The 142300-nt window shown below is 41.0% G+C and overlaps 2 protein-coding genes across 8 annotated transcripts; both read left to right on the top strand.

Annotated features, from left to right (window-relative positions):
• The first annotated feature begins 30683 nt into the window (after positions 1-30683).
• On the top strand, positions 30684-127959 carry LOC122560280 (casein kinase II subunit alpha). 7 transcript variants are annotated; one of them, XM_043710823.2, is made up of 15 exons: positions 30684-30987; positions 52869-52976; positions 53098-53276; positions 57883-58109; positions 92654-92765; positions 94608-94709; positions 100430-100480; positions 104542-104601; positions 114224-114307; positions 116047-116157; positions 121561-121662; positions 123124-123224; positions 123303-123451; positions 123748-123837; positions 123983-127959. In XM_043710823.2, the coding sequence occupies exons 4-15, from the start codon at positions 58009-58011 to the stop codon at positions 124096-124098; spliced, it is 1179 nt and encodes a 392-aa protein (XP_043566758.1). In that variant the 5' UTR covers positions 30684-30987; positions 52869-52976; positions 53098-53276; positions 57883-58008; the 3' UTR covers positions 124099-127959. The 7 variants fall into 7 exon arrangements, with proteins under 7 accessions (XP_043566758.1, XP_043566759.1, XP_043566760.1 ...); XM_043710824.2 differs by having other exon boundaries at positions 53067-53276; XM_043710825.2 differs by lacking the exon at positions 52869-52976 and having other exon boundaries at positions 57887-58109.
• On the top strand, positions 65154-70657 carry LOC148147611 (uncharacterized). Its single transcript, XM_087994591.1, has 2 exons — positions 65154-67348; positions 67550-70657. The coding sequence occupies exons 1-2, from the start codon at positions 65201-65203 to the stop codon at positions 70289-70291; spliced, it is 4890 nt and encodes a 1629-aa protein (XP_087850717.1). The 5' UTR covers positions 65154-65200; the 3' UTR covers positions 70292-70657.
• Positions 127960-142300: the final 14341 nt, after the last annotated feature.

Raw genomic sequence — 142300 nt, 5'->3', positions numbered from 1 at the left:
AAGGAATTCAAGAGAATAGTGTCTAGTCAACTGTAAATAACATTCACTTCCAATTGTTTATATATGTGAATGATTTCAGCTGTTGTCCTATGATTTCTTTTAAAATCGGAATCTCCATTTTATCATCTGGCAGAGACTAATTGGGATATAAGACCAACCCCTTGGCAGATTGATGGATGTTCTGTAGTATAGTGGGTCAAGTTCCTGTTTCACAGCCAGAGGCTTGGGGTTCAGGATCCATTCCAGGACCTGATGGTCAAGGAAAGTGAGTTCATAATATGACAAAACTCTATCAAGCTGCAAATCCTCCAAAACCCAACTGGTGGTAAGAGCTCAGGAAGATTCTCTAAACCTCCTGATATCTATCATCCAATCAGCCAACATGAGTGAGTGAATGGGATGTCAGTGTTAAAAATGCAAGTCCCTTTAAGGGTCAGCCAGGACAGCTCTAGAGTTGACTGAGAGACGTTGATGCTCATTTGACTTTGTATTTCATGGCTTGATTTTTCATATCATGGGTGATTGAAAAAAATACATTCATTTGCGTGTAAGAGCACTTCTGGATATAAAGAGAAGAGCAAAACTCTTGGGCTGTTGTGGTACGAAGGCAGATCTAGACCAGGAGATCTGGGATCAAGTCCCAGCTGCTTTATCCTCAGCTGGTGTGTGTAATTACATCTCTAAACAAGTTGATCAAAAACAAAGCGAGCTAGATTCTTCCTGGGACTCTGATTTCCCTCACCAACTTCATTTTGATTGCCTCTCCTTTTTGTTTTTGTTATTGTTACACTGCCCCTAGTGGCCAGTGCTTCTTAATTGTTATTTGGCTCATTTCAAAACTTGATGGCAGATTTTCAAAATTTAATTTTTGTTTCTAAAACGCCAGATTCTTGGCAGAGGTTGCAATTTCATTAATTGGGTGAATGATTCAAAACCCTTGTCTATCTGAAAATCTTTTGCTGCCTAATTCAACATATGGGCATCCGTCTGGGAAACACAGGGGCAGGTCAGTTACTAAATGGGCTATGCTGTAACTTGTTTTGTCAGCCATTATTGTTGCTATCATTTTACATATTCATGTTTTTGGACAGAAGTAAGCAAAGTTAACATTGCCTACGTTTTGGAGGGTAGCAGGAAGTCTGCAGCCCCAGACTGGATAGATTGGTGAAGAGTTCTTTAAAATCAGTGAAATTTATCTGCAAGGGGGTGGATCTCCTCAGCCACTTTCAGTGCCTCCTGGGCCACTTGGAAATGTACCTTCTCAAATAAACTTACAACTGAGCCCGTCCCTATCCCCACTAACTGGTCTGATTCATGACAACCGCTAAAGACCAGCTGTCTCAATGAAACTTCTTTTAAAACCTATCTGGCACAGTCCTTTCATGAGCCCAAAGTGATGTTAAGTACCTCATTACTAGGACTGAAACCTGTTCTCCTCACCCTTAGGAAAATGGTGGAGGGCAGAAGCAGAGGTAAGAGATCCTTATGTGATTTTTCTCTAATGTCCCAGCTCAGTTCCCATTTCTTCAGGATTGGAAAACTATGACCTTAGTTGTAAGCGTAAAGTGAAAAGCCTGAACAATTTTACACCTTTCCCATAATTCTCACCATTGTCTGGAAACCTGCGATGCCCAGTTTGCAAGACAGTGATTGCGAATGGATGATCTGCATCACCTAATGATTAGGGGCCACAAAAATAAAGTAGCCATTGATAAATCCAACAAGGGCGACAAGAGAAATGTTATAACACAGGAACTAGTAGGAATGAGGAACTCACTACCACACAGAGTAGTTCTGATGAATGTATAGATGCATTTAAGAGGAAGCTAGATATATACAGGAAGGGAAAAGAAATAGAAGTACATCTTGAAAGTGCTCAATAAGAAGGAACCTCATGTGGTTCATAAATGGCAGCAAGAGCTAGATGGGTCAAATGGCCTGTTTCTGTACTGTAAACTCAGTTTAATTCGATGTAATAATAAATCAAGAGTCTGCTCAAATAATCTCTTGGGAAAGATGCTGGAGGATAATGGTTTATGTTGGAAGTCTGAAATCTCCAGCGTGAGGGGCAGGAAGGGAGACAATGAGGGGAAAGGATCCTAAATTTGAGCAAAGAGTGAAAGAAAAACAGGAGCATTTGTTCATAAGATAGATGCAAACTTTGTATTGCAGAGTGAACCATTCCAATACCACATGGCCATTGTAGCAGCTTTTGCAGTACAGAATGTTAGTTTGCCTATAAAACTCTAAAACAAGGAGACTTAGCCCACAGACACTCTCCCACCCCTCCCCACAGCCCCATCCCCACTTTTAGTTCATACAAAAACAGTGGTTTTAATAGTAGTTAAAGGGTGTCTTTGGACGGAACTGTCTGGATTTTTTTTCCAAACACATGTTAAACATTACGATTATAACTTATTATTATCAAAACATTTACTCAGAGAGGTTAAGGGATGGGGGGGCAGGTGGTTTCACATTGAAACGACTACCTTTCACCATTAGGGCATCGGCATTGAGTCCCTTCGGAGAACAAGCTGGGGGGAAATGAGTTGCTCATTTCCGAAGGGCTGCCCCGGAGCAGTCTCTAAGGAGCAGGCACCTGCATTACACTACCTTGGCTTCCTTCCAGTCCCTGATAGCACTTGTGGCCAGTGCCAGTTTACAGCACCACCATGTCTTGAGTGTAGGAAACTCTTAAAACAAATTAGCCAAAGTCTGCTGAACACATGTGGAAAAGAAAATACACACCAGAAAAAGATCCTTAAAGAAGCTATGTGGAGGTCAGGTCAAGGGATTCAACTGGCATGATTTAAATGTGAAGCTGACGTTTCTGCAGGAAAATGGGATATTTTTGTTGGAGCACACCATATAGATTCAGTTCTACCTTCCCCTATCCAACCTGCTTCCTGTTGGAGAGGCATTTTTCCAATACAGTTTAGAATCATAGGTATATCAAAGCTGGATTGGCCATTCAGCCCCTCTCTCCAGCCTGTTCCACAATTTATTAGACTATTGCTGATTTGTGTTTTCAGGTCAGCCCTGACTTGGTGGGCTGCATTGTCAATTTGGGATAGAAACCTGAGCACATCATCTAGGCTGACATAGTTAGTGTAGTACTGAGGGATTGCTAAACTACTGGAGCCTAGATTAGAGTGATGCTGGAAAAGCACTACAGGCCAGGCAGCATCCGAGGAGCAGGAAAATCGATGTTTCGGGCAAAAGCCCTTCATCAGGAATGGATGGACCTGTTCCTGCCAATATTGCTACTTTGGCCCAGTTAGAAAGACACTAACATCCACTATAAAGCTGGCAACATGTGCCATTCAGACTGGCAGTTGGCATGGTGAAGTTTAGGGGTTGAGGGGGGAGCTGTCTCCTTCATGGCCCTCTGGGCACAATGGATGTACTCCCCAACAATGCCCTCCACTCCCATGTTTACCTCTAACCCTTCATCTATTCACTCAGGCCCTCCCAACTCCTTTGCCTCCCCATCCCCCACCCCTACTTACCTTGGAGTCTGCCTCCAGCGATGCTCTACTTGAGGAATGGATACAGTCTCAGCAATGACCATCACTCCCAGTGACCAGAGACTTAAAATGGCCAATGAGAGACTACTTATGGATTGAGTCTGTAATTATTTCTCCTTCAGAAAGTAGACAATCCATTTTGGGCAAGAGAAGGGAGTCCCTCATGTTACACAAATTTGCGGAAGGCTGAGAGAAAAGATCCATTCAGAGCCAGCCCCACCACTCTCAATTCTGACCACTGTCTCTCTGGCTACCAGCCTCATAAACACCCCCCGAAAAAACCAGTCAGCATCTGATTCACCAGTAGCTCCCTGTGGGGGACACTTCCTGGTTTGCATCGGTCATTTTTGCAGAAGTGCCCACCGGCAGCCAATCAGTGCCTCATTGACATAAGATCCAGTGGGCTTTCTGACCCTGGTGAGCCTTGACTTTCTCTCCACAAAGCTTCTCTGTTCCACTTCCAAACTTTAGTTCAAAAATGGGAAAATACCTCCCAAAATCTTTCAGGTGTTCAGGTCTTTTCATAGTATGCACAAGTGTTGTAGTTGGCTTTTCAGCTGAGAAAAAGCTCAAGATGTCCGCTAGGTCTTTAGGTGATTTGGTTTCCCTGAATAAAGTAGCCATGACAAGTCTCGGTGCTGTGGTAATAGTTGCTGCTGATCCTAGGTTGGGTAATGGTTGGCCTCTGTCAGATGACCTATGGCTCTCGTCCTTTAAATCCACTGTGTACAATTGGTTAGATTCCCTACAGTGTAGAAACAGGCCCTTCGGCCCAACAAGTCCACACCGACCCTCCGAAGTGTAACCCACCCACTCCCATTTCCCCTCTGATTAATGCACCTAACACTAGGGGCAATTTAGCATGGCCAATTCACCTGGCCTGCACATCTTTGGACTGTGGGAGGAAACCGGAGCACCCGCAGAAAACCCACGCAGACTCGGGGAGAATGTGCAAACTCCACACAAACAGTCACCCAAGGCCAGAATCGAACCTCTGTGAGGCAGCAGTGCTAACCACTGTGCCACCATGCCACTCTAACCAAAAGATTGAGGTGACAACCTTTTTACACAAGATCTAAATTGGCTAACTTTTGTCAGATGCATTGAATCCTTGCACTCTGACCAGCTGGTCATCTCTCAGCTCTGACAGCATATTTAATTTCTTTTCTCTGTCACCCAAATTCCAGTCTTATCTGCAAGAGCACATCAATCGGCTTGCTTACCTTGCTTATGATGTGTAAATAACCCAAAATGTCAAGGAGCTAGCACAGATTAAAAAACTAGAAGTTTTTGAAATTGAGGTAGAAAAGAAAGTGAAATTTTCTTTCCATCAGTATGCACATAAAATATGTGCTTTGGCAGCTTTCACTTTCTGTAATTTCAGTTTTGAACTTGTCATTTACTACTTCTCATTTTAGTAGTTTTTGTTTCGTTAATTGAACAGTAAGCTGGCTGCAATGTGACATTATTCTCTGGACTGGATATTTTACCAAGCCTTCAGTAGACATGTTTCTCTGCTCTGCGTTTACCTTGTACACATCTGTGCTGGATCTAGTTGATTTGTGAATGATGAGGAAGTTTTATTTTGGCTTGCAGGTACAGAGTGATTAAGAAGGTGAATGGAATGTTTGCGTTTATTGCAAAGGGAATGGAATATAGGAATAGGGTAATTTTACTGCAGCTGTACAGGGTCTTGGTGAGAACACAGCTGGAGTACTGTGTAATTTTGGCCTCCTTATTTGAAAAAAAGGGGATAATTGCATCCAAAGCAGTTCAGAGAAGTTTTACTCAACTCACTGCTGGTATGAAAGATTATCTAATGAAGAATATTTGAACAGATTCTTCCTGCTGGAGTTTAGAAGAACGAATGAAGATGCTATTGAAACATGTCAGACTTTAACTGAATGGGTTTGGAGAGAATGTTGTTCCTTGTAGTAAAGACCAGAAATGGGGAACATTGCTGATGAATAAGATGCCTTAGTTTTAAGATGGGGATGAGGAGAAACAATGTTTGTCTGTGGAGTTCTCTTCCCCAGAAAACAGTGGAGGTTGGGACACAACTTATTCAAGGCTAATAGATAGATTTTTAATTGACAGAAGCATAGAGGACCATGGGAACAGACAGGAGAATGGAGTTGAGACCATGACCAGATCCGTCGTGACTTCATTAAGTGGTAAAACAGGTTTGAAGGGCTGAATGACCTACTCTTCTTTCTATGCTCCCTTTTAAAGTTTCCATTGCTGCTTTAGTCTGTCTATTTGTTGGGGGAGGGGAGGGGACGGGGTGTTAGTACGGAGTTGATGTGCAATGCTGAATTTCATTAATTCATAGTGTCTGGATTCTTCACTTGTGAATTGAAGACAACTGTTGGCTCATCACCATTTATGAAATACTTCCGTTATGACACAGAGATCGACAGCCAGATTAAATCTGCCTCCCTATCCCTGTATTCACCACACAGTAAAATCAAAACACTCAATGACCCTCAAAATAGACCCCAATAGTTCCTAACCAGATTTTTAAAATAACCAGTAGCAGACTTTGGGAATAACTGATAATATACACCAGGTTAATAGCTTAAACAAAATAATAGCAATTTATTCATAACACTGCACCTTTAGCAGAGCAAAGTTAAACAACAAGATAATCTAATTAATGTGACTAGGAGAAAGTGAGGACTGCAGATGCTGGAGATCAGAGTCGAAAAGTGTGGTGCTAGAAAAGCACAGAGGTCAGGCAGCATCCAAGGAGCAGGAGAGTTAACATTTCAGGCATAAGCCCTTCATCAGGAACATGGGAGGTGGGGGAAGGGAGATGGAAATAAATTGGAGGGTGGGGGTGGGGGTAGGGGGAAGGTAGCTGGGAAGGTGATAGGTGGATGTGGGTGGGGGGGTGATTGTGATAGGTCGGTGGAGCAGGTAGGTGAGAAGGAAGATGGACAGGTGGGACACTTCAAAAGGACAGCATCAAGTTGGAGGGTTGGATCTGGGATGAGGTGGGGGGAGGGAAGATTTGGAAACTGGTGATGTCGATGTTGATGCCGTGTGGTTGAAGGGTCCAAGGTGGAAGATGAGGCATTCTTCCTCCAGTTGGGTGCCTTGGATTTGGACGTGGAGGAAGCCCAGGACTTGCATGACCTTGGTGGAGTGGGAGAGGGAGTTGAAGTGGTCGGCCACAGGGCGGTGGGGTTGTTTGGTGTGTGTGTCCCAGGGATGTTCCCTGAAACATTCTGCAAGTTGGCATCCTGTCTCCTCGATGTAGAGGAGACTGCATCAAGAGCAAAAGGGCTTTTGCCCGAAACATTGATTTTCCTGCTCTTCGGATGTCGCCTGACCTGCTGTGCTTTTCCAGCACCACACTCTCAACTCTAGTCTCCAGCATCTGCAGTCCTCACTTTTGCACAGTAAATGAAGTGTTTGGATGTGCAGGAATCTCTGCTGATGTGAAAAGATCCTTTGGGTCCTTGGATGGAGGTGAGGGGGGAGGTGTGGGTGCAGGTTTTGCACTTTTTATGGTGGCAAGGGAAGGTGCTGGGAGTGGAGGGTGGGTTGGTGGGAACATGGACCTAATGGAGTCACAGAAGGAATGGTCTCTGTGGAACACAGATAGTGGTTGGGAGGGAAATATATCTCTGGTGGTGGGGTCTGATTTTAGTTGGCAGAAATGACGGTAGATAATACGCTGTGTCCGAAGGTTAGTGGGGTGGATGGTGAGGACCGGAGTGGGTGGGGGGAGGGTGTTCTATCCTTGTTGCAATTTCCAAATCATTAGTTTCCAAATCTCCCCATCTCCTACCTCATTCCAGATCCAACCCTCCAACTAGGCACCGCCCTCTTGACCTGTCCCACCTGTCCGTCTTCCTTCTCATCTATCTACTCCACCTTCTCTACCAACCTATCACAATTACCCCCCCCAACCTGCATCCACCTTCCCAGCTACTTTTCCCCCACCCTTCTATTTATCTCTTAGCCCCCTTCCCTCCCCAATATTCCTGATGAATGGCTTATGCCCAAAACTCTCCTGCTCCTTGGATGCTGCCTGACCTGCTGTGCTTTTACAGCACCCCACTTTTAAAATTTAATTAATGCCTATGATTAAACCCAATCTTCTTCAATTCTATCTTCTAATCACATGAAGAAAGACAGACAAACAGATGCAATTAAAAGATAAAAATAAGGGGATGTAATGGTCAATTCACTTAAGCATGTACCGTGGTTTTTAGCATCACAAGCATATGGAATTGTCTTGCTTGGTTTCTGATGCATACAAATAGCTACTAGGAGGCTCCTAGGTGCATTCACATTATACTTATACCTGAGATTCTATTCTCTGAACTTTTAATAAGTTGATAATGAGAAAGTAACCAGGCAGCTGTAACTTTCCTGTACCTGTGCTGTGGCTTTTGCAGGCACAATCCTTCTGACCTAAACACGGTTCAAAAGCCGGTTCAAACTTTGGTTTCTCTTTGTTAAACTGGTTGTCTCTTTATCAGGCTCCTGTAAACATTCAAACAGCTACCATCTGTCTGAGCATAATGCATCTCGAGAACCAAGACATCAAGAGTTCTTTGAACAAGAATCAACCTGCAATTAAGTTCCAGGCCTGGTATCATAAGGAAATATCAGTTTGATCATTTTCGTCTTTCAAAACATGCTGCTGCTCACAGCCCAAAGGTCACCTTCAGAACTCAGCTCACGGTTCATAGCTGCAAACTAAAAGTGATTTTAAAACTGAAAGTCTCAATGCCTTACTATATCATAACATAACTGTCTCATGTTTTCAGGCATTATATAATCTCATTAATAAATGTTGCATCATTGTTTAACTCCTACGATTCTGAACAGTCATCAACTGTGATGAGATACTCAAATCCAGTAAGAGTGGAAAGGTGTACTGTAGCTTTATCCGTGGTTTCTGGGATTCATGAGTCATGAGCTACTATTCATCTTATTTAGCTTGATGTTCTTCACAAGTACAGCATTGATATGGTGCTTAATATAATTGCTCTCGTTTGGCCAAAGAGTACTTCTCTTGTCGTCTTCTGACGAGGGGACTCGTTCTGAGGACCCCTTCGCCCACCTCCAACACACTCCATCCACCTGGAAACCCCGTGCTGGCTTATTACCCGCCCTCGACCTCTTCATTTCCAACTGCACCCGGGACATTAATCACCTCAACCTGTCTACCCCTCTCCCCCACTCCAACCTTTCACCCTCACAACGCGCAGCCCTCCAATCCCTCTGCTCCAATCCTGACCTCACCCTTAAGCCAGCAGATAAAGGGGGTGCAGTGGTAGTTTGGCACACTGACCTTTACACCGCTGAAGCCAGACACCAACTCGGGGACATCTCCTCCTACTGCCCCCTCGACCATGACCCTCATCACCAAACCATCATCTCCCATCCATACAGAACCTCATCACCTCAGGAGATCTCCCACCCACAGCTTCCAACCTCATAGTCCGGGAACCCCGCACTGCCTGGTTCTACCTCCTTCCCAAGATCCACAAGCCTGACCACCCTGGCTGACCCATTGTCTCAGCATGCTCCTGCCCCACTGAACTCATCTCTACCTACTTTGACACTGTCCTATCCCCTCTAGTCCACGAACTCCCCACATACGTTCGAGACACTACCCACGCCTTCCACCTCCTCCAAGACTTCCATTTCCTTGGCTCCCAACACCTCATCTTCACCATGGATATCCAATCCCTCTATACCTCCATCCGCCATGACCAGACCCTCCAAGCCTTCCATTTCTTCCTCTCCCGACGTCCCCAACAGTACCATTTCACTAACACTCTCATTCGTTTGGCCGAACTGGTCCTCACCCTTAACAATTTCTCCTTTGAATCTTCCCACTTCCTCCAGACCAAAGGGGTAGCCATGGGCACCCGTATGGGCCCCAGCTACGCCAGTCTCTTTGTTGGCTACGTAGAACAGTCCATCTTCCGTAGTTACACCTACACCACTCCCCACCTCTTCCTCTGCTACATTGACTGCATTGGCGCCACCTCGTGCTCCCACGAGGAGGTTGAGCAATTCATCAACTTCACCAACACATTCCACCCTGACCTTAAATTTACTTGGACCATCTCTGACACCTCCCTCTCCTTCCTGGACCTCTCCATCTCCATCAGTGACGACCGACTTGACACCGACATTTTTTACAAACTCACCGACTCCCACAGCTACCTGGATTACACCTCTTCCCACCCTACCTCCTGCAAAAATGCCATCCCGTATTCGGAATTCCTCTGCCTCTACCGTATCTGCTCCCAGGAGGACCAGTTCCACCACAGAACACACCAGATGGCCTCCTTCTTTAGAGACCGCAATTTCCCTTTCCACGTGGTTAAAGATGCCCTCCAATACATCTCGTCCAAATCCCGCACCTCCGTCCTCAGACCCCACCCCTCCAACCGTTACAAGGACAGAACCCCCCTGGTACTCACCTTCCACCCAACCAACCTTCACATAAACCAAATCATCTGACGACATTTCCGCCACCTCCAAATGGACCCCACCACCAGGGATATATTTCCCTCCCCACCCCTTTCCGCCTTCCGCAACGACTGTTCCCTCCATGACTACCTGGTCAGGTCCACGGACCCCCAACAATCCACCTTCCCGTCCTGGCACCTTCCCCTGTCACCGCAGGAATTGCAAAACCTGCGCCCACACCTCCTCCCTCCCCTCCATCCAAGGCCCCAGAGGAGCCTTCCACATCCATCAAAGTTTTACCTGTATATCCACCAATGTCATATATTGTATCCGTTCCTCCCAATGCGGACTCCTCTACATTGGGGAGACTGGACGCCTCATAGCAGAGCGCTTTAGGCAACATCTCTGGGACACCCGCACCAATCAACCACACCGCCCTGTGGCCCAACATTTCAACTCCCCCTCCCACTCAGCCGACGACATGGAGGTCCTGGGCCTCCTTCACCGCCGCTCCCTCACCACCCGACGCCTGGAGGAAGAACGCCTCATCTTCCGCCTCGGAACACTTCAATCCCAGGGCATCAATGTGGACTTCAACAGTTTCCTCATTTCCCCTTCCCCCACCTCACCCCAACTCCAAACTTCCAGCTCAGCACTGTCCCCATGACTTGTCCTTCCTGCCTATCTTCTTTTCCACCTATCCACTCCACCCTCACCCCTGACCTATCATCTTCATCCCCACCCCCACTCACCTATTGTACTCTATGCTACTTTCTCCCCACTCCCACCCTCCCCTCATTTATCTCTCCACCCTTCAGGCACTCTGCCTGTATTCCTGATTAAGGGCTTTTGCCCGAAACGTCGATTTTCCTGCTCCTTGGATGCTGCCTGAACTACTGTGTTTTTCCAGCACCACTCTAATCCAGAATCCCCTTCTTCTGACGAGATTAAATTCTTTAATGACCCATGGGGCTGTGTATCTGCATCTCTTTTCTCATCTCTTACGAATAACAACCTTTGTTCCTTTGCACAAGAGGTCACCTTGGACAATCACTTTGTCTCTGCATGCCAAATACTCTCTTGTGTAAAAGGTGTTTCCTTGATAGCTTCAGGCCATCTTTTCATTACAATCTCTTGCAACACGGGAAGGGCTGCATTGCATTTTGTAGTTTGTTCTGTTCAAGACATTTATCTGTCCGATTCAATGCCTCTGACTTCCAGAACATGTTGCTCTGCTGTTTATTGTTAGATCTGGATGATTTCACACGATATTCAAATCTCATCAACATCCATCAAATAAAGTACACCTCTCGACACCATATCATGATGTATAGCTGCTTCCCTTGCTTGTAATTTGCTTCCAACTGGGGTCTCAGCAAACAAACTAATGTCCTTTACAAATGCTTTGGGGCAGGTGGAAGCAAAGGTTGAGCAGGTAGTTTTGAAATGACAAGTGGTTGGACTGTACAATCATTTTGTCTCTCCTGAACAGGTTAAAATGCTCACAAGCAAAGACAATAGTGAGGTATTCTCATACAATCAGTGTGCAGCACCGCTCAGCATGTGTTAACACTCTTGATGTAAACGTAACTAGTTGACCGTGCTCTGAGAGTGTTACTCCAAGTTCAGTTTTGCTGGCATCATTCTGCAGGACGACTTCATCACTATCACTTTTATATCTCAGAACATTATCATCATCAGTTCTTTGATGTGACTGAATGCTGCTTTTCACTCTGTGCCCCAATCTCCCTGCACATTTCTGGAATGTGAGCTTTGGTAGAAGTTCACACTCTGAAGACAAGTTGGACATGAACTTTGGGAGGTAGTTCACAAACCCAACAAATCATTGGTTATTGCATTTTTGATATAGTTGTCACCTTATTGGTGTCAGGGTAAAATCCTTTACTTTTCTGTATATGACCTATCTATTTGACTTCAGTCACAGTTTTTATTGTTCAGCTTCATGTTTGCCTTTTCTCACTCTCTCACTCTCTTTCGATCATGGCCTGCAATGGTTTCTATCAATGTGGCTCAACATCCACAAGGCTACAACTTATTTGTGATCATTCCCACTCCTGGCACATCATTGACCATCTCACATGCTCTATGGGAAGCTAGAGAAATAATTGCTGGGCCTCGTGCTGAGATATTTGATAGTCACAGATGAGGTGCCGGAAGACTGGAGGTTGGCCAATGTGACGCACTATTTAAGAAAGGCAGTAAGAAAAAGCCAGGGAACTATAGACTGGTGAGCCTGACATCGGTGGTGGGCAAGTTGTTGAAGAAGTAATAAAGAGGATTGATGAGGACAGAATGGTAGACATGATCTATATGGACTCCAGTAAGGCGTTCGACAAGGTTCTCCATGGGAGACTGGTTAGCAAGGTTAGATCTCATGGAATGCAGGGAGAACTAGCCATTTGGATACAGAACTGGCTCAAAGGTAGAAGACAGAGGATGGTGGTGGAGGGTTGTTTTTCAGACTGGAGGCCTGTGACCAGTGGTGTGCCACAAGGATCGGTGCTGGATCCACCACTTTTTGTCATTTATATAACTGATTTGGATGTGAACATAGGAGATATAGTTACTAAGTTTGCAGATGGCACAAAAATTGGAGGTGTAGTGGACAGTGACAAAGGTTACCTCAGAGTACAATGGGATCTTGATCAGATGGGCCAATGGGCTGAGGAGTGGCAGATGGAGTTTAATTTTGATAAATGCGAGGTTCTGCGTTTTGGAAAAGCAAATCAGGGCAGGACTTTTACACTTAATGGTAAGGTCCTAGGGAGTGTTGTTGAACAAAGAGACCTTGGAGTGCAGGTTCATAGTTCCTTGAAAGTAGAGTCGCAGGTAGACAGGATGGTGAAGAAGGCGTTTGGTATGCTTTTCTTTATTGGTCAAAGTATTGAGTACAGGAGTTGGGAGGTCATGTTGCGACTGTACAGGATATTGGTTAGGCCATTTTTGGAATGTTGCATACGATTCTGGTGTCCTTTTTATTGGAAGTATGTTGTGAAACTTGAAAAGATTCAGAAAACATTTACAAGGATGTTGCCAGGTTTAGAGGATTTCAGCTATAGGGAGAGGCTGAATAGGCTGGTGCTGTTTTTCCTTGATCGTCGGAGGCTGAGGGGTGACCTTATAGATGTTTATAAAATTATGAGGGGCATGTATAGGGTAAATAGGTATGGTATTTTCCCTGGGGTGGGGGAGTCCAGAACTAGAGGGCATAGGCTTAGGGTAGTAGGGGAACGATATAAAAACTTGTCCATGCCGACCAGGGGCAACTTTTTCACCACAGAGGGTGGTACGTGTATGGAATGAGCTGCCAGAGGAAGTGGTGGAGGCTGGAATAATTGCAACATTCAAAGGGCATCTGGATGGCTATATGAATAGGACGGGTTTAGAGCGATATGGGCCAAGTGCTGGCAAATAGGACTAAATGAGGTTAGGCTATCTGGTTGGCATGGACGAGTTGGACCGAAGGGTCTGTTTCTGTCCTGTACATCTCTATGACTCTATAATTCTGTGGTGCTTTCCTAGAACAGTGGAAGTACCCAGATAACATGCACAACTATCTATCTCTCGAATGGCATTCATAATGTAGTCAAGGTTACCACACAATATAATCGAGAGTATTCTCAATGTGAAGATGGGACTTAATCTCCACAAGGATTTTCCACAGTGTTTGCTCTCATCAATACTGTCATGGTGACAGATTGGTGCGGATGAAGTGTATTAAATTTTTCTCTCTTGTTGGTTTGTTCACCATCTGCCACAGAACCAGTCTCGAAGCAACATCTTTAAGGACTGGACCAGTTTAGTCAGTCGTGGTGCTACTGAGCTACTCTGCAAGGACTAGGCTGTTGTCATTTCCAAAGCCTAGTTTGATGACAGTGGTCTTTCAGGTTTCAATTTTTTGTTTATACTTTGTAGCAGTTTGATGCAACTAAGTGTCTTTGCTGGCCAATCAAGAGAATAGTTAAAAATTAACTACATTACTATGAGTATGGAGTCACATGTAGGTCAGACCAGGTAAGAATGGTAGATTTCCTTCCCTGAAGAGCATTAGTAATTCAGATGCATTTCTATGATGATCAACAGGGGTTACATGGTTGCCATTAGGCTATTTTTTTAAAGTTCTTTTTCCACAATAACTTTTTTATTCATCCATCCTTAATTGCCCAGAGGGCAGTTGAGAGTCAACCACATTGCTATGGGACTGGAGTCACAGGTGACAATGGTAGTTTCCTTCCCTAAAGGAAATAACTATTAGCAATGGATATATGATCATCATTAGACACTTAATTCCAGATTTAAAAAAAAATTGAATTCAAGTTCCACTATCTGCCATGGTGGGATTCAAACCCAGGTCCCCAGAACATTACCTGGGGCTCTGGATTAACAATCCAGTGATAATACCACCAGACCATTGCCTACCCCTATGTGGTTTCAAGTATTGAAACCTTAAAGGATTGGAATGATTGACACTTATTTTGCACTGTAGTAGAAAAGATTGTGAAAAGTTGTGAATAGAATACTTTTTGTCTTTACATATCTAACTCACTATTGAGTGGAATAGGTGATGTGGGGGACGGGTGCGGATGAAAGACACAACTGATCAGAATTGATCAAGTCAAGGTTTGCATCCAAATTGGGATTTGATGGAGTCACTGGAGGATGGCTTATGCGTTAGAGTGATAGTGTCTCTAACTCTGAGCTTCCCATCTCAGAGAAAATACACATAGCATTAACACTATCTATACCCCTCATGATTTTATAGACTTCTTTAAGGTCACCTCTCCAACCTCCTGTGTTCCAATGAAAAAAGTTCACACTATCCAGTCTTTCTTTATAACTCAGACCTTCCAAACCCAGCAACATCTTGGTAAATCTCAACCAGTTAATTAGAAAACATTTAGAATCAGCCAAGGGAGAATCGTGGATGATTCACAAATTGTAAATGTTCGGAATTGGCATTTGACCATGTGCAGATTCCTGATGAAAGGCTTTTGCCCGAAACATCGATTTTCCCTGCTCCTTGGATGCTGTCTTGACCTGCTGTGCTTTTCCATCACCACTCTAAAGGAGCGTCACTCCGAAAGCTCGTGCGCTTCCAATTAAACCTGTTGGACTATAACCTGGTGTTGTGTGATTTTTAACTTTGTACACCCCAGTCCAACACCGGCATCTCCAAATCACTCTAACCTTGACTCTAATCTCCAGCATCTGCAGTACCCACTTCTGCCTATATGCAGTTCTGGTCAAGCTATTACAGGAAGGATATTATTAAACTGAAGAGGGTTCAGAAAGAATCTACAGGTTGTTGCCACAAATGGAGGGCTTGAGTTATAAAAAATAGACTGGAAAGGCTGAGACTTTTTTCACTGATTGAGGCACGACCTTATTAAAGTTTATAAAACCATGAGGGATATAGATAAGGTGAATTACAAGGGTCTTTTTCCTTGGTGGGGGAGTTCAAAACTAGGGGGCATAATTTTAAAGTGAGAGGAGAAAGATTTCAAACAGACAGGAGAGGCAACATTTTTACACAGAGTTTGGTGTGTGTGTGGAATGAACTGCTAGAGAAAATGGTGGATGTAAGTATAGTTGCAACATTCAAAAGACAATTGGGTAAGTTCGTGAATAGGTAAGGTTTGGAGGGAGTCAAGATTAGAGTGGTGCTGGAAAAGCACAGCAAGTCAGGCAGCATCCGAGGAGCAGGAAAATTGACGTTTCGTGCAAAAGCCCTTCATCAGGAATCAAGGGATATGGCCCAAATGCAGGTAGGTGGAACTAGGTGGCATGGACTGTTTGGACTGAAGAGTCTGTTTCCATGCTGCGTGACTCTATGACTCTATGACCAAGGAAGTCTTAAATCCTTGTTTCAACCTAGGAGCAAATTACTGCAGATGCTGGAATCTGTACTGAAAACAACAAATGCTGGAGGTCACAGCAGGTCAGCCAGCATCCATGCAGAGAAAGCAAGTTAACATTTCTAGTCCAGATGACTTTTCATCAGAGCTGCTGTGAAGAGGAGGGAGGTGGAGTGCTGGGGGAGAAAGGGTGTTGATAGAACAGATTAAGTGATTGGAATGTGGGAACAGCAGCACAATGGTGTATCTTACTGACAGACTGGAAAGAACAGACAGTCCCATTGAGGATGGGGGAGGGGAGAGAGGACATGGTGACAGAGAATCTAATAAATAAAGCTAAAAGAAAGGGAAGGAATGGGAATGGGTTCACAATCTGAAGATGTTCAACTCGATATTAAATCCAGAAGGTTGTAAAGTATCCAGTCTGAAGATCAGATGTTGTTCCTCCAGTTTGCACTGAGATTTACTGGATCACTGCACCATGCCAAGGACAGTCATATGGGCATGCGAGCAAAATGCTGTGTTAAAATGACCGACTACGGGAAGGGCAGGGTCATGTGGGTGCAACGACCAGAGGTATTCTGCAAAACAGTCACCCAGTCTGTGTTGGTTTTTCCAATGTAGCATAGGCCACATTGGGTGCAGCAAATACAATATGCAAGGTTGGAGGAGGTACAGATGAAATGCTGCTTCACCTGGAAAGACTCTTTAGGCCCTTGGATGGTGAGCAGGGAGGAGGTGAAGGGGCAGGTGTTGCACCTTCTGTGGTTACATGGAAGGTGTGGTGTTAGTGGTCAAGGAATGGACAAGGGTGTCCCGAAGGGCAGGGACCCTGTGGACTGCAGACGGGGAATGAGGGGAAGGAATGTTTGGTGGTGGCGTTCTGCTGAAGTTGTCTGAAATGGCGGAGAATGATCCTTTGAATGTGGAGGCTGGTAGGATGAAAAGTGAGGATAAGGGGACCCTGATCACACTGATATGAGCGATGGGAAGGGGCAAGGGCAGATACGTTGGATGTGGTTGAGAGCCCTATGTAGGAAAACACAGTTTGGAAAAATGAAGCCATGTCAGCAGAGCTTTTTGGAAGGTGACATCATGCGAACAGATATGACATAGGTGAAGGAAGTCCCAATCTGACACTGCATCCAATTTTACATCCCACTGAATGAAACCAATTTTAACAGGTGAGCACAGTGCAAGATAGAATTTTCTTGTAGACTCTCATCTCTTGCCAGAAGCGTTCAGGTGAAATCAGGCTTATCAGGGTTAGGAAACAGCAACCAAATTCACTAATCTATTGATGAAAGTGTTAAATATGGGAGCGATTCCCTGCCATTGTTAATGAAGTTAAAAATCACACAACACCAGGTTACAATCCAACAGGCTTAATTGGAAGCACTAGCTTTCGGAGCACTGCTCCTTCATCAGGTAGTTGTGGAATACACAATTGTAAGACACAGAATTTATAGCAAAAGTTTACAGTGTGATGTAAATTGCTATAAATTCTGTGTCTTACAATTGTATATTCCACAATCACCTGATGAAGGAGCAGTGCTCCGAAAGCTAATGCTTCCAAATAAACTATTGGACTATAACCTGGTGTTGTGTGATTTTTAACTTTGTCCACCCCAGTCCAACACCGGCATCTCCAAACAATTGTTCATGGAATTACTGGTGCACCATCTGGTGGTAGAATGTAGAATCCACACAAACTTACTTCACATTTTATTTCCCATGAAGCAGGTAGCCACATTTCCTGGGACAAAAGAAAGCAAACAGTTTTCCGCATCTCAACATGACCACCCACCGCTTAATTCCTATGACTGCCAACACTGGACAATTACCATGACGACAAGAAACTGAGAGCAGATCCTGGGAAATAGTCAAGAGACATGAGATATATGGCTTTGCAGAAATGCGCTGGCTTGGGAATTGTGAACAATCCCTGGTGCTCCATTGGCGAAATGCAAATGACTCAAAGCTTGGTGGTCCTGGCTGAGGGAGGAATTCAGTCCAATTCCTGCCAACCGTTTCTTTATTCAGATTTGAGTTGAGCCAAGGAGAGGTGCCAACAGCGATTATGTGGCGGTTGGGTGACCTCTTTATCTGCCCTTTCAAAACATATGTCTTAGACTATTGCAATGTATGGTGGGCTGGGAATGTCGCTGGTGCATGATGGGATATGTTCTGTTGATTCATGAGGAGCTGAACTTTACACATCTGCACATGAGCCAAAGAAGAATTGAATGCTTAGCCAAGTGTGAGTGAGTTGCTGGCGCTCATGAATCTGGGTCAGAGAGCTCTGAACCTCATGCCACACTGAGGAAGTGCTGCATTGTCAGAAGTGCCATCAATCGGACAAGTTGTCAAACAGAGGTCCTGTCTGCTTGTTCCGCTAATTCAAGTATGCATTAATGATCCTGTGATAATGTTTGAGGAAGGGCAGGAAATTCTTGCCATAATTTCTGTGAATGCTATAAACAGTACGACAATGATTATTTATTGCATTTCTGATGGTCATTGCTGATGCAGGTTGGCTCGAATAGGGGTGGGACAGGGAAATCATCTTAGCGATTCAATTAAAGATTTATTAATTAAGGATTTTGATTGTAAGTTTTGTTCAAATATTTATCATTGATTGGCAGGTCCACACAGTAACTTATAACACAAGGATACTAAATGATCCCATACTCAGGAAGAATGACATCTGACACTCAGAAATAAACCATGTAAACCTAGTACAAAATATTCAAATAATTGGAGGTAGAGCGAAAAGAAAAATAGTTTAGACTGACTCCGAGAAAGAGAACCTGCCATGACAGGAGAGGCAATGTCCAACACAGCTGGGAAAAAAAAAGCACAGGAAGGATGTTACTTCTACACTTGGGTCCACGACAGATTGTGTTGCAGCCGGGCTGTGCTCAGTCAGGCTCAACCCTTAAATTCTCATCTGGCTAACAAGATCAAAGCACATCAGATAACCTGCTGCACCACAAACCAAAGGGAGAAAGTCATTTATATACAGCACCTGTCAGTCACGGAGGACATCCCAAAGCACTCTGCAGCTGGTGAACTACAGTACTTTTGAAGTGCAGTTTATGTTGTAATGTAAGAAATGCAGCGGGCAGATTGCATTGATGTGTAATGAGGCCGACTTGATTAGGGAGCTGAAGGTGAAGGAACCCCTGGGGACACTAACCAAAACAGGATAGAATTCAGCCTGCAGTTTGAGAGGAAGAAGTTAGAATCAAATATAACGGTATTACAATTATGTAAAGGTAACTACAAAGAGTTACGGGAGGAGCTGGACAGAATTGACCAGAAAGGGAGCCCAGCAGGGAAGATGGTGAAGCAGCAATGGCAGAAGTTTCTAGAGGTAACTCAGGACGCACAGCAGAAATTTATCCCAAGGAAGAAGAACCATATTAAGGGGAGGGGAAGATAACCATGGCTGATTAGGGAAGTCAGGGACAGCATTAAAGCAAAAGAAAATGCACACAATGTGGTTAAGATTAGTGGGAAGCCAGTCGATTGGGAAGCTTTAAAAACCAGCAGGGAATAACTAAAAAAAAATAAGAGGGGGAGAAGATGAAATGTGAGAGTAAACAAGTTAGTAATAAAGAAGAAGATTACAAGCTTTATTTAGATATCCAAAAGGTTAAGAGAGCAGCAAGAGTTGGACATTGGACTGCAGGAAAATAAGGCTGGAGAAGTTGCAATGAGTAACCATGAAATGGCAGATGAACTGAATAGATACCTTGCATCAATCTTTATGGAGGAAGACACCAGCAGCGTACCAGAGCTTCAAGAGAGTCAAGCAGCAGAAGTGGGTATAGTGGCCATCACAAAGGAGAAGGCGATGGAGAAGCGGAATATTCTGAAGCTGAATAAGTCATCCAGACCAGGTGGACTACACGCCCAGAATTCTGAAGAAGAAATCTTCTTCTGAAGAAGAATTCTGAAGAAGAAAGCTGAGGAGATTGTAGAGGCATTGGTGTGATCTTTCAGGAATACCTAGAGTCAGGGAAAGTCCCAGAGGATTGGAAAATGGCTAATCTAACACCCCTGTTTAAGAAGGAAGGGAGGCAGAAGACAAGAAACTGTAAGCCAGTTAGTCTGACATTGGATGTTGGTAAGATTGTAGAGTCTATTATTAAGGATCAGATTGCAGAGTACTTGGAAGCACATGATAAAATAAGGCTGAGTCAGCATGGCTTCATTTAGCAGAGGTCATGCCTGACAAAACAGTTAGAATTCTTTGAGAAGCTAATGAGAAAGTTAGACAAAGGAGAGCCAGTGGACATGGTTGGTTTGGATTTCCAAAAGGCCTTTGACAAGGTACCACACAGGAAGCTGCTAAATAAAATAAAAGCCCATAGCGGTAGGAGCAATTACTGGTATGAGTAGAGGATTGGCTGACTGGCAGAGAGCAGAAAGTAGAGATAAAGTGATCTTTTTCAGGATGGCACCCAGTGACTGCTGGAGTCAGTGTTGGGACCACAATTATTCACAATATACATTAACGATGTGGATGAAGAATCTGAGGTCATTGTTGCGAAGTTTGCAGATGGCAGAGAGATAGGTGGAGAGACAGGTCGTGTTGAGGGAATGGGGAGGCTGCAGAAGGACTTGGACATGCTAGGTGAGTGGACAAAGAAGTCACAGATGGAACATAATGTGGGAAAGTGTGAGGTTATGCACTTTGGCAGGAAGAGTAGAGGAGTAGACAATTTTCTAAACAGGGAAAGGCTTTGAAAATCTGAAACACAAAGGGTCTTTGGAGTCCCAGTTCGGGATTCTGTTAAGGTTAACATGCAGGTTCTGTTGGCGGTTAGAAAGTAAAATGCTATATTAGCATTCATTTCAAGAGGGCTAGAATACAAGAGCAGAGGTGTACTTCTGAGACCATATAAAGTTCTGGTCTGACCACATTTGGAATATTTTCGAGCCCTATATCTAAGGCAGGATGTGCTGGCATTGGAAGTGTCCAGAGGACACACGGGAATGAAGAGCTTGTTATTTGAGGAGTGATTCATTAGATTCCCTACAGTGTGGAAACAGGCCCTTTGGCCCAACCAGTCCACACCGACCCTCTGAAGAGTAACCCACCCAGACCCATTTCCCTCTGACTAATGCACCCAGCACTATGGGCAATTTAGCATTGCCAATTCACCTGACCTGCACATCTTTGGACTGTGGGAAGAAACCAGAGCACCCAGAGGAAACACATGCAAACACGGGGAGAATGTGCAAACTCCACACAGACAGACGCCCAAGGCTGGAATTGAACCCAGGACCCTGTTGCTGTGAGGTAGCAGTGCTAACCACTGAGCCACCGTGCTGTCCCGTGATTGATGACTCTGGGTCTGTCCTCAATGGAGTTTAGAAGAATGGGGAAGTTCTGATTGAAACTTACAGAATAGTGAGAGGTCTGGATAAGATGGATGTGGAAAAGATGTTTTCACTAATAGGACTCAAGGACACAGCCTCACACAGAAGGGACAATCCTTTGGAACTGAGATGAGGAGGAATTTCTTCAATCAAGGATAGTTAATCTTTGGAATTCCTTGTTATGAAAGGCTATGGGGGCTAAGTCATTGTATTTAAGACAAAGATAGATAGGTTCTTGATTGGAGAGGGGATCATGGGTTAGAGGGAGAAGTCAGGAGGATGGGGCTGAGAAATTATCAGCCATGAGAGTTACGGTATTGTGAGCAATTTTGGTCCACATATCTCAGAAAAGATGTATTGGCCCTACAGTTGGTCCAGGGAGGTTCACGGGAATTATCCCAGGAATGAAATTTTTAACATATGAGGAATGTTTAACAACTCTGGGATTATACGCAAAGGAGTTGAGAAGGATGAGGGGGAAACTGATTGAAACTTTCAGAATACAAACTGCCTGGACATGGTGGATGTTGGGATGATGTTTCTATTGCCAGGGGAGATGAGAGCCTGAGAGCACTGCCTTAGAGTAAAGGGAAGACTTTTTAGAGCAGAGATAAGGAGAAACTACTTTATCCAGAGAGGGTGAATCTATGGAATTCATTGCCATAGAAGGATGTGGAGGCCAGGTCATTGAGTATATTTAAAACAGAGATAGATAAGTTCTTGATTGCCAAGGAGAGAAAGCGGAAAATGGGATTAAAAATTCTATCAGGCATAAATGAGGACTGTAGATGCTGGAAACCAGAGTTTAGATCAGAGTGGTGCTGGAAAAGCACAGCAGGTCAGGCAGCATCCGAGGAACAGGAAAATTGACGTTTTGGACAAAAGCCCTTCATCAGGCTTTGGCCCAACAAGTCCACACCTCCCCTCCGAAGAGAAACCCACCCAAGCCCATTCCCCTACTCTATATTTACCCCTGACTAATGCACCTAAAACTGTGGGCAATTTAGCATGGCCAATTTACCTGACCTGCACATCTTTGGATTGTGGGAGGAAACCCATGCAGACACAGGGAGAATGTGCAAACTCCACGCAGATAGGCGGGAATCGAACCCAGGACCCTGGTGCTAACCACTGAGCCTATGTGCTGCCCAATCATATTCCCAACTTCTTCCTAGCTGTGTGATGAACAACAGCAGGACAAGAATCCAGCTGGTTATCTTTGTTACCCTCTCCACAGGTGCTGCCTGACTGCTGAGGATTTCTGAGTATCTCACTTTTTCGCTGAGGTGGCTGTGTTAATGGGAGGCCCATGTCAGCTGATCACCAAGCAACTTGTCATGATGCCCTACAATTGAGTTTTGGACAAGTTGCTGGCTGGGGATTTCTTCTCTTTGTGTTCGCTCTCTGCCTATCATTGTTATCTACTTTCAAAGGGGGTCTCACTGTCCATGCATTATCTGATTCAATCTCATAAACACACCCTCGGCAAAGACAATTTCTGTAAAACAGATTGTCTCATATGCAATTCCAGTAGCAGGAAGAGAACCTCAGCTTTTAGATGTAACAGAGGAATAATAGCATCCACATCCAGCCTCAAAATCCCAGCAATGCTAAATTAAAACTAAAATCCTGGTTCTATAGGAATTTGACCTCACCCCTTCATGCTGCTTCTATTGTTTCAACTTTAAAAAACACCAAAGCTAGCTGGTCTCAGATCAGACTGTTTGCCTCCAAGTTTATAGCGTTTGCTTTCTAAAAAAAAATTACAGAACAAATCCTTCTCAAAGGCACATTTTGTAGCAATTATCTTTTAAAGATCTGCACTACTGACTGTGTCAAAGGCTTTATTTTGGCAAACCTGGTGAAGAGAACCATGTTCTGGTGTTAGCAATTCTCCTGGAGTCACTTCACTGCAAAATAATGTAGTGCCATAGGCAACATTCTTCAACTGCTTCATCAGTGATCTTCCCAGTATTGTAAGGTCAGAGGTGGTATATTCGCTGATATTTGGACAACGTTCAACACCATTCGCAACTCTCCAGATACTGAAGCAGTCCACATCCGAATGTAATAAGAGCTGGACAATATCCAGCGGCACAGTGGCTCAGTGGTTTGCACTGCTGCCTTGCAGTGCAGGGACCTGGGTTCGATTTCAGCCTCGGGTGACTGTCTGTGTGGAGTTTGCACATTCTCCCTGTGTTTGTGTGGATTTGCTCCAGTTTCCTCCCACAGTCCAAAGATGTGCGGGTCAGGTAATTGGCCATGTTAAATTGCCTGTAGTGATAGGTGCATTAGTAGTGACTAGGTGAATGGGTTCTGGGTGGGTTACTCTTCAGAGGGTCGGTGTGAACTTGTTGGAACGAAGGGCCTGTTTACACACTGTAGGGAATCTAATCTAATATCCAGACTTGCAGGTCACAAGTGAAAAATAATGTTCATGCTACACAGGTGTCAATCAATGGCCGACTCCAAGGAGGGAGGTCTGGTGATCCTCCCTCGAGGACCCGAAATGCTAACTGATTTCTTTTCACAGATGCTACCAGACCTCTGAGCTTTTCCAGCAACTGAGCTTTTCCACAATGCCATTAGGAAGTGAATTCCAGGATTTCGATTCAGTGATGGTGAAGGAACAGCGATATATTTCCAGGACAGGATGGTGTGTGGCTTGGAGGGGAACCTGCAGGTGGTGGTGTTCCCACGTATCTGCTGCCTTTGTCCTTCTAGATGGAAGTGGTCATAGGTTTGGAAAGTGTTGTCTAAGAATCTTCAGTGAATTTCTGCAGTGCATCTTATAGATTGTACACACTGCTGCAACTCAGACTTGGTGCTGGAGGGAGTGGATATTTGTGGATGTGGTGCCAAGCTTCATGAGTGTTGTTGAAGCTGCACTCATCCAGGTAAGTGGGGAGTATTCCAGCACATTTCTGACGTATGCCTTGTGGATCGTGGACAGGTTTTAGGGAATCAGGAGGTGAGTTTACTCACTGCAGTATTCCTAGCCTCTGACCTGCCTTGTAAACATTATGTGGTGAGTCCAGTTCAGTTTCTGGTCCATGGTAACCCCAGGATGTTGATGGTGGAGATTCAGTGAAGAAGAATGTTCCTGATGAAGAGCTTAGGCTCGAAAGGTCAACTCTCCTTCTCCTCGGATGCTGCGTGACCGGCTATGCTTTTCCAGCACCACACTTTTTGACTCTGATCTTCAGATTCTGCAGTCCTCACTCTCTATCCCCCAGGAATGCAGTCATGGCAACATCATTGAATGTCAAGGGGTAATGGTTAGATTGTCTCTTATCGGAAATGGTCATTGCCTGGCATTTGTGTGGCATTAATGTTACTTGCCACCTGTCAGCCCAAGATTGGATATTGTCCAGGTCTTGTTGCATTTGAACATGGATTGATTCAGTATCTGAAGAGTCATGAATGGTGCTGAACACTGTGCATTCATCAGCAAACATCCACAATTCTGACCTGATGATGGAGGGAAGATCATTGATGTAGCAGCTGAAGATGGTTGGCCCTAGGATACTACCCTGAGGAACTCCTGTGGAGATGTCTTGTATCTCCAACAACCACAACCATCTTCATATGTGTCAGATATGACTCCAACCAGCAGAGGTTTGCCCCCAGGTTCCTTTTAATTCCAGTTTTGATACAGCTCTTTGATGCCACACTTGGCATCTTTTCTCACCCCAGAGAAAATACCTTGTCTATTTACCCTATCTATCGTCCACATGATTTTATATACCTTTATAAAGTCACCCCTCAGCTTCCGACACTCTAGGGAAAATAGCCCCGACCTAATCAGCCTCTCCCCGTAGTTTAAACACTCTAACCCTGGCAACATCCTTGTAAATCTCTTCTGAACCCTTTCAAGTTTCACAACATCCTTTCTAAAGCAAGGAGACCAGAATTGCACGCAGTATTCCAAAAGTGGGCCAACCAATGTTCTGTACAGCTGCAACTCCTATAGGAGAAAGTGAGGTCTGCAGATGCTGGAGATCAGAGCTGAAAATGTGTTGCTGGAAAAGCGCAGCAGGTCAGGCAGCATCCAGGGAACAGGAGAATCGACGTTTCGGGCATAAGCCTGAAGAAGGGCTTATGCCCGAAACGTCGATTCTCCTGTTCCCTAGATGCTGCCTGACCTGCTGCGCTTTTCCAGCAACACATTTTCAGCTCCCAACTCCTATACTCAATGCACTGACCAATAAAGGAAAGCTTACCAAACGCTTACTTCACTATCATAGGGGTGAGTCAGACTAACTGAATACTATAGTGCTGGGGACCACTGGAGGAGTTGTGCAAAACCAGTTCTTGATAACTCAGAAAAGTTCTGCTCTCTGGTCTGGCAGCTGAGGCATTGTCTTTGAACATATGCGATTACTATGAGCCAAGGATGGATGGCAGCACTTTTACTTTCTTGTTTGAGAATGTTAAAAACCACATAACACCAAGTCATAGTCCAACAAGTCTCTTTGGAAGCACTAGCTTTTGGAGTGCTATTCTTTCATCAAGTGGTTATGGAGTATAAGATCATAGGACACAGAATCTATAGCAAAAGTTTACAGTGTGATGTAACTCAAATCCATGTATTGAAAAAGATCTGGATTTTTTGTTAAGTCTCTCATCTTTTAGAGTGGGCATGTTGGTTTCAGTTCTTTCATTTGTAAATTCCAGAACTTTCATAAAGTTACATTCTCAAGTAAACTTTACAATAGGTGCCATGTTGGCTTAGATAATGCATTGGAGGTGTGAGGTGCCCTGTGTGAGGCTGTCTGTGCCTCAATGTTCAGACTGATTCTAATCTAAAAAAGGGATTTGCAGAATCTTACATGGATTCATGCAGTTTTTGAGCAAATGTAATTCTGCAAGTACAAATTCACCCCACAAACGTATATGTGTGTATGTTTGTGTGTGTGTAGGGGGCTATGAGTGTCTGTGAGAGAGTGTGCGTACGTGTCTGAGTGTAAAGGGCTACACGTCTGTGAGAGGGTGCATGTGTGAGTGTGGGAGTGTATGTGTGAGCGTATGAGAGAGAGCTTGTGTATGAGAGAGGGTCTGTATGAGTGTATGGTCTGTAGGAGTGTGTATGTATGTGTCTGCATGAGTGTCTGTGTGTGTGTGTGTGTATAGTATAGTGGGGTCACCTGTAGTGTGACATGAACCCAAGGTCTCGGTTGAGGCTATTCCCATGGGTACAGAACTTGGCTATCAGCCTCTGCTCAGCCACTTTGTGTTGTTGTCTGTCCCAAAGTCCACCTTGGAGGATGGTCACCCAAAGGTCTGAAGTCAAATGTTGCGAACCGCTGAAGTGTTCTCTGACTGGGAGGGAACACTCCTGTTGTTGATTGTTATATGGTGGCCATTCATCTGTTGCCATAGCCTCTGCTCAGTCTCACCAATGTATCATGCCTCAGGGCATCCTTGCCTGCAGCGTATGAGATAGACAACATTGGTCGGGTCACATGAATACTTGTCATGTAAATGTTGGGAGGTGTCCCCACGTATAGTGGTGGTGTCTGTGTTGACACTTTGACACGTCTTGCAGCGTCAACCGTGACAAAGTTGTATGCTGTTATTCTGAAAGCCAGGCAGTTTGCTGCGAACAATGATCTGTTTGAGGTTTGGTGGTTGTTTAAAGGTGAGAAGTGGAGGTGTGGGGAAGATCTTGGTGAGTTGCTCATCCTCACTGATAATGTGTTGTAGCTGGCGTAGTTTTTAGGCTCCTGGGAAGTACTGGACAATGAAGGGTACCCTGTCGAGAGAATGTTTGAGAATGACATACAATCATGTTGATGCGATCCCTGCCAGCTGTGGCCTGTTGCTCAGGATGGTGAATTGGAACATGTTTGTCAACTTTTCTAAATCCTTCATCATTCTAAGAAGTTGAGCAGAGTGCTCATAAATAGAATAGATCAGTTGCTCAAAGAGATGCTGAGTTCACCTTCTTCCAGTCAACAATGACCCAGTAGCCTGAATCACCTGTGTGCAGATTTGTGGCTACAGCTCTCTGTGACTGCAATGCCATGTACCCATCACCACAAGACTTTGTGGCAGATTTAAGGATGGATGTCAGATGAATATTATTTGTGTGTTATAATGAGAGAGAGTCAACATTGCTCTCTCATAATGATCTATCTTTGTTCAGTGGCAATTGAGACAAAATGACTGGTGATGAATCTGGATGAAGTAGCTCAAGTTAAATTGAAATAATTGCTGATGAAAAGGTAATGTTAGGAAGAGTGACCAAAAACTTAGTGAGTATTGGAAATGCATGAAATCAGGAGAGAGTAATTGAGAATTATGGTGTACATATATTTAGGGGATGTTTGAGAGACCATTCTTACTATGTAAAGAGAAGCGTAATGATTTAATTTCAGAGGAGTTGACAATATCTGTCTTGCACAAGTGAAATGACATCAGGCAATGTGAAAAAGTATTTTTTTGTTATATAAAAAGAGTATTTTAACAACTTGTTATCTTGACAGTGTATTTTCTTGTCTGAAAATGAGCAGTTATAGCAATTTGAAGAGATTTGTAAGTGCATTGTTATTATGTAACATAATTGTTTTACAATTTGCAGGATATGAAAATGTCCTTTTATTTAATGAGAAGTGGTAAATTAATGTAATATTTTCAGATTTTTTTATTGTACAAATAGGGATGTTTAATAATATATTAATTTGCGAGTACACTTCATTGTAAGGAAGCAAATATTTAGTGTTTTATTGTAGAGAAAAGAGATTTTTTACTGATGTAAAATCATGTTTAATGGTGTAAGAAAACAGAGTTTTGATAACGTCCTAACTTGAAAATGAATTTTATTGCATGGGAAAAGAGAGTTTCTTACTTCCGTGAAAGTGCACTTTATGGTGTAGGAAAAGAGAGATTTGATAACTTCCGAACTTGAGAATGAATTTTATTGTGGGGATACAGAAACATTTTGTACTGATTGGCAAGTCCATTTTATGATGCAGTGAGAAAAGAGAGAATGAATTTTGTTGTGGGGAAAAGAGGATTCTTATTGGTTTAGAAGTGTGTTTAATTGTGCAAGAAAAGACACTTTGGTAACATCCTAATTTCAGAGGAATTTTACTGTAGGGAAAAGTGAGATTTCTTACTAATTTTAACATGTATTTAATTAAGTAGAAAATGATCGCTTTGATAATCTATTGATTTGAGAATGAATCTTATTGTGTGGGACATGTAAGAGAGATTACTGATTTGAAAGTGCACTTTATAGTGTAGAAAGGGGCGCCAGTGAGAATAAGAGTCGAAAGTGTGGAACAGGAGAATTGACGTTTCGGGCATAAGGCCTTTGAAGGGTTTATGCCCGAAATGTTGATCTCCTGCTCCTCGGATGCTGCCTGACCTGCTGTGCTTTTCCAGCACCACACTCTCGATTCTGATCTCCTGCATCTGCCAGGGAGAATAAGCCTAGCTTCTTCAATCCATCCATATTAACTCATTCCTGGAAGCATTCTTGTGCATAGTTTGTGAGAAGATTTGTAGTTCGGGTGCGCGTTGCTGTGGTTCTGTTCGCCGAGCTGGAAGTTTTTGTTCCCATTCCTAGACGTGAGGGTACAGAGAACACCAAACGGAGAATTCACCACTAAGGTACACAGGAAAGCCACACACACAGACCAAGTCCTGAACTATGAAAGCAACCACCCCAATACACACAAACGAAGTTGCATCAAGACACTATTCAAAAGGGCCACAACACACTGCAGCACACCAGAACTGCAAAAAGAGGAAGAGGAACACCTATACAAGGTATTCGCCAAAAACGGATATCCTCGCAATTTCATCAACAGATGCATAAGGGAAAGACAATGGAACGAGGACATGCCGCAACCCAAAGAACTAGCCACACTACCATACATCAAGAACATCTCTGAAATGACAGCCAGACTACTGCGACCACTAGGACTTATAACAGCACACAAACCAACAGCCACACTCAGACAACAACTCACCAGAACGAAGGACCCGATACCCAGCATGAGCAAAACTAATGTAGTGTACAAAATCCCATGCAAGGACTGCACAAAACACTATATAGGACAAATAGGAAGACAGCTAACGATCCGCATCCACGAACATCAACTAGCCACGAAACGACATGACCAGCTATCCCTAGTAGCCACACACGCAGACGACAAGCAACATGAATTTGACTGGGACAACACTACCATTATAGGGCAAGCCAAACAAAGAACAGCCAGGGAATTCCTAGAAGCATGGCACTCATCCACAAACTCCATCAACAAACACATCGACCCAATATACCGGCCACTACAGCGGACAGCTGAAACTGACAACCGGAAGCGGCAGGGACAGGCCACTATAAATGCCGGAGGAAACACCACAGAAGCGCTTCACAGGAAGCTCCCAAGCACTGAGGATGTCACCTAGACAGGGGACGAAACGTTTGCAACAAAAACTTCCAGCTCGGCGAACAGAACCACAGCATTCTTGTGGATCTTTTCTGTGCCCTCATTAATGCCTTCACATCCTTCCCAAAGTGCGGTGTCCAGAATTGGATGCTATATTCTAGTTGGAGGCAAACCAATGTTTTAGACATTCCTTTAGTTTTGTACTGTATGTCCATATTTATAATGTTCAGGATCCTGTATTCCTTATTAACTACTTTTTCAACTTGCCCTGTCACCTTCAACAGATTAGCATGGTGGATCAATGGTTAGCACTGCTGTCTCAGGGGACAGGGTCCTGGGTTCGATTCCACCCTTGGGTGACTGTCTGTTTGCACATTCTCCCCGTCTGCATGGGTTTCCATCAGGTGCTGCAGTTTCCTCCCACAGTCCAAAGATGTGGTAGTTGGGTGGATTGGACATGCTAAATTATCCAGTGTCTGGTAATGTGTAGGTTAGGTGTGTCAGCCTTGGGAATGCAGGGTTATTGGAATGGCTCTGGATTGGGTGCTCTTTGGAGGGTCAGTGTTGACTTTATGGGCAGAATGGTCTGATTCCACACTGTGGGGATTCAATGGAAGGGATTGCTTTGATAAACTACTAATGTGAGAATTAATTTTATTGTGTGGGCGGGGTTAAGAAAGGTTACAGATTTGAAAGTGTAGCTAATGGAGTAGAAATGGTTAGATTTGATAATCTACTAATTTTAGAATGCATTTAAAGTGTGTATGAGGTTTACTGGTTCGAAAGTGCATTTAATAGTGTAGAAAATGAGATTTGTTTGTTTGCCCATGTGAGGACGTGTTTTCAGTGACTGAAGAAGAGGTTTAATAGATTGGCTGGGGCCCAGATGTGGACAAGTGGCAGCAGGAGAGCTGGTGCAGCAGATGTAGGTTTCCCCCGGGCAGGCTCACTGAGGGTGTGTGTTTCGCCCGGACGGAATGAGGCAGTGCACCGGCCGGCGGGCAGGCGCAGCCTCGTTGTAGCGCGGGGCTGGCGGGGAGCGCGCCGCCGCCATATTGTGGGGAGTCGGAGGCTTTTCCAGCGGCGAGTCCGGCCGCTCCGACCTGAGGGGAGTTTGGCGGGTTCACGCATATACATACAGAAAACCAGGGGGGGGGGGAAAAAGCCCCACGAAACAAACAAAAAGAATAATCATAAATAGCCAGCGAGAGGGAAGTAAACTCAGAACAGTTTTAAAAAAATACAAAAAAAAATTGACACGCACCAACACATATATATATCCGAAAAGCCAACAATTCTGCCCACAGGAAGAGAGAAACAGCAAGTCCCCGCTCCCAGGACCAGGCTAAGGTAAGCGGGCGGTGTTCATGGCGATGCCACTGAGCTGGGGGTGGGGATTACTGGATTGGGTTGGGTGAAGAGGCGATGGATAGAATAGTTTTGTTCTTTTATTGGGGGGGGGGGGGGGGGGGGGGGGTAAATTGTGATAACCCCCTTGTACTAGGGAGGGGGTAATTGTAATTACCCACGTGTACTGGGGAGGGGGTTATTGTAATCACCCTGCATTGGGTATGGGAGATAATTGTAATTGCCCCTCCTGCAGTGGCCAGGGGGGGGTTTAATTGTAATTGCCCCTCCTGCAGTGGCCAGGGGGGGGTTTAATTGTAATTGCCCCTCCTGCAGTGGCCAGGGGGGTTTAATTGTAATTGCCCCTCCTGCAGTGGCCAGGGGGGTTTAATTGTAATTGCCCCTCCTGCAGTGGCCGGGGGGGGTTTAATTGTAATTGCCCCTCCTGCAGTGGCCGGGGGGGGTTTAATTTTAATTGCCCCTCCTGTAGTGGCCGGGGGGGGTTTAATTTTAATTGCCCCTCCTGTAGTGGCCGGGGGGGGGGTTAATTGTAATTGCCCCTCCTGCAGTGGCCAGGGGGGTTAATTGTAATTGCCCCTCCTGCACAGAAGAGGGTTTGATTGTTATCACCCATCCTTTAGAAGGGCATGGTCATGTAATTGTAATAAACCCTCCTATATTGGGGATGGTAGTTTTTTGTAATATACCCTCCTGTACTAGTGGATAGCATTATGTGTCATAAATCCTCCTCTATTGAGGAGGGGTCATTATAATCACAAGTCATGTACTGGAAGTAAGTATAGAGTAAGATTTCCTGTATTGGAGAGGTCTGCTGGTATTAAAGACTCCCATTTTGGTGGGGAAGTTATTGTATCTTTGTGTAAGGGTATACAGTAATTGTGTGAACTCATCATGTGCTGGGAATGGGATAATTGTAATTATTTCGCATGTACTGGTGGGGGAGTTGATTGTCATAAACTCTGCTGTACTAGTGGAAGCTGGTTGATTCTAATCAACCTCTCCTGTACTGGAGAGAGGGTATTTGTAGTAGTGTCTCATGCTGTGAAAGTAATGAATAGACCTGTCTGCTAGAAGTTGACTTGTGGTGTGCCCTCATGATCTGAGAAGGGTACAATTGTGAAAGCACATGGTGCTGCATGTGGGGTAATTATAGTAGTCCATCATATACTAGGAGGGTTTAACTGTACTCAGCAATTTGCCAGTTGTTGAGGAAAAATTGATTCTGGCACTCTTATGAGGTGCTGAAGTGGATTAGTTGCAGCAGTTACCCCATCTTGATGGTTAAGAAAAGTAATGTTCCTCCTTTTTTTCAATGTGAGGTAAGGTAAGGAAACTGCTTACTCTTCTGTTGGAGAATGCATTCTTCCCTTGGAAGCATAGTGACCAATGAAGGAACCTTGGTTGCTCAACCCTTGTTCAATTCTGATCCCAAATGTGCATTATTGCCTCCTGCTTCACCTGAGACTTAGGTGTTTGTCTCACTAAAGGCTCAAGATTTTTAAACATTCACTTAGGATGTGGGCATTGCTGACTTGGTTAATGTTTATTGCCTGCCCTCAGTTGTCCTGGACAAGGTTGTTGATGAGCTGCCTTCTTTAACCACTGCAATCCATGTACTATAGGTAGACCCACAATACAATTAGGGAGAGAATTCAAGGATTTTACACAGCAACACTGAAGGAAAAGCTTTCTATTTCCAAGTCAGGATGGTGAGTAGCTTGGAGGGAACTTGCAAGTGGCATTGTTCCCATGTATCTGCTCCTCATATCCTTCGAGGTGTGATCATGGTTTTGGAAGGTGTTGTCTTAGAAGCTTTGTTGAATTACTATTGTAATTCATTGAGATGGAAACTGAAGCCAAAGTCTTTTGTGTTAATACATAAGGAAGTTAACACAATAGAAGAGTTGGATGTGTTTTGTGATCTGAATTTGAGGTTTATGGAGTCTGCAATAATTGTCATAATGTTAAAAGTCATCATGCAATAATCTGGCTAAGATCTACATTTTCTGTAAATTTATAACCTAGACAATCGATGAGCTTCAACCTTTTCAGGGCCTTGGTGATTTTTTTGGAATAAACTGGCGTGGAACTATTGAAGCAGTTGGATAGACTGAATGGGTCTGGAGAGTATCCTGGTATTGGAAACCAGGTATTACAAATTGATTGAGTGTGGATTTGAGGAGGATGCAATGTTTTTGTCAGGGTCTGTTATGGTACTGTTATGGTAGAGACAAAAGACCAAATAATCGTGGGTGCTAGAATCTGAAACAAAAACAGAAACTGCTGGAAAATCTCAGCAGGTCTGGCAGCATCTGTGGAGAGAAAGCAGAGTTAATGTTTCGGATCCAGTGACCCTTCTTCAGAATGGTCCTTTCTGTTTCAGATGTGTCATGATACATCCGACCAGGTTGATTTAAGATAAAATTGTTTTATTTTGTCTCCAAAAATATCTTTATAATTTATAAAATAAAGTTAATTTTGGGTCTTCTTTGGCAAGCCCTGTTTTTGGCTTTGTGTTATCACATTGAAAAAGGGAGCGAAAAAGGTCACCATGTTATGACACATTTTCAGGACGTGTAGGACTTTGAACCCAGATCTCCTGGTTTACTACCACTGCGTAGCAAAACCCACTTTTGTCTTAAGGAATCTACTGAAGCAGAAATAGCTGCAGCTTTTTAAAATGTTTGGCCATGTTTTGAGACATCCCAGTGGCATTACATCCTGATTTGAATGTGGGTTTTCTGAAGGAATGTACCATTGTGCCACAAGACCCCAAATATCAGAGGACAATTGTTCTTTGTGTTTACTATTTCAAAGTTATGTAATTTACTTGAAAGAAATTTGTATTATTTTAGCTGCAAAGTCTTGACTTCAAATTAGCCCGCAACAGGTTATATTGTCTGTGGAAAGGAAGAGTTGGACTGCTGGTGTGAATGGCACGGGGAAGGGTTGTATTGGTTGTTCACTGTACATATCAAGACAAGATTTGTAAAATTGTTTCTTTTGAATATATTAGTTCTAAAGGCTAATTTGTTAAGTTACAAGGTGGAATATAAGCTTCCAGTGCAAAACAATGGTGATCCACTGAGTAAATACAAACATAAACATTGTAAATACAAAACAAAAAGACAATGCTGGGAAAATAGCAGGTCTGTCAGCAACCACAAATCCAAATATCTTGGCCCTAAGACATGAATCGCTTATTCGATTCTGACAGAATTTGTGTTTCTGATATTTTCTATTTGATCCCCTGATAAGCTTGAGGTCTGCTTTCCTGACCTGAATTCTAGACTAGTACTTTAATCCTCATTTTCTGGAGAAATTGGTCTTTTGAAGTAATGGGGAGGGTTAATGAGGGTGTATGTATTTATGAACACTCCAAAGGTGTTTGTTAAAGTATAAATGTGTCAGAAATTTGAAGCTCATGGAATTAGAGGTAGCAAAGGTATGAAATTGGGGCAAAAAGCAGCGATTGTTACAAATTTGTAGTTATGTAGTGCTGCTCAACCACTAGTATCCCAAAGTGCTTTAGAGTATGAAGTTTGTTTTATAGCATAGCCACTGTTGTTATTGGGTGGATGCAGCAGCCAGTTTGTGCATACCATGCTCCTACCAACAGCAATATGATAGTAACTAGATCATTTCTTGTGATGTCAGTTGAGAGGTAAATATTGACTAGGATGCCTGAATATTGCCGTAGGATCTTGTACATCCGTTTGGAGGGGTAGATGGGCCTTCAGTAACATCTCATCTTAGTGGCAGTGCATCTGACTATGCAGCACTACTACACTTGAGTGAAAGCCTTATTTTTTATGCTGGCTGTACTGTGACCTAAAGTCTTGTGATTTGGAAAAATTGCACTAGCTAAACTGCAGCTGACTTACTAGTAAAATGGATGGATGTCTCCAAATATTGGTGCCTTAATGAGCACTGGACATAATTTGTTTGCAGAAGACTTGAAACTCTGAAAGGTGGTATGTAGTAAATAAGGAAGCACATACTTGCATTGATATAATGTATGTTCGCTAGTTGGTTCCTTGGATAAGAGCTCTGTCTAATGATGAGATGTTGAGTAAATTAGGCTGTATTTTCTGAAGTTCAAAAGATTGCAATGTGAGTGCATTAAATTATACGAAATATTAAGGGATAGGCAGTGAAAGTTTGTTTCCCCTTCTGCGGAATATCAAATAGGAGGGCACATTTTTGAGATAAGGGGTCAATCATTTAGGACTGAGGTGAACAATAATTTCTTCCATCAAATGTTTGTGATTTCCCACCCTAAAAGGTTGTGGGTTCTCCATCATTTAACGAGTGTAAGACTGATTTACACAGATTTTTGGTGTGTCAGAATCAAGGGTTTGGCAATTGAGAAAGCAGAGCTGATGCACATGTTCAAATGTGATGGTATTGAATGGCAAAGCAGGTGCTACTCCTATTTCTTCTTTTCATAAGAAAGGAGAGATGTCAGCAAATAGAAAAATGGGCAAATATTTGGCAAAAGATATTTAGTGCAGGAAAGTGTGATATAATTCATTTGGTGGGGAAAGGGGGAAATGGTGACTGAATGACAGTCTGCTGTACTACATAACTATATACATTTTCTAACACCTTTTAAATGTTTTAAAACCAATTTCCAATTTTAAACTCTGGATAACTTGTAATCTCCTTGGAAGCTATTTCTAAGTCTGGGAAACCAAGTCTCAGCAATGAACTGCTTTCTGTGGATTTCCATTATGCTTGGTTTTTAAATCTGGGTTTAGTAGCAGTAGTTTTTCTGTCTACTACGTAGAAATATTTATTTGTTTTACTTTCAGTTGGTGGCTTTATGATAACCCCTTTTTCGAGCCACATCTCTTAAATTACATTTTCATTTTAAATGAATTTTTGTGCTGTAGTGATGAATACTTGTAAGTGAAATTTGAATATACCATTCGCAGTACGTCTCTGTATTTTAACAAGCTACAGAAGATGAATTTCCACAGATTGGTATACAAAATGGATAACATAAATCAGAATTGATTTGATTTATTGATAAGACTTACAGTATGGATGAGGAACAAGGGATAACATTTTATATGTTCATTTGGGTTGAGTAAAATTTTACCATGTTTTCTACAGTGAGACTTAAGGCTAGCTTTCGAATAAAATAGGATTTATTTTGGTGGGGAATACCACTAATTGAAAGTAAATATTATACAATTGAAAACATTAACGTTGGATTGATTTACTTCCATATTTGATAAATATTGAGAAAAATGCTATTATTTTGATTTAGAACAGCATTTGGACCTATCTTTGATTATGCTGTGGGGTATGCATGGATAACTAAGACTTAAAAGCTGTACTTTAAACATATGATTAATGATTAAGATTTATTGTGATTTATAAATTTTAGTATCGTGATATTTAGCAACATTTATTAATTGCAGTGGGAATTTGGGGTGACATAATCAAAATTGGCCAGGGCTGTGTAAACTTTGTGACTTTGAGAAGCGTAAAGGGAAAAAAAATTGTAATCTATGGGTTGGGTGATCTGCAAGTGAATTGAATCATTTGGTGCCCGGAACTATGGTAGATTACTACTTTAAATTCACTTATGAGTATCTTCTCTTCTGCATGTTAATTATTAGCCAGTAATCTTGCTTGATTAATAAGTGTTAATCATTCAATGTTAATGCCTTTGTGTATGATTCATGTTAGAAATTAGAAATTCTGCCAGCACAAGAAAATTGAAGATTTCTTATCACTATCTCCACAAACTCACCAAAGCAATACAGCAACCAACAAATATAATGTAATCTTCAATTTTATACTGGTTTGTGCACTGTATTATGTGTCATTTTGTTCCCAAACTAGCACTCTATTTAAAGTGGTTTCAGCATTTCAGGCTGGAGAATTTTAATTGCTGTAAGTCCTGTGTTCAATTAGACGCCATTATTTTTGGTAAAGGAAGCTTGCACATTACAGATGTTTTCAAATTTCCAGCTCCAGTCTGAAGAAACTATTATGAAATGGCTATTATATACCCATTCAATTGTTTTACGTGTTAAGAAAATTAATCTAATAACACAACATAATTTAGTCTGTAAGAGCCAAATAACCAGATAATTTGTTTTGCAGTTAACATTAAGAAAACACACTATACATTTCAGTACTCTGAAGCATGATTTCTGGAATATGACCATGCACAATAAATATAAGACTTCTTTCTCTGGTGGATGATGGAGCTCAATCACTACACTGTCTTGCTTCACAGCTGAAAACTAGTTGCAGTTAAGTGTCACACAAATACTGCTGTTTAGAACAAAATGTCTTGGTGTAATTTTTGAGAGCAGAGGAAAAGGTAATTTTTTTTTTATTTCCACAAGCTCAAGGACACTGCATCCTCTGGTCAAGAAAACCAGGGGAGCAGCCTTTTTTTTTTGTAAAACAGATGTCCTTGCTCCACTGCCATGCACCTGGGGAGCTCAAACTCCCTGAATTCAAGGCAAAATCTTTAGTGGATAGTTGCCGATGCAGTGAAACTGAAATCCATTCAGTTGCAAGTATGAATGGTGGTAGATAAAATCCATGTTCTTTCCTTTACGTACTGCAGATGACCTAGAGTGCTTTGCAGCAATTGATTACATTTAAAATATAGTTACCTGCTACATTAGTTTGGCACCTCATATTTATATTACTGCAGGGAACTGCTAGCTTGGTTGGTTGGAAGGCTGGTTTGTGATGCAGAATAATGCCAACAGCATGGGTTCACTTCCTTCACAGGCTGAGGTCCCATCTTCTCAACCTTGCGCCTTGCCTGAGGTTTGATGACCTTCAATTAAGTCAACTGTCTTACACAAAACAAACTCCACTGCAGGTGCTTGAGCACAGCACCCAGGCAGGCAAACCATTGCATTACTCAGAACATCCTATACTGTCAGAGATGTTACCATTCAAATGAGATGTTAAGTGGAAGTTATCTGCCCCCTAAGATTGATATAAAACCCATTTTGCACCATTGGAATTTGCCTGGTACTCTGGCTGATATTGATTTGCCCCTCACCGTCATCACTTAATATACACAATTGGTTATGGATATTCCTTTGCTGTTTGTAAAGTCTTTCAATATGCTGTTTGGCGGTTTTGTTTCCTTGCCTTACAACACTGACTATTTCACAATTACTTGATTGCCTGACTGTTAATACTTTGAGATGTTTTGAGGTTCTGAAAAATGCTATGGAAATAGAAGCCCAGGCTTTTAAGTTAATATTTAAAAATGTAATAAATGTGTCTATTGCTGTACTGCTGACCTTTAATATTTGCTGTAGTTTTGAAAAGGAAAACCAAGCTGTGCTAATGAAATCACATTGTCACTCAAGTTTTATAAAAATGGTCTTAATATGATGCGTTGGTTTTGCCCTGGTGCATGTTTATTTTGCAATTTTTGTCAGGACTTTGTTTATTGGGAGGTTGTTAAGCAGGGAGATGGATTTTTGAATGGTTAGTCCTTAAAGAGAGAAATTATTACAGCAACCAAGTTTGATGTTTCATTTTGTAAAGGTGGATTTGTGATGAGTTTTCTAGTTTTGACTTTCTCTTTCCCCTTCCCCCAAAAGTGAGGACATTCATGATCCTAAAAACCAGGTAGGTACACTGATTTGAATGGACTGAGGACTTGTGTAAACGCCGTTGCAAATTCTCCTGACTTTGTTGATATAAGGCCAGCTTACATGTTATCCCTGGGTACCATGGTCTCTCAACCTGCAGATTTGGAGTAGTGTGTCCTCCACCCTAATGTGAGATTTGAGTCTTGTTTTGTAACAAAGTGAAGTTTTTAAAAATGCTAGAATTCGACATTTTCTATCAACTATCTCTGAACTTCAAATTGAAATTCAACATTTTCCTCCTTGTCAGCATTCAGAAAAATTGGTGGTTGGGCAAACTGGAAAACCAGAATATAAAATGCAGGCATACACGAGCAAGGTGCAGAACTCAGTATTAGAACATAGAACATTACAACGCAGAGCAGGTCCTTCAGCCCTCGATGTTGCGCCGACCTGTGGAACCAGTCTGAAGCCCATCTAACCCACACTATTTCATTATCATCTATATGTTTATCCAAATGCCCTTAATGTTGATGAGTCTACTACTGTTGCATGCAAGGTGCCCTTAATACTCTGAGTAAAGAATCTACCTCTGACATCTGTCCTATATCTATCACCCCTCAATTTAAAGCTCTGTCCCCTTGTGCTAGTCATAACCATCTGAGGAAAAAGGCACTCTCTGTCCACCCTATCTAACCTGCTGATTATCTTATATGTCTCTCTTAACCTTCTCTGTAATGAAAACAGCCTCATGTCCCTCAACTTGTCCTCATATGACCTTCTCTCCATACCAGGCAACATCCTGGTAGATCTCCTCTGCACCCTTTCCAATGCTTCCACATCCTTCCTATAATGCGGCCACCAGAATTGTACGCACTACTTCAAATGCAGCCGCACAGTCTTTTGTATAGGATCCATGCACATGGACACAGACATCTCTCTGCTCATCTACACTGTCAAGAATCTTAGCATTATCCCAGTACTCTGCATTCTTGTTACTCCTTCCGAAGTGAATCACCTCTCACTTTTCCGCATTAAACTCCATTTGCCACCTCTCACCCCAGCTCTGCAGCTTATCTATGTCCTTCTGTAACCTGCAGCATCCTTCGTCACTATGCACAATTCTACTGACCTTAGTGCCATCCACATCCTTTTGCGCCCTCATCCAGGTCATTTATAAAAATGACAAATAGTAGTGGCCCCAAAACAGATCTTTTTGTTGAGATTTATCTCATCATATAGAGTCATACAGCATGGAAACAGGCCCTTTGGTCCAACCTGTCCGTGCCAACTTTAAGAAATTCATTGCAATTTTTATAATTGTCCTACTTGACCACATTATTATTTTGCTGATGTGTAATTCCATTTTAATGTCATTTTTGAGATTCCTTTAGCAACATGTTCCCCAAAGTAAAAGGTTGAAAATATCAGAATATATGATGTGCGTTAGATCTGGAAGAGACAGGTTAATTTTTTGAACAGTGGCTTTATTCAAAATTGGAACATTAAGCTATTGCATTTTTTCAGATGTTGATATCTTATGTTTTATAATTTATTGCATTTATTTAAAATGTCCATCATTTGAAGTATTTTATTGTGTTCTCCTTTAATTTGTGTTCTTCTCTTATTCTTGGCACTTGCATTTTTAGAGGCAGACATCTTAGAACTGCAGAATCACAATTTCAAGATGACTCCTTATAAATAAAGAGACAGTGTTAATATTAGATATTTTGTGATATCAAGATTAGGATGAAAAGGCCTGTGCTAAACTCATTCTTAAAAAAAAGGCTGCCAATTTCACATTTACAGTTGCTGGCCATTTTCTCAATCTGGTACTGTGCTGTGAAGGCAAGCAGCATTACTTAGGATTAGTTGTAGATTTTCATTTTATGACTTTTTTTTAGTTGATTTTGGAATTGTAACTCTAGGCCTTTATCTTTAAGGTATGAGACTTAAAAGAGCCATTGCCATAATATTTCTAGATAGGTTCTTCACTTCTTAAAGTTGTCTTTCTGTCCTAAACTTCATTTACAAAACACGATTGTTTTGTGTTTGAATGATGCATGATCTCGATTTTCATCTCACTTCAAGTAATCTGGCTTGAGTAGGGACTTGTGAATTCAAAGCAGGTTGGGAGATGAATAATTTTTGTTTTCAGACCAGTCAGTTACACCATAATGTAGCCAAATTTTAAAAATGTTTCAAACAGGTACTGCAAGCTGTATAGTTATATGAAACAACTGAGATCCTGTGTTATATTCTTTGACTATTCATCAGAAATACATGCAGAAAGCATGTCAGAGCATAGTACATGAAATGCAAACTGCTAGTAGAAAAGGGCAAACATGCTGGAATCCTGGCGTTGAATCTGCATGTTCAAAATACTCAGTATTTGTGAAGAGAAACAGTTAATGTCTTTGTTTACTTTTCATCAGAAGTAAAAAATGTAAAGTTTTAAACAAGTATGAAGACAGGACTGGGAGTGGGGAGAAACAAAAGGGAAGCCTGTGATAGGATGGAAGATTAAGTGATAAATGGGTTGACGGAAGGTAGAAGAAAATGGTGGAGCAAGTGAAGAAATTAAAGATGTCTAGAGGAAGTGTGAATGGTGATCATGAGCAGCTGCTACTGTCAGCAAACAAACCCAAAATGCAGAAGCAAAAATTTGAAAAAAGGCTGAAGTTTTAGATGAAGGTTATTGACCTTTGTGTTCAGTCCAGAAGGTGATAAAGTGCCAAGTTGAAAGGTGAGGTGCTGTTCCTCAAGTATATATTGAGCTTCAACAGTACATTGCAGGAGACTCCTGGATGCGAATGAAGTGGAGAATTTAGATAATTGGTAAGGTGTTCAAGGTTAAGCTTATGGACTGAGTGGTGTATGATGATAGGGGGCATTTGTGGATTTTGAGGTTGGTGGCGAGAGCAGAAATGCGTGAAATAGTATTGACTGGAAAGATTTCTCAAGAAGTAGCTATGCCTGTGGCACAATAAAATGACAAGATAATTGTTTCTTAACTTGTATTTCAATTGAATATTTGGTGTCTTGAGGGGTGGGGAAAGTAACACATTTCCAACCTTTGCCAAATTTGGACAACATGAGATTGTTATAGATGCTGTGACTTGTTGGATCAGGCATGATTTAGATAGTTGCAACTACAAATTTTCCAATGTAAAGAGGACAATGTGAAAAATGCCAGTGTGAAATGTTCTTCATGGAAGGAAATCTGCCTTCCTTACCTGGTCTGGCTTACGTGTGACTCCAGGAACACAGCCATCTGGTTGATTCTGAAATGGCCTAGCAAGCCTCTAACTTGTGTCAATTGCTATGAAGTCTGAAAGAAAACTTCTGGCTTTGACCTAGGAACCAGAAATGACAATGGCAAAAACAGCCCTGTTGACCCTGCACAGTCACCCTTCCTTAAGACTGGGGCCTAGAGCCAAACGTGGGAGAGCTGTGTCTCAAACTAGTCAAGTAATATAGTTGTGCTTATGAAATCCTATCATACAGATGATACTCCCAGACATGCTCATTGTCATCCCTGGATATGCCTTGGCCCACTGACAGTGGCAGCACAATTGAAAGTGTGGGGATTAAATGCCCTGGGATTCTGCAACATTAACTCTTGGTCCCATGAAGTTTCATGGTTTCGAGTTACACATTAACCTGGAAACCTGTTTACCCCGTATGGTCCTCCGTTGGCTGATGAATCAGTACTCCACCATGCTGAACAACACTTGAAGGAAGCACTGACATTGACAAGGGCACAAAGTGAATGCAGGGTAGGGTATTTCAATGTCCATTACCAAGAGTGGCTGAGTAGGAGCACTACTGATAGGCCGTAAAGGACGGTTACTATACTGGATCTGCAGCGGGTGGTGAGAGAAACAATAAGAGGGAAAAATTATACTTGATCTCATCCTGTAAGGCTCAGCGGTTAGCACTGTTGCCTCACAGCACCAGGACCCGGGTTCGATTCCTCCCTTGGGTGACTGTTTGGAGTTTGCACATTCTCCCTGTGTCTGCGTGGTTTTCCTCTGGGTGCTCCAGTTTCCTCCCACAATCCAAAGATGTGCAGGTCAGGTGAATTGGCCATCCTAAATTGCCTATCATGTTAGGTGCATTAGTCAGAGATAAATTTAGGGAATGGGTCTGGCAGGGTTGCTCTGTGGAGGGTCGGTGTGGACTTTTTGGCCCGAAGGGCCTGTTTCCATACTGTAGGGAATCAATTCTAAAAATCCTTAGCATCAGCTGACTGTAGTTGCATCTGTCCATTTACCACATTGGTAAGAGTGACCACTGCACAGTCTTTGTGGAGATGAAGTCCTGCCCTCACATTGAGGATACTCACTATCATGTGTGGCAGTATGACTGTGCTAAATGGGACAGACTTAAAACGGTTCTAGCAACTCAAGACTGGGCATCTGTGAGGCGCTGTGAGCCATCAACAGTAGCAGAAATGTACTCTCATCTCATCTTGCAACCTCATGGCCTGGCATATTCCCACTCTATCATTATCATCAAGCCAAAGAGTCAACCCTGGTTCAATGGAGAGTACAGGAGGGCATAACAGAAGCAGCACCAGGCTGAAAATGGGGTGTCAGCCGAGTGAAGTTACCAAACATGACTAATGTCAAACAGCATAAGCAGCAAGTGATAGACAGAGCTAAGTGATCCCACAACACAAAGATCTGATCTAAACCCTGCAGTCCTTCCACACCCAGTCGAGAATGGTAGTGTACAATTGAGCAATCCACTGGATGAGCGCCCAGAACATTAGTGCAAAACATAAGGCTGAAGTATTCACAATAATCATCCATCCTTCTCAGCCTTCTCCAGTGGTCCCCATCATCACGGATACCAGTCTTCAGCCATTTTGATTCACTTCATGTGATATTAAGAAACTATTGGAGGCACTACATATTGCAAAGGGCATGGGCCTTGACAGCATTCTGGAAATAGGACTGAAGCCATTGACCAGAAACTGAACTAGACTTGCCATATAAATGCAGTGGCTACAAGAGCAGGTCTGAAGCTGGAAATACTGTAGAAAGTAGCTCGCTTCCTAACTCCTCAAAGCCTGACCACTATCTACAAGGCACATGTCGTAAGTGTGATGAAATACTCCCCACATGCCTGGATGGTTGCAGCTTCAACAACTCTAAGAAGCTTAACACTGTCTGGGACAAAGCAGCCCACTTGATTGACACCACAACCACAAATGCTCACTACATCCACCATTGATGCTTTGTAACAATGGTATGTACCATTGACAAGATGTATCGCAATAATTCACCAAGGCTCCTTAAACAGCACCTTCCAAACCCACGACCACTTCTATCGAAGAGCAAAGGCAGAAGACTTGTGGAAGCTCCACTACCTGCAAGTTGCCCTCCAAGCCACTCACCATCCTGATTTGGAAATATATTGCTGTACCTTTATTGTTGCTGGCTCAAAATCCTGGAATTCCCTCCCTGAGGACATTGTGGGTCTACCAGCAGCACATAGACGGTAACTGTTCAAGAAGGCAGCTCAACACACCACCTCAAGGGCAACTAGGGACAGGCAATAAGTGCTAGCCAGGCAGCAAGTCCCATGTCCCACAAGTAATAAAGCATAATCATGCATTGCCATTCAAAGATGTAATTGTTTTTAATTACTTGTGATTTTTAAAAATACCAATAGATTACTGGTGGTTTAAACTACAAGGTACAACAGAATATGCATAATTCTAATTCACACTAATGTTCGGAGAGATTACATCTGAGCTATAATCTACCTGATCATGAATTGTCTCGCATTGACTGACTCCTACCTGTGTGTAATGGGAGGAATTAACTGTGGAGAGCGCACTGTGGGTAAGAAGCATGACTAAAGAGTCCTTGCTTGTACTGCTCATCTCAGTTCAGAGTATAGGGTGAGTGGTACCAAACCTGCCATGAATTTTAAGATGGATGTCCAAAATGTGATTTGGTTGGAATTAATTTTCATACCAGTATGAGGCTATGGTATCAGTAGGATTGATAATTTAGCCATTAGCACCCAAAATGCTATGACATGAACACCTAAGGTACTGACCATTGTGCTAGTGCAAATGTTATGTATTGAAAATGCCAGCAATGGACAGATGGTGCATTCAAAAGCAAATTTAAGTTGGGGTGCAGTTCCCATAGTGCAGTCAAATTTCTAGGAAAGTGGTCTAGATGCGAAGTGCTTACATCTATCAGCAGCAGACTTCCTTCACTGACTTCCAGGATCGACTAAGAGTAGCCACCTACCCAGGAAACTTAGGAGATGTGCTGGACTTGAGGTGAAACTGAAGCTTCGAGGTTTCAAGCCCCTACTCCCAGCATACTCCTGGAAAACATCCAAGCCATTGAGTACAAAGTGGATGAACTTTTAAAGCTAGACTGACCTTTCAAAGAGAATTGAGGTACTGCTGTCTACTCTGTTTTGGAGGAAAAAAAAGCTCACCCCTACTATACCTGAATTACCTTACAACCTGAAGGCTTCTCAATTCACTGAATGCACAACTCAATGTCCTTGGGTAAGGCAAGGGAAGGTGGGGTCAGCCTCAAATCAACGCCACCTGGTGCTGTGATGTGAACCTGGCGAGATAATGTGGCATTTTATAAATTCCTGCTTTGGAAATAAAACCAGTCTAACTCCAGGTTAAGACACTTGACCGACTTGAAACAAGGCCTCATGTCTAAAGTGCATTGGCTTATTGTTGTCCTGTTTTCCCCCCACCCTCACCCTCAGTTGAAGCAAAATGCTCAGACTGTATAGTTTTACCTCCTTCATCTTTATTCTGGGCCCTGGAGGGAGAGAGAATGCTCGCCCATGCTGACAGGGACATGGTTTCCCAGCCTTCTCTGGAACAGTAGTTTCTTAATGAACTGTATAGTCATTTTACAGGGAGGAATATCCAGCCAAGGCAACATACATATTAATTAGGTGACTATTACAAGCAACGAGTATCAATAGTAAAGATTAAGCCAGCTGCTGTTAAACAGTGTATAACTGGCTTCACACAATGAATACTTTTTCACCTTGCTAACTGACGTTACATAACTGAATGTTACCTCATCTTATTAAATGGCTCTACATAATGCATGTTTTTCCACCTTGTTAACCCATTACCATTGCCTCCAGCACCCCATTGTTAACTGTAAGTTCTTATCTGAACTGAGTCATGCTCAGCTGAACCTGTTTCACAAAGCTCAGAACTTAACTCTTTCTGTGTCTGCTTATATGCTATTATACACATTTTCATTCCCTCCTTTTATCATTTCATGATCACCACTGAGATGGCACTACCACCTTTCACAAGACTCTTACAGCCAATATTTAAGCAAGCTACTGACACACTGCATACAATGTTGATAACAAAATTACTAATCCATTACAGTAATTAGAGTGAAAAGAATCCTCCCATGTGGGGAAACAAAATCACCAGTAAAGTTCATAAATCCACTGTCCTTAGTGACCACTCCATCCCCTCCAAGTCGAGTGGAAATCAGCCAGTTCTCCAAAATCTCCTTTAGTAAAGTCCAACCTGAAAACAAAATTCAGTCTATTCTTGCATCATTTCTCGGAGAAATCTGATTCCTTGGATAAGGGCAGTTAAATGCTTCACAAAACTGGCAAGACATCCATCCTTGCAGAGATGCTTCAGATGGAGGATACCAGCACATCTGGGTCTGCAGTGCTGCAGCTGCAGGCTAGGTGAATGCAGCATTCTTTGCAGCTTCTGCTCCTGCTCTGCTGTTTAAATGTAACAAAGCCAACTGGCTGTAGTGATGTTAGCTTGATCAGTGAACCTTCATATCCCTTGAATGATTGAAAGACAAGGTAAAGCTCACGTAATTTAATGTCCGTCGGAAGGCCACTGACGAAAAGCGTACCGACCTCTTCACTGTTGTTAATTTCTTCATGTTCATGACTGGGGAGCTGATTGAATCGGTTGGATCAGGTTGTGGAGGGGTGGGCAGTGGTCCGAAGGCATGCTTTACTTGTGAATGGAGAAACTTGAGAGAAGATGTTAGCTGCTGAAAGTATCCTTGCATTTCTACACACTTTTTCCTTCCTTGCCAAGGTGGTTATAAGTATGAAGACCGTCACAGATTTTACTACACTAAATTGTGCCTGCCTATTTCACCATTCTTTGAATTCTTGAAGTCTGTTACTCTGTTCGCTATTTATGACATTGTCAAGTTTTATACTTCTAAATTGTACAGCATAAACAATTCGGTCAATTATAAACAACAATCAGTGGTCCTAAAATCAAACCCTCGGGGGACCCCATTCAAGTTATTCAAAAATTGCCTTCCTTTAACAAATTGATACTTGGCTAATGTGAAAGCTGTCAGGATAAGTATTTCAAAAAGTCTGGAACAGAAAGAAAACAATGCTTCCTGTGCTTTTGCAATTGAAGAGGCAGTTTCAGTTCAGATTTAAATCTCAAATATTGTGGGAAACAAATGCAGAATATTTTAAAATATTTTTCCAAATAAAGCAGTCGAAATTACTGTGGCAACTTTGGTAGAGATCAACATTCTTGAATTTGCAATATGAACCGGGCCAATGAAGTCTTAAAAATAATTAAAAGAATTTAAACAGCTCAGTCTCAAGTTCTAATATTCTCAAATCTTAAAGCATCAAAATTAAAACACTTCTTTTTATGAACATTCTGCATTAAAAACACAGCAGCAGAGATCTTATAATACAATTCTCTCATCTGGCTAAAGCATGACCACTGACCTAATTCTTTATTTTTAAACATGCATTGTAGAATTTCAGACAAATCAGGGGCTCATTTGTTTTAAGGTTACAAGTTTTTTTCATTTTAAAAGGACATAATCTGTACAATTTCAATGTAAAAACAAAATCTGTCTCATTACATAGCCCACAAAACACATTTTTAAACAAGGCAAAACAATTACTTAAAGGGATTTTTTGAGCCAGTATATTAACAAACCAAAAATTTTTAAACACCAAACACTCAGCATGGCACAATTTACATCAAAACTTTCCTTTTCAAACCAAGTATTAGTGCAACCTTAATTTCAGCATTTCTTGTTTTTGTTTTGCATCCTCACACAGAGCCCTTCCAGCGGACCACGTGGACCACAATCCAAGCCACACTCTTTCCCCCAGAACAAAGACTCGCAGAGCCTCAAATTTCATCACTAGGGGACCTTAATCCCTTTCTCACTTTATTCCTCACAGGGGCTCGAATCCCACTCAAAATCAGAGAGCCGAGATCACACCACAGCGCGGAGGACTCGAACCTCAACCCAAACCCACCCCAGGGGATTTTTAACTCAGTACCACAGAGAGGATTGTAACCTCAACCAAATATACCCCAGCAGACTTAAACCCCAGTATTGTGCAGAGGAGTCGAATCTCAATTAATACCCCGGCCCCAAAGGACACCAACCCCAGTACTGCATAGAGGGCTGTAACCTCTGCGTGCCTGCGAAACTGTGTCTCTTGACTGAACTAATTATGCTTGGAGGAATCCGTTAAATAGAGAGCTGTCGAGCAAAGGGACAGTCTCCGGTACACAGGAATATCAAGAGGGACCAAGGTTTAAAATCTTACCTTGTGGGCTTGTCTGTCTCGAGACATCGATGTACCAAGCAGGCGCCGACACCGTCCGATCGTAACTATTCAGTTGGATCCTGCTGACTATGCCAATATTGTCGACCTGTTTCCCTCCCTCATTCGAAGCAAAACGATCAGGCGCAGTGTAGTTTCACCTCCGTTATCTTTATCCTGGGCCCCAGAAGGAGAGAGAACAGTCGCCTCTGTGCGCAAGGACATGGGTTCCCAGTCTTCTCTGGAACAACAGCTTCTTAATGAACTATATACAGTGGAACCTCAATTATCCAAATACCAATTATCTGAAAATCGGATAATCCGAAGGAGATCTCTAGGTCCCGATAGAAACATTACATCAAAGACGTGTTTCCAACAGTGATTGGGTCTTTTGTTACAGTAATTAAACAGGCACCGTCTCCAAATGACTGACCCCGCTCTCTCCCGCGCTGTCCCGCTCTCTCTCTCTCTCTTTCCGCCCCCCCCCCCCCCCCCCCCCCCCCGCAACACTTTCCCTGGAGTTCTGTAGAGAGGTGTACCCTAACCCACTCCCTGCTTCCCAGGAATAATCTCTCCAACATTGTCCTGTACAGAGCAAACGTGGAACCTGTCAAAAATTTGCAGTAAAAAGTTGTGAGACTGTGGCTATTGCTCTGTGTGTGTGTGTCTGTGCACTATTTGGCGACTTACCCTACAAAGGCAGCTGCAGCAGTCTTGTTGGTGTGCAGTCCAGCTGCCCCAGAGAGGGGCCAGGGTTGGATGCGGGGGATGGGTTGGGGGCAGATTTGTACCGGATTGGGAGTGAGGGGGGGGGGGGGGGGGGGGAGGCAGCGTTGGACGGGGTTGTGGACAGTGTTTGGAGCAGGGGCTTGTGCGCTTTGTGTTGGGAGGCGGGGGCATTGCTGGACGTGGTGGGAGATGTTGGGGGGGCGTGGCCTCATGCTGTTTGCTGCTGCAGTCTCCTGAACGGAGAGCAGACTTTAAAACTTCAAGCCCCAGAGGAAAGTCATTTAATCGATTTTCCGAATAATTGAATATCCGAACAAAATAGTGCCCGTCTGCCTCGTTCAGGTAATCGAGTTTCCACTGTACTCATTTTACAGGGAGGACCATCCACATAAGGCAACATACATATTAATTGGGTGACTGTTACAAGCAGCGAGTGTCATTAGTAAAGATTAAGCCATCTGCTGTTTCACAATATATAACTGGCTTCACGTAATAAATATATTTTGCCTTGTTAATGGACGTTACATACTGAATGCTATCTCATCTTATTAAATGGCTCTACATAATGAATGCTTTTCCACCTTGTTTAACCCATTTGCCCTCGTCTCCAGAATCCCATTGTTAACTGTAAGTTCTTATCTGATCTGAGTCATGCTCAGCTGAAACTCTTGAATCACAAAACCCGACTGTTTCCCTGCCTGCTTATACCCTATGCATATTCTCAGGCTGACCCTTTTATACTGATAAAACTTTAAATTGTCTTAGGGCAGTGACTTAAAATAAATTCATATCAATCAATTGAAACCTGCATCTCCATTCTAACTGATTAAAAACTTAACAGCCATCTAGGTTTGTTCAATGCATTTGCATCAGTTGTAATTCAGTTTCAGAACAGTGCTGCTGCAAAGCAGGAAGTTTAAATTTAATGTGTTTTCCCTGCTGAATTTCACTGGATGTGAGTTTGTTTTTACTGAAATCCTTGGGCTAGGGAGAACGGAAAGGCGATCTTTGTATCTGTCTGCTGATTGCTATCCTCACGTCCCTTCAAAAGTACTCTTGTAAAGACCTCTGGGTTCTTTCCCTTAGGTGCTGTTAGGAGGTTATTGCAACTAGGTTAACTTGACAAACCACGTGCCAGGGGCAAGAAGTGGAGAAGCAAAAATAATGCCGTCTATGCTCCCTGAAGCAACCTCGTGTCTCTCATAGGACCTAGGTGAAAAAAGTTGTCTCTAGAGTTGTGAATCTTTAAAATTCTCTACTGCAAAGAACTGGAAATGTGCATGCTCGTGAAAGAGATTGATTTTTACGTATTAAGTGAATCAAGCTGTAAAGTGAGTGTCAGAGTGCGTTGCTGAGGTGTAAGATCAGCCGTGACCGAATTGGATGAAACAGACTGGGAGCGCTGAATGGCCTACTCCTACAATTTCTCATGTTAATTGTAAAATCACTCTGTCCAGGGCAGCTGTTTTATAGATCAATTCAAATAGTTCTCAACCCTAACTCTTCTCCCACATCCAATTCCATCTCCTTAAAGTAGTTATCAATTTCTTTTTCAAAGTAATACTTAAATCTTTGTCCACCAGCATACTTGGCAGTGTGTTCCCAATCCTACAGCTTGTTGCAGAAAATGTGTTTGGTAATCCATATGGTTTTGACTAATTTCTGTTCCTTTGACTCTAGATTGCTGCTAGTTAGCGACCTATTCTACGCCACTGTTAGGACTGGTCTATTCAGAATTATAGATTTTTTAAAAATTAACATATTCCAAGTTGTTGTTATACACCTCTAGTGCAGATGGGGTTGAGTTGTGGAATTCTGACAAAGCATTTGCATCTGCCTTCAAGAACCCTTCAAAACCTATTGGTTCGAAGGTTCCATGAGTTCCTGCGTAGGATTTGCATTTTATTCTCAAATTTCCTGATAGGCCAGCTGTAACATTTTTAATCTTCTGTCAGTCGTAAGGTCAGAGTGAGGACATTTACCATACCAATGTTCAGCACCATTTGCAACTCTTAAGATACTGAGGCAGTCAGCCCATGTGCGAATGCATCAAGATCTGTACAGTGTCAGGCTTGGGCTAACAAGTGGCAAGTAACATTCATGTCACACAAATGCAAGGCAATGACCATCTCCAATATGAGGCATTCTAACCACTGCCTCCCACCATTCAATGGTGTTACTACCATTAAATTCCCCACTGCCAAAATGCTTGGGGCTACCATTGCCTAGAAACTCGGATGGATTTGCCAAATAAATACAGTGGCAAATGCTAGGAATACTGCAGTGAATAACTCTCCTCCTGACTCCCTAAAGCCAGTTCATCATCTACAAGGCACAAATCAGGCCTGTGAAGGAATACTCCCCACTTACCTGGATGGTTGCAACTGCAACAGCATTCAAGAAGCTTGATACCATCCCGGACAAAGCAGGCTGCTTGATTGGCATTGCATCCAAAAACATCATCTCTTTCCACCTCCAATAGCATCGGAATCTACAAGATGCCTGCAGAAATTCACCAAAGGTCCATAGACAACACCTTCCAACTTATGACTACTTCCATCTCGAAAAACACGGGCAGCTGATAAATCAGAACAGACCACCTTGATGTTCCCCTCCAAGCTGCTCACCATCCTAATTTAGAAATATATTGCTGTTCCTTCACTGTCACTAGGTCAATATTCTGTAATTCCCTCCCTAATGGTATTGTGGGGAAACCCACAGCAGCGGTTCAAGAAGGCAGCTTCCCACCTTCACAGGAGCAACCAGGGACATGCAATAAATGCTTGCCAGTCACATCGCACAAAAATGAATGAACTAAAAAAAAAAGGATGTTTGAATGCCAATGATATTAAAATATAGTACAAAATATGTTCCATATGTAGATATGATGTAGTGTGTAATTTCCTCGATTGTTCTACATTGTTGTAATTTGCTACATAATTTTTCTTCAAGCCTGAAATTAATTTTAATTTACAAAGTTATCCTCTTTGGAGTCAAATACTAAATTATGCTTGCATGGTTCAATGACCAGCTCTCCATTTGCTGAGTCAGTTTCCCAGGTGCCAATAGGAGAATGGAAGCAATAGATCGAAACTGATGAATTAAAAGTTGAACCACAAATGTTGCCTGGCTCATGTGTATTTTGGAATCACGGTTCAAGTTTAGGTCATGAGGCAATTACATGCACTGATTAGAGCTGCTGTATAACAGCCACTGTAGAAGTAAGTTCCATTTTAATTGTTTCAGGATTGTTAAAAAATGTTTTGTAATTCTTGAATTCCTTCCATTTATAATTAGGGCTTTTAGTTTGTATCTATTAAACAAATCAAGTTTAATTTTCAACCAATGGGATTTCAGGATTTTGTTTTTAAAACCTTATGGGACTTTTGCATTTCCATCTTTTTTGCAAGAAAACAGCAAATGGTGGTTGTTTTCATGATCCAAATGCACTGATCTGGCTCAGCCTGTTTCGTTGGTTAACAGAGTTTGTAGTCTACAGACACTGTTGGAAGTGAGCAAATTTACATTTAACTGTGAGGCATGAGATTAAGGATTGACTGTAGTTGTGTTTCAGCGCATACGTTCTCTTTCCTCCACTAAATGTTATACTTTCGTTTTATTTCAGGATTATGTCGTAGAAGCCAATTCTAAAGTAACAGTAGAATTAAGTATCTTTGTTTTGAAGTTGGCCCAGATGGCTCAAATTAATAATATGCTGTTGCAGTGGTGACTGGTTTGTGACCAGTGTCACAACCACCTGATGAAGGAGCAGTGCTTCCAATTAAACCTTTGGACTATAACCTGGTGTTGTGATTTTTAACTTTGTACACCCCAGTCCAATACCGGCATCTCCAAATAGTGTCAAAGTAACCTGCCTTCATGAAAGTCATTGTGCGTGTCTGTGAAGATACACCTTTAGTAGATGCTTTGTTTCTATTTTGCTTTCAGGCTAGTGGCCTCTGTCAGCTATCGGCCTTTCAGCACTAAAGGATATTGTAGGATACAATTCTACAGACTGCCTTATTTCTGAGAATTTATTTTGAAAAGTATAGCCATGTGAGTAGATTCTCTGAACATTCAGAAGTTTAAATCACAATTTATCAGAAGTTGACTGGTATGGTGAGTGTTGTTTCTGCCATGTTTCAGGTTAGACATTGAAATGTGACTCATCATTCAGTTTCAGCTCCCAGCATCTCAGCCATCAGTGACCAGGCTTTGGGGCTTGATGAGAACATTTTTTCATTGGCTTTGGAAATGGAGCGAAGGTGGCAACTCTGATTTGAAAATCCAGCCACAACATAGTACTTTTTTTAAATGACTCGTGAGCGTGCTCTCTTTTTGGACAAATTCTTGAGGGTAAGCCCTTTTGTATGGCTTTATTTTGAAAGTATTTAATCTTGATATTTCATCTGTAAGTTTTGGATATCTGAGCAACTGGTGTCTTGGCGCTGCATCTCTGAACAACAAAGAGTCCACTGCAGTTATTTTCATAGTGAGAACAAATTGTATTTTATGGGCTAATACTGAGTGTTTTCGGTGCAATTATATTTTTAGATACCTTCAGTGAAAAGCTGAAATAACAGAAATTCATTTTCCTTGATTAGGTGATTAACTGGAGAGCTAAAAATATATTCCCAGCTGTCAAAGTATGCAAGATAAGATGAATAGATTACACATTCTAAATGCTGCAGAGATCTTCCAGTATGCAAAAGGTTAATTCAGCAAGATGTACCTTTCCAATGTATGCCAGCATTTCCATAGCAACGCTTCAGAGATGCCAGCATTTGGACACACAACTGTTATCTGCATAGAAATGTTGAGAACATATTTGTGCATGTTTCTGGCACCATAATCTATCTTCTTAGCTTGATTTTTAAACAGCAATAAAATGGCATGCAGATGTGAAAAGTCTCCATATGAGGAAGTACACAGGAACAAGGATCAAGATTTCTCCACTCAGCCCTTCAAGCTTGCTCTGCCATTCAATAAGATTGTGGATGATATGAATTTAATTTTAACTGTACATTGCTACAGATCCCTGAATCTTTCAACCCGTAGGGAATCAAAAATCTGTCCAACTCTGCCTTTTAAAAAATCTGTATAAATTCTGTACCCTCTGCCTTTTAAGGGAAGGAGTTTCAAACACACTGGATCTTCTGAATTTCTTTTCCTCATTTCTGTCTTAAATGGGCAGCCCTTATTTATAAACTTTGACCCCAACATCTGAAATCTCTTATAAGAGGAAACATCAAGGCCGTAATAAGCTAGTATACCTCGTGGTGCCTTGGAACACTGGATGCCTACATTTGAGCTTTGTTATAATTGATGTTTAGGGTTTGCAGGAACTTCAGCTATTGCACAATCCTGGTTAGTGAACTCACGAGTACAAAGAGTAAGTTTCGGGCGCCACATCTTAGGAAGCTTATATTTGCCTTGGGAGTTATGCAACATAAATTTATCATGGTATCCGTGTCCTAAGAGTTGAATAATGAAGTCAGATCACACAAACTAGGGTTGTGTTTTCAGTTTAGAAGTTGGAAAGATTAAGGAATATCAGTGATAAAAGTGTTATGAGAAACAAGATGGATAGTGAGAAATTATTTCTGTTGTTTGGTGAGTCTAGGATTAGGATGTGACGACAGACTCTCAGCAATATGTTTGTTTAATTGCCTATTTGGCAATTGGATGTGGATGATAAATTCTGGTCTAACCAGTGATGCCTACAGAATGTGAATTAATATATAAAAACGTTCTATCTATCTATGTTTGATAGAATTTTGTTAACCAAGTCTATGAAGATTTGGCACAAGTACTTATATTTACAGTCACTTTGCAAGTTAAACATGATCTCATTTGATCATACGGAACAAGTTCAAGGCTTGTTAAATGGCCTGCTTCTGTTCCCAGCAACAGAAAAATCTGGGGTTAAGATCTGCAAATCTTTGAAGCTGGCATTACAGGTTGATTTAAAAAAAAATGCACTGTGTACTGTTGTGAGCACCACATTGTAGGAAAGCTGTGAATGCATTGGAGAGAGTGCAGAAGTGATTTACAAGAATGATTCCAGGAATGAGCAGTGTCAGTTAGGAGGACAGATTGCCGAAGTTAGGACTGTTCTTCTTGTATGGAATGCGGGTGAGAGCAGATTTGATAGAGATTTTCAAAATCATGAGTGGGTTGGATACAGCAGATGAGGAACAGATGTTCCTGCTTATGAAAGGGACAAGTGCAAAAGGGCATAGACTTAGTGATGTGCAAATAAAGCAAAGGTGATGTGAGGAAAACTTTTTTCACGCAGCTTATAGTATGGGTATGGAATGCACTGCCTGGAAGTGTAGTGGAGGCAGTTTCAGTTGAGGCATTCAAGAGGGTAATGCGTAGTTATTTGGATATAAGTGACATGCAGGGCAATGAGAAAATGGCAGGAAATTGGCACTGGGTAATAGAACCAATGCAGGCACAATGGCTGAATGACTCCAGTCATCCTGTTACAGTTTGGTGATTCTGAAGTTCTTTTAGGATCTTTGGCTTTATGGAGACATGGAGCAGAACAGCCAGCAAATAATCTCAAACCTTTCTAAATCCTCATTGGCCTTTGCATAGAATATTACTTGGAATTATATCATCCAGAAAAATGTTCCCAATGACTGGGTAGTCCAAAACCAGAGATCACGGTCTTAAGAGGTAAAGCATTTAATACTGAGCTGAGGGGTGACCTGTGGAATAAGGTACCACAGAAAGCAATTGAAGCCAAAATGTTGTATGATTTCAGGAACGAGTTAGATATCAGACTTAGAGCTAAAGAGATCAAAGGATATGGGAGAAAAGCAGCGATAGGCAATTGAATTGGTTGGCCAGTGATGATCATAGTGACAGAGCAGGCTTGAAAGGCTATGTGGCCTACTCCTATTTTCTGTCTTTGTTTCTAGGTCAGTAATGATGTTAAGGCCTTGGAGAGAGTGCAGAGAGAATTTACCAGAATGATATTAGGGATGTGAAATGTTGATTAGAACAGAGGCTACGGAAATTGGGATTATTGTTGGACTGAAAAGTTGAGAAAAAATTTTGTAGTTTTTCAAAATTGAGGAATTTTGAAAGAATGAAGAGGAGCTGTTTCCCTGTTTGAAATAGTACATTATCCAAAAGACTCACATTTGAGATAATTAATAAAACAAGGGAGTTGACAATCTTTTTGATGTGAATTGTCATAATCTGAAATTCAGATACAGCATCACAATTCATGAAGGAATTAGACTTGAAAGGGCAGATCTGCAGTGTTATTGAGAGTGGAGAGTAAGAACTAATTGTATTGTTCTTTATTGCATATCCAGCAAAGACATAAGGACTGAAAGCCCTTCTATGCTGTGAATTCATGATTCCACTACCTTTTGTTTGTCTCTTCTACTCTTATCCTGTCCCCCTGTTTTTTTCATGATGTTTTAATAGTGTTGGGGGCAGTAATACATGAATTTTTTTTCATGTGTGAGTGCCTTGTTTGTTCTATTGAAATTTGGAAGTTTTAATTTACTGTTCAGTAATCAGTTATTCTGCATAGGATTTGGAAAGTCTGCCATCACTTCATTCATGTGTGACTCCATCCTGTGCAGATATGTTTTTTATCTTGCAGAACATGTTTTTCTGAAACCCAACTCATCTGATCTGAGATCTCTTAAATTCTGTTCTGCAAAGGAAAACCAAAATTCTGTTCCCATGCATGAAAATGGTGTCTTGCCTCTTGCTGTTTCTTGAAGTGAAATTGATGTAATGAAATTTTCAAGAGTAACTTCATTCACGATTTTATTCATGTAAATATGGAGTTGCTATTATAGTTAGGACTGATTTCCAATTTCTCAGACTAGCATAAAGCATTAATTTCCTGTGACTTGTGTTAAAACTAGCAGAGATAGCAAAACATTTGTAGTTACATTCATATTTTCATTATAGTCACCTCTTTTAAACAAACTTTTTGTGTTCTTCCACCAAAGACTGCACACAGTCAAACCTTATCACTCTGGAGAAAGCTACACAATATTGTCCCTGAGTAAAAACAGGCCTGAGTAAAAAATAAAGACAAATGTTGTCAAGTCTTGCCTTGTGCCTTATTTGTAGTCTTTGAATATGAAGGTCTGTCTGGGAACTGTTTCCTTCCAATTTGCAAAGGCAAGCTTCCATCTGATGGGCTCAGTGCTGTTTGATGACTAATGCACTCTGTTTCCTTGAAATCTACAGGTTATAATTTCCACATAATTCATCAAAGAAAACAGCCACCTAATTACCAATCTTGTTTTATTGTTCTCAAGTCTTGAGATCAAATCATCCAATCGTCAGTATTTTCAATTTATTACGTATACATTAAAATTTAGCATTACACAGTTTAGGATTTGCTTGTGGGCTGCTGTTGCAATCATTTTATATTGCCCTTGATTAGCCTAATGTAGTATGAGATTTCTTTTATAAGACCATGTCTTAAAGCTGTTACATCTTGTTTTCTCCTATAATTTAATTGGAATATGGGAAGCTAAATTGAGTCTAATACTGTCACCTCTGAGGAATTTGCACTTCTATGAAAAACCTAGTTGATGGTTTTGAGCACAACAAATATAGTTTTAAAACAGTCAAAGTTTTTATAATAATGTTTAGCTGCATTGAAAATCTGAATCATTATAAAGGTTCAGAAGATTAGGAATTTTTTCAGTGCAGAATTGCACAAGTGACTTCATAAAATGCAATTGTCTGTAAATCCAGTTTTGTGGGTCACTATAATAAATTATTCCTGTTGAATGATTTTATTTTTAACCTCTGTTACATTGATTTGAAACTTTAAATGCTTTAGCTCGTGGTTTTAGTGTCTTTTGGATTTGTATTAGGCATGCAGATAATAAGCATGGATCAGTTGACTTTTTTGGGGCAAACGTTTTGGTTTTGTCAAAATAGTTATCATGTTTGTGCTTTTTTTTAAAAGACAGAGTGAACCACAAGAGACCCTCCCCACTTTGCTGATTGTCAGAACTCAAGATATTTACCTGCCCCCTGGCTGCTGAACCACTCAACATCTGCTTCTGAGCTCGCCTCTGGCCTCACATTAGACATGGCAGGACCTGTGCCAAGCAGGGCCAGAGTTTACACTGATGTAAACACACACAAACCAAGAGAATACTGGGATTATGAATCTCATGTTGTGGAATGGGGGTAAGTTCATTTTAAATCAAATAGTTTTGTTTGAAGAAATATACTTGTGTTTATGATGATTGTGCATTCCAAAATGCTTTACAATTAGTACATTAATATTGGGTAGCTAGTGTTATTTTACAGACAAATATCTAGTCACTTGGTGCACAATACACATGTGAGCTCAGTTACCAGATAGTCTGTATTGTTGTAGGTTAAGTGTAGGAAGGAAATTATTAAAGTGGCAATGTTCAGAAAAGATTTGCCAGGATATTGTTGGGGATGGAGGGTTTGAGTTATAAAATAGACTGAATAGGCTGGGACCTTATTCGCTGAAGTGTAGGAGATTGAGGGGTTACCTTACAGAGGTTTATAAAATCATGAGGAGCATAGATAAAGTGAATAGCAAAGATCTTCCCCTAAGTTAGGGTAGTTCAAAATTAGGGGTCATATTTTTAAGGTGAGAGGAGAATGATTTTAAAAGGATAAGGGGCAACTTTTTAACATAGTGGTTAGTATGTAGAATGAACTGCCAGATGAAGTGGTGAATGCAGGTCAGTTACAACGTTTAAAAGACATTTGCACGAATACATGAATAGGAAAGGTTTGGAGAGATGAGGGCCAAATGCAGGCAAGTAGGACTTAGTTTAGTTTGGGAACATGGTCGGCATGGACTAATTGGATCAACAGGCCTGCTTCCAAGCTATATGACTGTATGACTCTTAACTAAACTAACATTGGCCAAATTGCTTGATAAGCTCTCTGAGTGCTGTAGGATGTTTTTGCTCTAGTTAGTTGCTTACTGCCTAACTCCAAAGCCTATCCACCATTTATGCTTATAAAAATATTTTCTCAGTACATCAAACATGGAGCCACAGTGGCCATGATAGATGATTTGTACAAGAAAAGTCATGCTTTAGAGAAAACCCTGTTCATGAGAAGAAGCCTGAGAGAAGTCAAGAAAAAGAAGTGGAACCGTTCTAAGATGTCATTGGAACAGAGAAAGGATTGTACTGCTCAAAAGAAGACCGGCTTCCTCAGAGCAAGACATTATTTCAACGAGCTACATCACACTGCAGCACCCAAGAACTGCAGAAAGCAGAAGGAAAATATCTGTTATAGCGTTTCAAGAAAAACAAATACCCAATAGACACAGTCCACTGATTACTTAGAAACAAACCCAACAAGCAGACACAGCGCAACCAAAAACTATGGCCACATTACCTTACATCAAAGATGTATCAGAAATGACATCCAGGCTGCTCAGACCCCTTGGCAGCATGGTAACCCACAAATCTACCAACACACTTAAACAGCAACTAATGAACCTAAAGGATCGATTAGATATTACCAGCAAAACTAACATTATTTACAAGATACAACTAACATTATTTGCAAGAACTGTTTTTAAAAAAAAAATCACTGTTGGACAAAGAAGCAGAAAACTTGCCTCCAAGATACACTAACACCAACTAGCCATCAAAAGAGACAACCCAGTATCACTAGTTTCCATACATACAGACAAAGTAGGATATCACTTTGAATGGGACAACACACACACCCTAGGACAGGTGAAACAAAGACATGAACAAGAATTCGTACAGGCACGCCATTCTAACCAGCACTCCATCAATTAACACATTGATTTAGATCCTATCTACCTTCCCTTTTTAAAAAAAAAAGAACCGGAAATGACATCACCCACCTTAAGAAACCAAGACCTATAAATAGAGAGATGGGACATACCACCAGTGCTTCACTGGAGACTCTCACTGTTGATGTTACCTGGTCATGGTGATGAAGCATCTGAAAACAAACCTTCCAGCTCAGTGAGCTCACTTGCACACTTCAACCTGAACTACAAATCTTCTCAAAAATCACTAATAAGAACTGAATGGCTAAAGGCAACTAATCACCTTTTGCCATTGTTCACAAAAGAAATAAATATGATTCGTATAAACTGTCGAACAAATTTGAAGAAACACTGGAAAAAAAAGATACAAATCAAGAGCATAGTTCTCTTGTCCCTGGATAAGTATGAGCTGAAAATGTGTTGTTGGAAAAGCGCAGCAGGTCAGGCAGCATCCAAGGAACAGGAGAATCAACGTTTCGGGCATAAGCCCTTCTTCAGGAATCATAAGCCCTGAAGAAGGACTTATGCCCGAAACGTTGATTCTCCTGTTCCTTGGATGCTGCCTGACCTGCGCTGTTGTGGCAACACATTTTCAGCTCTGATCTCCAGCATCTGCAGCCCTCACTTTCTCCCCTGGATAAGTATGACTCCAGTGGCATTCTAGAAGCACTACACTCTTCAGATACTATTTTGAAGGCACTGCATTCATCTCTTTAATCACTTCTCTGCCTCCTTCATAATCATGCTGTGATTCTAGTGATTAGAAGATACAATGCAGCAACTCACCAAGGCTACTTTGACAATGCATTCTAAACATGTGGTCACTACACCTGCAAGAGCCAGCACAGCAATCTCATGGAAACACTATTGTTTATTGATTCTCCACCAAGTATTTTGTTAACCTTAGAAATGTTTGCAATTTCCTGAACATGATTGGATCCAAATGCCTGGCACTTCTTCCTTAAAAACATTATGGATGCACCTTCACTATACCCATTGTAGTAGTGCAACACTACCTCCTTGAGGGCAATTAGAGTTAGATGATAAATAATAGCATTGCCAGTGAGCACATTATCTTATACAATCAAACTTCAACAGGCTGCTGAACATTTTATTTATAACACTGCATTTGGATGTAAGGTAGTGCTGCCCTAAACTTGGTGCTCAAGTCCTGTAGTTTGGCTTGTTTTGCAGCCCCTATGAAAGACTAATAATCTGAAAAGAAAATAATTCACAGACAACTCCAAAAGAAATTGATAGACAAGTTTTCACTTATTAAAATTTATTCTGCAACAGTCAAACCCAAAATCAACATACATTTTGGCAGGCATCACCATGCAAATGGTCTTTCACCCAAGATGATGAATTTTGCTTGATAAGTGGTCAACAAAACCAGGAGGCGGATTGGAGCATGGATATCTTGCTATTTCACAAAGTTGCAAACACACAATTCCTGGCATAAATGTGGCACCATGTTCGCTCTTAGTCCTTCCAACTTCAGCACATGTGATTTCTCACTTTTTCTGCTCAACCTGTTTGGCCCCTTTGAGTTGCTTTCATTGGCAAAATTATCCAAAACAAGATCCCCAGCTCTGGTTAACACTGACGAGGTGTCTGTCTACAAACTGTTTTATTTAGGTCACACCAGTCCTGATGGCATAGCTTTCCAGAATTCCCTTTCCAACCAACCAATAACATCTGTTTCACAGCCTGATCCTCAACTCTCCAGCTTTTTAGCATGCCATTCACACCCTTTTTAGATTTTAGGTCTCGTATGATTCTTCCCCAACAGTTGCTGGGGTATTTTCTAACTGACTTTGACAGGTTTTGTTTGCTCCTGAATAAATACATCAAGCGTTCTGTAACTGCCTTGCTACCATGTAATAAGTGGAAACATGTCTCCCTTCCACCCGGCTTCCCCCGCCCAGAAACAAACACCAACAAGAAGAAATTGCTTTTATGAACAGGTAAAAAGTGTTGGAGACACTTAACCAGCCTGCCAGCATCTGAGTCAACAATTTGAGTCCAATGACTCTTCTTTGGAAATTATAAAACAGTCAATTGTCTCAAAATGTTAACTCTGTGTCTTTCCACAGATGCTGCCAGATCTGTTTAATTTCGCCAGCACTTTTAAAAAAAAATTAAAATCTGCAGTATTTGCTTTAAGTAGCCCGTATTTACATTTTAAAGTTTTTTGTAGCTCGTCTTAACTTCTCATGATTTGTCATAAAATGAAATTCAGTTATCCATTTCTAGAATTGTTTTAGAGTCATTTTGGATTGCAGGGGCTATTTCTCAAGTACAAACCTTTGCAAAGCAGAGTTTGAAATACTTGAATCCACCTTTTTATCTCAATCATGCAAGTACGAACAGCAAGACAGTGAACACGTGCAATAATCGTAGTTTATATTTAAGATTCTAATGCTGGTAATTTCTGTCTCTTGTGGGGGAGAGCTTTTAGTTTTAAGGTAACTGACAGATGAAGATTAATGTGAATAAATGTGGTGTTATCCCCTTTGGTAGCAAAACCAGGAGGCGGATTGGCTGTCCTTGTACACTAATTGCTGAAAGTAAGCATGCAGGTGTAGCAAGTGGTGAAGATGACAAATGGTATTTTGCCCTTTTATATGGCATGAGGACTTGAATATAGGAGCATGGATATCTTGCTGCAGTTTTACAGTACCTTTTTGAGACCACACCTGGATATTGTGTGTAGTTTTGTGGTCTCCTTATCTGAGGCAGGATGTTCTTGCTTGAGGAAGTGCAACAAAGGTTTACAGATTGTTTCTTGAGATGACAGAACTAACATGAAAATAGACTGGATTGGTTAGGACCTGGAGTGTTATGAATAATTTTGGCCCCCTTACTTGAGGAGGCATGTATTTGTATTGGAGACAGTCAGGAAGAGGTTCACTCGATTGATTCCAGAGCTGAGGTGTTTGTCTTGAGAGAATGAACAATTTAGGTCTCTACTCTTTGGAGTTTAGAAGAAATGAGAGAAGATCTGATTGAGGTATATAAGATGCTAAAGGGGGTTGACAGAGTAGATGTAAAAAGGTTGCTTCCTTGTGGGGCAATCTAAAACAAGATGTCATTGCTTTAGGATAACAGGTAGCAGAGATGAAGAGAAATTGCTTCTCTGAGGATTGTGAATCTTTGGAATTCACGACCCCAGAGCTGGGACATTGAGTAAATTTAACAGGAGATAATATTTTTAATTAACAGTTAAATGGTTATAAAGAACAGACATGAAAGTGGAGTTGAGGTTGAGATGAGATCAGTCACGATTGTATCAAATGGTGGACCAGGCTCGAGGGACTGAATTGCTTCTGTTCCACATTCTTATGTTCTTGTATTCAATGAAGTTAGAAAAAGAGGGTTCTCATAGAATCCTATAGAATCCTAACAAGACTTGACAAGGCAAACACAGGAAGGATGCTCCAATGACTAGTGGTTATAGTCTAAAGGTGCAGGAAAGGCCATTTAGAACTGAGATGAAAAAGATCTTCACTCTGTGGTGAGCCTGTGGAACACAGGAAATGGTTGAGGCCAAAACTTTGAATGTTTTCAAGGCGATAAATATGGTTCCTCAGACCAAAAGTATCAAAGGGTATGAGATGAAAGCTAGAAGAGGGCACTGACTAGAGTTTATCAGCCATGATCATATTAAATGCTGAAGCAGGCTTGAAGGGCAGAATGGCTTACCCCGTTTCCAATTTGTGTTGCTATGTTTCCACAGGTGTTGAAACATGTGCTTCACAATGTGTGCATTTGATGTGTTTAAGTACTTCAGAAACTTGCCCATTTACTTTGAGAGCTGTCAAAAAGTAAATGCAGTTCATGGAGCAGCCTTATTCCATGCTTGTTTTTATTTGTGGGAATTTGATATTGTCCAAACTGTTAAAGTAAGTTGGAATGTTAATTTAATTGGATAAGGGAAATTTCTTTATCCAAATGTTATCTGACTACAGTTTCTATTTTTCCTTTCAATCGTTTTTGTAATTTAGATCAGATTTTTGCAAAAGGGTTTAGCTATACATAATCAAAATTAAAATCTCTTCTCTTGCCCTGCCAACCAAGTTTTATCCTCTCTCTTAGACGCATTGTTTAATTTCTTATTCATACCTTGGTTTGGCTTATTTTAGTGAGTTGAATGCTGTTTTAGCCTTGCCAAACAGGTCTGCAGATGTTGGGATGTACATGTTAACAGTATAGGCGAAAGTGAGGACTGCAGATGCTGGGGATCAGTCTAGATTTGAGTGGTGCTGGAAAATCGCAGCATCCGAGGAGCAGGAAAGTCATCGTTTCAGGCAAAAGCCCTTCATAAGCGATATGTAATCTATAACTAATATAGATTAACCACTAAGGCCTGTTGTGGAAAATTGTGATGTCTCTACCATTGGGCTGGGTTTAAGTGCCACTTACCGTGGACGTATCAGAGCAGGTGCTAATAGGTTGATGAAAAATAATTTTTAGGCTAACTACTTACAGCAAAATAAGTTTGCTTTGGTAGGCCTAATCTAGACTAAAGGTTAATTCCATCTTTGTCTAAATTGTACATGACTGTAGTAAGATTATGTGGCAGTTTGCATGCAGTGTTTCTGTTGGAAATGTTTTCCTCAGCACAGAATTTTGAGCTATTCTGTGGAGACCTCTTTAAATTAATGCAGAGCTATGGTAACTTTGCTTGAATGGTGATTTGAATGAGTTGCTTTAATATTCTCTGGGATAAAGCTGAGAAAGTCAAAAATCATGATCTCATTAAATACAATTGATGTAGGCTGAAGTTGGCAATATAGGGAATCGGGAAGTGGATTTGTGTTTGCTGTTCATTGTATAATGGAGTTGACAAATTTTCTTTCATTTGAGGGTTATCAAAAGTTAAATACCCATTTTTCATTTCTGCATCTGTGGTGAAAGGGTTAAAATTATGTCCCAATACATGTGTGAATCTTATTATGAATATGTTACCGGAATGGAAGGTGTTGCTTAGTCTTGCCCTGTTGTTCGCATGAATATGTTACCGGAATGGAAGGGGTTGCTTAGTCTTGCCCTGTTGTTCGCATGAATATGTTACCGGAATGGAAGGTGTTGCTTAGTCTTGCCCTGTTGTTCGCATGAATGTTTAGATCTCGAAAGAGTATATAAGCTGGGAAAGTCCCCAGTTCGGTAGAGTCTGCTCCGGGTTACGTTTAACCGCCGAGCGTGGGTTGTTGGCAACCGCTCTACGAGAACTGACGGCTCCCAGTTCCGGTAACACGTAGAGTGAGTATAAACCAGACCCGTTGTAAGTACGAGACCTGGTTGAGGCGACGCTGCGGGGAATAAAATACTCATATTCTAGCAAACTCGTCTCTTCTTTTCTCCTGTTCTGTGTCAGACTACTTTCCTGCGAGCCTGATCCTTGAAAATTCTTTAAACATTTTTGGCGTAGTCGGCAGGATCAATCGCAATTGAGGAAAGATTTTGATACAGAACAATGTTTGGGAAAAAGGCTAAGAAACCAGAAGAACAAACTGTGGAGGTCCCGACCGTCCCGGGATGGCATGGACCGTGGCATGACGTGGCAGTTTGTTTGAGAAATGGTGGGGGGCGACCGGAGAACTGGGAGGCCGAGGGCGTAGGAACCCCAGGGTCGCTGCTGTCCACCCTTGAGAAGATCTCAGTCCTGCCGAAGAACCCCTTGCCTGGGGTACAGCGGAGGATGTGGGCATGTGCGGCGGCTTGTAGACAACAGTCAGACAAGCGCCAAAAAGCTGAAGCAGAATTAGCCCTCCTGAAACATGAGCAGGGACTCAGTTCGGGAGATGCCTCTATGTTGAGGCAGGAAATTATGAAGTTAAAGGCTGAATTGACAGCATTAACTGAACTAGCAGGACGAACTATTATGTATCTGTCTGCTAAGAAACGGAAAGAGAAAAGGAAGGTCCCTCGAACCCCGGACCCAGTACAAGTACGGGCGTTTGTAGCCCAGTTAAATAACGGGGATCGGTGGGATATCGATCATTGGGATGGAAACATTTGGGGAGATTCAGATGATCAGTACGAAGAGGACCCACCCGTACTCCAAGCTAAACCAGTGGTTAGGAGAAAACAAGTCCAGAGACGCCTCCCGGTGCAGCGGGAAGTAATGTTAGATGGGGAAGGGAATCCCATACGGAATGAACAGGGGGAGGCAATTATGCATGAATTACCGCGGGCTCAGCCTCCTGCGGAATTTTCTGAGCTGACAGAAGACTTCACCACTGATGAGGTGATGATTTCACACTATATTGATGACATAATGATACAAGGAACAAGCCAAAAACAGGTTCAGGAACTGCTGGACCGACTGGTTCAGCATATGCGGGGATATGGATGGGAGATCAACCCAGCCAAAATCCAGGGTCCCTCACAAACGGTAAAATTCTTAGGAATTGTGTGGAACAAGGGGGAAAGAGAAATCACTGCGAAAGCTAAAAATAAGATTCAGGTCTTTGCCATCCCTCACACCCAGAAGGACGTGCAGCAATTTATTGGGTTATTCGGATTCTGGAGACAGCATATTCCCCATTTAGGACAAATTTTAAAACCTTTGTATCAAGTTACGAGGAAAAAGGCAGCGTTTGAATGGACGGAGGTCCATCAAACTGCATTTGAAATGGCCAAGCAAGCGATACAGCAAGCTGTATCCTTGGGAAAGATACAGTCAGGACCTGTAGAACTGCAAGTCTCAGCACAAGGGGATTATGCCAATTGGAGCTTATGGCAAAAACAGGGAAGAACCCGTAAGCCATTGGGATTTTGGTCCCGAAAATTATTCCCGGCAGGGGAACGGTATACCCCCTTTGAGAAACAATTATTAGCATGCTACTGGAGCTTGGTGGAAACCGAAGCCCTGACCATTGGACATGAAGTGATCATGAGAACAGCTATCCCTATTCTTCCGTGGGTACTTAGTGACCCCACTACCCACCGAATAGGAACTGCCCAAGAGAGCAGCATCATTAAATGGAAATGGTATGTGTCGGAGAGAGTGCGGACTGGACAGAAAGGAGTGTCAGTCCTACATGAGCAAGTGGCGGAGGCCCCTGAGGAAGGGGAAAAACGGTTTGAGGTGATTGAATACAAGGAATCACCCGTTAAGATGGGAAAACAATATGATGAACTGACCCCGGATGAACAAGCCACGGCTTGGTTCGTAGATGGGTCAGCCCAATGGAAAGCGGGACAGCGTAGATGGAAGGCTGCTGCCTTTAACCCAAAACAAGGCACTACCCTAGAAGAATTAGGGGAGGGAAAAAGTAGTCAGTGGGCAGAATTAAAAGCAGTGCATATGGTAGTCATGCAAGCAGGGGTCATGGGAGTTTATTTGTTTTCTGACTCTTGGTCAGTGGTTAACGGCATGACACAATGGATGCCAACTTGGCAGGCCAATCAGTGGATGATCCAAAATAGGGAAGTATGGGGTAAACAGTTATGGGAAGATATATGGGAAAAAGCTCAACACCTGGTTATATACATCACCCACGTAGATGCCCATACATCTCGAAATGATGTGGAAGCTCTACATAATCGATATGTGGATGGTATCGTCCGAACCATGAATGTGCAAAGGGGCACCTCAGTGGACCTAGCTAGATGGGCACACCTTAAGGTTGGGCACTGGGGAGTGCAAGGAACCTTGCAATGGGCTCGAGACCGAGGAATAGATCTTATGGTAGATGATGTTAAGACTGCAGTAAACCAGTGTGAGCAGTGTCAACATCAGCGGCAGGGAGTGCCCCAACACATGATGGGACATATCCATCGGGGGGATGGTCCGGGACAGAGCTGGCAAATGGACTTTGTGGGTCCCTTACCCTCCTCACAAGGATGTAACCACATATGTACAGCTGTGGACACTATGTCTGGGGTTTTGGTAGCCCATCCCTGTCGTCACAACAATCAACAGGCTACCTTGCGATGTTTAGATTTGATTGAACAATTTTATGGATTGCCCATACAGGTCCAGAGTGACAATGGCTCCCATTTCACAGGAAGGGTGGTAAAGCAGTGGTGTCATGATAACCACGTGGAATGGATTTATCATGTACCTTATCACCCACAAGCTGCGGGACTTATAGAACGAATGAATGGGCTTCTGAAGTCCTCACTACGAAAAGCAGGAGGTTGCAATGACTTAACAGGTTGGAAGAAGCAACTAATTCGGGTGGTGAAACAAATTAATAACCGCCCATTAGGAAATGGGGTAACACCCTTGAATAGGATGATACGAGTATGTGATACCCCAAAGACTCAGCCTATTAAAATGTGGAGATTCGCTGAGGAAGCTGATATTCCCGTAAGGGCCACACCGGCTTCGGCTGGACTGGACCTACGAGCACTAACTACCCAGACTTTGATCCAACAAAAACCTACGGTGATTAAGACCGGATTAGGATTGATTTGTCCCCCTGGAACCTATGGGCATATCCTCCCGCGATCGGGATTGTCACTAAAGGGGATTGATGTGATGGCAGGAGTAATTGACGCGGACTACCAAGGGGAATTGGGAGTGGTCCTGGTCAACATCACATCTGAACCTTATGTGATACAGAAGGGAGACAGAATAGCACAATTAGTTATTAAACCATGTAACCTTACAACGGTGGAAGAGACGGGAGCTCCCGTTAAGGTTACTGAGCGTGGGACGGGGGGATTTGGGTCTACTGACACTAAGGGTGCCAAGGTATGGGTACGCCAGACAACTGGTCCCCCCAAACCGGCAGAGATCATAGCCCAAGGAAAAGACAGTCTGGTCACCATTATGTATCCTGGGGAATCAGTCTGGAGGAGTGTGCCAGCTCAGTCGTTGGTACCCTTATCGAAACAAAATGTAGGTTGGAAAATTAGTAGTGAGGAACGACAGCAAGATGATTTTAAGTGCGCGGCAAATCAATGGTGTACAATTTTAGATCTCACGAGTGATTGTCAAATGTATACTTGTGTACGATGTTATAAGGGGAGAAATGTAACTTCGATAACCCCTAACTGTACATTGATGTTGAATGCAACGGTGAATATGTGTCATTGGAATATAACCGCTCATGAATGTGAAAGCTCAAACGGGACACGATGGAACATCACGACTGGAGATGAGGACATCTGGATCAGCAATGGAACAGTTATTCAAAACCGGACTCGAATGTTATGGCTGATCTTGGTGCGCCCTAACGTCTCTGACGCGCACCGCACACAGTTGGCTCCCATTATGTCAACTTGTCAGCAGATGGCCCAGGCAGTACTGCACACTGATGTTCACTGGCAGGTGCGGCTGCCGGCTATCCCAGAATGCCAACATAAGAGGAGGCGGCGTGCATGGTATGACACTCTACTGGGAGGTGCAGGAACTGTCATGGGTATCTCAAATGCTATTGACTCTGAGGTAACCCGTACTAAATTATCCAACACAGGACAGGCTACTTCACAAGGGCTGCACACCATCGGGAGATGGATGCCTTCTGTGATGATGACTCAAGAAGAAACAGCTAAAATATTGATACAATCCCTGCAATGGGAACTAGATGTCTGGGGTGCCACCCAGGAACTGTTTGAGAACATTACAGCTCAGTTAAATTGGACTGCCTGTCATATTCAAATGTTGCACGCACAAATACAGAAAGAACGATTTTTGCGTGTGGTAACATCCCCCAATGTACAAGCGTGGAGGGGAATATGGAATGTATCTGAGAAATTGTGGATGATAACCCATCCAGAAAGAACATGGTGTAACGCAACTATGTGTAGAGGATACTTTGTTACCATGAATGTAACCCACACTGTTACGGTCTGTCGATATTATGTATTACCAGTGATTACATCTTCTGGATATTATTTTCTGAAGACAAGGGGGCAGTGGTTTAGCCCAGATACCAATATTACCTATGATCTGTCCGCTTGTGAACAGACTGATCAGGGAAAAACTTGCCTACTGATGGACAGATATCGGGACCCTTGCTTGACTAAGGGAACGGCCCTGTGCGAATGGACTGTTGAAACTCCAAGGGACATGATGTGGCAGATTGGGCCACACACGCTCTGTGTGGCTACCAATAACCCACATCCTACGCTTCCCACAGTACCGTTCTCGGGATGCCTCTCAAATGTCTATCAGTGGCAATGGCAGAATCAGACCTATCTGTTAACCAATTATAGCAGTGCTCACCACTTTACCAAGGTGCAGTGGAAAGTGCTGATGAATCCTTGGAACATTTCCCTGGATCGGTTTAAGCAAGCATTGGACCGATCCGAGGAGCTTAAGCAGATATTACGAAAGCATCAAACCAATGTCACCAAGGTTACAGTGTCTACCTTTATACATGGACAGGAGGTAGTACACGCTGCCCATGTAGTGGAAGTAGAGTCAGCTCATCATTGGTGGGATATGTTGAGTGGTATGTCCTCCACTGCGGGGAAGTTCCTATTCCCACCCTTATCGATCCTGGTAGGAGTCCTGGTGATCTTAACATGCTGTAATATCCTGACTTGCTTGTATATTTGGCGTGTACGTAGACGCTTGTTGGAAAAAATATATATGGGCATGATGTAACACATGTATTGGGCCAATCAGTGGAATGTGGTGAAAGGGTTAAAATTATGTCCCAATACATGTGTGAATCTTATTATGAATATGTTACCGGAATGGAAGGTGTTGCTTAGTCTTGCCCTGTTGTTCGCATGAATATGTTACCGGAATGGAAGGGGTTGCTTAGTCTTGCCCTGTTGTTCGCATGAATATGTTACCGGAATGGAAGGTGTTGCTTAGTCTTGCCCTGTTGTTCGCATGAATGTTTAGATCTCGAAAGAGTATATAAGCTGGGAAAGTCCCCAGTTCGGTAGAGTCTGCTCCGGGTTACGTTTAACCGCCGAGCGTGGGTTGTTGGCAACCGCTCTACGAGAACTGACGGCTCCCAGTTCCGGTAACACATAGAGTGAGTATAAACCAGACCCGTTGTAAGTACGAGACCTGGTTGAGGCGACGCTGCGGGGAATAAAATACTCATATTCTAGCAAACTCGTCTCTTAGTTCTTTTCTCCTGTTCTGTGTCAGACTACTTTCCTGCGAGCCTGATCCTTGAAAATTCTTTAAACAGCATCCTTATAGTGATTGCAAAGACCAAGGAACAAGCTGGCTACCTGACTCGTCTGTTAAAGATTAATGTTCACTAGTGGTGTGAAAATTATCCTTCACTGTCTCCAATTTACCTCTGATACACTGTCCAAAAAACCCATTGTTCAGCTCGGGTTTATCCACAGAATTTGTTGGCAAATGAGTCAGGCTTTTGCATTCTGCACCTTTGGCAGCTGTTTTTCTTTGGGGAGACAGCTGTACTTTTAATTGCTTTGAGTTTGTATGTGTTGGATTTGTTAAGGTTTGCTTATTTTGTTTTACAGTCATTGTTATTATTTACTTAGCATCTTTTGAAGTACCTTGTGTACTGCCAGTAGCCCCTGTCTGATACTAAGAATCTTGAGGAATCCATACCAGCTTACTATGTTCAACGACTGCACTTTAATTTCACTTTGACATAGAACTACATTTTTAATATACATTGTGATACATGTTAAATTTAAAATGGCAGAGGGGTGACTAGATGGGGTCAGACAACACAATCCTAATGCACAGGAGCAGAATAAGGCCACTTGATACATTTGAGTCTGCTCCACCATTTGGTCATGGATGATAAGTTTCTTAACCCCATTCTCCTGCCTTCTCCTGGTAATCTTTGATCCCCTTGCAATCATCTTTTATATTACTAGCCACCTTACCTTCACATTTTATCATCTCCCCTCTTATTGCTTTTTTGGTTATCCTCGGCTAGTTTTTAAAGGTTTGAGTCATCTGACTTTAATCTTCACCATATTGTATGCTTGATTTACTTTTATGCTGTCCTTAACTTCCCTTCTCAGCTATAGTTGTTTCATCGTCCCCTTAGTATGTTTCTTCTTTATGATGAATTTCTGTTGTGTACCTTGAATTACCCCAGAAACTCTGCCACTGTTGCTTCACTATCTTCCCTTTTAGGTACCCCACTGTCCACTTGTAATCAACTCCGACCAGCTCCTCCTTCATCTTTGTAATACCTTTCACTGAGTTATAACACCATTACATCTAATTCAAGCTTCTCCCTTTTAAACTGCAGGATGAATTCTGTCATATTATGGTCACTGCCCCCTAGGGGTTCCTTCACCTTTAGCTTCCAAATCAAGCCTGCTTCATTACACAGCACCAAACCAAAATTGCTTGTTTCCCAGTGGGATCTGCTACAAACTACTTGAAATAAACCATCTCGCAGACATTCCGTGGACTCCTTGGAATCTGCTCCCAACTTGATATTCCTTGACCTTCATATTGATGTACCATGTAATTATTGTAATAGTGCCTTTTTTACATGCCTTTTCTACCTCCTGATCTGTTTTCTGCCCCACATCCTGTAAACAGTAGGAGGTCTGTGCATTAGCTCCCATCCATGTGGCCTTTATTAACAGAATTGGAAAAAAAATGGTAAGTTTCAGAAATCCAGCACATTTCTAATGTGTATGAGTTAGAAATAAGTAGGTGAGAATTTTTTGGACCCAGATGAATGGCTTGAATCCTAGATAAGATGTGGGTAGCAAGGCTGCCATATTTTTCATGCTGACCTTAGAAATGTTTGTGAGCTGGTAAGAGTCTCAGTGTAGGAGACCCAAGATTTTGAGAGTTTGACGAGGCTTGGCATGGTGCAGATTGTTTGTTTATCTTTTGTAATTGGAATGTTCAAGTATAGTGAGGTAATTGTTGGTGCAGATCGGTCTCTGTAGACCTTGTGTCAAGAATATAAAAGAGCAGATTCCCCTTGTCCAGAAATTGTAGAGATTTGGCATTTTACACTGACTGACAAGACAGTACTTGAGCATGACCAGGGAGTAATTTCGTGGAGATTGTGCTTTCAGCCAGAATGTAATGATAATATGGTTGCGCCCTTTTACTACTGCTTCGATATTACCATTTGTCAGTTTTTGTACTGAATAAAATTAATGTCCACCAGTAAAGATGATCAGTTAGAGTCACTTTGGTATTTCCGAAATACAACTAAAATAGTTATTTGACTCTGATATTTTAAATTTCAACAGGTCTAATTTGTTTTCTCTAAATGAATACAAAAAAAGTGATTAAATTATACTGCTCTTAAACCGTGGTCCTGCAGGAGGTTTTATTTGCACAATGCTATTTTAGGTATTTATCGCTTATTTTTGTTTAAGTAACCATTATCTGCTTAAAAGTGATTCAGCTGTTGCTTTTTGTCTTTTATTGTCTCCGCTATTCTTGTGTTCTCCTTCTATCCTACCTTATAATTGTCTCCTGATGCCTTTCCATCAACCCAACAGTACAAATTCTCTGCCTTTCTCTTTATAGATTTCAGTTACACCTCAACAACTAACTTCCAACTGAGAAAGAAACCCAAGCAGGGTACTTCATGTGTCGTCACAGCATGTTATCTTATTACAGGCACTGAATACAATTGTGTCTGCACAAAGATGGTGCATGTATCAATTTATAAGTATTTAAAAACAGTATAAAAAGTCTTACGTTATAATATTGTGTAAGGAAGGTACCTATTTTCAAAGATTGTCTCCCAACACTTCCCATTACACACAATTCACTGCCTGTTGTTGTTCTTTGTGCAATCTGTAATGTATTAAACTTAAGGAGAGTTTCCAAACTTAAGCATCCATAGTATCACCAGTGCTCGGTCACGCAGTATCGTTTATTTTTGGGATCCATTACAGGTGGCACTTAGTTCTAATAGCAGTTTATTCTGGCTCTTAACATGTTATCTATTCTGTGTCCCTCTTCGTCAATTTGTATAAAAGAGTGGGAAACAGTGCAGGAACAAGGCCATTATTACCCCTTTTGTAAACCTACTAAGACTGAATATCAGGTTGCTTTATTAGTTGGCGTGCCCACCTGAATCGGACAATTGTGGAATTGAGTTTATAATCTAGGATGATAGTGCAGTGATATATTCTGCATTTTAAAGGTGCTATCTTACAGAAGAGACATAAACCAAGATCCTGTGTACCTGTTGGTCTGATGCAAAAATAAAATCTGTCACAGTATTTAAAGGATAGGAGTTAAAGCCAGTGACCTTGTCAAATTTTTCCCCTCAAACATACATCTATCTTTTTTCTGCTAGAGGGTACTTGCTGTTAGGAAATCGGTTGGCTGATAGTTCAAGAGCGTTTCAGTGGATGTGAAGTGATTTGAGTCTTCAGGAAAACATGCCTTTTAATGCAATCTTGTTCTTTATTAATAATGACTTACATGATCACATGCTCGTGTTCATGTATGCTGCACAGTGGTAGTATGGGGCGATAGACTATTAAAACATTGATTATTGACTTGTTTTAAACATTGTTTTTGTTATTCAAACTGAATTTCCTTTTAACATCAATGTATATTTTTCAGTTTCTAACTAACATGGGCAAAGCGAAATAAAATCTTTCGTTCCGGAAAAGAGAGCAACAATGATTAAAAAGTAGTATTTTATAAATTTTTGCTCAACTGATTTGAGATAAATTGGCTCATCTCTTTAGGCTGAATATATTGTTCTGAGCAAGTTAATTTAAATGTATTTCAACTATAGTTATATTGAAACGTAGCTACCGATGAAGCTTTTCTATATGTTTGTGAATTACATACCTGATTCTCATTATTTCATGGCTGGAAAGGGTGTAATGTTTTACAATATGTCAAATCGATTTTTTTTGTGGTTTGAAGAAAAGATATCAAAACTACCAAAGTTTCAAATTTTCTCATTTCTTGCTGATAACATAACAGTTGTGTGATAACATAAACTTCGAGGTGCCAGTGTTGGACTGGGGTGGACAAAACTATTGCTTCCAAATAAACCTGTTGGACTGTAACCTGGTGTTGTGATTTTTAACTGCGATAACTTATATACTGTCACGGGAAGTGTATTGAACCGTGCTGCTCTTAATTTTACACAGTTGCTAAATTGTGGGAGTATACTCACTTTATAGAGACTATAGAAAATATAGATGTGCAAAGAGAGATTCTTGTAGCTTTGTTGATATTGAATCAAAGCAATGTCGAATTCCTCTCAACTTATGGTGATGGCCTAATGGTATTCTCACTAAACTATTAATCCAGAAATCCAAGTAGTGTTCTGGGGACCTTCATTCAAATCCCATCATGGCAGATGGTGAAATTTGGATTCAATAAAAAAAAAAATCTGGAATTCAGAATTTAATGAAAATGAAACCATTACTAGTTGTCAGGAAAAATCCATCTGGTTCACTAATGTTGTTTTGGGAAGGAAACTGTCATCCTTGCCTGGTCTGGCTTACCTGTGACTCTAGGCCCATTAAAATGTGATTGATACTTAACTGTCCTCTGGGCAATAAATCCTGGATGAGCCAAAGGTGCTCAAAAATAAATAAAATAATTTAAAAAACTAAATTTTAGCTAAGTTTAGATTTAGGTGTTTCACATGTTTCAAAGTGATTGAAATCTTCTAGGTATACCTGTACAGCCATTTCATATTTAGAAGCATGATTCCAAAGATGTTTTAATTAACCACAAGATGCACCAGTGCACATACAAATTAATTTGCCAATGGCAGTTTGACTGGTTCACAACCCATCAGTTCATACAATATTATGCATTCATACACAAGATTTTGGTTAGCTTTATAACATTAAATTTATTACAAGAAAATCCTGTTAATTTGAGCTGCTTAAAGCGAAATAAAGTTTGACTTACTGTTGAAGGTTCAAAATATAATGAGAGTTAGCAATAATGTTGATTATGTAGAATTATGAGGCAGCCATTTATATTTTCAAGTTGTAATGGGGAATTGGCCTTCAAACTCTCCATTTGTATTTGGCAATCAGCAGCAAGAGTCAGTGAGAAAAGTGTTATTTAAATATCACCAGTGGATGAATGGAGAAGTATTGCAATGGATCAGAAAATCATCTTATCCAAAAGCGATCTCGTTGTAAAATGTAGTCCTTGGTCATTCTACTGATGTTGAATTTTTGTTAAAATCTAGGGGTAGAATTTTGCTGTGCCATTAATTAATCCACTGACAATAAAACCAAGTTATTGAAAGATCAGCTGATAAGGTATCATATACATTAGTGAAGGCAGGACCGCATCACTTCAGAACCATTAGGTGAGATAGCAGTTTGTCTGGTAGTTTGCAATGTAGACTGCTAGGCTTTTTTAGCACCTTTTTTTTCTTGTTCAGATTACTGCACTGATGTTCTAATACATCTGTGATGCTCTACTACAGATGTATATTTCTTTTCTGTCTCTTTTCCCCTTGCCATGAATAGGTTTCTTCTGTCGATGGCCCCTGTTTTATAGCTGTGTTTTTTTCATTTGTGGATAGGAACATGGCACCATGAGTAGGTCATTCGGCACCTTGAGCCCGTTTTGTCATTCAGTGATGGCTGATCTGTGGCCTAACTTGATATAGAGTATCCACTGTATCCTCTGTATCCATTAAATCATGAATCACAAATTTGCCTATCCACGTCAAAAACAAAACAAATCAAATCAACATCTGTGGGCAAAAATTGCACATGCACAATTTTTAACCGAGTTTTAAATGAGCATGGCGCTTGGGAATTTCATCATTGAATCCTCTGATAATGACGAGTGACTATCCCTGACTTTGACCCATATCCTTTAATACCTTTGCTTAACAATAAAGTATCCATCTCTGATTTAAAAGTAACAACTGATCCAGCATCCAATGCCAGTTATGGATACGAGTTCCAAACATCTGCCACCCTTTGTGTGTCGAAGTCTTTTCTAACATCTCTCCTGAATGGTCTGGTCCTAATATGCAGATCATGCCCCCCCCCCCCAGTTTTGGATTGCCCAAAGAGTGTAAATAATTTATCTTTATTAATAATTATTATATTATTAATAATCTAATCTTTACTTGTCTTTTCCTGTAATATCTTGAATATTTTGATCAGGTCACACATAACCTCCTAAAATCTAGAGAAATCGGGCCTAATTTATATAATTTTTATCTATAATCTAACCTCAAAAGACCAGTTGTCATTGTTGTAAACTGATGTTGTACTCCGTCTGAGACCATTATATACTTCCAAAGTATGGTGCCCTGCTCTGTTCAGTACTGCAAATAATTATCAAAAGCCTGGACAGTTCAGCATACATATTGGAATTCCTACATTACCGAGCACTACGAGATCAACCTTATCACCAACCTCATGAATAGGGCTAATTATCAAAACTATCCTCGGTTATAATAGATACCGTAATCAAATCATCATACGTAGATCACAACATCAGTGAGAGGTTTCGAATACAGGAACAGGGATGTCTTACTGCATTTATATAGGGCCTTGGTGAGAGAACACACCTGGAATGTTGTGTGCAATTTTGGTCTTGTGATCTGATGAAGGATGCTTGTGCAATAGAAGGATTGCAGCAAAGGTTTGTCAGACTGATTCCTGGGATGACAGGACCGATCAATGAGTGGAGGTTGAATTAGTTAGGATAACATTCACCAGAGTTCAGGAGAATGAGAAGGTAGTCTCCTGAAAATCAAAAACAACTTTAATGGGACTATAAAGGGTAAATGCAGGAAAGATGCACCCTATGGTGAGGGAGCCCAGAATTGGGGTCACAGTCTAAGGATAGGAGATAAACCATTTAGAACTGAGATGAAGTGTTAGGACACGGGGTAAACCCCTCTGTTAATTTAAACCTCACACACACACAAGCTCACCTTGCACCGTAATCTGTTAAATTTTGAGAGGCAAAGAACTATCCCAGATTTCACTATTTAATGTAAAAATTAACAATTTTATTCTTTAAATCCAGAGAACATTAAAACCACTATTATTTACAACTCCTTTCTCTGAAACCTGTTTTTTACCTCCCACTCTACAATACTGGTCCAATTAAAAAACAAATAATATTTTCAAAAAAACACTTTCTAACCAGCTAGCATTGTTGATTCTCCTTTGTCGATTTTCCTCTGTATTTTGCTGGGTTGTCTTTTCTTTGGGCTTCTGCTGCACAACTTCTGTTATGGGCAGGTACCTTTCAGAGACCTATTTGTTGGTGCTCTTTGTAGTTCTCCTTAACTGTTCAAAATGTCCGGTTTTATACCCCAAAACATTGGATCATTTCATTGGTGTGATGTCATCCCAAACAGTAGATTTCAAATTGGATTTGATTTTAGTCTGTGGGGCTTAATTTAGACTGGCCGAATTTGAATTTGTTTTTGTACCGTGGCAATGCAGAACCAGCTATTTGTGTCAAAATGTCACATTTTTAGATTGTTCAGCACACTGTTTTCATTCAGTCCTTGCCAGCTTCCCCTCTCTTTCTCTCTCTTTCTCTTTCTCTCTCTTTCTCTTTCTCTCTCTCTCTCAAAGGTACAGTACACACTTACACCTTCATAATAGAAGAGAAGTTTCTTCACCCACAGAGTGATGAACCTGTGGAATGTGCTACCCACAGAAAGCATTTGAATTCAGAATATTGTAATATTTCAAGAAGGATTTGGATGTGGCACTTGGGGCTAAAGGGATCAAAGAATATGGGGAGAAGGCAGGGACAAGCTGTTCAGTTGAATGATCAGCCATAATAATAATGAATGGCCCACTGATTTGAAGTGCTGAATGGCCTACTCATATTTTCAATGAAAGTGAACTCCACTGCATTGAATTACTAGTTTCATGAATTCGGTGAACACTGATTCAGATATAGGCAGCGCATCTAGATTGTCACACTAAACTGCATCTTTCACTGCCTCCTTTGGCTAATATGTTGGGAAATAAACCAGCAACATTGAAAGAGCCCTTTGGACATAGTGTTGCTGTCAATATTTTAGCCTTGTACTGTCTTAGCAAATGTGAAGGAATACTTTACAGCATTTGTCAAAAACACTAATTTAGAATTGGTTGTAACATTTCACATGGCCAATTCATTTTATGCAGAGGTAGAATAGGATTATTTTGACATGTATTTGTGGTTCTTGGGCTGCCCATACATCGCAAACTTTGCTAAAAGTTGCACCAGAAACCAATTTAAGATAGTGAGGCATGCTCACAGTGTGATGCCTTTGTGCATGCTAGATGCTACATATATGAATGCATAGAACCCTGATTTTTCTAGGCAAAAGGAATTTGTACCTTTTTGAAAAAAGGATCAAGGAGACAACCAAACTCCATTGCATTCCCATGGCTGCACTTTGACCTAACAAAATCTACCTGCCTAATCTCAGAATTAAGATTGACAGTTAACTATTCTTGCTGCATCTCTGTGCCAGTCTTGGTCCAGCCAATCAGCACCACCTTCCCATTCTGTATATAATGGTGCCCCATCTTTTGATAATTAGTTATGCATATTGAATTTAAATGCCTCTATCTCTGTGGTTCTGCCTCCTCTAGCTCAACATGTTGGTGTACACTCTCAGCGATCTTAACTGTGGCCTATTTTCAGTTTCTCCATCCTTTACTTTTCTTGGTGCATCAACACAAGCCACAGAGTCATACAGCACAGAAACTGACCTTCGGTTCAGCCATTCCATGCCAGCCATAATCTCAAACAAAACTAGTCCCACTTGCTTGCGCTTGGCTCATTTCCCTCCAAAGATTTCTTATTCATTTATATATCCAAATGTCTTTTAAACTTTGTAACTGTCCACGCATCCAACACTTCCTCTGGACACAAAATTCCACACAAAATATTGACTGTCATGTCTTTTTAAAATCTTTCTTCTCTCATCTTAAAACCATGTTCCTTAGTTTTGAAATTCTCCAACCTGGGGAAAAGACTCCTGTCATTCACTATATCTATACTTCCTCATGATTTTAATAAACCTTTATAAGGCCACCCTTCAACCTCCTACATTCTAGTGAAAAAAGTCTCAGCATCTCCTTATAATTCAAACTTTCCAAACTTGGCAAATCTCTTCTGAGCCCTCTCCAGCTTAATAATAATCTTTCTTTAATAGGGCAACCAGAACTGGACACAGTACTGCAGAAGAGGCCTCATCAATGTAGTGTAAAACCACCGCTCCTATACTCCGGTCTGAGCAATGAAGGCAAGCATGTTAAATGCTGCCTTTACCACACTGTTTATATGTGACACAAACTTCAAAGAATTATGTCCCTGAATCCTTCAGAAATGAGATAACGAGAATCCAGAGAAAGTATGTTCCTGTCAGGGTGAAAGGAAAGGCTGGTAGGTATAGGGAATGCTGGATGACTGAAGAAATTGAGGCTCTGGTTAAGAAAAAGAAGGAAGCATATGTCATGTATAGACAGGATAGATCGAATTAATCCTTAGAAGAGCATAAATGCAGTAGGAATGTTCTTAAGAGGGAAATCGGGAGGGGAAGAAGGGGACATGAGATAGCTTTGGCAAGTAGAATTAAGGAGAATCCAAAGGGGTTTTACAAATAACATTAAGAACAAAAGGGTAACAAGGGACAGAATAGGGCCCATCAAAGATCAGCAAGGCGGCCTTTGTGTGGAGCCGCAGAGAATGGGAGAGATACTAAACAAGTATTCTGCATCAGTATTTGCTGTGGAAAAGGACATGGAAGATATAGAATGTAGGGAAATAGATGGTGACATCTTGAAAAATGATCATATTACAGAGGAGGAAGTGCTGGATGTCTTGAAACACATAAAGGTGGATAAATTGCCAGGACCTGATCAGGTGTACCCTAGAACTCTGTGGGAAGCTAGGGAAGTGATTGTTGGGTCTCTTACTGAGATTTGTATCATCGATAGTCACAGGTGAGGTACCGGAAGACTTGAGGTTGGCTAATATGGTGCCACTGTTTAAGAAGGACAAGCCAGGGAGCTATAGACCAGTGGGTCTGACGTCGGGGATGGGCAAGTTGTTGGAGGGAATCCTGAGGGACATGACGTACATGTATTTAGAAAGGCAAGGACTGATTAGGGATAGGAGAAAGTGAGGTCTGCAGATGCTGGAGATCAAAGTTGAAACTTTATTGCTGGAACAGCACAGCAGGTCAGGCAGCATCCAGGGAACAGGAGATTCGACGTTTCGGGCACAGGCCCTTCTTCAGGAATGAGCAGAGATTAGGGATAGTCAACATGGCTTTGTGCATGGGAAATCATGCCTCTCAATCTTGATTGAGTTTTTTGAAGAAGTAACAAAGAGGATTGATGAGGGCAGAATGGAAGATGTGATCCATATGGACTTCAGTAAGGCGTTCGACAAGGTTCCCCATGGGAGACTGATTAGCAAGGTTAGATTTCACGGAATACAGGGAGACCTAGCCATTTGGATACAGAACTGGCTCAAAGGTAGAAGACAGAGGTGGTGGTGGAGGGTTGTTTTTCAGACTGGAGGCCTGTGACCAGTGGTGTGCCATAAGGATCGGTGCTGGATCCTCTACTTTTCGTCATTTATATAAATGATTTGGATGCGAGCATAAGAGGTAAAGTTAGTAAGTTTGCAGATGACACCAAAATTGGAGGTGTAATGTACAGCGAAGAAGGTTATCTCAGATTACAACAGGATCTTGATCAGATGGGCCAATGGGCTGAGAAGTGGCAGATGGAGTTTAATTCAGATAAATGTGAGGTGCTGCATTTTGGGAAAGCAAATCTTAGCAAGACTTAATGGTAAGGTCCTAGGGAATGTTGCTGAACAGAGAGACCTTGGAGTGCAGGTTCATAGCTCCTTGAAAGTGGAGTCGCAGGTAGATAGGATGGTGAAAAGGGCATTTGGTATGCGTTCTTTTATTGGTCAGAGTATTGAGTACAGGAGTTGGGAGGTCATGTTGCGGCTGTACAGGACATTGGTTAGGCCACTGTTGGAATATTGCATGCAGTTCTGGTCTCCTTCCTATCGGAAAGATGTGAAACTTGAAAGGATTCAGAAAAGACTTACAAGGATGTTGCAGGGTTAGAGCATTTGAGCTCTGGGGAGAGGCTGAACAGTCTGGGGCTGTTTTCCCTGGAGCTTCGGAGGCTGAGGGGTGACCTTATAGAGGTTTACAAAATCAAGAGGGGTATAGGATAAATAGACAAAGTCTTTTCTCTGGGGTGGGGGGAGTCCAGAACTACAGGGCATAAGTTTAGGGTGAGAGGGGAAAGATATAAAAAAGACCTAAGAGGCAACATTTTCACGCAGGGTGGTATGTGTTTGGAACGAGCTGCCAGAGGAAATGGTGGAAGCTGGTAGAATTGCAACATTTAAAAGACATTTGGATGGGTATATGAATAGGAAGGGTTTGGAGGGATATGGGCCGGGTGCTGGCAGGTGGGACTCAATTGGGGTGGGATATCTGGTTGACATGGATGGTTGGACTGAAGGATCTGTTTCCGTGCTGTACATCTTATGACTGTATGAATACCTAGGTTCTAAGGCACTACAACGCTTCTACTTTTGATTGTATGAGTCCTGCTCTCATTTTGTTTTAACAAGTAGGCAGCAAGGTGGAGACTAGAGACTGTAAGAATTATGAAGATAGCATTAATAAAGGGAAGAGTAGGCAGAGAGCAGATGAGCGCAAAAAAACTGGTGGCCTGAAATGCATCTACTTTAATGCAAGGAGTATAGTGTGTAAGGCAGATGAACTTAGGTCTTGGATTGGTGCCTGGGAGTATGACGTTATTGCAATCTCGGAGACTTGGTTGAAGGAAGGGCATGATGATTGGCAACTAAATGTTCCAGGATATAGACGCTTCAGACCGGACAGGGAGGGAAGTAAATTTGGGAGGGGGTGGGAGGGGGGTGGAGTTGCATTGCTGGTCAGGGATGATATCACGGCTGTGCTAAAGGAGCACACTATGGAGATCTTGAGTACTGAGGCATTATGGGTGGAGCTGAGAAATAAGGGTGCAGTTACACTGTTGGGGCTGTATTGCAGGCCTCCCAACAGTGAGCATGAGGTAGAAGAGCAAATAGGTAAACAGATTATGGAAAGATGTAGAAGCAATGGGGTAGTGGTGATGGGAGATTTTAATTTTCCCAACATTGACTGGGATAGACTTAGCGTCAGAGGTCTGGATGGGATAGAATTTGTAAGAAGCGTCCAGGAGAGTTTTCTAGAGCAGAATGTCAATAGTCTCTGACGAGGGAAGGGGCCATATTGGACCTGGTACTGGGGCACGGGCCAGGACAGGTGGTAGAAGTTGCGGTGGGGCATTTCTTTGGGAACAGTGACCAATATTCTGTAAGTTTTAGAATACTCGTAGATAAAGAAGAGAGTGGACCTCAGGGAAGATTACTAAATTGGGCCAAGGCCAATTATATCAAAATTAGGCAGGAGCTCGGAAATGTGGATTGGACACAGCTATTTGAAGGGAAGTCGACATTTGAGATGTGGGAGGCTTTCAAAGATAGGTTAAAGATAGTGCAGGATAGGCATGTCCCATTGAAGGTAAAGGATAGGAAGGACAAGATATGTGAACCGTGGGTGACAGGAGAAATCGTACGACCAGCCAAGAGGAAAAGGGAAGCGTACGTAAGGTCTATGCAGCTAAGAACAGAACGCGCCCTGTAGGAATATTGGAAGAGTAGGACAAGTCTTAAACGAGGAATATAGCGGGCTAAAAGGGGTCATGAAATAGCTTTAGCGAGCAGAATTAAGGAGAATCCCAAAGCATTTTATTATAAGAAGCAAGCGGGTAGCTAGAGAAAGGATTGGTACACTAAAGGACAATGAAGGAAGGCTGTGCGTCGAACCTGAGAGAATGGGTGAGATCCTGAATGATTACTTTGCATCAGTGTTCACTGAGGAGAGGAAAATGATGAAATTAGAGATAAAAGTTTGATTAGTCTGGATCACGTTGACATAAGTAGGGAATTTGTGTTGGGTAGACTAGAGGTTATTAAGCTGGACAAATCCCCAGGACCGGATGGGATCTATCCCAGGTTACTGAGGGAGGCGAGAGAGGAAATGGCTGGGGCTCTGACAGATATCTTTGTGGCATCCTTAAATACAGGTGAGGTGCCAGAGGACTGGAGGGTTGCTCATGTTATCCCCCTGTACAAGAAGGATAGTAGAGATATTCCCAGTAACTATAGACCAGTGAGCCTGACATAGGTGGTGGGAAAGTTGCTAAAGAAAGTACTGAGGGATAGGATCTTTTTATATTTAGAAAAGAATGGGCTTATCAGTGATAGGCATCATGGTTTTGTGCGGGGGAGATCGTGCCTTACTAACTTCTTCGAGGAAGTGACAAAGTTGATAGATGAAGGAAGGACTGTTGATGTCATATACATGGACTTTAGTAAGGTATTTGATCAGGTTCCCCATGGTAGACTAATGGAGAATGTGAAGTCACATGGTGTGCAGTGTGTTCTAGCTAGGTAGAACTGGTTGAGCAACCGGAGACATACAGAGTAGTAGTTGAAGGGAGTTTCTCGAAATGGAAAAAGGTGCCCAGTGGTGTTCCACAGGGGTCAATGCTGGGGCCACTGTTGTTTGTAATATACATAAATGATCTGGAAGAGGGCACGGTTGGTGTGATCAGCAAGTTTGCAGATAACATGAAGATTGGTAGAGTAGCAGAAAGCATAAGGGACTGTCAGATACAGGAGGATATACATAGACTGGAGAGTTGGGCGGAAATATGGCAGATGGCTTTCAATCCAGACAAATGTGAGGTGATGCATTTAGGCAAGTCTAATTCTAGAGCGAATAATACAATGAACGGAAGAGCCTTGGAAAAAGTTGATGGGCAGAGAGATCTGGGAGTGCAGGTCTGTTGTAACCTGAAGGTTGCTGCACAGGTGGATAGAGTGGTCAAGAAGGCATAAAGTATGTTTGCGTTCGTTGTACGGGGTATTGCGTATGAGAGTTGGCAAGTCATGTTAAAATTGTACAAGACATTCATCCGCATTTAGAATACTGTGTACAGTTCTGGTCGCCACATTACCAAAAGGATGTGGATGCTTTGGAGAGGGTGCAGAGGTTTATGAGAATGTTGCCTGGTATGGAAGGTGCTAGCTATGTAGAGGTTTCAGATTAGATTACTTACAGTGTGGAAACAGGCCCTTCGACCCAACAAGTCCACACTGACCCGCCGAAGCGCAACCCACCCAGTCCCATTCCCCTACATTTACCTCTTCACCTAACACCGGACAATTTAGTATGGCCAGTTCACCTAAACCTGTACATTTTTGGACTGTGGGAGGAAACCCATGTAGACACCGGGAGAATGTGCAAACTCCACACAGTCAGTCACCTGAGGCGGGAATTGAGCTCTGGTCTCTGGCGCTGTGAGGCAGCAGTGCTAACCACTGTGCCACCGTGCCGCCCACAGGTTGAGTAGGTTAGGTTTATTTTCATTAGAAAAAAGGTGATTGAGGGGGGACCTGATTTGAGATTTACAAAATCATGAAAGGTATAGACAGGGTGGATAGAGACGAGTTTTTTCCCAGGGTGCTGGATTGAATAATGAGAGGTCACACTTTCAAGGTGAGAGGTGGAAAGTTTAAGGGGGATACACACGGCAAGTACTTCACAGAGAGGGTGGTGGGCGTTTGGAACGCATTGCCAGCAGAGGTGGTAGAGGCAGGCATGGTAACTTCATTTAAGATGCGTCTGGACAGATGCATGAGTAGGTGGGGAGCAGAGGGGTACAAATGCTTAGGAATTGGGCGACAGGTATAGATCGTGGATTTGGATTGGCTCAGGCTTGGAGGCCGAAGGGCTTGCTCCTGGGCTGTAAATTTTCTTTGTTCTTTGATAATGCTCCGTGACCACTCTGTCTCCTGCTGTAAAGCCAATTTTGTATCCATTTGGCAAGCTCACCCTGAATCCCATGTGATCTAACTTTACTAATTAGTCTCCTCTGTGGAGCCTTGTCAAAGCCCTATATTCAAATACTCCGAAACTACTCTGCTTTATGTTCTTCCTCCATCCTTCAAAGTCGAAGCAAAATGGATCACTGTGGCAATGTCTTTGATCTTTAATGGTACCCTTGTTTGCTGTCTTGTTGTCTCTGTAAAGTGCTATATTAATAGCATCCAAAGTTTTAAACACAAAATTAGGTTCAACGTAATATTATTTCTTAATGTCTATTACAACGTACAATGTTTTACAAAACATTTCTGATTCTTTGTTACTCCGTTGGCTTACATTTTAGTCTCTGTTTTCCCCTGCCTGTTCTGATTGCTACTCCAAGCTGTAAAACAGTCCCCAACTGAACAACAGGGCAGGCAGATGTCCTATTGTCAGCAATAGCTGCTGTATGATTAGCTGCAAGTTGGTGCACTTGGACTGCGTGAATTAATCTGCTCCCTCCTTGGAGAAGCTTTCACTGTGCATTGAACAATGCTTTGATCTTGCTTGATCTATTAATCTGGAGTTCTGGACATTTGTGCGTTCTTTTTGGGCTAGTCAAGAAGTAACTTTGGTGCCAAAAAAAGTTACCAGGTCACTTGGGTGTTTTCATTTCTCTATCCAGGCCTGTGAAGTACATTCTTGGTTTTGCACCCATTGTACTATTGTTTGTTTTGAGTGTTTTTTTTTGTATTCTTTTCATAGGAACAAGTATTTAAGAAAGTACAGATTGCTGCTAGTTTATTTATTTTAAACAAATGTATTTTCTTTTATATCCTGACAACTCAATGATTGCGTAAGCGGTTTTAAAAGAGCATGTACATGTTGCTCAAATTTGGAAGTTCACACATAACAAATGTTAGCATGGGATGAAGCACAGCTGCTCAGTTTTCTTTCCCATAGAATGCGACCAAACCTGGCAAGGGTAGCATTTATTGCTTGAGAGGCCATAATTTGACTTGTTGAACAGTGTTGCTTCACCCAGGGCTGTTAGGGAAGGTGTTGCAGGCTTTTAAACCAGCGACACTGAAGGAACCACCAATACTCTTCCAACTTGGTATACTTTTTAATTTGGGGTGTTTCCATGTGACTGCAATCATTGTCCTACTGGGTGGTGGAGATTGTGGATTTTGAAGATGCTGTTGAAGGAGGCTTGTGGAGTTTCTGAAGTACCTCCTGTAAATGGTACAGACTTTAGAATCATAGAATCCCTACGTAGAATCTGCACCAACTCTTTGAAGTGTAGCTTACCCCTTTGTCGTGTCCTGTTGGCATTTACCGTGCCAATTCACTTAACCTGCACATCTTTGGACTGTGGAAAGAAACCAGAGCACTCAGCAGAAATGCAGACATAGGGAGAATGTGGAAACTCCACACAGACAATCACCCAAGGCTGACATTGCATCCTGGTTCCCGATGCTGGGAGGTAACACTAAGCCACTGTGTCGCCCTAAAGCCATTTTTTTAAAAGCCTACTGCTCCTGTATCCCCAGACGGACTCCCATCCCATTTACTAACTAAACATCTGAGTCTGCTTAGTTTCCGAGATCAGACAAGATCAGGCATTTTCAGACTGGTATGGCCATATGTGAGTCAATGCAGCTATGGCAGTCTGAATGGCTTTCAAGTATCATGTTACTTGGTGATTCTGTATGAATTAATGATACGTATGATTTAAATATAATATTCATCCTGCAATGCTTGACTACTTATTGTTACATGTTACTTTCCTGAAGAAGGGCTTATGCCCAAAACGTCGATTCTCCTGCTCCTTTGATGCAGCCTGACCTGCTGTGCTTTTCCAGCAACACATTTTTCAGCAACACATTTTTCAGCTCTGATCTCCAGCATCTGCAGTCCTCACTTTCTGCTACATGTTACTTACCATCTGGTTTGTCTGAATTTCAATTACTATCATTCAAAAGGGACCTGAGGGGTGCCTTTTTCAGAGTGTTGTTCATATTTGGAACGAACTGCCTGAGAAAGTGGTAGGTGAAGGTACAGTTACAACATTTAAAAGATATTTGGACCAGTACATGAATAGGAAAGGTTGAGGGGGAAACGGGTCAAACAAAGGCTAGTGGAGCTAGTTTAGTTTGAAAAACTTGGTTGGCAAAGACGGTTTGGACCAAAGGGTCTGTTTCCATGTTGTATGACTCTTAAAGTTTGAGTTCCATGTACATGCTATTGAAGTTAATATAAATGGCTGTGTCAGTTCAGGTCCTCACTGCATTTTTTTGCAAAACCATTAGGGTGGACCAGATGACCAACAAAGACATGGTGATCTTGGCAAGGTGAAGGCTAATGGAAATGGGTGTGGCAATCTTTGAAATTAAGGATATTCATCTCGGTCTTTCAGAGGAAAGATTAATTATTGGCTGTTTACTTGTGGTTCATGAGAAGGGGGATGATTTGGGAAAAGGTAGATTTGAGAGTACTTGGACAGGAAATACTGGAGGTCATTTAGCCTGTGGTGTGATTGGAATCACTAAAAATAGAATCAAAATGCACCACGTTCATATTTGTAACGGGACTGACCCTACCTGTGTCAGCCTGTTATGATATAATCACACTGCTAGTCCAATGGATGGCTCTGTGCCCAGGCACTGAAAATACTCAGCAGCATTATCAGTTGTTCACAATTCTGGGACAAGTATTTTAGTAGTTCAGCATCTTTATCCATGCTGCAAGTCATTTGGCCTTACAGTTTCATGACTTTATCCGCTACCCTCTACCCTCTCCCCCAGATTTGCCTTTCTCGTGTCTGTTCCCCAACTGCTGTGCTTTCTTTTATTTCTGTTTCTCCCCATCCCCATCACTATCCACTTGAAATTTATCATTGCTTTTGGATGCCTGCTGACTTGACCGCTTAATTTAAAATCAGAAATGTTATATGAATTCTGCAAATTTAAAAAACTTAGTTTCTGCAGACGCATACACCACAGTCCATCTGGATTGTCACCTTTTCAATGAAGTTGAAACAGTGACCAGGCGAGGTGTATTCACCTATTGCTATTACTTAATCCCAATAACCAATTCCATGACTTTTCATAACTGCAAATAAAATTTGAGTCTGAGAGTTATTGGAGTCCTCAAGTGCAATCCTGAGACAGATGTTTTTCATTTTATTTTAATTTCTCATGTTTTTCTTTTCTCTGCTGTTGAATAATTAGTAGTGAAGCTAAGATTTCACAATGCTTTGACTAGTTACTGACAAAAAAAAGCAGCAATCGCGCTTAATTGAAGAAAATAGGAATTAATTAGCATTGGCTTATTTTTGTATCTGAACTATTCATTAGTGTAAATTAAAATTGGAACTGCTGTGTGTAATAGCTCATCCTGTGAACTTACAAAACACATAAAGTACCATTGAAGGGTGTTGTGGTTGTGTCCCTATCTTTGGACCAGAAGGTCATAGGAAGGATGTGGAAGCTTTGGAAAGGGTTCAGAGGAGATTTACTAGGATGTTGCCTGATCTGGACGGAAGGTCTTAATGAGGAAAGGCTGAGGGACTTGAGGCTGTTTTCGTTAGAGAGAAGAAAGTTGAGAGGTGACTTAATTGAGACATATAAGATAATTAGAGGGTTAAATAGGTTGGACAGTGAGAGCTGTTTTCCTTGGATGATGATGGCTGTTATGAGGGGGCGTAGTTTTAAATTGAGGGGTGATAGATATAGAACCAATGTCAGAGGTAGTTTCTTTACTCCGAATGTATTAGGGACGTGGAACACACTGCTTGCAACAGTAGTAGAATCGCCAACTTTAGGGCGTTTAAATGGTGATTGGATAGGCATATGGACAAGAACGGAATAGTGTAGGTTAGATGGACTTCAGATTGATTGCAACATCGATGGCCAGAGGGCCTGTGCTGTGCTGCGCTATAACCTCTTATGTTCAATGTAATTACAAGTCCCACCTCCCCTTCTGCCGAGTCATATGGCTTAGTATGTTGATTAAAAATAACTGTAAAGTAACATTATGGAAACGTGTCGAAGTGATAAAGCCATTTAGTGTTTAAGAACAACTTTGGGTTAAAGGAAGAAAGACCAGGGACAAATTAAGAAGCTGTGCTACACATAAGCAGTAAATCGCAAGTTTAACTCTTAAGATTGCTTGTGGCTGTTCTGTTTCTGTTATTCTGTTGATTTAATTTGTACTAGAATAATTTAACATTCTAAAATTTCTTTCATGGGATAACTGTTTCCCTGGCTAAAGCATCATTTATTACCCATCTCTAACTGCCATTGAGAAAGTGGCACTGTGTCGCATCCAGGAACAGCTGGATCCATGTGGGATAGGTACACGCACAGCACTACTGTGCGTTTTGAATCTGTAATAATGCAGTTTTGTCATATGCAAAGCATCATCTATTGCTGCCTTTGTTTCCAGGAGGCTTTTGATCTTGCTTCTTTGGTGGGAATTGTTTTTTGAAGTGAGAACTGGTTGGAATGTGAGTTTAGTGAAAGGCCCATTTTCTCATGTTTTGGAGAAGGAGTCAACAGTAATCTGGGGTTCAATTTCTGAGTGAGTACACACCCAGTTGCCATTTGCTTACTGAAATTTTGTCTGCTTAGAATGGTTGTGGATTTGAATTTGGATTAGAGGTAGTGTGGATTGAATGTTTTCTTGCTTATTATCTCCATGCTTGTGAGTCATCTGCTAGAGATGAGGTGCATTGTTGCTTCAAGGAAAATGGAGTAGAGATTTGATGAAATGACTGTCTTATTTGGCTGAGGAAAGGTTATGAGGACAAGAATTTCAAACCTATGCGGCTGAACTAAAATTCTGTGCAGCTGTAGCATGACTTCCCAATTTTTATATTCTGTGCCCCAACCAATAAAGGCAAGCATGCTATATGCTGCTTTGACCACCTTATCCATTTGTGTTGCCACTTTCAGGGAACTGTGGAACTGTACACCAACGTTCCTCTGCATGTTGATTCTACTAAGGTTTCTGCCATTTACTGTGTACATCCCTCCTGCATTAGACCTTCCAAAATGCATCACTTCGCATTTGTCTGGATTAAACTCCACCTGCCATTTCTCCACCCAAGTCTCCAGGCTATCTACAAGCTGCTGTATCCTGTGGCAATCCTCCATTATTTGCAGCTTCCCAAATCTTTGTGTTATCTGCAAACTTACTCAACAGGCCACCTAAATTCTCCTCCAAATCATTTATGTAAGTGTGGGTATGTCAATGATCCCTGCAGAACACCAATGGTTGCAGATCTCCAGTCAGAAAAACACCCATTGCCTTTTCTGATTAAGCCAGTTCTGTGTCCCTCTTACCAGCTCGCTGCAGAATCCATGTGACTTCACCTTGTTGTATCAGCTTGCCACGAGGGACTTTTATCAAAAACCTTGTTAAAGTCCATATAGACAACATCTACACCCTCCCCTCATCAATCACCTTTGTCACTTCCTCAAGAAACTCAATCAAGTTTGTGAGACACGACCTTCCAAAAAAAAGTCCATATTTTTCCTGTTCAGGAATCTTGTTCAGTAATTTCCTTACCACCACCGTAAGGCTCACCGTCTTATAATTTCCCAGATTACCCCTGCTATCCTTTTCAAAGGAACGGCAGTGGCTATTTTCCAGTCTTCTGGGACCCCTCCTGTGGCTAACGAGAATACAAAGATTTTGTACAATTTCACCAAGCAATTTCTTCAGTATTATGGGATAGATCTTATCAGGCCCTGGGAACTTGTCTATCTTAATGTTTTTTTTAATCATCCAAAGCAACCTTTTTTTTAATCTTGAGATGACTGAGAATGTCAACATACCCTTCCTGAGACTCGCCATCCACCATATCCCCTCCTTTGTGAATACCAGTGCAAAGTATTGTTAAGGACTTCATCCACATCCTCTGGCTCCCCTTTGTCCTTCAGTAGATCTATGCTTTCCCTAGCTACTCTCTTGTTCCTTGTATATGCAGAAATTATGTTGGGATTTTCCTTAATACTGTCTGCCAAAGGCATTTCCTGGCCCCATTTAGATCTCCTAGTTCATTTTTTGAGTTCTTTTCTGTTATCATTGTACTCTCCAAAGGCTTTGTCTTTAGTTTCTTAAACTTCACATATACTTCCTTTTTTCTTTTTGACTAACCTCTCAATTTCTCTTCTTACCCAAGGTTCCTGATTCTTGCCATCCTTATTCTTAATTTTCAAAGGGACATGCTGATCCTGAACTCTTAACCACTTGGCCTTTAAAAGATTCCCACATGTCTGGTGTGGACTTACCCTCAAACAGCTGTCCCAGTCTACATTCCCCAGTTCTTTCCTTTTGTAGTAGTTCAACTTCTCCCAGTTTAGAACTTCCACCCAAAGACAACTCGTATCTACATCCATAAGGACTTAAAACTTAAAGAATTACGGTCACCGTTCCCAAAATGCTCCCCCACTGAAACTTCGTTCACCTGCTCGGGAATTCCTGAAACAACTGCTTTACTCTGAACCTGATGCGGCAGGAGACTCCAAGGAGAACAGCAAAACCACCACAGTGATGTCCACAAAACATTCTTTAAGAGGTTAATCATCCCCACTGATTAATGAGATATCCTGGGTTGTGACCAACAAAATGTATAAGCATCAAACACAGCAAGGAACTTGGTCAACGGTGAAGTCAAGGTATTAAAAGGAGCACACAAGTAGCAAGCCCTCTAAATATGATTTCCTTTGTATGTAGCAGAGGCTACAGATCAAACATTAGACTTATCAATCATCTCAAAACTATTCAAAATGGAGTGGAAACAAGTCATCCTCGATCCCCAAGGCTACCTAAGAAGAGAAGATGATGTATGTAATAGTTATTAAACACGTCTTTCACCCAACTTAAATGTTAATATTTTGACATGAATAAACAATGTATTCGATTAGACTGAAAATGTAAGACTTGACTGCTGAGGAAGACATTCATAAACAAAATCCATTATTTCAGTACTATTGTGAAATTAAGGTCCATTGTATGTCCTTTTAGCATTTGTTTTTGAAAGATGCAATTTCTTTTGTGAAAGTATTATTTTATGTGCTGAACTGAATTGCATGTTATTAAGCTTTTTTTTTATGTTCTGTTTCTTTGTGCAGAAATCAAGATGACTACCAATTAGTTCGAAAATTAGGTCGAGGGAAATACAGTGAAGTGTTTGAAGCCATTAACATCACAAACAATGAAAAAGTAGTTGTTAAAATACTTAAGGTAAGACTTGCTTCAGAGCTGATGAGCATTACATACCCATAATTGTATTGTCCTATAGCATAGGCCTGCGCTACACTTCGGCCAAATAACAGAGCCTTTGGAACTCTTTCTCCAAAGAGTGGTGGAGGTGGATTTATTGAATACTTTTAAAGGAGAGACATGTAGATTCTAAATTAACAAGGGAGCCAAAGATTATTGGAGTACGTGGGAATGTAAAGTTGGTCACAGTCAAATCACCCGTTACCCATTTAAATGGAGGATCAGGCTAGAAGGGCCTGAGTTTTCTATGATAATAGGTGGAAACCTCCCAGTACTACCGATTTTATTCTTGTGGAATCTGAACGAAAATTCTGCTACTTTAAAGAAGCTCAGTATCCTCACAACCATTTAAATAATAGAAAACACCAATTGTCCTTCGGAGAAAATTCTTAGAAGAGAGAGGGACTAATGTGATAGCTCTGTCAAAGAGCCAGCATAGAGTCAAAGGACTAAGAGGCCTTCTGTGCTTTGGTAAGATTCAAAGTTTCATGGAATTCTGACCTACAGCATAGGATCACAAAATAATTACAGAAGAAAAGCACCTTCAGGGCTAATGTGCCTGTGCTAGCTCCCGAAGAGCAGATCACTTAGGCTCCCCATTCCCTACCTTCTCCCTGTATCAGATTTACAGCAAAACCAAAGAATAGTGAATGGGACTGGTGGCGTATGGAAGGATGGATTTGATCAATATGTCACTCCCTCAGATTTCTTAACACTAATGTAAAATGTCTCAAGAATTGGGCATTTTTTTATCCATTAGAACCTGCGACGTGAGTGTTTTGGACTGTATGCCTGAAGGAGTTTGATTAACTTGTAAATATTTCTGTAGCCATGGTCATTTCTTTTAAAACACAGTACTAGAGAGAGAGATTTCTAGGAAGGTGATAAGGATTTGTTTACATTGGGAGAGTTTATGAGCAGTAGGATTAAGCTTTCAGAAAATTTGAGTTTAGGGGAAGCACCTTAAGATTGGAAAAATGCTTTTTAGTTTGGGCACTTCGCTAAAGTGTTGGCTGAACCTGGATATATAAAATAATTGTTTCTGACAAGGGTGGTAGTTTTGCAACTGTTAAGAAAGGGGTTGTATTCACACAAGGAGTTTAATTTTAAAATCTCAGATTAGAAGCGTTTAGTTAAAACTTTAATGCACTTACCTGAAGCTGAGAAAATCTAAACCTAGTTGTATGAAGGTTCCAAGTTGTGGCTATCAGATTCTCCATAAGTAAATTAAAGCCTTAACTAAATTAAGCACTTTAGTAAAGGAATATTGTTGGGACTAATAATGTTTTACCATGTGTATTGAAATCTTTATTTTGAGTTATATATAAATAGTTGGTTTATTTTATTTTACCTCAATTTCTTTTGTATGGTAAACCTTTGTTTTATTATAAGACAGAAGCTATAGCATAGCATGTTTATATTTCAGTGAAAGACTGCCTTATTAAAACAAAAAAAACTATTAAGCCAGATTTCACTCTGTGATTTGACTTGTCCAGTAATTCCACCAGCTGGAATCCCATCACCATACTTCTGTGAGTATTGGGTAACCCTCAACCATAATGTCTTAGGTAAATCTAGTCAGTGAGTCCTTCCTTACTGGATATGTGCTTCTCATAACAACTCCTCACCCTTAAGGACCCTTGACATTAGAAGCTCACATTATAAAAGAAATATGTATTTGTATCTTATCACCTGTTGGTGCAGTCGAGCTCCTGCAATTGTGCGAACAGCAAAGGAGAGTAATAAAGTGATCACAATTAACTAGTAATCTGAAAATTAAAACAAATCAATACTCTCTTGTAGCCTGTAAAGAAGAAGAAAATAAAGCGTGAAATTAAAATATTGGAGAATCTGCGTGGCGGTCCAAATATTATCACACTCATAGATATTGTCAAAGATCCTGTGGTAAGTGAAGTTTCAGTTCTTTTACTTTTGTTGAGTTTATAATGAAACACCACTCTACTATGTCGTTTTTCATTCTATTTTAATTAATGTCGAAGTACAATGGTATCCACATCTTGTGAAGGCTTTTTTTTTGGTCTTTTTGTGGCAATTAATAGCATAGTAGAGAAAACTGATTCCATAAGTTCAGTAATAGGAAATAAGATTCCTCATTCAGAAAGATGGGCTGATTAGATTCAGCATTTCCCAATACTCAATGGCACTTCTGCTCTCTCCAACTATTGGTTTAAGTTGTTGTCCTCTGCATTCCTGGAAAGTAAATCGGGGCATTTCCTATGGTATCCCTTGAGAGAAGAACCATGTAAAACAGCAGTAGTTAATATCTTATTGTTTCAGTAGTAGAGTGCAAATAATTTCTGTGAATATTTTGATAAAATCGTATTATTTGATCCATGATTACCATTGGCATCGGACACTTGATACTGGCTGAAGCTCTCCTACATTGAGCAGATATCCCACACTGAGCAATGTTCTCAGATAACAGATTAAAACTCAATGGAGTTAACTCCTTTCATTGTGAAGTGACAGTAGTTCACAACACAGATTCTACTTCTGTCTGTTATTTGAATTCAAATAGCTCATGGTTTCCATTTTCTGATTCCTTGATGAGATGGATGGAGTTGTCCAAGAGTTTGAGAATGAAGAAATGCATTTCATGATGAAGACTTTTTTGCTCATCATGCATGTCCAGATTGTCACAGAAAAAAATTCCCTCTGTTATCCTATAATTCTTTGAGATAAATATAGATTTCTTGTATGGAATCTGTTTTAAATTCAATAGTATTAGCTTGATTATAATCTCTGATCAAAGGATCTTAAATATAATGAGTAAAGTAATTTTGAACCAGTTCTGCCTTCATAAGTAGCCAACTGACAGATCTAAAATTGCTTTTATAAAATATAGTGAGAGCAAGGTTTATTTGATGAGATATCCTTCATGTATTGTAATCCAGTCCATCTAGTCTAAATTCACAGGAGATTAGCTATGAATGTTGTTCCAAAATTAATTCAGTAATAATATTTAAACATTTTGTAACGTAGCTTTGCAATGGCTACGCAAGGTAGTTGCAAGAGAAATTAGAATGTTCAGGTTATCAGAACACTTCAACCTATTTAGGGACAATTTAGATTTAAGTACCAGGGCATTTAGCTGAGTGTGCAAGACATTGAAAGCCGTACAAATGCATTGTGGTCATGCATGGTTGTACTGATGCCATGATAAGAACCTCAGCAGGTGAACCAAACATAGGACATTCTTGAACAAGAGCAAAATATTGCAAATGCTGTAAGTTAAAATTAACAGCTCGGAATGCTCAGCAGGTGAGACAGAAACTGCAAAGAAAACAAAAGCACTCGAGTTTTACTGCGGTGACCTTTCATCAGACCTCTTAAGACTTTTTTTTTAAATTCGCTTGTAGGACATGGGCATTGCTGGCTGGGCCAGCATTTAATGCTCATCCCTAGTTGCCTCTAAGAAGGTGGTGGTGAGCTGCTTTATTGAACTGCTGCAGTCTGTGCTGTAGGTTGACCCACAATGTCCTGAGGGAATTCCAGGATTTTTATCCAGTGACAGTAAAGGGATGGTGAGTAGCTCAGAGAAGAGCTTGCAGGTAGTGGTGTTCGCATGCCCCTCTGAATGGAATTGGTCGTGAGTTTGGAGGGTGATAACTAAGGATCTTTGAATATGAACTAAAAACAAAAGATGCTGGTGATCACAGTGGGAGAGGCACAGAAACTTCTCAGGTTATTTGGAGAAGCAAGTTATGGCATTGGACTCTCGGACTACCCAGAGAGATTGGAATTGTGTAGAATTCCAAGAAAGGGACTTTAAACTGCCTCACTTGTCCAGACACGCAAAAGGCCTCTGTTGTTTATTTTGAGTAATATGGTCATTGTAGGTATTTCGCAAATATGTTTGCTGTAGGCACCTTTCTTGACAAGATGTATCAGTCCATTAAAAGCTATCTAATGACAGAAGGGTTGTGATTTCTAATAGACATTCAGTGGGTTTTTGAAATGTAAGTATAAATAGCTCAGTTTATGGAGGATTGTGTGAATGTTCTGTCCAGAGATGTACTTAATTGCTACACTGGTTCTATCCCTGAAATAATGTTATGATGTGAAGTTTTTTTTAACTTTGAAGTTAGATTTAGATGTTAAATTGTTCATCTTTTCAGCACTTAATTTTGTGATCTTTTTATTCTGAAGAATAGATCACTGTTTATATTGTACCCATTTCTTGCGTCAATCACTCTCATGTCAGGTTTGCTGTCAAGTTTCCTGCACTCTGACTGAACAAGTGTGACATTTTCTACTCCTTCCACCTTTCCTCCTCTAACTTTTCAGTTCTGAGAACAATTTAGTTCAATTTAATGCTAAATTTGATTTCTGCTGTGGATTCAGAACCAGGAGTTGAATTCACACTATCTGAACTCCTCTTACTAACAACCCTTAAAACAATAATTTGGTCAGTCTTGGCTAAATTGAAAACTAAAACACAAAGGTAACACAGTACCTTAATGCAGTGGGCCAGCTAGATCACTGGTTTTGAAATTTTGGATTATCTACTTGTTAGGGAGATATCTCCTTGCTTAGATTATTTTTATTTTTGAGGGTGGAGTTTGACCTTTATTTGACTTTTCATCCCCAAAGATATGAGTCAGAGTGATAATAAGCCATGCGCAGGAAGGTTGGTGTGGATTTAATTGCTCCAGTTCTTCGTTTGGTGCACAGTTACAGTAATCAATTAATTTATCACTACTTGAATTCCATACACTCCTCCCCCTTGCTCCCCAGTACTGACAGTTTTATAAATCACTTCACTTTCCTTTTGTTTTAATAAGGATGGTAAATTGCTCTAGATTCTAGTTTAAATGGCATTTTCAGAAAAGCAGGGATTAGAAATGGACAAGATCATCTATGTTTGCAACAGTTGGACTGTAATTTGCAGTTGTTTGCTAATATTCAGATGTACCTTCAAATATTGTTTTCTTTGGCTTGTCTTAACCTCAATAATTAAGAAATGATGGAAACCTTAATCATGATCAAATGTCTAATGTGAAAGATGTGCTTAACATGATTACCATCATTTTGTTAGAAATTTACATCTATTTAGTAACTGCCCAGAAATGACAAGTTCCAACAAAAGGCTGTCTCTGACATTTAATAACTTTCCTATTGACATTGGATACCATTGATATTGGTCCATGATCAGAAAGACTCCTAGATCAACCATATATATGCTGTGGCTACCAGAGCAAATCAGAGACTGGTAACTCTGCAGCACGTAGCTGGCTTTGCACCCCAAAATGCTGTCCTTGACCCATGTGGCACAAGTTGGCAGAAACTAGAATGTGTTATAGTCTTCGATGAGTATAGATGCAACAACATGTATTGTCCCTCGATATTCAATGGTATTACCATTGCTGGAATACCCACACACCCACCCACCAGGATTACCATTGACCAGAAACTGGTCAACCTCCATGTACAACGTATCATCCGCTGCCATTTCCGCCACCTCCAAACGGACCCCACCACCAGTGATATATTTCCCTCCCCTCCCCTATCAGCGTACCCCACCAACCTCCATGTACAACGTATCATCCACCATCATTTCCGCCACCTCCGAATGGACCCCACCACCAGTGATATATTTCCCTCCCCTCCCCTATCAGCGTTCTGCTCCCAGGAGGACCATTTCCAAAACCGTACAACCCAGATGGCCTCCTTCTTCAAGGACCGCAATTTCCCGCCAGACGTAGTCGACGATGCCCTCCACCGCATCTCTTCCACTTCCCGCTCCTCCGCCCTTGAGCCCCGCCCCTCCAACCGCCACCAAGACAGAACCCCACTGGTCTTCACCTACCACCCCACCAACCTCCATGTACAACGTATCATCCGCCGCCATTTCCGCCACCTCCAAACGGACCCCACCACCAGTGATATATTTCCCTCTCCTCCCCTATCAGCGTTCCGAAAAGACCACTCCCTCCTTGACTCCCTCGTCAGGTCCACACCCCCCACCAACCCAACCTCCACTCCCGGCATCTTCCCCTGCAACCGCAAGAAATGCAAAACTTGCGCCCACACCTCCCCCCTTACTTCCCTCCAAGGCCCCAAGGGACACTTTCTTATCCGCCACAAATTCACCTGCACCTCCACACACATCATCTATTGCATCCGCTGCACCCGATGTGGCCTCCTCTATATTGGGGAGACAGGCCGCCTACTTGCGGAACGTTTCAGAGAACACCTCTGGGACACCCGGACTAACCACCCCGTAGCCCAACACTTTAACTCCCCCTCCCACTCCACCAAGGACATGCAGGTCCTTGGACTCCTCCATCGCCAGACCATGGCAACACGACGGTTGGAGGAAGAGCGCCTCATCTTCTGCCTGGGAACCCTCCAACCACAAGGGATGAACTCGGATTTCTCCAGTTTCTTCATTTCCCCTCCCCCCACCTTATCTCAGTCAAATCCCTCAAACTCAGCACCGCCTTCCTAACCTGCAATCATCTTCCTGACCTCTCTGCCCCCACCCCACTGCGGCCTATCACCCTCACCTTGTCCTCCCTCCACCTATCGCATTTCCAAAGCCCCTCCCCCAAGTCCCTCCTCCCTACCTTTTATCTTAGCCTGCTGGACACACTTTCCTCATTCCTGAAGAAGGGCTTATGCCCGAAACGTCGATTCTCCTGTTCCTTGGATGCTGCCTGACCTGCTGCGCTTTTCCAGCAACACATTTTCAGCTCTGATCTCCAGCATCTGCAGCCCTCACTTTCTCCAGAAACTGAACCAGACTAGCCATGCTACATAAAACATCAGAGGCTAGGAATCCTTCAACATGTTATGAGCCACCTGACTCCCAAGTGCCTATCAACCATCTACGAGGCACAGAGGGGGATTGTCTTATAATATTACTCACTTATCTGAATGGCTATAGTTCCAACAACACTCAAGTTTGACACCATCCTAGATAAAACAGCACACTTGATTGACGCCATATCTACAAACATTCATTGACTACAGTATTGATACTAAGAAGTAGCAGCTGTGTATTATCTACAAGATACATTGCAGAATTTCACCAAGACACCTAAGACCATCTTCAAAATCCATGACACTGCCATTTGAAAAGACAAGGGCAGCAAATGCCTAGGAACACTTCCCCTTCCATGCCATCCGCCTTGGAAATATATACTGAACTTTCAGTGTAGTTGAGTTAACCTCTTTGAACTCACTCTATAACAGCGTTGTGGGTATACCTACATTTAGTACAATGCAGCAGTTCAAAAAGACAGCTCACTGCATCCATACCCCTTAAGGGCAACTAGGAATAGGCAATGAATACAAGGGTTTGTTAACTGCATTGTCTACTATCTGTAATAGTGCTTCCCAAACATTTTTTCTCACTGTTAATCCATTTCAAAGCTTGAAACTTATACCCTTGATGATATCTGAGAGACAAGGGGCAAAGGAGGAGGAGAGACCTGTGAAAACGAGTTAAGGCATCGATCTCCATGGACAACTGTTGCTACGAAGCTTATGGGTCTTGATCCCAATTTAGGAATCCCTAATCTACAAGCTGCACTGTTTCTGAAACAAAGGCATAAATTGTTAGTTATAAAAGACTTGACTCATTCTTTGTTTATTCTCAGTCACGGACGCCAGCTTTGGTTTTTGAACATGTAAACAACACAGATTTCAAGGTAAGATTGTGCTTTTTGTAATGTAACTTAGTTGCCAAAAAATGTGGTACTCATCTCCTATTCCTCATCTACCCAACTCCCTAGCTTCACAAAAATTAATCCGTGAGAAAAGGAACAGTTGTTGCAATCCTTTCCTACAGTGTTGTGAACTTCCCATTTCAATATAGCTTCCTTGTTTAGTGGATTGGAGACTGCAGCTTAGAATCCTGAATATTTGATCTCATAAAATTGTAGTCTTGAACTTAGTGTTTCATCCCTAAAGTTTAGTAATGTTGCTGCTTTCCCATTGAATTTCCCAAACCCATTTTTCTTATTTAGTACCTTCTTGAAACTGGTTTCATTTCCCAGTTATTCTATCGCTTTCTGGTTCCAAGCTTGGCCGTTGAAGGTTGATAAATTTAGTTTTTAATTTAGCTGAAGACTATTGTTAATTCCATTTATCAAATGTCAAAATTCTGTCCTTTGCTTGCATCAATATGTGTCATACTTTCCAAGTATACTTTTCAGCTCTACGTAAGTCGAAGATGAGCAAATTTATAAGAGGCTGTGATTTCTAAAGGAGCAAAGGAACTTCTTCGTTAATAGCAAATACTTTCTACTTGGTTTAAGGGTTTTACTTAAAAACACTGACTGGCTGTTAAAAGGCAGTTAACCCTGAATTCACCAGTAAAGCTATGGTAGGAATTGAAGGTCCTTTGATTTTCACCAGGTGATACTCTGCTCTGACCTCTCCCATGCCAGTCTAACTTAACTCTTTTAAACATCTATCCAGTTTGGAATCGAGCTTTCTTACTTCTGTCTCCTCCTCAGTCTCTATTGGGATTTTCTTTCCTACTTCATCCTATCTTGTCACTTATCACACGTTTATTTTCTGAAAACAACAAATGCTGGCGATCATCTAGACTTGAAACATTAGCCTGCTTTCTCTCCGTGGATGCTGCCTGACCCGCTGTGATCTCCAGCATTTGTTGTTTCCAGCATCTGCAGTAATTTGCTCCTGTACTCACATTCTCCTGTCTCTACTACATTAAGTCCTCTGCCTCCCATCCAATTTCAATCTCAAACATTCAAGATTCTTGCTATCCTACTCTCCAGGACATAGTGTTGAATCCTCTGTTCCTTTATATAAGCTCATAAATGCCTTCTATCTTGGCATTTTTTGAAATGCCTATCAAGAACATGTGTTGCACCTTCCTTGCCAGCAGCAGCCCCACCTGCCAAATCCTTCTATCTTATTGATCTCCCAACCTGCGTGCATTCTCAGGGGTTTTACCTAGCCACCTCCTTTGCATCCTATTTACCATTAACTGCTTGAACTCTGCCCCTCTTATTGTTTCCCTTTAGAATGGCAAGGCCCTTGTCAACCTTATTATGGATGAATGCATTGACATGCTGACTTAGACTGAAACTTATTTTATGACTGTGACCCCGTCCCTACCCTACGATGTGGCTTTGTGAAGCATTTATCATCAAATGGTACCTTTAGTCTGCTGCTTCTCTGGTTTATTATCTATCCACCACCACTCACTCCTCCCCAGCTACCGCCCTGGGTGAGTTCAATCTCTCAGTATATTCTGACTTCTGTATTCAATTCACTAACTTCTTGCCCCCTCTAAAGTTCTCCCTCTATATAAATGCTCCTGCCCTTATTCAAGGTGACAGTCGCAACAGTGACAACTGTTTCTCCCTATGTACCTGTGACCTCCATCACAAGCAAAGTAATCTCGAAATCAACTCTCTTTCTTCCCGAATATAACATCAGACAACACCAGGTTATGGTCCAGCGGGTTTATTTGGAAATTCAAACTTTAGGAGCACTGCTTCTTTGTCAGGTAGCTAGTGGGGCAGGATCATTTCTCTCTTCCCCCTCCCCTCTCTCTTCTCTCCCCCCCGCCTCCCCCCTCTCTCTCTTCCCCCTTTCTCCCCCCCCGTTTCTTTCTTCCCCCGTGTCTCTTTCTCCTCCTCCCCCGTCTCTCTTTCTCCTCCTCCCCCGTCTCTCTTTCTCCCCCCGTCTCTCTTTCTCCCCCCGTCTCTCTTTCTCCCCCGTCTCTCTTTCTCCCCCCCCACCCCCGTCTCTCTTTCGTTCCCCCCGTCTCTCTATCTCCCCCACCCCCTGTCTCTCTATCTCCCCCCCCTTGTCTCTCTATCTCCCCCCCCATCTCTTTTTCTCCCCCCCCACGTCTCTTTCTCCCCCCCCCATCTCTTTCTCTCTCTCCTCCCCCCCCCCCCCCCCCCCGCCCCCGTCTTTTTTCCCCCCTCTCCCGTCTCCCTTTCTCTCTCTCCCCCCCCCCCCCCCCCCTCCCCCCCTCTTTCTTCCCACACCCCCTGTCTCTTTCTTTCCCCCCGGTCTCTCTTTCTTCCCCCCCTCCCCCCCCCCCCCCCCCCCATCTCTCTTTCTTCCCAACCCCCCGTTCTCTCTTTCCTCACCAGTCTCCCTGCCTACCCCCATCTCCCTGCCTCCCCCACTACCCACCCGTCTCCGTGCGTCCTCCCATGCTCCCTGTCTCCCTGCGTCCTCCCGGAGCCCATCCGCCACCACACCCCCAACTGCGCCCCCGCCCCACCTCCTGCACATGTATAAACATTTGCAGATATATTCTATTTTTTTAAAAAGTGCTCAATCTGTGGGCATTCAGTCTATGTGACACTGTATAAATTCCCACTTTGCAAATAGAATCAGTCTGACACAAGATTTTGATACAGGCAGACTCTAACCTCACACCTTTAGTACAGTGTCTGAGTTGAGATTCACTTTTTTTTATAAAACCTTAACTTATCTCGGGACTGTGACTTGAAAGAAGTCCTGGGATTTACATATTAATTACTCAAGACCTGCATCCCCATTGTAAAGATTTAAGACTTAACAGCAATCTGTTTGTTCAATACTTCATATCAGTTGTGCGACACTTTGATCTTTTACTGTAAATTCTGTCCTATGATCCTGCCCCACTAGCTACCTGATGAAGTAGCTGTGCTCTGAAAGCTGGTACTTCGAAATAAACCTGTTGGAGTATAACCTGGTGTTGTGTGATTTTTAACTTTGACCACCCCAGTCCAACACCGGCACCTTCATTTTCACAAATACATTTACCCATGTTTTCCTGTGACTGTCTTAGGGAAAACTACTTTAAATCACAGCTGCACTTTGTATTCCTGTTTACCACCTTTGCTCCCTTGCTTTTCTAAAACCAACATAAATTTATCCAACTTCATGCATAAAGCCTTTAATGACCTTATCCTTGCACATCTATCCTCCAGCTCTCCTATTGATTAATCTAACTCTGCCCTTTTATGCATTCAGTCAAATGCCCCAGCATTCTTAGTGGTGCTTCCAACTACAGTTTTCTCCGGAGCCCTCTCTGCCTCTCCACCTCTATCATGTTTAAAGGCCCTGTTTTCTGGGAAGTGTCAGGGTGAATTGGGATGATAGTTTTTGCCCTTGTGTGAATGTGCCTGACCTCTGCATAGTTTTTCCTCCAATCAATATGAAATCATTGCCTGAAAATAGATTTCATAGCCAATATGCAGCACTTCAACATGTACTTAAAAGACACGAGATTTAGCAACTTAATTAACTTTACTTCAGTGTCACGACTGAGACTGTGAATTAGTTGGGGGAAGCATGAATATAGATTTTATATGCATATATGGTGGCTAGACCGTTTGCTTCTGTAGTCTTTTCATATGGAGAACAAACAAACCCAAGTCGTAATCAAGACTATATTTACATACATTTGAGGGACTGTGGGGCCTGATTCCACCCCCTTCCCACCCCCCATTGAACTTGGACTACAAGACATTAGGTTGCTCCACTGTGCCTTGGCGGAAGCTGCCCCTAGCTTTATGTCAATCTGACCATCACGTTGAATGGTACTGATGCCCTTTAAAGCATTCTCAGTTATGTTTGGAATGCTTTCTTTCTTTTTGCAATTAAAACACATTTACAATTATGTTTGCTAAGGAGAGGAAATGTATTTTGAACTTCGTTATGCTTGAATTTAATTTTCAGTTAAACAGTCTTAAGTTGGTTCTTAATCTTTTCTTGTATGTATTCCCTACAGCAGCTGTACCAGACCTTAACAGATTATGATATACGGTTCTATATGTATGAGATTTTGAAGGTATGTTGAAGTTTTCAGAGCTTTGCTTTAAAAGTAAAAATGCTTAATATAATTCAGAGAAGAATTATGCTAGTGTTCAACCTCTCAGAACACAAGTGAGCTTTTTGACTTGAGCACTAGTTCAACGTTCCAGAAATGATGCCAACATCCACGGCCATCCCAGTTTTATGGTGTTTCTTTTTACAACATTTGTGTCAGTTATCTGTGTTGGTTCTGGCTTCCAGTTAATTAGGGCCTGTTGCAAGAATTTTGATAGTTGGAATATCATTCCTGTGGGTTCACTGAGGAACCTGACATTGATTAAAGAAAAATAGTGCTATAGGAACCATGGGTTTACTGTTGATTTTGATTAATCTGATGTAATGACACAACTGCCATAATGTTCAGGAAATGTAGAATACAGCTACTTAAACTGATTCACATTCAAATTCATCAAATAAACTACAGTCTATTTTAACCACTGAGTGCTGAAAAATTAGTATCTGCAAATTTAGGTGACAGATGTCAAACACTCAAATTTCTTCTTGAGCAATCAGCAATGTGAGTCTTGATTAAATTATTGGTTCTGAAGTGCCACTTCTACTACTTCACATGGAGATTTAAACTGTTTCAGCCAGGCATAAATGTAAAATTATGCATTTGGAGTTATGGTGAAATGCCCAACTCATCAGCATGGCAGCATACATCCTGGTTATGTCTTGTTCTATCTTGAGCCTGATGAAGGGGTTATGCCTGTATCTTAGTTATGGTTAAAATCATACAGTTTGATCTTTTGATTTCAGTCAAATTGACAAGTAACACACTGCTTTTTAAGCACAAATATGAGACAATTAGGTCTTATTCCAAGAAGGAACTTCCTGATGAAAGGCTTATGCCTGAAACGTTGATTCTCCTGTTCCTCGGATGCTGCCTGACCTGTTGTGCTTTTCCAGCACCACACTCTTCGACTCTAATCTCCAGCATCTGCAGTCCTCACTTTCTCCACACGTGGTAAGATGAGCCACAGTGCTGAGTGAAACCCAGTTGAAGAAGTGCTTGCCTGGTCTGATAATCCACCTGAGCACTTTATAACCTTTCTGAAATCTTTTTAATGTTGGGATAAAGCAAATAGTAAAATCTGCTCTCCAACCATGCAAGATGGCCTCTGAGAAAGTGAGGCTCTGCTTGTTCATATAAGCTGAATGTAACCATTCAAGGAAGTAAATAGTATTTTCAGCCCTCTTATTAAATTAGCAGTTAAAGTTCCTTGGAATAAAACCTAATTGATATTTGTGCTTAAAGAGCAGTATGTTACTTGTCAATTTGACTGAAAATCAAAAGATAAAGCTGTATGATTTTAACCATAACTGTAAGGTACAGTGTAATGGTTATACTATTGGGTGGTTTGCATACTTTTGGCCATTAATATAAGTGTTTATAATCTGTATATTGCTATCTGTGGGAACTAGGAAAAAGTTGAAGTTCAATAAAGAATATTTATACAAGGTTTGTGAAGGTTTGTTGCTCAGGTTGAGGTTTAGGATGTATGTTTGCTCGCTGAGCTGTAGGTTTGATATCCAGATGTTTCATTACCTGGCTAGGTAACATCAGTGGTGACCTCCAAGTGAAGCGAAGCTGTTGTCTCCTGCTTTCAGTTTATATGTTTGTCCTGGATGGGGTTCCTGGGGTTTGTAGTGATGTCATTTCCTGTTCGTTTTCTGAGGGGTTGATAGATGGTATCTAGATCTGTGTGTTTGTTTATGGCATTGTGGTTGGAGTGCCAGGCCTCAAGGAATTCTTTGGCATGTCTTTGCTTAGTCTGTCCCAGTATAGATGTGTTGTCCCAGTCGAATTGGTGGTTGTTTTCATCCGTGTATAGGGCTACGAGGGAGAGAGGGACGTGCCTTTTTGTGGCTAGCTGGTGTTAGTGTATCCTGGTGGCTAACTTTCTTCTTGTTTGTCCTACGTAGTGTTTGTGGCAGTCCTTGCATGGAATTTTGTAGATGACATTGGTTTTGTCCCTGGGTTGTACTGGTCTTTTAAGTTTGTTAGTTTTTGTTTGAGAGTGTTGGTGGGTTTGTGTGCTACTAGGATTCCGAGGGGTCTTAGTAGTTTGGCTGCCATTTCTGGCTGTCAGAACACTATTCCAACGAGCCACCACACTGCAACACAGACTAACTTCGGAAAACAGAGGAAAAGCACCTATACAACGTATTCAAGAAGAACGGATACTCAAAAAATACTGTCTGCAAATTCCTCAAGAACAAACCATGACAAGCAGACCAAACACATCCAGAAACCCTAACCACCTTACCATATATCAAAGAAGTTTCAGAAATGACAGCCAGGCTACTAAGACCCCCCGGAATCCTAGTAGCGCACACACCCACTAACACTCTCAAACAAAAACTAACAAACTTAAAAGACCCAGTACAACCCATGGACAAAACCAACGTCATCTACAAAATTCCATGCAAGAACTGCCACAAACACTACGTAGGACAAACAGGAAGAAAGTTAGCCACCAGGATACACGAACACCAGCTAGCCACAAAAAGACATGACCCTCTCTCCCTCGTAGCCCTACACACGGATGAGAAAAACCACCATTTCAATTGGGACAACACATCTATACTGGGACAGACTAAGCAAAGATATGCCAGAGAATTCCTAGAGGCCTGGCACTCCAACCACAGCGCCATAAACAAACACATAGATCTAGATACCATCTGTCAACCCTTCAGAAAACGAACAGGAAATGACATCACTACAAACCCCAGGAATCCCATCCAGGACAAACATATAAATAGAAAGCAGGAGACAACAGCTTCGCTTCACTTGGAGGTTGCCACTGATGATGTTACCTAGCCAGGTAATGAAATGTCTGGATATCAAACCTACAGCTCAGCGAGCAAACCTATCCCCTAAATATTTACTACATTCACGCACCACTTATTTAACATTTAGGAAGATTGCGGGGGGAAACAAGGAGCGGGTGAGGTTGGTAACTATCAATACGCAACTACTTGATAGATCCATTTTAAACACTGGGTGAATCCAACTTATTTCAATATCCATGTTGATATGTCATGTAAAATCCCTCTTCCCATGCTTAAAGTTTGTTTTCCTCCACCTAGGAAATATACTTGTTATTCCCAAACATTCCTTAGGTGGTTGTTCGTGCGTTTGATATTTGCATTCATTCTTTGTTTATAATTTGTAAGTAGACTGTTGATTTTGGTTTTAAACTATCCAGAGTTTTTTTTAAAACAATCCAATTTTTTTTTTACCATTGACAGTTGTACACCAGAGATGAAATATTCTATCTTTCTGACTTTGCCATATGAAATTTTGCCCTTTGAAATGTTTTTCAGATCGCTGCCTTCTGTGGTATCTCAGGTGCTTTGATCCCAGAGAAATCCTGACTTGAGGGGCCCTATGTTTGTTATCTTTAAAACAAGAAAAAAATCCTAACTGTATTAGGAGACACAAAGGGTAGAAAATTGTCATTGTAGACATTGAAAAAGAATTGAAGCTCATGTTATCATTCTTTTCCCTTCATCAAGATCCTTACCAAAACCTCAGTGCAGGTTTACTACTATCTCCACACTAAGGCTGTTCATTTGGACTCAGACCGATACAGCAGCAACTGGTTTCCTTTCAGGGAATTTCTGTGCAGTTACAAGATGCCTTTTCCTTCCACCTGGTTTTAAAAAAGCACCTTTTATTTTAAAAATGTGGATTAAAATTACTATTACTTTAATTTCAGAGCAACGGCAAGTTCAGTTTCCAGCCATCTCATCTTATCTGTGGCATATAAACCTGCCTAATTTTCTGTGAATTGTTCTGTTTTTCTGTCACTAGATTCCTGTCACCAGGCAACAGCACATTTTTTTTCTATTGCCTTTTTGTAATGCACTGTACTAGTTAACCCTATCTCTACTTCAAAATTGTGAAACCGCATTGAAATGCATGTAAACAAAAAAGGCATTCAGACTTCTTGCTACCATTCGCAAAAACCCTTTAAAGTGAAGCTAAACCATACCCCTCCCTTATTGAAAAAACAAAACTTTGAAACATAAATTCATTCTCTTGTTTTATGTTGTTCTTTACACTGTCAAACTGTTATCCTTCTGGTGCAGATGGAAATCCTGCAAAGTTGGTGGGTGAAGGTGGGAAATCATGGCCAAAGCAGTGTCAAAGGGCCTGAAGAACCAGTCTTGAGTAGCGTGGGCTGTGGGAGCAGTTTCCAGGAATTTCTTATCATGATTCCTTGTCAAAAGAAACTTTCTGACCTTTCTATCTTTGTTCACACTCATCCCTGATATTCTGTTTGCACTTTTCCGAATACACTCATCTCTTCTAATCACAGCTCTGAACTGCTCAGGTACATGTTGGAGTCTTAACTGCGTTGTGTATTTACACCCCAAGGACTGTAATGGTTCAGAAAGGTGGCTGGCTAGATTGATTGGAAATGGGAAATAAATGCTGGGTTTTCCTACGCCACTCATCTCAGAAAGGAAGAAATGTGACCTTGGAACAGATTACAAAGTGGCTGTTTTTCTATAGGATCGTGTGAAGGCTATGCAGTTCCCCAAGCTTTATCCAGATCATGAATAACTTTACTTCTGCACTTCAGTTTACTTACTATAATTCTGTATCTTCTGATTTCCTAATAAATATCCATAGCTTGTTGAGAGAAGATAATTCCTGATTTCTACAAATTCTGAATGTGAAAAAGCTATTTCCATTTTTGTTCCTGAATAGCTCAACTCTAGTTTTGTTTTTTCCTCTCGTTCTATTTTCTCTGATGGGAAATCAAGTTTCAATGAATCCACCCTGGATGAACTTGATCAGCACACCTCTCAGTCTTCTAAGCTCTACGAGTCATATTGATATAGCCTGTGCTGAACTTCCCCTCTTAAACCTTTATTTGGAACTTGAGCGATCACTTTGAAACAGTCATAAGAAGGGTGAGGAAAGGAGCCACCCTTTTTATGTCTCCATCAGAATCCACCTAGGATTTAACACCTATGGGTGTGTTGCCTGTCAGTGTATTAAAAACCTAGCATAAGGGTCAATCTTCCTTTCTCAGTCTGTAATCCACCTTGCTTAACATCTTGCGTGTAAAATATGGATTTTAAAATGAAACCTGCATTAGCTGTGCATGTCAAATGTATAGTATAACTGAGTTAGAAAAATCATTTTGACTTTTGAGATTGATGACTCTTGCATGCAGTGATTTTTGGTGCAGTTTTGCTTCCCTTAATTTACATGTGTAATGCTGCAAATGGCTGTTTTAAAATTTTATGGCCTTAAGATTATCAATAATCTAATTTGAATTGAGGCTTCTGGTCTGCATTTCCTCTTTATGCAGCCTGTGCACTGCTGTGTTTTCTGTTTAAATTTTATTTTGAGTATCTGTAGGAAGCCTGCTGCACTTCAATTTCCTTTAATGATTTTTCTTTCTGCTTAGTACTTTATGCAAAATGTCATACCAACAGACCAGGTGGATAGTTTGCCTGGCTATTTGCTGTTGCTTTTATCATAGTTACAAGCTGCTTCTATATTGGCACATATTTGAATTGGACTGTGGGGGAGCCTAGTGTCCTTATAAGATTGGGCCTATGATTCTGTTATCAGGAGAAGAAAGTTTGGTTTTCAGATTTAGTCATATAAATGCTGTATGTCAGTGCTGGTCTCCTGGAGGCCAGTGAAAAGTAAACTTTCCTTCTTTTGGTTGAGCACCTTTTCTCTTGGGAAATTTTGCTTTAATTTGCAGTTGAATAATATTTTCTATTAAGTATGCAGAATGTTTTTGATAATGAGTGTGAATACTGTAGTTTAGTTTTATTAATATAGAGTCATAAAATATGATTAAGTGAGCATTTTACAGGAGGAATAATAGTTCTTCTAAGTGAACTAGTACAAACAAGATGACAGCTATTATGTCCCTAAAGTATATACAAGAAATAAAGTCTTTGATTTCTATAGTACATTTCATGACCTCAGGACATCCCAAAGCACTTTACAGTGAATTAAGTCCTTTTGAAATTTAATCACTATTGTAATTTAGGAAATGGATCAGCCAGATTGCACATTGCAAGGTCCCACAAGAAGCAATGTGATAATGACCACTTTTTTAATGACATTGGTTAGGATACTGAGGAGGCCACCTCTACTGTTCTGCACTACAGCGGTACAGGATCTTTTACATTCACCTGAGAAGGAAGCCAGTTTAATGTTTTTCTTAAAGGTGACCCTCCCATACTTATATTAAACACATTTGGCAAATTGGATCCACAGTTAGCTGAGTGGCAGGAAGCAGAGGGTGATGGTTCTCTGGTGTTTCTCCGACTGAAAGTCTGTGTCCGGTGGGGCTTTACAAGGGTTAGTATTGGGGCCCTTGCTGTTTGTGGTTTTACAGAAATGATTTTGACTTGACTGCAGGAGGGTTATCAGCAAGTTCAGAGATGATACAAAAATTAATGATAAATAGTGAGGAGGGCAGCCTTAGATTACAGAAGAACACAGTCGGGCTGGCCCATGGCACATGGAATTCAATCTGGATAAATGTGAGATTAGGATTACTGGGCAGAACAAATAAGGCATGGAAATACATGGTGAATAGTAAGACACTGGGAAGCACTGAGAATCAGAGGGACCTCGGTGTGCATATCCACTGGTCCCTTAAGGTATTAGGACAGCTAGGTAGAGTGGTTAAGAAGGCGTATGGTATATTTGCCTTTATTAGCTAAGGCGTAGAGTTAAAGAACAGAGAGACTATGCTGGAACTGTATTAAACATCAGTTAGGCTATAGCTAGAATATTGTGTGCACTTCTGGAATTCACATTATAGGAGGGATGTGATAGCACAGGAGGGGATGCAGAGGAGATTTATCAGGATGTTCTTGGATGGGAGGGTTCTGGTTGTGAAAAGGGATTGTTTTAAAGGGATAGATTTAAATTGTTTTCCGTAGGGCAGAGGAGATTGAGAAGGGATATGATTAAAGTTGTATAAAGTTGAAGGATGTAGATAGGGTAGACAGAAATCCTTGGTGGAAGTATCAATGACCAGGTGGCAAAGATTTAAGGTAAGGGGACAGAATGTTTAGAAGAAATGAGGAAAAACTTTTTCACCCAGAATGTGGTGGGTATCTGGAGCTTGTAGCCTATAAGGTGTTAAAGGCAGAAACCCTCAATGTTTAAGAAGTATTTAGATGTGCACTTGTAATGCCAAGGCACTCAAGGCTATTGGCTAATTGCCTGTAATGGGTTTAGAATAGTTAGGTAGAGTTTGTTTTGACCTGTGTGGCCATGATGGGCCAAAGTGCCCTTTTCTATGGTATAGATCTCTGTGATTCTATGGCTGATTCATAGCTACAGCTTTATGTAGTTAAATGGCTAGTGATGTGTTTTGTTTTGGAAAGCTATAACTCATTTTTAAAGTGAGAACAGCAAATGGGGAGAGTTTTTTTTTTAAATTCATTCAAAGAATATAAGTATTGCTGGCTGGACCAGCATTCATTGACATTCCTAAGTGATGGTGAGCTGCAGCAATCTACTTGATGCAGACAGATCCACAATCCCATAAGATTGGGAATTTCAAGATTATAGCCCAGTTATACTGAAAGAACAGCAATACATTTCTATGTCAAGCTGAAGGTGCCTTCAATGGGAACCCACAGATGGTGATGTTCCCTTATATTTGCTGCCCTTGTCCTTCTAGATGATAGTTGTTGACATTTAGAAAGTGTTGTTTTAGGAACCTTGGTGAATTTCTGCACTGCACACTGCTGCTGCTGCTGAATATCAGTGGTGGATGTTTGTAGATTGAGTGGCTGCTTTGTCCTGGATGGTGTCAAGCTTCTTGCTTGTTGGAGCTGCATTTATACAGCTAAGTAGGGAATATTCCATTACATTCCTGACTTGTGCCTTGCAGGTGGTAGACAGGCACTAGATTTAGGAAGTGAGTTCTCATTGCAGGGTTTCAAACTTCTGATCTATTATTGCACCACAGTATTTGTATGGCTAGTACAATTCAAATTTTTGCCCAACAGTAACCGCCAGATTGATGATAGTGGAGGAATTCAGTGATGGTAATGCCATTGAATATCAAGGGATGATTAGCTTCTCTGTTGTTGGAGATGGCCATTGTCTGGTGCTGTGAGATGCGAATATTACTTGCCACTTGTCAGCCTGAGCTTCAATATTATCGACGTTTTGCTGCATTTGGACATGGAATGCTTCAGTATCTGAGGATCGTAAAAGATGCTGAACATTATGCAGTCATCAGTGAGCATCCCCACTTCTGACCTTATGATGGAGGGAAGATCATTGATGAAGCAGCTGAAGATGGTTGGGCCCAGGACATTACTCTGAGAAGCTCCTGCAGTGATGTCCTGGAGTTGAGTTGACTGACCTCCAACAACCAAAATTTCTTCCTTTGTGCTAGGTATGACTCGAGCCAATGGAAGGTTGATGCAACACTGTCAACTGCGGCCTTGATGTCAAGGGCAGTCACGCTCACCTCCCCTCTGGAGTTCAGCTCTTTTGTCCATGTTTGAACCAAGGCTGTAATGAGGTCAGGAGCTGAGTGGCCCTGGCGGAACCCATACTGAGCAACAGTAAGCAGGTTGTTTTTATGTAAGTGCTGCTTGTCAGCACTGTCAATTACCCTTTCCATTACTTTCCTCATGATTGAGAGTAGACTGTGAAGTATATGGCTGGGTTGGATTTGTCCTACTTTTGTTGTATAGGATAAAGCTTATAGTGAGGGCTTAGCTGCACAGGAAGAATTAATCCTGGCTTGATGTCTTTCTTTGCAACATATAAGGATGATTGTCCACTAGAACTGGTTCTTACCACAGCCATTGATTCTCATTCTTTTTTCTAAACTGTCAAGAGCATTTGCTGGTCTGCAACATAACTTTAATAATGCTAGTGAACTTATTATTGGTCATTTATAGACCAGCAAATACCCATTAATAAGTGCACCAGCATTATTGAGGGTAAGTTGCAATTTTTTTTTACTCTCAAGTGATATTTAAGCTTTTTATTTAAGGTATTACCTTCACCAAGGGTAGAATCAACTGCTAAAAGGGTCCTCGTTAGGTCCCTGTGATTTTAACATAATACGTTGAGTTACTGCGTCACTAATCCACAAACTCACCTTGCTTTGCCCTTTGTACATTGATCTAAGCATTGTGAAATGTTTAGCTTTCCAGTCTGGGCAGGTTTTACTGTGAGCAATTTTGCTAATAAATGTGCCTATAGCATCAGTACTATGGGGGTTGGTACAGGATAAATGTTTCAATTGCAGGGCCAAAACAAAATTCATGCAGGAATAACTGGGAAGCTCAAGGGTGTCACGCCAGTGGTTATGTGATGTTTATTCGACTTTCACTCAGAATAAACCTTTCTGTGGGCATCATCCAAATTTGTGGTTGTTTTGGATTGTTAAAGTTTTTAATGTAGTAATAACATAATTAGTTGTTAATGAAATGAACCTTTGGTGGGTTTCTTGTCTTGTCATATCTTATAATTTACAATGAAATCTAGTTAATTTATGTTACTTGTCGGTCTTATTAATTAATGAGAGAGTGTACTAACGCTAGTTGGGTCATGTTCCTCTTGTTTGTAGGCCCTGGATTATTGCCATAGTATGGGAATCATGCACAGAGATGTGAAGCCACACAACGTCATGATTGACCATGAACATAGAAAGGTAACAAAACAAACACAATTGCTCAGTACTTGAAGGTGCACATGCCATTGTTCCTTTGCAATACATTACTGCAATGAGTAAAGTTAGTACCAAGGCATATCTACTCAAACATGTTGTGCACCTTTTGACCTCGTCCAAGAATCCTTTGAAAAATAATGAGTGCAACTTGGAAAACCTCCAGCAAAATATCTGATATTGACAGTACTCAAATTCTGTGTTCCCAAACAACTATTTGGATATTAGATAATTCACAGGGAAGGAAGAATTGGCTGCCTTCAGTTAGTTGCCTGTTGTGTTCTTGAAATGCACTTTTATTAAGGCTTTCAAAAAAGCTGAAAATGGCATGTTCTGCAGCAATCGAAGGATGTTGTTGTGGGACTCCTTTTCAAGGCTTATTGAATCCTTTAACTGAAGTTGCATTAAATTAAAAGCAGCAGTGAAATGTAAAGTAAAGCCTTTGTAACACACAACTAGTTCACTCCACATCTTTTGAGATTGAGTTTTGAAACACCATCACTGCATTAAAATAGCTTCAGACATGTAGTAATAATACTTATGCTATACTGCAAGTTATTGCAGAAATCCTACACATTAAGAATTGGAATGACTGATTTAGTGCAGCTACCTCAATTCTGGTTAATCAAACTGGAACTCCCAAGTTGTGATTAGTGTGCATGAAGAGTAGAATTACTGACTGTGGGTCATTCTAAACATTGATATACATTGTAACCTATTATCAGTTTGATCTTTTCTTTATGGAAATTTGGGATTTAAGACTATTTGATCCTTAGAGCCTATTCTATTAGTCAGTGAGATCGTGGTTGATCTGGTGTGGTCTCAACCTTCATTCTCTTAATTCAGCCTTCAATAAATTCAGTGACCCAACTTCCACTTTTCTGGGGAAGAGAATTCCTTAGACTAACAGTCCTTGAAGAAAACAATTTCTCCCCATCTTCATCTTAAAAGTGTAAATTTTTAAACTGTATGTGTGAATGTTTTCTTATGAATAAATTACTAATGAAGCTGGGGCAATGGTAGGGAACTCAATTCAGATAAGGCTTTAGAAGGAAGGGTTGCAGTATGGATTTACACAAATGATTATTTGTGGCTTAACCTTTGGGGCTCAAATGCAATTATCAAAGTCTGGCTGTACTCCCTGAAATTTAGAAGTTTATTTGACTCCAGTCTTTGAGATATTAAGGGGTCAGTTATGGTTGACTGGGAGAAACTATTTCCATAATTTGCAAAGTTTATGACGAGAGAACGAGCAGACCTATCGAGTAAAACTTAAAACCCTTCACCAAATAAAGTAGAATTTTGGTTAATTTTAAACTTAAGATTGTTAGTTGAATCAAGCACATTAAAGGTATGAAGAGAAGTTGCAGCTTGACAATGATTTTGTATTGGAAGAAGTCAAATGACTTATTCATGGTCTAATGCTCCTGATTGTTATCTACTGAACTTTGTTGGAAAGGTACGGTCAGAGTTGATTAGCAGTGGTGGTTTCTGATTGTTCCATGCTTAAAATTGCATATGAAGCACTGGACACCTAAATGAGGTATCTGGAAGCTGCTAGGGTTGCAGAGCACATCCCAGTAAGAGTTGCTCTTATTTAAGATGGGAAATAAACTACTGTAAACCTTCCTTTATTAATTGCTGTTGATAAATTCATCAGTTAAGAATAGCCTTCTCAATCCTTATTCGCAACATGTTTCTAAATTGTATTTAACTATGTTCAGTTGCGACTGATTGACTGGGGTCTGGCAGAGTTCTATCATCCTGGGCAAGAATACAATGTCCGAGTGGCCTCCAGGTATTTCAAGGGACCCGAACTACTTGTAGATTATCAGGTGAGAAAAATATTTTCTTTTGCAGTTGTAAGCTCTTGTGTGTAATGAATTAATTTCAGTTGACCAGACTGTAGTATTCAGAGATTTACAATCATGTCCTTTCAGGTAAGTGATTTTTTTCCATTTTAATACAGTTGAGAAATACAGTTTTTTGTTGTTTATATAAATGATTTGGATATGAACATAGGAGCTATGGTTAGTAAGTTTGCAGATGTCACCAAAATTGGAAGTGTAACGGACAATGAAGAAGGTTACCTCACAGTACAATGGGATCTTGATCATTTGGGCCAATGGGCAGAGGAGTGGCAGATGGAGTTTAGATAAGTGTGAGGTGTTATATTTTGGAAAGGCAAATCAAGGCAGGACTATAAATGTAATGGTCCTAGGGAGTGTTGCTGATCAAAGAGACCTTGGAATGAAGGTTCATTGTTCCTTGAAAGTGGAGTCACAGGTAGATCGGATAGTGAGGAAGGCATTTGGTATGTATTGAGTATAGGAGTTAGGAGGTCATGTTGCAGCTGTACAGGACATTGGTTAGGCTGCTTTTGGAATATTGCGTGCAATTCTGGTCTCCCTCCCATAGGAAGGATGTTGTAAAGCTTAAGGCTTCAGAAAAGATTTACAAGGATGTTACCAGGGTTGGAGAATTTAAGCTATAGGGAATGGCTGAATATGGAATGAGCTGCCAGAGGAAGTGGTGGTGGCTGGTACAATTACAGCATTTAAAGGGCATCTGGATGGGTATATGAATAGGAAGGGTTTGGAGGGATATGGGCCAAATGCTGGCAAATGGGACTAGATTAATTTAGGATGTTTGGTCAGTATGGACGAGTTGGACTGAAGGGTCTGTTTCTGTGCTGTACATCTCTATGATTCTGAGAGGTATTTTGGGGTTTTCGGTTAACTTCACGTGCTTTTTTGCTGTAATGGAATATAATATCCTTTGTTATCTTACGGGTTTTAATATTTTTTCCTTGAGTTCATACTGACGGAAGGCACTTGCTAAGCTAACTCACTTGTTCTGTACAATCAGTATCTTGGTAAGTGTGAGCAAGGGTCAAACTTAGAACCATATATGGTGTTTTCTGCTTTTTGGATACGTCACATGGTGCCAAGAGATTTCACCAGTTGCAGTAAAGGTTATCCAACAATGGCTTGGATAAATAAAGTACATGTCGGATGAATTGAACTGTAAACTGTTAAAGTAAGAGTTCTATTCTGATTTTTTAAACAATTATTGTGCTATTAAAATCCTTGTAAAACTCTTAGTTTAATGATTCCAAAAACCTGAAATTTTATAATTCATCATGTCCACCTTACCTTGTAAATTTTTACAGCACATGTATTTAAGAGCAGTCATAGATTGACTGGATTATCTCAAAGCAGGATTCATATCCAGCTGTGCCTGATAGAATCCAATGTGCACCTGTTTTCAGTTAACTCATTTTGCTTAAGAATTTTACTATAGCCAATTTAACCAGTTCTAACACCAGACTAGTTTTTAGATATGGTTTCAGATTGTTTGTGCTTTTGCTCTCTTGCTCATTCTCTTGCACATCCTCTTCCTTTCTCACTTTCATGTGCTTTCTCTGGCTTTCAGGTCACCCAATTTAAATAAAAATGGCTGAATACTTTGGGGGATAAAACTGTCAAGAACACATAGAAATTGCAACTCAGCAGGTCTGGCACTGTCATTGGAAAGAAAGCAGAGAACAATTCTGAAGAAGGGTCACTGAACTCAAAACATTAGCTCTGCTTTCTTTCCACAGATGCTGCCAGACCTACTGAGTTTCTCTAATTTCTATCTTTGTTTCAGATCTTTTAGCCTCCGCAGTTCTTTGTTTTAGTCAAGAACACACAGTTTATTTGCTCACTTTTTGGAAAGAAACTCTGGAAATGATGAATGTGCCATAGCTTCATATTTTTTCACTTTTACGTCTGAACTGAGTTACCTTTGAAATTTAAAGTTGTTGTTTGCAGCATCCTTTCAAGAGAGCACATTTCATATCATTGTAATTTGTTACATTATTTTGCCAATATTTTGAACGTGTGTTCTCAGGTTCTCAGTTTTCCGATAGTTACGGATCTCAAATTATGAAAACCTCCTTAAGATCTCACCTTAGCTTTTCTGCACTAAGGACAACAACCCTTGCTGCATTCCATCATTCCTGTACCATTCTCATGACTTCTTCTACACCCTCCCTACAGTCATGATCTCCCTTCCAAAGTGTGGTAACCAGAATTGTGTGCAGCTGAAGTAAAGAGGTAACCAACAATAAAGATTTGGCATAATTCTTGCTTGTATACTTAAGGCTTCTATTTATAAACACAAAACTCTTGTATGGTTCCTAACAGCTTTAATTATCCTGTCACGTCCAAAAAACTTTGTCGCTGTTCTTGAGGGAAATACATTCTGTGCACATTAATTCTCTCCTCTCCCAGACCCATCAGAATTATCACCCCCGACCACCACCATGCTTGCACCTCCCAAGATATATATTTGGTTCCTCACTGGCCTTCTGAAAATTCATCACTGTTGACTGAGTCAAATCCTTAAGAGTGGATATTCCCTTAAAGAAAGCTTATTCATCTTTTTGTTGTCTAGAAAACCATCACTTAATTCTGTTCACTATTGTGATAGTTACAGGAAATCTAAACACTTTAACCCATTGTGAATTCGGAGACATCAAAAGCTCCTATATCATTGATGTCAGTGACACATTGGCTACCATGATATTTCATGAAATACTAGAAATAATAAGAACAGTAAATAATAATTTGCCTTTCCTGAATATGATCTTTCTGTAATCTTGAGATACTAAGAATGTTGAGCAGTAAGAGTGAGGAGATGTGTTGTTTTAACTGCAAGACACCACCTTCTATGCAGATTTTCTGCTTTGTAAATCCCCTGTTGCCATAAACAAAGTGCCTTGCTATATTGAGGCAATGGCCCATGTGGTGAGATAGGAAAACAGCAGGTAACTTTCTACGTAATGCTTTCACACACAACAGGAAGCATCTGGTTCATAACATCTGCAGACAGGCTGCCACAGAAGATAAATAGTGTGTGGGGGTATGAGGTGGGTGCAGAATGTCCTTCAGTACTTATAGGGTGCGGGGAGAATACTTTTTAAACTGCTTTTTTTCCAAGGCTGATTTTAATTTTGAGATACTTTGATAGATTGAATATTACATATACTTTATTTCAATACATCAACATAAACAGTGTGCAATGGACAAAAATATGGTAACAGACGAAGATTTCTGACCTCCGATAGAGATTGCAGTTTCAGAAATGAGATGGTAGAGAAAAAATGCTTTGGATCATTTCATTAAATCCTATGTGTGTTATCTCTGATCTGATGACTGTTATGAAAGGAGATGGCATTTTAGGAGACCCCAGAACTGCGCACTCTCCATTCACATTCCACCAGTTTTTGGGGTGCAGTTACTGAATGCTCATCATTAACAATTTAGTGCTAAATATATGTCTCCCTTTCTTTGTAGTCTCTTTGGTATTCAGTTCGATGCAGTCTTCATTCTGGAAAGGTATCATATGGTTGGGATTCCTGTCCAAACTTTGGTAGAGGGAGAAGGGCTGTCACTGCACAGAATTAACGGAATTTGATTAGAAGAAAATATAGATGAGTTTACGTCCTTTTGTAAGAGTACTACTGCTGAGCTGAGTCAGAAGGATATGTGTTTAATTTGCTTTCAGTGGTAATTTCTGTTGATATTCTGGAGCTCTACTTCATGGAATGCAGCATATTTGGTACTGTTTTTCACATATGACATTAAACCAAAGGGCTATTTTACCCCTCAGGCATAGAAGCTCAGGGTTATTCTCCTGGTCTATCCAATAAATTTATGCCTCACCTTTGCTAATGCTACTAAATGTTTAGACATTTATTTCATTTCTGTTTGTGATTGTGCTTTATGCAGATTGGTTGCTGTAGTTCCCTACAGTGCAGAAGTGAGAGCATTTCGGAGGTATTCCATTTGTTGTAAAGCAAGTTGGAATATTCTGAGTTTGTGAAAGGCACTACCTAGATGCAAGTTATTCATTTAATATTGCATAATTCTGTGTCTAACCAAACTATAAAGCCAAAAGTGCTCAATCATGGTCAGTGCTGAGTTAAAGTGGTTAGCTTCATTTAGCTTGATTGAATTGAATTTATTGTCACGTGTACTGAGGTACAGTGAAAAGCTTTGTCTTGCGAGCAATACAGGCAGATCACAGAGTTAAATAGCATAGATAAGTAAATAATAGGTAAACAGCAGCAAAAACAAAACACAGGTACAGGCAAATGCTAAGAGTTTGAGAGTCCATTCAGCATTCTAACAACAGTAGGATAGAAACTGTTTCGAAACTGGCTGGTGCGTGTGTTCAGGCTTTTGTACCTTCTCCCTGATGGTAGAGGTTGTAGAAAAGCATTGCCAGGGTGAGATGGACTTTTGAGAATGCCGGCGGCTTTTCCTTGATAGCAGGCCTGGTAGATGGATTTTATAGTTGGGAGTTTGGCCTTTGTGATTGTCCAGGCCGAGTTCACCACTCTCTGTAGCTATCTCTGATCTTGAATGGTACAGTTGCCATATCAGGTAGTGGTACATCCAGACAGAATGCTCTCGATGGTGCACCTATAAAAATTGGCAAAGGTATTCACCATCATGCCAGAATTTCTCAGCTGCTTGAGGAAGAAGAAACTTTGGGCCCATATAACCAGTCCATCCACATGAAGAGTCCAAGAAAGCTTGTTGTGGATGACCACTCCCAGGAACTTGACGTTCCACCTCTGTGCTGTTAATGTGTAGGGGAGGCATGAGTAACATCCCGCCAAAAGTCAATAATGAGTTCCTTGGTTTTGCTGGCATTGAGAGCTATTGAAGTTAGGAAGACTGCTGTTCATGTTTGCTGCTCAGAACCATGATGATTATCCTAGTTAGGACATGTGGATGCGTGTGGCCTATAGAGTAGAACCAGCTACTTAATACTGTTGTAATGAATGACCACTATTGCAACTAAATCCCAACAAATGATAGCAAGTCAAGAAAGCAGAGAAAATTGTACAAAATACATTAGTAAAATTGTATAGATTGATGTTTTGTACGGTTTGTAATTTTTTATGTGCAGATGGTTTATTTGACAGTAATTTGAGCCCCTGAACTTGCATTTAATTCAAGCGTTGCATCAAAGAAACAATAGGCATTTTGAGAAAGAACAGGAAATTAAACTTTAATGGATCCATTTCTTTTAACCAAAAGAGCCCCTTGCACGTTATGTGCCCTCTGACTTTATTTTCAGAAAAATTTGAAACACTAACTGAATTAAGGTACTTTGAATAATGTCCTCCTTTATTAGAGTATAGTCTACAGCTCGTTGAAGATGCTTTTGCTTCATTGCAGATGTATGATTATAGCCTAGACATGTGGAGTTTAGGATGTATGCTGGCCAGCATGATCTTCAGAAAAGAGCCCTTTTTCCATGGTCACGACAATTACGATCAGGTAAGAGTGCTCGTCTTAGCTATAAATAAACGCCTGTTTTTAAAGTGCATTCACTGCACTACTAAAGTTGACTTTACAAATACTGGACACCCTCCTCGTGTGCCTTCAGGCTATGCACTTGACCTTAATACCATTGACACAAGTAGTATCTGCTGTGTGAGATTGCAAAGGATGAGGGGCATGAATAGAGTAAATAGACAAGATCTTTTCCCTGGGGTTGGGTAGTCCAGAACTAGAGGGCATATGTTTGGGATAAGAGGGGAAAGATCTAAAAGGGACCTAAGGGGCAACGTTTTCATGCAGAGGATGCTGTGTGTATGGAATTAGCTGTCAGAGGAAATGGTGGAGGCTGGTAAAGTTACAACATTTACATGGCATCTGGATGCATAGGAAGGGTTTAAGAGGGATATGAGCCAAGTGCTGGCAAATGGGATTAGATTAGATTAAGATATCTGGTTAGCATGGACGAGTTGGACTGAAGGGTCTGTTTCCGTGCTGTACATCTCTATGACTTTTTTTAAATGCTGGATTAATGCAGTGGGTGGTGCAACCTACTTGCAACACTGCTGAAAAAATGTGCTGCAAAGGAGGATTCACAAATCATGTCAAGTGTGGAAAAACATCTCCATCTGCTGGTAGAAAAAGATACTCTTTTGGTTCTCTTTTAAAAATATAATTTCTCTAAGAAGTCGCTGGCTGGATGTGAACGAGTAAGATGTTTTACATGTTCTAGCTTATCAAGTTGAAAAGAATCTGCAGATTGCCCTCTGCACATCTGATTGTTAAATTATTTGATTTTTAAATTAATTTTGAGTTGTGTGTAAAGTGTTGTAAATGAGTATGATCTATAGAAATTTGTCAGTCTTCAAGGCAATCTACAGAACAACACACACACATTTACCCAACTGTCCGATTTAGACTCCAAATTATAAAGTGCAAGAAGTCATATACAAGAAGATACAGTAAGAAACATTCTTCTGAAGTCGTACAGCAACTTCCATTTACATAGCACTTTTAATGTAGTAAATCTTTGTAAGGAGCTTCACAGGATAGTTTTTTAGTCAAACATTGACACTGAGTTACGTGAGTTATTATGACAGGTAACCAAACGTTTGACCAAAATATCATTGTGTTTCCTGTCTTCCTAAAGACGTGATAAATGTCTGCTTAAAAAGTATGTTCATCGGAATTAGAGGATGCTGACTTGGAAGGAATATATGAAACTTGGTCATGAATCTGAATAAATTTTTTTCACTTCTAAGTACAGCACTTAATTCAATACTACGATGTAATCAAACTCAGTGCAACTCAAGCAAGTTTTCTCTGCCCACATTGTTTTATCATTTAAGCAAAATCAAAGTCAAATGCGTTTTGGAACTCTTTAAATTTCATTTGTAGTGTGACTGTTGTTTAATCTCTTCCCAAAGTGAGTTTAACTTTGTTTTTTCTCTGTCTTTGAAGTTGGTCCGAATAGCCAAAGTGCTAGGCACAGAAGATCTGTATGACTACATTGACAAGTACAACATTGAGCTGGACCCTCGGTTTAATGACATTCTGGGCAGGTCAGTAGCCAGCACTTTTAGTGTTGAAATAGGTGATTTTGTATATTGTCTACATAGAAGATTCTTATCTTGTTTCAGACATTCCCGGAAAAGATGGGAACGTTTTGTCCATAGTGAAAATCAACACTTGGTTAGCTCAGAAGCACTGGATTTCTTGGATAAGCTTCTACGATATGATCATCAAACACGTCTAACGGCACGAGAAGCTATGGAACATCCTTATTTTTGTAAGTAAACCTCATGCTACTTATTAGGACTTAATGTTGTGATTCTTCCTGCTGGAGTTCAGAACAACCCTTCCAGTGGGGTGCATGTGGGAATGCTGAAGGGATGTTGGTCTGGTTACTACATTACATACATCAACCAGTTATAAGGACAATATTAAGAGCTATTTTATTTTGTTGATTATTCTAGATTGAGGGTGAAGTTCTGTATTAGATATGTCCTCACCACTTGAGAAAAAATAAGTTGGGAAAGATTCTGAATGCTTCTACTGTAGATTTAATTCTGTTCTGTCCTCTAGATCCAATTGTGAAAGACCAGTCCCGAATGGGCTCCTGTACTAACATGCCAACTGGTAGCACTCCAATCAGCTCAGCCAGTATGATGTCAGGTCAGTATATAGCAAACTTGGTGTTCAATAATAATTCTGTATAATAACTCAGACAGATTTCTCAGTTGAAGCCCACTAGATTAAAGTCTATTAAAAATGCATTTGCTGCTTTTGAAAACTCATGTTATTTAATGTCTTTATGCAGGGATCTCTGCAATGCCAACCTCATCGCCACTGGGACCTCTTGCTGGCTCACCAGTCATCTCTGCTACCAACACCCTTGGGACGCCAGTTCCAGCCACTGCAGGGGCTCAGCCTTGACGTCACCCTCCTGACTACTCGTAACCCTGGCAACCGCCTGGTCACCCTTCTCCCCTCCACCTCACTCCTCCTTGGAAACATGGGGAACCAGCTGGTCATGTCACATCTGAGCAGTTGCTTATGGATTCTCCTGAGTTCAATCATTTTGAAAACGGGAAAAAGAAAGTCTGATTTTTACTTGAGAATTTTTTTGTGTTTTGTATGTCACCAGACTTAGAGACAGTATATCTCTCTTAGTCCTAACTAGGCCATATGTAATGCCTCTTTGTCAGAAATTGTTGCCTATACACTGTTCTCATGCACTTGTTCAGTGTTACCACGTTTTTCCCTTGGGTTTTGAGTGGAGTTTTAGCAGATGATGTCACATTGCGAGAATTGTCTGCTGTAATAATTTAGTGGTTCGGAAATAATTTTCTTTGGAACATTCAAATGATTTTTTCATTAAAGTCTTATTCCCAGACAATTAGAGTAAAGGGAGTAAGTGTGAGTTGCATTTTTATTATCTAAAAACCAAATAGTGCTAAATGGAATATTGCATCTGAAATGAAATCTATTAGGGATATGAAATATTGGAAGCACGGCATTAGATTTGTTGAGTGCTTTTGAAGGTACTCTGTTGAAACTGTTGCTAATTAAGAGTATGTTTAAAAGCTAATCTATTGCTGCAACCATAAATACATTCTTTGCTTGGAAAATCCAAGCAAGTTGTGATTTTTTTTTCTTTCCTCCTCCTGAGCACACCACTTGCTGATGCAATTATTATCAGAGACCCAACCATAGTGAATTCATTTTCAAACTTTTGGACTGAAGGTTTTTAATCATTTTAACAATGTTGGAAAAAAAGTATCATTACAATTCATACTGTGTATCAACCAATTTATGTACTTAGTTCTCATTGTCTATTGTGTTTCAGTTGCCTTTTATTTAAAGCAATTAAGCAGGATTTGGAGTGGGGAGGGGTGATGAATTAGGAAATGTGGCTCCAAGGAATTTTGGTGGACTATGGGTAGGGAATTTTTTTTAAGAAAAGTGTTTGGAAACAAAATTGCTGCTGTTGATTAGTGAGAAGGCAGTTGAGTAAGGACTATGCTTGACTACATTTTATTAAACAGCCTCTGGTTACACATTTATCATCCAGTTAGGTGCATTCTTTGTTCTTTCCGCTCTGCATTTTTATCATTATGCTGTGTTCATCTGCCTTCTCAGACCTGTGGTAGGTCAGACTCAGGGCAGTGTGTAGATTCATACACCTGCAATTCCACTTTGAACAGAAGCAGGTTATTTGGATCAGTTCTGCATCTCTGACATGTCCCAGGCTTGAAAGTGATCAGTTGGGTGCTGAAACCTCCAGATGTTTGTTTAATGGCAGTATATTGCAATGCTAGCAAAGTTTGGAGTGGCAATATCCTCTATATTCACTTGCATGACTGGGTGTAGAGTAATATTTTTGTTTCAGCCCCACTCTGGCCAGATGTAACCCAAGATAAACTCTTGAAAAGATCAGTGTGAATATGAGACCTGAAAAAGTTCCAAATGGTTGTTAATCAAGAAAAGGAAAAGTTTTTTTTGTGTTGAAAGAGGCAAAAGTCCATAATTCTCCACCCATTAAACTATTTACATGGGAGCTACTTTCTTTGGAAGTGGAAACTTGATTCAAATAGGATACAGTAGTAGGTGTCACTCATGCACATTGACACTTAGGCATACAAGAAATGCCTAGGAATGTTTATTTTGTATGGCTCTTTTATATCCCTTACCTCTCGGGGTCAGTGTGTATACTGCATTGTGAGTAAACAACTGCACTCGTGGACAAACAGAAAGTGACTCAATCTTATGCCAAACCCTGTGCCCATGATGGTTGCCTGCCTTTGCCTCATCTCTTTCCTATTCCAAATGAAGAGATCATCATTGAGTTGTCTTACTTTATTTTTCTTTGAAATTTAAATAAAAGCAATAGCATCGATATCTTCCTGGCTTATTTTGAGGAATTCCCTTTTACGTTAATCATTGCTTTGCCAAAAAAAAGTGACCCAATGGAAAATAGTATTGTGGTTCAGTATTTGTTTGATTTGTAGTCCAAAATTGCTGTTAAAATTGCTGTAACGGCCATTTTGGATATTTGGGCCAGATACTGATTTTTTTTGTATCTTTGACTTAATTTATTCTGAAGCAGGTTATAAATTCTAATGAGTTCCCACTTTGAGTTATCTAAGATTACAAAGAGATTTTGATCAATTGGGCAAATGGGCTGAAGAGTGGTAGATGGAGTTTAATTTGGATATGTGAGAGATAATGCATTTTGGTAAAACAAATAAGGACAGGACTTGTACAATTAACGTCATGTTGTAGAACAGAGACACCTAGGGGTTGAGGTAAATAATCCTTTGAAATTTGTGTCACAAGTAGCCGGGGTGGTTAAGAGGACATTTAACACGCTTGCCTTCATTGCTCAGACCTTTGAGTAAAGGAGCTGGGACATCCTGTTAAGGTTGTACAGGATTTGGTGATGCTTTTCTGGAATACTGTGTGCAGTTCTGGTCGCCCTGTTATATGAAGAGCATTATTAAACTGAAGAGGGTTCAGAAAAGATTTATCAGGATGTTGCTGGGAATGGAGGGTTTAAGTTACAAAAATAGGCTGCAACCTTTTTCACTGGAGCATAGGGGGTGGAGGGTTGACTTTTATAGAGGTTTATAAAATCATGAGGGGCATAGCTCAGGTGAGTAGCAAAGGTCTTTTCTCTGAAGTGGGTGAGTTCAAAACTAGCGGGCATATTTTTAAGATGAGAGGAAGAAGATTTCAAAAGGACATGAGGGGCAACTTCTTTGCACAGAGAGTGGTTAGTGTGTAGAATGAACTGCCAGAGCAAGTGATAGATGCACGTACACTTACAATGTTGAAGAGACATGTGCATGAATAGAAAGGGTTTGGAGGAATATGGGCGCAAACAGGCAGGTGGGACTAGTCTAGTTTGGGAACATGGTTGGTGTGGACTAGTTGGACCAAAAGAGCCTGTTTCCATGCTCTATGACTCTGACTGGTATAAATAGACAATGCACTTTTGCGCACCTGTTTTCTCTCTGAATTCACATTCCATTTGGTGCCGATGGTTTGTTAGCACAATGATGTAACAATGCATCATAGATGTTGCTGTTTCACAAGAAATATTTTAATCCCCTTCCCTTTTTAATTTTCTCGCATTTCTGGGCCTTGGATTTAGAGTTCCATTTATAGTGAGCCCAAGATGCTTTTGAAATTTGAAACTCAAGCAGAAATTACTTGTCTGAATTCAGAATCTGTGGAAAGATTGAGAATACTTTAAAAACACACTAGTAAAATGCCCAAAGAATGATTTCTTGTGCTACAGTGCACATCGTATAACTTGTATAGTATAAAACTGTCTCAATTCACGCTTACAAACCTATATCTGTATCATGCTACTGTGCAACCATTCAGAAGTGGATGTCAATATTTGCTATCTGTTCACTAAGAAATATGAAGATTCCAATAAGTGGGTTTAAGATTGGAATAAAACCTATATATGAAAAAGGCAGCTTGATAAACATTACAAAGCTGATTGTGATTCAGTCCTAAAGGTTTATCGTCTTTAAACAGTCGGTTTGAATTGCAGCCTTGCGAAGACACTTGGGTATCTAGTTCATATTGTAACACTGCAGTACACTGGTTCCACTGTTCAATATTGCTGTGCTTACTAGCACCGTCTAGTCATGGAAGGTCAGCCGCGCATAACTTTTGAAATTCTTGGGTCCACTTCAATGTATGTATATATTGATCCAACAACCTCAGCCCTTGGAGAAGTGATGATTAAAATAGTCATCATTAAACAGCATATAGAATGTATCTATTGTTTTGAAATTCTTACTGAGACCAACAATATGCTTTACAATTCTAAGCTTCAACACGTCAGACGCTGCCTCCTTTTTTTAAAAGAAGACTATGGCCATGTACACTTATTTACACAATTAAATGGAGCTGATTGTTATCCTGCACTCTTAGGAAGAACTAATTTAGTTGTGAAATACATTTAGATTTGACAGGTGATCTGTCAGAAAATAAATTACTAATATTACATGTCTCTGCTTTGTTTTAACATTAATGGGAGGTGTATTGGAAACCAGTTTTACAGTAATTTTCTTCTGACCTACCTTGTCAAAAAACCTGTGGTTTTGCTATGGATAAACACTGCTGAAAAATGTGTTGCTGGAAAAGCGCAGCAGGTCAGGCAGCATCCAAGGAGCAGGAGAATCGACGTTTCGGGCACAAGTCCTTCTTCAGGAATGGCTTATGCCCGAAGCGTCGATTCTCCTGCTCCTTGGATGCTGCCTGACCTGCTGCGCTTTTCCAGCAACACATTTTTCAGCTCTGATCTCCAGCATCTGCAGTCCTCACTTTCTCCTATGGATAAACACTGACCTGTAATTACTTGTCAAGCCCAATTCTTTACCAAAACACAACTTCTCATGGTGTTGCTATCATGACAGCACAGACATTTTGTTTCTTATGCTATATATTATCAATGTAATATTTTAAGATTGTTGTTTTGATTGATATTCTATATCAAAAAGTGTGGCACTGGAAAAGCGCAGCAGGTTGGGCAGCATCTGAGGAGCAGGAAAATTGACATTTCGGACATAAGGAATCCTGATGAAGAGCTTATGCATGAAATGTCGAATCTCCTGCTCCTCGGATGTTGTTTGACCTGCTGTGCTTTTCCACCGCCACCCTTTTTGACTCTGATCTCCAGCATCCGCAGTCCTCAGTTTCTTTTTGATATCCTCACAAACATCAAGAAATGTTACTTCCTTCAATCTGTTATGAGTGACATTACCTTCCAAGAGGAACAGAATTATAATTGTTGAAGTCCTTGTTGAGTCTACAATTGTTGCTTTCCTTCTGGATTTTTAAGCACAGTCTGATATGCCCAAGCAAGTTGGAGATCTCTGTTCTAGTCCTCCATATCATTCTCCCCATTGCCCACTATTTCCCCAAAGCTTTTCTGGATATTTTTCCCCCTTCAGTTGAATACCTTGGAGTTGCTCATGTTTTCATGGACAGGAATGGACAATGCTGATGTTGATCCAAGCTTTCATGATTGTGATTATCTCTGTTATTTAAACTCACTGGTGATAATCTTGTAAGAGATGCATCACTGTCATCTACTCCAGTGCTCCCTTTTTGTACTTCACTATCTCTTTGCCCAATGGTAGAGCACCCTCAACTAAATGGCAGTTACCTTCAGGATAGCCAAAGCAAACTGCAAACATTCCATTATAGTCCTGTCTTATAAACCTTCAGCAATTTAATAGTAATTTATTAGAGTTATGGGGTATCAGTGCGGTGCTGTAGCTTTTTCATAGGAGCTCAGCCTTGCACAAAATGCACCAACAACAGAATTGGGTTGGAGAAAGAATGGCATTAAATTGCTGTGTCATTGATAGCCATTAATTCATGTAAAATTAATTGGATAAGCATAAAGATTGGTTTTGGAATTCTGAATCTGTGGTGTTTTTATGTACAAGTAAATGTGACTGCATTTCCTTTGGGTTATGTATGTGCAAGCATTTTCAGTACCACTGATGAGATATTTTAGCAGCTACAATGTTTTGAAAGGGCCTGGATTAATATTGAATATTGGTGCAGTGTATAAACAACACCTTGTCTGTGTAAAACCAACAGAAGCTGTCTGAAAAGATCCTGCAGTTGAACATTGCTACAATATTATAAGAATTCTCATCTGATGAAGAAGCCTCTAAAGGCATTACTGAATGTTGCAGCATCCAGTGTACTGGATGTAAGATTTAACTATTTGTTTTTACACTTGTATAGTTTAATCACTGTAGAAGGCAAAAGAAATGAGCTCGACGACATACTTCTAACTTATGCTTTACTGCAAATCAACAGAAGCAACTGAACAGATGGAAGACAAATTTGCAATGATCGATCTAAAGTTGGACTTCTGCCATTCATTGCAGAATAACAATGTTCCCTGCATCTGTTTCTTACCTCATGTATTTGAAAACTATTGTGCTTCAGCACCTTTGTGTCACATTCAATTTTGAAGGTTAAAAGCCAATATTTTACAGTGCTGCTGAATACAACTATTAATGTGTTTAAAAGTATACAAGAGAAATCATTAGTCTGAAATGACCAGTTTTTAATGTTGGGAGTTTAAAAAAAAATTGCAGGTTGTAATTTTATTCTTGTTCAGCTGAGTTTTGTGTGCTGGAGGGAAAATGAAAATTGTACCAATGGGATGTGTTTTTTTTTTGTCAAATATTTTAGTTGCAAATGTTCAGTTAAATAAAATGCAAGAATGGTGACAGCTAGCTAGCCCTATCAGTGCCTGGAAAGATATTTCTCTGTACACAAAAACCTGTCTTCCCTTATGTGGCACTTCTTGAACTTGAATTTGAGTGAGAATGGTGCATGGAGGGAGTTGGAGAAAACACTTGAATGGTATAAAGATCCATTTTCTGTAAATTAACGACAGCCACATATAGAAACACCTTGGAAAACTTATGGTGCATTCAGCACAAATTTTCTTTTGAACACAATTGAGGTTCAAAGTGTGCCTGTTCAAAGCCACACTCACATTTCACTTTTAAATATGTAAGTTCCCAAAGGGTCTGTTTCCATGGTGTACGACTCTATGACTTTAAGTTATGATTAAAAGGGTCATCTGGTATTGCAGTGCTTATTTTTAATGGGGTGCCTGTCTGTGTCAGACACCTGTACCTTTTTTCTTTTTCACCCTTTTTGGACCACCAATAAATATTCTACCACATTGCAGTACTATAAGTGTGTTTAATCAATAATTTAGGGATTTAAAAAGGAGCTGGCTTTCCTAGATATGGTGGGGGTTTTTTTTAAGGAAAACTTAGTTGCTCTCATTATTCTTGTTATGATAGTTTGTCCTCGGATACTACTGCAATTGTTTCCTGGCATCTCACGGTAACAAAGCATAAAGTGTGGCTGTGCAGCTGTGTTTCCCATTACATGGTGGCTCAGTGTGCTGCAGGAACCAACAGCTCCCAATTTGATGTTTGTGCAGTGCTGATAGTTAATATAGAAATGTAATTGTCTTGACTTTGCTATGTGATCTTGGCAGGACAGCTCCTTTTGTGCAGATTTTCCTTCGTGAATGTTTGCATGTGTATGGATTCAGGTTACAGTTTGAATTATGTGCTGAAAATGGTGAGAGGGCATAAATATTTATAGATGGGTGAAGCTGACTGGATGGAGCAGTGGGTTAATAGTGTTTGATTCTAGCTGGTACCAAATAAATGGAAATTTCAAGTATTTACCTGTTTGGAAAGGTTTTCATTGTAGTGAGTTTGCGATAATCTTATTGGGTACCAACATTTTGGAATTGAGTCAGTGCCAATGACCTTCAATTGATGAACACTAAAACATTAATTAAAATTGAGCACTTTTAACTGAGTCCTGTTGCTGAATACTCTTAGATTGTTATACACGATACGTTTACGAAGATAATATATATCAACATCTTGCACTAGTTATACAGTTCATGCCCATTAATCTTTGAGTAATTATCATAAATTATGGTCATGCTTTTTATATCCTATTTGAAATTGGATACTGAGATGTAAAGTTCCATTCAGTTTTGCTATGCCATCTGACAGTGTAGTTGTAGCCTCCAACCACTCGATTCTTCTGTGGAACAACTTTCCACACCAGAAAAGAAACTTGTCATAAGTTGACAGTGAGCAAAGTTTTAGGTAGTTTGTTAGTTGATCATATTTTCGAAATTTTAACATTTTTGAAACTAAGTGAAATAATTCAATTTAAATTAATTTGTGCCAATTTTATTTCTGTATCCAGCTCTGTGTGCATGAAATATTGCAAGTCTTTCAAAATATTCCTGTCATTATAATTGAAGATGCCCAGACTGTGACTTCTAAAGAGTGACCACAGTTTTTACGTTGTTATAATCAATTATTGATTTGTTATGAACCATTATCATATTGTTTTAGGATTGCAATTTGTGGATGAGAAGTTCTGATTAATTTGTTTATGCATTGTTTATATATTGTTTACAGGTACATTATAGGACTCCAACCCTGATATTGCAGTGTTTTGAAAGGCTTTCAAATACATTAATGCAAGTATAGTGATTGACTCTTAACTGCTGTGTGAAATGGCATAGTAAGCACTCTGATCAAGGACAGTTAGGGATGGGCAACAAATCCTGGTCATGTAAGCAATGCCCACATACCATGAAAGAATAAAACAATTGTTGAACTCAGTAACTGGTTTGGGGAACATTCAGCAGGAGGCAGCAACCCTCAGCAGTTGCCCAATGTGATTGTTTTTCATGTGTGTGAATGATAATGGGTCATCAAATTATTTTGACTGGGGTGGGGTAAGCTGGAAGAGAGCAGAGGCATTAGGTTTTGCATGATCCAGTCTTCATTGGTAACTACACTTTGAGCAGAAATTCATGTATCATTCATCAAGAAAGGAATTGAATGCAAAAATGGGTTATCCTTCAGTTATATAGGGCACTGGTGAGATGGTATCTGGAATCCTGCACTGTATTGGTCACCTTATTTAAAGAAGACTAAATGTGTTGGATTTAAATCAGAGACAATTTGCTAGACTAATACCAGGAATGTGTTGGTTGTCTTATGAAGAATTTTTGGAGAAGCTCAGCTTGTATTGTTTTAAAAGGTGTCAAGATATTAAAGATATTAAAGGTGTCAAGTGGTATGAAGAGTGAATAGAAATATGGCATTGAGATCAAGAATCAGCCCTGATAATTTTGAATGGTGGAGCAGGCTGGACGGCTAAATAGACTCATTTCTATGTATCTGCCAAATTTGGAAGAATAAGAGCCAAAAAGTGGTGGAAGCAGAACCCCTGAATATGTTTTGACCAGAGGTGGATTATTAGGTTGAGTGGAACATCAGATTTGAGGTTGCAATCAGATCAGCTGTGATTTTATTGAATGGAAGAGCAGGTTTGAGTGGCCTACTCTTCATTTGTATGCAATTGTCAGTCAGATACTCTGGTTAATTTGTTTTTAATATTCCTAGTCTTAGCTCAGGAATACAAAGTTCATTTTAAACTAACTGCCTTGATGATTAGTAATTCAACAAACAAAAAGCAAGAGTTGAACCTGATGTTTCCCTAATCAGTTTGGTTTGGTTTTGCATCATGCAAAGTTGCTGAAGCATTTAAGGATGAAGACACATGAGGTTTTTGGAAGCATATTAAGTATATGAGAATTGAAGCAAACTGCCAGCCAGAACTTCTTTTCAAGGGTTGCATTTTGGTTTTGCAGCAAAATAAGTTCTTTATCAGTTGCTGCAAGTATTATTTGTCACCATAACATAATACCCATTTTCAACTGAGTGAAGGTTATTTAAAATTATAAAGGAATCTTGATCAATGGGCTGAGAAGTGGCAGATGGGAGTTTAATTTGAATAAATGTGAGGTATTGCATTTTGATAAAGCAAACAAGGATAGGTTTGAAAAATTAATGGTAGAACCCTGGGTCACGTTGTCAAACAGCGACACCAAGGGGTTCAATTACATAGTTCTTTGAAAGTTGATTAAGAAGGTTGCTCAGGCCATTGAGTATAGGAGTTGGGATGTCATGTTGAGGTTATACAGGATATTGATGAGGCCTCTTCTGGAGTACTGTGCGCAGTTCTGGTCACCCTCCTATAGGGTGGATATTAAATTGGAGAGGGCTCAGAAAATATTTACTAGGATGTTGCTAGGAATGGAGGGTTTTGAGTTATAAGGGTAAGCTGGGATTGTTTTTTTTAATGATGCATAGGAAGTTGAAGAGTGACCTTATAGAGATTTATAAAATTGTGAGAGGCATAGATAAGGTGAATGACAAAGGTCTTTTCTCTAATGTGGGTGAGTTCAAAACTAGATGAGAAGAGAATAATTTAAAAGGAACAAGAAGGGCAATGTTTTTCCACACACTGTGGTTCGTGTGTGGAATGAACTGCCAGAGGAAGTGGTAGGTGTGGGTACAGTTATAACATTTAAAAGACATTTGGATGAGTGCATGAATAAGAGAGAAAAACAAGATGCTGGAAAAGCTCAGCAGGTCTGATAGCATTGGTGAAGAGAAATTTGTGGGCGGCACGGTGGCACAGTGGTTAGCACTGCTGCCTCACAGCGCCGGAGATCCGGGTTCAATTCCCGCCTCAGGCGACTGACTGTGTGGAGTTTGCACGTTCTCCCTGTGTCTGCATGGGTTTCCTCCGGGTGCTCCGGTTTCCTCCCACAGTCCAAAGATGTGCAGGTTAGGTGAATTGGCCATGCTAAATTGCCCGTAGTGTTAGGTGAGGGGTAAATGTAGGGGTATGGGTGGGTTGCGCTTCGGCGGGGCGGTGTGGGCTTGTTGGGCCGAAGGACCTGTTTCCACACTGTAAGTAATCTAATCTAATCTAAAATCAGAGTTAATGTTTCGGGTCCAATGACCCTTCCACAGAACTGACAGTTGTTAGAAAAATATTGGTTTATATGCAGACAATAAGGTGGGGGCAGGAGGTAAGAAGTAAATGATACATGGGGATAGAGCCCAAAGAGAGGGAAAAGGACCGTTGGACAAACAAAGGAATTGATAATGATCTGGGTAGGAGGATGAATTGTTGTTAATGGAAACTTAGTGGCTAACAGTGGGTAGTGTATAATGGCAGACTATGTGATAGCAAGATCTGGAGTGTGGGGTGGGGGCTAAGACATGGGGGCATTCAGGCCGTGAAGTTATTGAACTCAGTATTGAGGTCAGAGGGCTGTTGGTCCCCAAGTGGAAAATGAGGGGCTGTTCTTCAAGCTTGTGCTGAACTTCACTGGAACACTGCTGCAAGTCAAGGACAATGATGTTGACTTGGGAACAAGGTGATGTGCTAAAGTGGCAGGTAACTGGCATTCTGCAAAGTTGTAATCCATTCTATGCTTTTTTTTCCCAATGTAGAGGAGACCACATTGTGAGCAGCAAATGCAGTTATCGCATAGCCTGCCATTACATATTACCTATTGTTAGCCACTAACAGTCTCCATTACCACCTATTCACCCTCCGGAACACTCCTTTATCTGTCCAACTGTTCTCTCTCCCCCCCCCCCCCCCCCCCTTCTTTGTGCTCTATCCCTGCCTATTGTTCACTCCTTACCCTCTGCCCCCACCCAATCTGCTTATAAACTGACATTTTTCTAATTAACATCAGTTCTGAGGAAGGGTCACTGGAGCCAAAAAACTAACTTTGATTTCTCTTCACAAATGCTGCCAGATCTGCTGAGTTTTTGTTTCTGATTTACAGTATCCACAGTTCTTTCAGTTTTTAACATGAATAGAAAAAGTTTGGATGGATATGGGCCAAGTACAGGCAGGTGAGCAGAGTTTAGTTTGGGATTATGGTCGGCATGGACGAGTTGGACTGAAGGATCTTTTCCGTGCTTTATGACTTTATAACTACATCTGCATGTTTCCCATTTCTTGTTTCTGTCTAACTTCTCAGCGTCAGTCTTCCACTTTGGCTTCCTCTATCTAAATCTTATCCACTATGTCGTATACACATTTCTAATTCTCCTACATAGTTTCTCCTCTCCCTTCCTGTACACCTTGTCATATTTTTATTTTTCTGTTGCCTTTCAGAGAAAACAGGAAATGGCTTCAAAATTGCAACCTTTTGATAAATATGAAATTATCTGACCTTTCAAAAATAATTCAAAATGGATTAGTTTATAGTTGAAAATTGTATGGTGTCTATACATACTTTCGGACAGTACCTGGTAAGAAACTATGTAAGATACTTATCAGACTTCAGTTTTGTTTTATTTAAAAGGAATCCGCTACACAAAAAAAATGACAATAGGAATAAATTAGACGTAGTTGTTTTCAATATCAGGAATCACTTATCGGTGAGGATTTTTATGCACAATCTAAATGTCTCCATAGAAAATAAACATGTTTACTGATATTTAGGGTCATGGCAAACTTGAGAAAAGATTCAGGAAAATAAGTTTGCAGAGTGGAGTTGGCTGACTGCTGGGTCTTTCAAAAACCTAACCAAATAGTTATTTCCTGCACTGCCCATAGTCTTAATTAACAAATAAATTTTGTCAGAAGTATATTCTGGAATGAAGTAACAAGAAATGTGCAGATGCATAGATCTTTAAATCTGAAAGTACAGGAAGATAAGGCAAATGACATTTGGGGTTTTATATAGAAAGTATAAGTTGCAAAAACAAGGAGGTGATGTTGAATCTGATGCCTAGTCAGTAGTGTATTGTGAGAGATTTTGGGGACTGGGATTAGTGATGGAGACAAGGCAAGGGTGCAGGGAATATTCATTTGTATAAACACTCACTTTATTAGGTTAAATTTATGAAGAAAGCTCAAAATACAGAGTGGTTTTCAGCATCTGGTTGAGGGAAAATAATGTAATTCTACACATGTTGCTCTCATTGATTGTTGGATTGATAACACGCTTGATAAGTAAAAACTCGGATTTACACTTGTATAAGATTACTTTGGGATGTCCCAATATTTGTTATACCTAGTGAAATATAGTCACAGTAATGGGAGAGAAACAGCAAAAAAAGTTATACTCAGCAAACTCTTGCAAGCAACAATATGATAAAAGCCAAACCATCTGTTTTTGGGTATTGGGTGAATCGTTATTATTGGCCCCAATCCTGGGGAAAACTCTAAACAAAAAAACTGGAAGAGTTGTTGATGCAGGAAATCAAAAACAAATTGATGTAAAACCTCAGTAGGTTTGGCAGTATCCAAGGAGAGAAGTCAAAGTTAATGTTTTGAGTCCAGTGACCCTTCTCCAGAACTGATGGTAGCTTGGAAGAGGCTGATGTTCATACGGTGGGGGAGGGAGAGGGGGATGGATGGTGTAACCGATAGGTGGAGTTAGAGCCCAAAGAGACAGAAGAACCCTGGCCTGCTTCAAAATAGTGCACAGGCTCTTTTATAGCCACTTGAAGGCATCCAGGGCCTTTGATCCATGTTGAATCTGAAAGCCAGCACCTGCAACAGTAACAGCTTTCCAGATCAGGAGCTGTGTTTAACCATATGATGGGACCGTATTCGCTGGGAAAACTTGCACCAACCTATTTGGTTTCAACCACTAAACGTTGGATAGCGCTCCTACCTACGTTTGGTTTATAAATCTTGACAGTTACCAGGCTGAACCTAACCCCTTTAATTGAACCTATCCCTAAAGAGAGAGTACACAGTCTGTGAATTATTTAGTTACCTAGTACATGAATGTTTCTGTAATGTGCCATGGAGATGTTTGGGCTCAAAAGTGTAAAATGAATATTGTATATTTGTTTAAAAAGCAGATTTTTAAATACGGGTGTGCAGGGGGCTGGGAAAAGTAGTAACAGGCACGAATTACTTTAGAACATTAATTTTGGTACTTAACGCTGCTTAGAAATCCAGACTTTTTGAGTCAGATGTAGGTCGATCTAAACTTCATTATGCAACGAGCCGCACTTTGTATCTACATTGGGAAAACAAATGTCATGTATATTATATACATATTACACTGGTTAATTTTGCACTGCTATTGCCCTGACAGAGAAAAAGCATAACTATTGGTAAGTCGCAGTTTTCCAAGGAAGTGCTATTTCGGCAGCTCAGATGTCACCCATAATGTTGCCAACGCCAATGTGGTTACAAAGTATAACCAAAGTAAATTTCATTGAGAAAGCTCCTTGCTGCATCACCATTATAAACTATTAGCAAGAAATAATATAAAATGTCATGGTATATTGTTCAGATCATTATTTTGAATCCAATCAAATTTCAGATTTTCCATGACGATGACACTCAAGAAAGGAATCAAACAATGTAGGTATCATCATCAGGAATAAGTGATACATTACAAACAGTTTAACCCTATAGACATGAATGCTAACAGCCTGCATTTCAGATGCATAACCATATAAAATTTGATTTGGGTAAAATACAGTAAGGAGAAACAAAGCTTGGTGAAATAGGTAGGTTTTAAATAGCATCTCAAAGTAGTAAGAGGTTAAGAGACGGATTGGTTTCATAAAAGATTACCAGAATGTGGGGATTAGAGCACATTGATCTCAGTCAGTCAAAGGAAAGAGAAAAGCATATTAAGGAGTATTGTGGAGGGTGGTAGAACAGTTTTACAATGTCCTCATTACACAAGGGTCTTTGAGCGATCACTTCATGTTGTTTATTGATGCCTGTGAACCTGGCAAAATCTGCATAATTCCCACATAGTGTCTGTCAGTGGGAATCATTCATAGTAATCACTGGAGGAGAAACTGTTTTGCTGTTACTTTCCCATTCAACACGGTGAGTTTACTGAGATTATTCTTCAGTGTGAGACCCTAAAGTAACGTCAGTTAGAAAATAATGATTGCAGATATTATCAATATGTTGTCATGTTCTTTTTTAGATAAAATATCACTTTTTATTTTTTTTTTATCAATTTAATCTTATCAGGAACATTGTCAGTTAAAATAGATTTGATTTTTATTTAACTGAGGCAGGATGATAGCCAAAGTCTTTTTCTTAGGGTAGGGATGTCCAAAAGTTAAGGTGAGAGCCGAAAGATTTCAAAAAGACCTGAAGGCTAACTTTAATGCAGAGGGTGATTCATTTATGGAACGAGCTGTGGATGTAATGGAAGTAGGTACAATTACAACATTTAAAAGGCATTTGGATGAGTACATGAACAAGCAGGGCTGATGAAGGGATCCTGCCTGAAACATCAATTTTCCTGCTACTCGGATGCTGCCTGACCTGCTGTGCTTTTCCAACACCATTCTAATCTTGACTCTGATCTCCAGCATCTACAGTTCTCACTTTCACCTAGTATTGATAACATGGACAAATAGGTTGAGGATAAATATATAAACTCTACCAACATATGCCAATGGTAGGCAGTAAAAGCAATGGAGAGATGAGACAGAGAAATTCAAATCTCAACTATATGATCCATAGCTCCAGACTACAATACCTATGTAAAAGTGCATGTTGCCACAGCAACTTGGACTCTTTGGGAACAGATTGGCTGGATAGTCATGTGAATTAGGTTGGCTCAAACAGCATTGCATTCAATCCCTGTTCTCGCTGAGGTGGATCCAGGACTTGTTTCTTTTCTCTTCCCATGTGAAGGGTGTGCCACTGGAGGTCAGACCAAGTTTGAGCAGAGAACTCAAGAATATGCTGTTGCTTTTCTAGAAGTTACAAGAAATACTGAAATGAAGACACTAGAATAGAGACATTGTAACTATGAGAAAAGAATGAACAAATTTGGGATTCTTTTCTCTTAAGGGAATGCAGAGGTGACTTGATAGACATCTAAAATTAGTAATGGGTTTCATAAAATACATTGGACCACAGTGACAGATGATCTGTCTTGATGCAGAATGTGATACATGCAGGGGGAAAGTAGCTATCACCTTTGACTAAATCATGAAATGGAGTAACATTGAGCTAACTCAGGACCGGATGCTTGTTTATGAGGCTTGAGTTCTCAGCACCTTGTATGGTTGTGAAACAGCTGTCAAGAAAGGAAGCTCAGCTTCCATCTTTGCTATGTATGTCACATATTTTGGGTATTTCGTGGAAGAACGAAATCATAAATGTAATAGTCTTCTCAAAGGTAGTGGTGACTTTGGTGGATTGGACACATTTGCAGGATGAAAGATAGGTATATATCCAAGGATTCTCTGTATGCTGAGGCAGAAGTGCATCCAGAATGTCCAAAGTTGTGTTTCAAGATTGCTTACCAGTGTGACATGAAGGCCTTAAAGCATGAATGTTTGAACCTGGGGGACACCAGCTGATGATAGGAAAGTGATGATATCATCATCATTGATCACCAGCAAATGTACGTGACATGAAGCTTTCAGCCCTCCCCCATTGTTGATGGTTTTGGACTGCTGCATGCCCCATGCTTGTACACAGGGAACAATGCTGCTCCCTTGTCTTTTACTCTGGGCATCCTCCACTACCTGTACCTCTTCCTTTTTAATGACAGCATAAAGACCATTATTTTCCAGTCCCTTTCAGTTCCAAAGATTAGTCATAATGGACACAAAACTTTAACTTTCTCCACTAATTCCTGCTGAGTTTTACTAGCAATTTATGTTTCTAATTTTAGACTTCCCTTTCCTTATAATTTATCTACATTTGCCTTAACCATGTTTAATGACCCCCACCTCCACTGCCATCTGAAGCACAGAGTTCCAATGTCACACAAAAAAGTTCCTAAAATGTCTTAATGATGATGTGAAGTGGCAGAAGAGGTGCTAAGGAAGCAAATTTCTGTACAGTACTCTGTATCCCAGTTTTCTGTACCTCATGGGACATTCTGTCTTATGTACCCAAAATTGTGCAGGTCAAGAATCATTGTTTCACCAATGGAACCAATGGCAAAAACTCATGATCCTAAATTGATAGGACCCTCCAGTGGAGGATACCCTCAGTATTCAACATGGAAGTCTCAGCCAAGACTGGTATACACAAAACCTGTGGAGTGGGATTCACACCTGCAACCTTCTAACTCAAATCCAAAGTTACTGCTCAAAGCAGTGAGCTTTTGCCTTTTGCCTTTCCCACTTGAAGTGCACATTAGTAAATGGAAATTGTGCTAAAATTATACAAGGCTCTAGAAAGACTACAGATGGAATACTGTGAATTGTTACAGGCCCCTTCTCTAAGGTAACATACTGGCATTGGAGGCAGTACAGTGAAGGTTTACCAGGCCGATACCAAGTGTGGAGGGACTATCATATGAGGATAGATCGAGTAGGTCAAGCCTGTATTCATTAGAATTTAAAAGAATGAAAGGCAACCTTATTGAAACATTCAGGATTCTTAGGCGACTTGACAGGGCAGACTTGAAAGATTGTTTCCTCTTGTGGTACAGTCTAGGACTAGAGGGCAGAATCGCAGAATAAACGGTTGAACATTTAAGTCAGAGATCAGGATGAATTTCTGCTGTCTGAGGGTAGTGAATTTGTCGATTTATTTAATGTAAAGGGCTGTTGAGGCTGTTTGCCACATTTGCCTTTAGGTACAGGAGTTGGGATGAATAATGCATTCAATTCTGATCAACCTTCTATATGGAGGATGTTGTTAAACTTGAGAGTGCAGAAAAGACTTACAAGGATGTTGTTGGGGCTGGAGGGTTTGAGCTATAGAGAGGCTGAATAGGATTGGGCTTTTTTCTCTGGATAGCTGGAGGTCTTATAGAGGTTTATAAAATCATGATGGGCATGGATAGGGTGAACAGTCAAGATTAGAATGGTGCTTGAAAAGCACAGCAGGTCAGGCAGCATCCGAGGAGCAGAAAAATCAACGTTTCAGGCAAAAGCCCTTCATCAGGAATGAGGCTGGGAGCCTCTGGGGTGGAGAGATAAAACCCAGAGGTTCCCAGTCTCATTCCTGATCAAGGGCTTTTGCTCAAAACGTCGATTTTCCTGCTCCTCGGATGCTGCCTGACCTGCTGTGCTTTCCCAGCACCACTCTAATATTGACTCTGATGTCCAGCAGCTGCAGTCCTCACTTTCGCTTGAACAGCCAAGATCTTTTACTTTGGATGGGTGAGTCCAAAGCTTAAGGTGGGAGGAGAAAGATTTTAAAATGATCTGAGAGGTACATTGAGAAAATCAAATGGATTCCAGTCATCAAATCTGAACAGAGGGAACAAGAAGTAAGTCTTCCATATTTGGTGGTCCAACCTTTGCTTAGTCGGGAAGGTGGATGTGGGTTTGCTCCCCTTCTGTGTGGAAAGAGTTTAATTGCTGGAGAGACTTTGGCTGCAGTCATAAATACCATCTTTTCATCAGTAGTAGCAGTTTTGAAGAAGGGTCACTAGACTCAAAATGTTGACTTTGCTTTAATTCTCCTCAGCGCTGCCAGTCCTGCTGAGTTTCTGTCGCAATTTCAGTTGTTGTTTCAGATCTCCGAAACAGGACTGTTTCCTGTCCAGGGCAATCCCCTGTTTCATTTCAGCATGCTGTCAAGGTGTGTTAAATTGGGGTGGACAAAGTCAGGGCACCAGTTTACAGTCCAGCAGGTTTATTTTAAATCATAGACTTTCGAAGCATGGCTCCTTTATCGAGACATTTCATTGTGGCTGTGATTGATCATGGGCCGTATAGGCTGTTAAAACAGCACCCTTCCACCC

The sequence above is a fragment of the Chiloscyllium plagiosum genome, unplaced genomic scaffold, assembly GCF_037043375.1.
Source record: "Chiloscyllium plagiosum isolate Xiang-an unplaced genomic scaffold, Cpla_swu_hap1 HiC_scaffold_15, whole genome shotgun sequence".
NCBI lineage: Eukaryota > Metazoa > Chordata > Chondrichthyes > Orectolobiformes > Hemiscylliidae > Chiloscyllium > Chiloscyllium plagiosum.
Note: the sequence above shows the minus strand (reverse complement) of the source record. Positions and strands in the feature narration are given on the sequence as shown.

Bases quoted from the DNA above. Each gene is read 5' to 3' on its own strand.
- LOC122560280 (XM_043710826.2), top strand. From the start codon at position 58,009: ATGGCAGGACCTGTGCCAAGCAGGGCCAGAGTTTACACTGATGTAAAC. The intron at 121,663-123,123 runs GTAAGAGTGCTC...CTGTCTTTGAAG, and splicing joins GTCACGACAATTACGATCAG to TTGGTCCGAATAGCCAAAGT. The intron at 123,838-123,982 runs GTCAGTATATAG...GTCTTTATGCAG, and splicing joins CTCAGCCAGTATGATGTCAG to GGATCTCTGCAATGCCAACC.
- LOC148147611 (XM_087994591.1), top strand. From the start codon at position 65,201: ATGTTTGGGAAAAAGGCTAAGAAACCAGAAGAACAAACTGTGGAGGTC. The intron at 67,349-67,549 runs CACCTTAAGGTT...CAAATGGACTTT, and splicing joins TGGACCTAGCTAGATGGGCA to GTGGGTCCCTTACCCTCCTC.